At 43.9% G+C, this 144,179-nt stretch overlaps 1 protein-coding gene and 1 pseudogene across 4 annotated transcripts; both read right to left on the reverse strand.

Annotated features, from left to right (window-relative positions):
- Nucleotides 1-22,983: 22,983 nt before the first annotated feature.
- On the reverse strand, nt 22,984-23,267 carry Rpl27al1 (ribosomal protein L27A like 1; annotated as a pseudogene).
- A 26,577-nt stretch (nt 23,268-49,844) lies between these two features.
- Nucleotides 49,845-110,068, reverse strand: Lyzl1 (lysozyme-like 1). 4 transcript variants are annotated; one of them, XM_087591268.1, is made up of 5 exons: nt 67,215-67,355; nt 61,771-61,934; nt 61,115-61,273; nt 50,882-50,960; nt 49,845-50,185 (listed from the first exon to the last, which is right to left on the reverse strand). In XM_087591268.1, the coding sequence occupies exons 2-5, from the start codon at nt 61,907-61,909 to the stop codon at nt 50,116-50,118; spliced, it is 447 nt and encodes a 148-aa protein (XP_087447394.1). In that variant the 5' UTR covers nt 61,910-61,934; nt 67,215-67,355; the 3' UTR covers nt 49,845-50,115.
- Between the last annotated feature and the right edge of the window lie 34,111 nt (nt 110,069-144,179).

Here is a 144,179-nt window from a genome sequence, read left to right on the forward strand (position 1 = left end):
CCCCTTGCCCTTGCAGTCTAAAAGTCCCACTTCCATTTTCCTGTCCAGCCATTGGCCGTTCGGCAATTCTTTATTACCAATCAAAGCTAGCTGAGGGTAGGGACCCAAAGCATCTGAAAGTGAAGCTTTTGGGAGCCCAGTTAAAACAAAGCATTAGAACCAATCCCCAACATCCCTCTTTGTGTTTGGCATCAGCTCCAACAGTCATTTGGCTTCTAAACTTGGTCTGTATGTCCTATATGTCAGGTCTGTTGGGAGAGGGACTCAGGTGTCCTAACCCATATGACCATAGCCCGATGCTGTAGTGGGTTGGCCAATAGCTAGGCAGAAGAGACATGGGTGGGGTTTAGGGGGTTGGAGAGGAAAAGCACGAGGAAGAGAAGTAAATGAGGAGGGAGAAGCTGCCATGAGTCAGGCGAGCCATAAAGCACGGCCCTGAAGGCTGGCCAATTGGAGTTAAGAGCAGCCTAGATGAAACAGTAAATAGTACATAATAACTCAAGGTTATCAATAGGAAAGTAGATTCTAATAACATGAAGAAGAGGCATTCGCCCAGCTCTTGTGCTGTTTCAGGCTTATTGTAAATATAAAGGCTATGTGTGGTTTTTACCTGAGAACTTAATGGTCTAAGGCAGGGTAGAAACCCTGGGTTGTGATTGAATAATTTCTACAACACTGCGCCACATTTTAGCACATTTGCACCCTCAGGAAGGGACCCATAAAACCTGGATACCTCAACAGCAGTCGGTCCAGACCACCCAAGATAGGTAGGATACCTACCCTGCATCACCAATGAAGCCATGCCCATAAGGAGACATGCCCATGCGCAGGTGCTTCTCTGAATGCAAGTCACTGTTCTCATCTCACTGACCAAGGGAAGGAAGGGTTATTTTGGATCACAGGTAAATGAATGATGTTAGTCCACAATGGCACGGGAGGAAGCAGACTGGGCCCTTGGAACTGACCAAGGGCAGGGAAAGGGGAGGGCAGTTCCAGGCTGGATTTTCTCTTCTTCATTTTTCCTGCAGTCTGGGGTGCTGGGCACCCAATTCCCTCTGTTCAGAGTGGGCCTCCCTTTCTCAGTCAAACCCTTCTAGAAGAACTCTCACAGACAGACGGTGTGTGTGTGTGTGTGTGTGTGTGTGTGTGTGTGTGTCTTATTAACATCTGCAGTGGTTCCCAAAGAGTGAGCATTAAAATAATCCTCAAGGGATCTAGAAAATATTGCTGATATTTTTAACTTGAAATATTAATCCAAAGACTCATAACTGGTGGGCAGAGAACAGCAGTCAAAATGAATTGCTTACACCGATTTTAAAAACAAACGAACACACACACACACACACACACACACACACACACACACACACACACACACCACCTCAAACTGCAAATATTGAATTTGAGTACACGAACTTACAAAAGTGGATTAAGTAAATCTCTGGAGTCTGGAGGGACCTTAGAAGTCACCTAGAACAAAAGCACTTATTGGCATGAATATTTATTTATTGCCCATGTGTTACCTATAAGGACACTGATCTAATTTTCTCCAGATTTTACCTGCGACCTTTATGAAGCCACACTATTATTATCTAAAGATGGTTGATTTTGTGGTTTAGAATGCAGTGTCTAAACCTTATCTTCGTTGTCCTTGCCTGCCACCTACTGTTACAAATGGACAACTACAAGTGACCATACTTAGCCGGAGTGCAAGCTATTTTAGGCAAGGCACTTGTGAAATGAGGTAAATCTAGGTGTCCTATACTGAAATTGAAGGGAGAATTCCCTAGTTACTACATAGGCACTCTTGAACATGCATGTGCTTAGAATCAGATGCATTGTGGGAAGAAACATGGTCAGTAGCAAAAAAGATTGTAAATTTAATTCAGCCTATCAAAATAGAGAACCAAGCAAATGAGACCCCTTAGTAATCAGGCCCTCTTCCTCTCAACACCATAAAGAAGCCACAGGAACTAACTTGGAGTCCTTTAGTACTGTCACTACTGTGGCCTACACCACTTTTAACAGTGTTTTTCTGATCAGCACTATCACTTGCTTTTGAATAAAGCTTCTTTGCTACTTTGCAGCCCGTACATGCTTTTATTTCAATTCCTTCAACAAAATACAAAGAACCTGTAAATACACTGTCAACCCACTAGCCATTGGGAACAGTAAGTATCTTCTTAGTTTTAAGGTTTCTCTCATGTCAACTATGTTCTTCTACTATTGTCCCTACTTCCCTGTCAGACTAACCTGGCAGGTCATAAAGAAAAGGTGAGGGCATTTGTAACAATGGCAGGACAGTGATGGAGATGGTGGATTCCCGGAGCTGCCAGCTTGGAAATGTCCCAACACAGTGAACTCCAAGTTCAGTTAGAGACCCTGTCAAAAAAAGTGAGGTGGGGAGACAAAGAGAGGGATTCAGCCAAGGCTGACCTCTGCAACTAATGCCTCACAAATACAGACAGATGCACACACACAAACATGCAAACACATACATGCATGCACACACATGCTCGCATACACCCACATGAACACACAACCCATACACACACATAAATGCACATAAACACATGCACATACACATGCACAAACACAAGCACATACACACACAGGCATGCACACTCATGCACACATGCGCACACACACTAATGCATGTACACATGAACTTGCACACAATACACACAACACACAGGTACTCACGCGCACACACATGCATAAACAAGGCACACACAAACAAATTCACACATGCACACATATTACACAAGCACACATGCATGCACATATACATGTACACACTTACACACATGAGTGTGCACATACGTGCTCACACACAGCCATACATACATGAATGAGCATATACACATGCACATTCACTCGAAGACATGCACAGAACATGCACAAACACACACACATACTTCCTTTCTCTCTCTCTCACACACACACTTGCAAATGCATGCACACACATATATATATAGCCACATACATACCTCAACATGTATGTACACACACAGACACACAGACACAATTCACACAAGTACACATTCATACATATATGCAGACACACAGTTTCACACACACACAAAGACACACAAAGAACTTGCACATATTCACACACATGTAAGCGCTCATGAGCATGCATGCACATACATGCACACACACATACACATACTCACACACACTCCCATACACACAAATGAACACACATACACATGCACAGTCTCATACAAGCACTCACACACACACAGGCATATGCACACACAGATGCATACAAGTGCACCTGCATGCACAGACAGATGCACACATATGCACACACATGTATACACACCCCACAGACACATGTACACACATGCACACACATGTACACATACGTATACAAGCGCACACACATACACAAGCACATACACACAGTGGATAAATGATGACCAACTTTTGCCAAGTCTATGCAGGTTCAAAGTTTACCATCTTGCTCTTGCTTACTTACTGTGGTGGAAGTAGTTGTTATGTTGAAGTCATTGTGTGAATCTGGTTGCCATGTCAGGAAGTCATTCAAATGACCCATGAAAAGAACCATGAGATACACATCCAGGGGCTTGTGTCCACAGTCCTAAGAGTGCATTGTCTTAGAAGCAGTTCCATGAGCCCCAGTGGAGCCTCAGATGATTCCAGACCCATGTCAGCATGTGAGAGGTTGTCATTTGGAACCTTCTAGACTCCTAACCCTCAGGGGTTACATGTTGGTATGCCCATGTCCTGTTTTCTGCTGCTATGATCTGGGTAATTTATGGGCAGCAACAACACAGAATATAGTGGGTGGTTGTGGTTTGAATGAGAATGACTTCAATAGGTTCGTATGTTTGAGTGTGTGAGGTTCGGTTTGTGAAACTATTTGGGAAGTATCAGGAGGTGTGGCCTTGTCAGAGGATGTGTCTCATTGGGGGCCAGCTTTGATATGTCGAAAACCTCTGTCACACACCGCCTTGGTGTGTGTGTGTGTGTGTGTGTGTGTGTGTGTGTGTGTCCTGTATATCTGATGTGTGTTCTCAGCTGTACTATAATGCCTGCCTGCCTGGTGCCATGCTCCCTGCCATGGTGGTCATGGGTTCTAACTAACCCTCTGAAACCATGAGCTCCAATTAAACCCTTCCTCCTATCAGTTACCTTGGTCATGGCATCTTAGAAGTAAGGTAGGTTCTGCTGTTATTTCTTTTAAGGATGTTAATTCTAAAATACACAGCCTTCCACTTGCCTAACTTTGTGTGGGTGAAGGGAGAGCAGAGCTTCACTTCACACAAGCACCACGTCTGACACACTACTTCACATGAACGTACAAATTTATACTTTATCTGCCTGAGGATGGCCGGCAGGTGGGATGACAGACACTCTAATGAGGAAGCCCATTGTCTGCAGGCTGGAGACGGAGTTGTTGGGTAACAGAACTTCCTTAGAAACAAAAGCCCATACATGGTTTCATCCAAATCCATATCCCAGGGACTGGAACGTCCAACTGCCCAGCTCCTCAAGATGACATCAGGCAAAGAGATCTAGAAGCGGTCCACTGCAGTGAGCCTACACTTTCCCCATAGCAAGAAGGAAAGCTGAGCTCTCAGACAGAATCTCTCTCCCAGTTCACTGCTGTGTTTGCTTGCAGTAACCAAGGATTTGGATTCTGGATGCTGCAATCTTTCCTGTTGCCTCTTTCTTCACTATGTGTGTATGTGGCAGAGGGATTAAGCTATTTTGCCTCATCTTCTGACTTACTTCTCTGACCTGAATGTTTCTGCAACATTCACCCAAGGGGGTTAAAAAGCAACCTAACTGGAACCATCTTGCAGGCTAATCACCCCCTTCATTTTGCTGAACATTATGTGCCTCATGACAGTCAGTGGCTTGTAATCAGGAGAGAGCGGGACAGCAATTTCCCCATTCTCTCCAGTAGTCTGGGCTCAGCTGGAGATCACTGTACCGTGGCAACTTCCATTTCAATGACATTATTTCTAATAAATGACTACCCCGCAGTTTATGGGGTGTTTCTGGCTCTGCCTCAGCATAGCCAGCAGGAGTTGGGGGCAGGGCTATTTCCTGTCCTCTCTACCCAGCGGTTTCTGCTTCACTGTGAAAGATCACAGGAGTATTTGATGTTGGTTCTTGGAACGGCAATCAGTTAATTAAAATCACCGAGAGTCTGAACAAATTGAACGCAAGCCACACATCATTGGCAGCGGGGCTGGAGTCAGAGAGTCAGGCCCAAAAGAGCCCTCAGCAGGGCAGGGACCAGGAAATGCCTCTCCTTAGCCAAGCTCTCCATCTTCAGTAATAACAAATGGCACCAGGGTAAGAGGAGGTAGAGACGGGGACGGTGATGCAGCGGCATTCATCTTTGCTGTCTTAGCGCCGTATCCCTGATTCTCCTACCAGCAAAGCTCTTAAGGTAAAGGGTGGTCATGGGGATGGAATTCTCATTTTACATCCTGCTCTCTATGTGTGAAAAATGCAATGGTAGAGGGAAGGCAAGAGAGAATGGCAGAGTGTCTGACATCACAACACTTAAGAATGGTCATTCAGAATGGAGAAGCTCAAAGCCTGGGTCAAGAGTCGGGTCCCACATGGTGTTTAGATGAAGAGACATGCTTGCCAAGTTTCACTTCATGGAGACTCTGCTTTTGGTGGTTTTACCCTTGGCTTCGACCTACCCCTGGAACCATCATGTCTGAGGTTAGCAGAGTGTAACCAGCCTAGGGTTACTTGCAGTGACATTACAAGTAACAGCAAATCAGGATTTGATCTCTGTTCCCCAAGACCACTCATGTCAAAGGTATTTATTTACACAATGGTGTGGCTGCCAATAGGCAGTCTACCAGATGCAGGGCAGATATGGACAGATTGTTCAGTTGTCTTTGCATCGGGGAGATGAATGACGTTCCATTCCCTCTCTGTTGCTGGGCACCAAACAAGTCTGTCAAGGGCTTTGTGAACACCAGTTTGTGGCTTCCATTGGTAAAAATGTTGAGGGTGAAGTAGCTTGTAAAGACAGTGATCTGGCCCTTTGTGGAAGTAATCTGAGATCTTTCCTGTTTTTAATGTGTCTATTGACTAGTTTTCTGTGCTTGAATATCTTTACACACATTCAAATTGTTGATTATAATTGTTCTCAGAGACTAATTATGTATGATCTGTAAACTGAAACACTTCCATATGTGTGGAGTAAGGCTGTGCCAAGACCACATCTTCTGCAGTTCAAGGATAAAAGTATTGACAGATCCATCCGAAGGTTCAGTTACAGCATAGCAGGTAACTGAGAGCCACTGATTTTGGGGTAGAAGGAAGACAGGTCACTGTCAAAGTCAATTGCACTCTTGCAGGAGACTGGATAGCTTTATATTTTATAAACATTCTTTATATAGCATTCTATTTATATAGCATTCTTTAGAAATAGAAGATCCAAAGTTCATCTTTTTAATGTGGGTTCTGGGGATTGAAACTCAAGACATCACACTGGTGGGCAAGCATCATACATCATGAGCTGTCTGAGCAGTCCTGCAATAATGAATGTGAATACCATCACTATTGTAGAACTAGGAGAGATCTTCTTTGTGGGTCACCATTTTCCTCCACACACGTTTACAGGGAAGAGGTCCAAGGAAGGATGGGGACAGGAAATTGTCCACAGGCACATAGCTTGCCTGAGACAGGGAAAGTGACAGCACCAGTCCTCATTTGCACTTGCTCTCAATCTGTCCCTCTCTGCCGTTTCCTCCCCTTTCCTCGGTAAATGTCAACCTATTTCTTTCTCCCATTGTAGATATGTAAACAAGCATCCACAGCACATCGAAACCAGTTACCTCTGGGTGCCTCTGTGGCCAACCGAACTCCTCTCTCTTATCTCCATTTCTAAGAAATTGATCTCTACTGGACTTACCAGTATGTCTTCCACTCTATCCCCATCTATCAGTGAGCTGCTTCCTGTTCCAAGTTGTCTGTACATTTCTGTTTTCCTGGTGACACTACAGCTCTGTCACTTTATGTTCTTAGATTCTTTGATACCCCCCTGCTCTTTCTGCCCCTAGTCCCCAAGTCTACCCTCTGCCCTCTGAGAGCATTTCTTCTTGCTGACATGCCATCATCCCACAGCATACAGCTCTTTACATCTATGCTCTGCCCCCCAAGCCATGTCTTCTGACTTACAGTTAACTACAAAGTAGGTATGAAAAGTCTATAGTAACAAACGACTTTCTGGACCCCACTGCTGAGCCTAGCATCTGAATATCCAACCTTGGGGAAGGGGGAGTGATCTCCACATGAAAGTACTTAAAGACCTTTTGTTTCAATCTGCCCAGAATGTAATTCTCACTGAACACTGGCCTCATGGTCCATTCATCTTTGTATATCTTGTACACTGTACAATAGTATACTCAGTATACACACTGTTGGCTGATTAAGACTTGCTTGGATTACTGGTGGGGAATGAGCATTTAGAACTGCAGGTGTGAGAAAGTCTCTGAGTCATTTATGGTCTAGAAGTTGGAATGTTGAACATCAGTAATTCTAACAAACACAAGAAGACACACCACATCGAGGCATGGCTCTAATACTTCTGAATCATAGGCTCATTTGATCCCTGCAATTACCCCACAAAGAGGCATGTATGATCCTGGTTTGCATTCCCAGGGACACTACCTGCCATGCTGAAGCCTGAACAACACAATACCAGGTAGTCTGGCTCCGAAGGTGGGAATCTAGCCACCATTAAAATACTTCCCCCATAAAATACACTGAGGGAACAAATGTGTCTTGAAACATGTTTATTTGGTGGATTTCCATGATGGCATCTGACCTTTTCTGCCTTTTGTATAGCAGAATTTCAATCAATGCTTGTTGAATCTTACTGAGGTCATAATGGATACTGATAGATGAATATGTCTATCATAATAAACTATTTTTCCTTTGCTTAGAACTTTCTGGAAGCAAAATGCCTTTCCCAAATAAATACCTCAAGGTGGTGATGGGCCTGGGGAAAAGCTCCCCAGAATCCAGGGATGTTTTCCCACTGTTGCAATGGCCCATGGCTAATTAAATACAGATGCAAATCCCACACCCTGACTTCAGTCATAGCCGCCGAGCTTCTTGTTGGGTTAGCTATGGGTTCATCTTTCTGTTGAACTCTCCTGTGTGTGATTCACTGTCTCTCCTTTACATCCATACCACCTGGGGTTTGTGTAAGTAGCTATCCTACCTCCTGAGAGCTCCTGGTCCCAGATGATGGGGCTTCCCAACAGTCCCCCAGTGTGCTGCTTAGTTGGTTTCTTTCTTGTTTATTTTTGTCAGCTTGGCACAAGCTAGAGTCATCTGGGAAAGGTAACCTCAATGAAAAAGAAAATAAAAAATCCTTAACTAAAACCTAAACTAATTCCATCAAATCGACCTATAAGTAAGGCAATAGGGATTCTCTTGATTAATAATAATTGATGTGTCTGTGCCCCCTCTGGGCAGTTGGTCCTGGACTATATGAAAAGAAAAACATAACCAGAGCAAGTAAGCCATGAAGAGCAAGCCAGTAAGCATAGTTCCTCCAGGGTCTGCTTCAGTTCTTGACTCCAGTTTCCTACCTTGGTTTCCCTCAATGATGGACTGTGACTTGGAAGTGTAAGCCACAATGCTTCTCACTCCAAGTTGCTTCCTATCATCGGAAGGCCACAGAGAGGCAAAGCTGTGCAGTCTCTGCTACCACTCTCACTGCTCACACTGGCTCTGTATTTCTTTGTAAGCTCTGTAGCTTCAGAAAGGCTGTCTAACTTCTTCAAAGCTTCATATGGAACAAGCACATGCAAACCAGGTGCCTCTGGTAGGTTTCTTTTATAACAGGGTCATTTGTGAACTATCTTCAGTAAAAGAACATTTCTGCTTGTTTGACTTTTTTTTTTTTCATGAAACAAAATTTAGGGAACAAACCTTAAAAGATAGACTAAAATATTTTTTAAAATACCCATTTCAGTGTTTTCATTGACTAATCTGTAAGTTAGTTCAGCTTGCCCTGTCCAAATTTAAACTGGATTATATTGTTCTATGACTTTTCCTGGGCCATATGAACAAATGTCTATTCACCCCAGATAGGGCTCCATCAGCAGAACAAACAACAACTTCAGGAGCTGAGGAGATGACGCTGTGACTGAAAGTGCTTGCTGCTCCTACAGAGGACCCATGTTCAGTTCCCAGCATTCATGCCAGGAGGCTCACAATGATCTGTAACACCCACTCCAGGGGATCCAATATCTCTGGGCTACACAGACATTTGCACTCATGTGTTCATAGCATGTGTACACCTGGTTGATAACCCAGAAAGGCTGAATCCCAGAGCTTACTGCATGGCACATAGGGAGTTTAATGAGTCAGGAGAGTCTCCTTTTCCTCAGCAGTCCTTACTGGCACTGCTTGTATAGTCTTAGAGAAGAATGTGAATCTTGTAAATTTCAGGGACTTTCTGAAACTTGTGTGTTAATTCCTGAAACTTGGAAATGTTGGAGGCTGTTGCTGTATAACAGTGACATATATTTTGAGTCTTGTAGTTTTCCCTCTGTTTCCCCTTCCCATGTGAGTTCCATGGAAAACAGTTAAAATTAATTTAAAATTCCTATCTAAATAAAGTGAAGTTACCTTTACCTCCCTCTCCTGCTCTGGCAGTGATAGGATTCTTTAACTACCAAATGGTAGTAGTATCCTTGATGGAATGTGCTCTTCTGCTTTGGATGTAAACTTCTAAAAAATATGTCCCTTCTCAGTATTTAAATTGGAAGCAACACTTAGAATATATAATATATAAAATATTTTAATCTTTTGCTAAATTAAGCATTGGCTTTTGTCAGTCTTTTTAAAAGGGGCATAGATGACTGGCAAAGATAGAAATGTGTAATTTAGGGTCCTTCAGCAACAAGAATGTGTGAACAAATCAGAGAGTCTCCCCTGGTTCTTACTTCTAGATCCTTGCTCCTGAAATCCTTGAAAGGAAATTTCCAAGACTCTCCATTTCAGTACTTGAAATTTAAATGGGATGCTTATGTTTAAGTATGACCTGTCTCCTGAAGGCTCACGATGGATGGTTGTCTCCAACAGTGATGGTATTTTGCTAGGTTCTGGAAAGTTTAGGATATAGGCCTGAGCTGGATTAAGTCAACAGGGGCATGTTCTTGGGGGCTGCATTTTATCCATCAGGACCTTCTCCCTTAATCCTTTCCTCTCACCTTTCAACTTATTTACTTACTTGTGTGTGGGAGTGTATGGGATAGACATCTATACTTTTTCGTGTGTGTGATGGTGTGTGTACAAATGTGCAGTTGTCTGTGAAGACAAGCAATGATTCTCAATCACTATCTACTTTTTTTTTTGAGAAAAGAATATCTGTCACTATATCTGAAGCTTACCAATTCAGAAGACAAGCTGGCCAGCAAGCCCCATGGAGCCTCAGACCTCTAACTTCCCAGTGTTGAGTTAGAAGTGTATACCATGACACCCAACATTTTATGTGGCCAATGGAGGATTCGAACTCAGATTTTCATGCTTGTGTGTCAAGTGTTTATGACTGAACCATCTCCCCAGGCACTTCTCTTTCTTCTTTTGTCATCTCATTCTTCACCCCACCCTCTTCCTGTTCCCCATGAGGTGAGCTGCATTGTTCTACTCATGCTCTCTGCCATAATATTCTTCCTCACCCTGGCCCATGTCAAGGGAGCCAGCTGGCCACGAACTAAAACCATGAGGTTAAATAAATCACCACTTTCCAAAAATAGTTCCTTTCAGGTATGTGTCACAGAGAAGCGTCTAACATAAATCAGGCCCTGAGAGGAAGAATCAGGTGCTGTTTCTCAAGAGCCGTTTTATCAGTTCATCTTTTTTATATATCTGTATACATGAGGTCATTTAATGTCAGGCAAAGGAAAGTAAGAGCGAACTTCCTTTGGCTCGGAGCACCTCGTGTTCCCTGTTGTATCACAAGACTCTCCAAGTTCCCCAGCCATGAGCACTTCTTCCAGAAGCCCAGTATGTTTTTTTCCCATTTATCAGCAATCTCAACAACAGGTCATACCCTTGTAACACATGCCGGGTCTCTGGGTGAATTCACATGGCTATTAACCCCAGCTAGAAGCAACAGGGCATTAAGAAGAGCTAAAGGCCAGATGAGTTGGGTACTTTTATCATCATTGTGACAAAGCGCCTGACAGAAATAACTTAAAGGAAGAAAGGTTCATTTGGACTTGCTCTTTCTGAGGATTCAGTTCATTGTGGGTCACTCCTAGGGACTCAGGTAGAGCTTGATGTCAGAGCTGTGTGGTGTGATAGCTGCTGGGGAAAGGAGTGGGCACAGAGAGCACAAGCACTAGATATGCAATCTTCAAAAGCACCATCTTGTCTCCCTCTTCCAACTGGATTCTACAGCCTAAAGTACCCAGAACCTTGCCAAATAGCTTCATCAACTGGGGACCAAGCATTTAATACGGATTCTGGGGAGGATATTTATTATTGAAAAAAAATCACCAAATCCCCTGATGACTGGTAAAAACCAACAAACAAAAACAAAAACAAAAAACCCCACCACCAGCAGTAACAACAGGAACAAAAGCTCTTCTGTTCCCCTTGCTGCCTGCCACCCTCTGACAAATAGAACAATGTGACATTCTGCTACATCCAACACGTGTGTGTCTGTTCCACAGGCATTCCTGCGTGCTTTCAGTTTTCCGATGGCTTGAGAGCTTTCCCTGGTGGCAATCCGTCACCTTAGTAATAAGAACTTGCAATGTGTCATGGAACTGAGGTGGATGCCCTCTGAGCAGGGGTGTGAGAAGCAGACCTCTCAAAGATCTGGGAGTTCTGAGACAGGCACAGAGTGTGAACGAATAGCTATTTCTAGAATAAATACATCCCAGGGCCTCCAGAGTGCACAGAGGGTCAAAGACCTTATTTTATTGGAATGTCAATCTATTTCATTTTTTATCACACTTGGCATTTCTCTGAGCTAATTTCCTCCCTGAAGTGTGGCGCTGTTGTGATTTGTGTGGACAGAGGGCCCTAAACTTCAGGGTACATAGTCTGCACAGCCGTTTTTGGAAGCTGCCTGGCTTGCCAGGGCTTAGCATGTTAGGTTTGGCATAGAAGCTGCAAACATTCATATGACGTGGAAAGCAAATGTTTTCACTCTTCCATGAGAGGCATAAATCCTCAGTGTGACCTGCTTTCACTGGGAAATGTCTTTTTGGCTCAGTTTCTTTGGTCCTGTCTCTATATATCTGAGCCAGTTAGTTTCATGGCAGCAGCTGCAGGCAGACACTGTGCTTTAAAGGGCACTGTCTGAGTAAATCAATGAGTTTCAAGGCACTTGTGTGGACCCACAGGAAGACAGGCATTCACTTCCCCACCACGCTTCAGGCAAAGGGAAAGGGGACTACTCCTGTTTCCAAATGTACCATCCTGGGCCTGAAGACTACCCTTTAATTCTTCAAATTATCGTGCTTCTAAACTTATGGGGCAGAGGACTGTCATTGTATAAGTATGGGGCAAAAATACAGTACCAAACAAGATGGGGCTCATTCCCACATAAGCACATATTTTTACAACTCTTTGGATCCCCCCTTTCTCCTTTAATGATTTTTAAAATGTATATTCCATGTCCGTATACTGTGGCTGCCGTGCTGTGTTACAGAATGCCAGAGTATTTTCCCTTCTAGCTAGGTTTTGGGGACTGGCCTCTGGTCTCTCACCCCCTCCACTCTCTCTTCCTCCTGATCCTCAGAGCCTTCTAGTCTATTCTCCATTTCTAGACACCCAGCTTTGACATCGTCCATGCAACAGTCACAGATATGTATACTCCGCCCCCTGGCCAGTCCTGCTTTTCTTGAACTGTAGAACCAAGACGCAGCGTCAACCTAGGAGCAAATGGATGGACGAATTGATGGAAGAAATGTATTCAATGGATTATTATTCTGCGCCCCCCCCCACACACACAGAATAAAATCCTGTTGCTGACAGTAAGATCAGTGGAACTCAAGGATATAATATTGTGGTAGTTTGTATGAAAATGACCCCCATAGACTCCTAGGGTGTGGGATTATTAGAGGCGTGGCCTTGTTGGAGGAAGTGTGTTACAGTCTCTTCCTGCTGCCTGCCAATCCAGGCTACCTCTTTAGCATCATCTCTGCCTGCAAGCCACCATGCTTTCTACCATGATGACGATGGACGAATGCTCTGAACTGTAAACCAGCCCCAATGACATGTCTTCCTTTAGATGAGTTGCCTTGGTCATGGTGTTTCTTCACAACAATAAAACTTAAACTAACACATAAGCTAAGTGAAATACTCTGGGCAAGGGAAAGGCAGTGCTCTCTCACTGAGGATTGGGTGACTAGGGACAGTAGGGTGGGAAAAGAATGGTTAGGTTTGGTCAGTGCACACTATGCATGTGTCATAATACCTCACTGAAACCCGTTAGCATGTGCAATTAATATGTATTAATAGTTTTTTAAAATTGAGCATTGTTTCCTCGACCCATACAAGACTAATGCGGCGAACAGCTCCCTCTGATCCCCCATGCTCTGCATTCTCTTGCTGCAGACACTAAACAGGCATGGAGATTGTGAAAGTGTACAGGATTGCCACGTCTCCTCAGAGAAGGCAGCTGCCTTGCCAAGCGACTGGCACATGCACCATATTTTGTGTAGGAGAAATTGGTTCTGGGTATACGCCAAGCATCTTAGATTTAGGAATTAATTGTTACAGCAGCAGAGTCTATAACCTGAGGAGAGTGTTGCTGAATAGTGTTGGAAGACTGATTGAGATGCTCCGCGGAAAAAGCAGGTCAAGGTAGACAAACCATGAGCACATAGCCTACCCTCACTGCAGAGAGCAGGATTCGGCCATCTTCCTTGGACTGTTTCTGAGACAGCCGCATACAGACCTGGCTACTCTGTCTCCTCACTCTCCTTTCTTGGCCTGGTGCCTCAGCCATTTTATGGTTTGTTTTACTGGCATTACATATTTATGTGTCCTGATTTCTCATAGGTTTGTGATTTCCTGGAAGATATAAATTAAGTTTTGCTATTTAGGTCGCACCCTCAACATTTGGCAAGGAGCCTGGCTCAGGGTAAGCTACAAGAAACAGCCTTCTCAATAGCAGGGAAACACGAACCTTCCTTTGCTCTTGCTTTCTTTGGTCCCTAGCTTGCTTTCTTTGAGCTTGTCATTCTTTCCTTTTCTTTGTGCTATTTCTGATGCCCCCACCTCCCTACACACACTTCTATTGTGTGTCAGGCACCATGTCAGTCTCAGAAGAGAGGAAGTTGCAGATACCACATTTACCCTTCAGAGTCTCAGAGTCTAGCGGGGAAGACAGACAAGAGAAGAAACAATTAGAGTATGACACAGTCTGGCTGAGCATGGGGTGGCAATGCCTGCATTCCCGGCTCTTGAAAGCTGAGCAGGAAAATATAATTTTAAAGACACCCTGGGTCACATAGCAAGAAACACACACACACACACACACACACACACACACACACACACACACACAATCTTTTAAAGGTTGTTTTATGTGTATTGGTGATATGCCTTAAGGATGTTTGTGCCCCATGTCTGTCGCTGCTGTCTAAGAATGCTAGAAAGTCCCTGAAACTGGAGTTACAGACAGTCATAGGCTGCCATGTGCATCCTGTGGAAGACTAGTCAGTGCTCCTGACTACTGAGTCATCTCTCCAACCCACAGAAATTTTAAGTCCAGAAGAATAGGCCTACACGAGGGAGCTGGATTCCTGCAAAGCCCTGGTAACCAACAGAAGCCCAGAGGCTTGTTTTGTTCATTTGTGTTTCTATGCTGGGGAGGAAAGCCAAGGCTGGACAAGCCAGAGATGTTCACCAGCACTATACTGCATCCCCAGTCTCTGTTTTCATTTTGCTCTGTAGCCCAGGCTGGCCCAGAACTTAAGACCACTCCCCCTCAGCCACCCGAGGGCTGAGGTTACAGGTGGTCACCACACTACACAGTTTAGTGACTCAATGCGACCCAGAGTCAGCTCTGTTCTCACGGGTGCTTGTCGACGGACAGTTCTCATGGTTATTTTTCAAACAAGGGTTTTCCCAAGAACCATGTTCCTGCAGCTCCTTATAGAACTCTTGTGTGACTAATGAATCATTAAGTAAATTATCACGTTTTTTTAAAAAAAATCCAAAAGTAAGAGGAAAGAAAACAGAGCTGTGGTTGCTGCATCTCTTTCAGTCGATGGTTTCCAATATTCTTGCAAAACCCAACTACTGTGGAAAAATCTTTTCTCTTCCAGACAAAGAGAATTAAAAGCTTTAGTCCAGGCTCCAACTCTGCTCATCAATCCAACCTCCATTGTAGTTCTTAGAAAAAAAGATTATAAATGTTAGCATTAATACTAAGCTTCCATAGTAGAAAGAGCCCTAGTATGAATTTTTATGTGAACAAATACTTACTGGTTTCTAGGACTCAATTTTAGCATGGGCCTGGGGCTTGAAAATCTTTTCCTGTTTTGTATAAAAAGGAATATGGCGAGTTCAGCAGCCAGGAGAAATGTGATTCTTTGTGTTCATGAGGGACTCTCTGTGTTGTGTACACCTGTCCCCTGACTAGAAGAAAGCCTTGGAAACTTGTTGTCATTCTCCAGTGGTGTCCGGACAGATCCTGAGCCTCCCTGGAGCCTCAAGATAAGCGTTCAGCTCCCTCCCTCACTCACCATTTGTGCGTAGGTCAGAGGACAACCATTTTCACCTTAGACCTTGTCTTCTTAGGGTCTCTTGCTGTTTCTGCCCATGTGCTATATAGCCAGGCTAGCTGCCCCACGAGCTTCCAGCCAAACTGTTTCTGGAGCCATCTCATGCTAGGATTACAGATGCATACCACTGCATCTGGCCTTTTCCACGAGATCTAGGAGTCAGGCCTGTTAGACTTGGGTGGCCAGCACCTTTAATGCCAGCATCTCCTGTACAGTGTCCTTACTCTCTGTACAGTGTCTCCTTCCTTCATTCCTCTTCCCATCCACTACTCAATTTCATTTCTTAAAGTCAGAACCTCAAAAAGGGGATCCTTGGAGGACGGGGAGGAGGTAAGGTAAGAGGGAGGGCTGGGAGGAGAGGAGGGAGAAGAAGCTGTGCTTGGGATATAAAGTAAATTCATTAATTATTTAAAAGTCAGAGCACCCAAGCTTTGTGTTCCATACCCCCTACAGTCTTGAGTTGACATCTAAAATTTGCCATTATAAAACAAAGTAGCTACAAAGTATCAGTAGCTATATTATCAGTATAAATATTATCATTGACAAATACATCTTCCTTGGCTCTCTTTACATTCAGATTCTAAAATATAACAATATAGCTTTATGCTACCTAGAATTACTCATTAAACACAGAAACTCCTTAAAAATTAGAATTTTATTTTAAATAACTTTATTATTTTCTAACCTAAATGTTATCCTAGTGCATTTTTTTTCTAGAAAGTTTTAAGATTGGTAACCCACTCACTCATGTTTCTCCGTAACACATATAGACATAAGAGACATCTTTGTGTGAGATAGCTTGGGAAGAAGTGATGCACAGCCTCTGCTCATGGGTTGTCCTATACCTGAGGTCTTCAATACTCCAATGCTCACATTTGCAACTAGGACTATGTGTATGCAAGTGGCTGGAAACAGGAGACAGAGGGCAGACCCTGTGTACGCAGAGCAGACCCTCTGCTACACCTGGAACAGAGTGACTTTGAAGGGAGCAGGAGAGGGGACTCCTCACCAGGAAGTCACAGAGTCATGAAAAGGATGAGAATATACCATAGATTTCTTTCCTTTTTCTTTCTTTTATAATAATTTATTTTATTTTATGTGCATTGGTGTTTTACTTGTATGTATGTATGTATGTATGTATGTATGTATGTATGTATGTGGTTTGTATATATGTATGAGGTCTGTATGTATGTATGAGGTCTTTATGTATGTACAAGGTATCTTACCTGCATGTATGTCTGTGTGAGGGTGTCAAGTCCCCTGGAAATGGAGTTACAGACAGTTGTGAGCTGCAATGCGGGTGAGAATTTAAACCAGTCCTCTAAGAAAGTGCTCTTAACCACTGAGATACCTTTCTCTCCAGCCCCAGATTTATTTTTAAGTTTGCATTATTTATTTATTTATTTATTTATTTATTTGTTTATTTATTTATTTGTCTCTTTATCTAGGGGTGCATTTAGTGCCACCACATATGTGAGGAGGTCAAAAGACAGCTTATGGGAGTTGATTTTCTCCTTCTACTATGTGGGCTCCAGGAATCAAACTCAGGTCATCTGCTCACAAAGTCATTTTGCTGACCCCAGGACATGGATTTTTTTTAAAGTGTCCTGTCTCCCAAGGTTGCACCAACCAGCACTAAACTTTCTTTTTGAGGTTCTGCTGGACTCCATCAGCAGATGACTTCTCTCTCTTCTCTCTCTATTCTCTCTCCTCTCTCTTCTCTCTCTCTTCCTCATCTTCATTCTTCTTGAGAAACAGCTCTTTGAAAGCTTTAATTTCAAATAATTTGAAAGAAGCAACATTTAGGCTTAGAGGGTACAGGAAGCCATCTTTCTCAAGACTTATTTGATGGTGGTGATGTACACATGGCTCTTGATGGTCGCCAATGGAGCCAGTACATATTTCACACTTGTAACCCCAGCTGGGTTTTAACACAGTCTTAGGACAGATGTAGGTCTAGTCTGTGACTGTGTAAGGATTCTGTCTGTCTGTCAGTTCCAACTCAGTGAAGACAATTAGCAGATGGTCTAGTTGACCCTGACAGTTGTGTGAACATGGCCTCATTTGTTTCATATAAATATGAGATAATTTATGGCAATGTGCCACCTTTTCATCTCAAAGAATTAAAGGCGAAAGAGTATTTGGGAAGTTATTAGTTATTAATAAAATAGTGACCTAGACTGTTGTTCTAAGGCTACTTGAACACATATCTTGAATACATAATGATTTTGAATAGTTTATTTTGAATCACGAAAACTACTAGGCAAATACTATCATGTAAATGCATTGCAGGATTCAGTTAAGTAACAGCTTTAAGAATCTAAATCTATGAGCTGACCAAATGGGTGAAGGTACTCGCAGTCTAGCCTGATGACCTATGTTCAAACCCTAGGGCTACTAAGTAGAAGACAGAATCAATTCTTGTGATTCTTCCTCTGACCTCCACCTGTGCACCATAGTACCACCTCAAACACACACACACACACACACACACACACACACACACACACACACACACACACTGGTATGTATTATCCAAAATATGCCTTTCTAAACAAAGTGTCATATATATATATATATATAGGGAATGTATCTTAGTCCATTTAGGTTGCAAGAACAAAATACATATTTTATCGCCACAGTTTGGATGCTGGGAAATACAAGGAAAAGAGGCTGGCAGATTCAGTCTAGTGAGCCTCTCTCCTCCTAGGCAGAAGCACCTGTGTGCCCTTGGGTGGAAAAAAGGTCTGGGTGCTAATGAGCTCCTCTATCACTATATAGGAGTACCAACCTCACTCAGAAGGGTGGAATTTGAGGCTTCCTTCCCCACAAGTCCATCTGCTCCTATTGAAAGTACTTTTGAAAATTATGTTTCAAAGTATCAAATTTTGGAGGCCATCTTCAGACCATAACACATTGAAAAGACAAATTTGACTTTCTTGCCTTCCCCTTTCTGTTTGAAAAGCATCTCCCCCACTCCTCCAGCAACAGCTATCTCTAGTCACAATTACTCCCTTCAAGCTGTGAATTAGTTATGCTTGGCTTCAAGGTCCACTGATTATCATCCAAGTCATAGCTCCATTGCCTCTCCTCTTTCTTTTCCTCTGAAGACTAAGGAACCCAGAAGGTTTGAGGAGAGACAGTGCTTACAATGGTGGCATGAGACTAGGGCTGAGATGTGGGTGTTCACTGCTGGTGCACACACGCTGGCTGCTGTAGAATTAGCAGTGCTTCCGCTAGGAAAAATTTGCTGAGGCAGAGTGGTGCTGTTTAGCCCAGCTGGTAGGTTAAGTGTACCTGGTATATTTAGTTTCACTTCAGAATCACCCCCTAAAAATGTTAAAAAGGGAGTGCCAGGCAGCCCCATATCAGGAAAAGTACACATTTATTTTGTGTGTCCATGTAAACTTGCAGAGGATGGACTGGGGTGCTGTGGAAAATCTCTATGATATGATATGAAAGACCCGGCGTTCAGCTCTTTCCCCCCACAGACAAGCTAACCTTGGGCAAGTCACTCTTTATCTCTGATTCTTCATCTTTACTATGATATTACGTGGTCACTAATGTCCCCTTAACTTCAATGACTTTTGGGAAGAAGAACTGGTAAAATATTGGTTGTGAGGCCCAGCATGGAAGACCTGTGTTTGATTCCTAGAGTCCACATGGTGGAAGGAGAGAACTGGCTCCATGGATTTTTCCTCTGACCTTTAAATGCACACTATGGCATGTACACATGCATATATAAAGCATACATGCATGCACACACACACGCGCACACACACACACCACATGCACATTCAAAATCAGCCAATGAAATGTAATACGCATTTAAATAAATGTGATTGTTTTTAAAGGTACAATAAAACGTTCTAGGCTTTCAGCTCTTTAAGATTTTAACATGCTGGCTCTCAGTCTGAGATTCATAATGGGTAATTGACATTTCAGCACTTGGGCATTTGTTCACCAAGACCTCATAGCAAAGTTCTACCAGCTAAGAGGACTGGAGAGCAGAAATGTGTCTTGATTTTGAGATAAGCTGCCTGAGATCAGGGTGGGAGGTGGTTACTGCCCACAAGGGTGGAGAGAGAATCAGCTATGCCTATTGCCATCTTCTGGGTTTTGTTGGCAATGGCTAATACTTCCCGGCTCACAGAAGCATCGCTGGGTGGAACTTATTCTTATCATGTGTGTCTTTCCCACTTATTTTCTTTAAGTGTGTGTATGTGTCTCTGTGTGTCTTTCAGTGTATTGGTATGTGTGCATGAGTGCTGGCCTCTGGCATCCAATCCCCATGGAACTGGAGTTACAGATGGCTATGAATCACTGATATAGGTGCTGGGAACCAGACTCAGGTCCTCTGCAATAGCAGCTCTTAGCCACAGAGCTTCTCTCCAGTCCCAGGTTTCCCCTTTTACAGCAACACCAGTCACACTGGATTTGCAGCTCATCAACACGAGCATGACCCCATCTGAACTACTGCATCCACATAGCATTATCTGCCATGCTTTTAGAAGTACTGGGGCTAAGACTTCTGCATGGTTTTGAGAGGGACCCAGGCCAATGCTTAAAGCTTGTAAACAAGAAACACCGGGAAGAGCCAAGATTCCACATGGAATAGAACGATTATGTCACCCAAATTGCACTTTGAGAACAATGTTGTGCAGGCTTCGGGGTTGAACCCACATGCTGCTTTTGTCCACACCTCCTGACAGAGTGCTTTTCCCAACCAACCACCCTTCAAAAAGGACCAAATCGGTTCAAAGCCTCAGCTTATCCACTCACCACTCATGTACCACCTCGCCCACTCACATAAGTAGAGTTCTCTGAAGAGTCAGAACTGAAAGGCTATGTTAAGGAGGGACTTGTTAGATTGGCGTAAACAGTACAGTCTGAGTAGTCCAACGAAGGCTGTCTTCACACTGAAGAGCCTGAGAGCCCAGGGGGGCTGGGGCCTCATGGAAGTCTCACAAAGAACCTCTAGTCTTTAGTCCATATTGGAAGGCTGAAGGGGTTTTGATGTTAGTGAATGATGGGGCAGGGGTGACAGAAGCAGGGGTACAGAGGAAGGGGTGACAGGGCAGGGGCAGCAGCCATAACACAGGTGTATCAACCAGCAAGAAGAAGGTGGGGGGGAGGCCATAGAATTTCCTTTGGACTTCCTTATATTTGGCCTGTGCAGGAAGGTACCACCCACTCTGGGTTGGAGAGGGTCTCTCCTCTTTAGTTAAATGTTCCAGGAAGAAGTCTTACAGATCCGCCGATTGGCAAGCATCCTATTTGATTCTTGATCCAATTACATTAACAACCAAGTCTGACCATCATCCTGCCATCCACTCACAGGGCCCTGTCTTAGTTTCCAGTTTTAAAACTGAAGATGTCTGAGTATAGATGTTCAACTATCAAAAACAGAATTTGTATCCTGAGTGCCTGAGGTACAAGGAGGACAGTGAGCAGGCCATTATAATTATACATCCAGTTCATTTGGGGAGAGGGAACTACAGCTCCCCACAGGGTTTCAAAACATTAGGCAGCAGTTCTCAGCCTGTAGGTCATAATCCTGCTGGGGCTCACATATCAGATATCCTGAATATCAGATATTTACATCACAATTCAGAATAGCAACAAAATTACAGTTATGAAGTAGCAACAAAAATAGTCTTATGGTTGGGAGTTAGCATATGAAGAACTTTATTAAGGAGTCACAGAATTAGGAAGGTTGGGAAGCACTGCTCCAGACCCTGCAGGGCTCCAGCCAGATGCACATTGTGCCTGGATTCTTCAGGGAAGCAGTGTTTGGAGGGCATTTGGGACATGGGGTTAGAGTATTCATACACAAATTAATAATGCCCTCTGTGAAGGTGAGCTGCTAATCAATGTCATGGGGCTGGACTGGTTTCCACAGACTGGATTATTAGAGGGTTTTCCCTCTTTTCCTTCTGCTTTCTGTAATGAATTAAACCTGCATGAGGCCCTCATCAGAACTGGGCAGATGACATCACCATGCTCCCGGTTTTCAATCTGCAGAGCCATGAGTTAAGAAAATCTTTGAGTTTCAAGCATGTTGTCATAGTAACAGAAAGCAAACAGATATGAAACTAAAATTCCTACCAGACTCCCTAACTGAAGAATGACATCTCAGCTGGAGCCCTGTGCCATGAACTCCCTTTTTGGAGGCTGTGTTCCTTAATTCCACGTTCCATGGCAGCAGTTGTTGCTGGTTTTCTACGGGGTACCACTGCCCTATTTCAGGCGATTGGTGCATCTGCAGTAAAGACACACACATCCCTCCTGCATCAGCACATGGACCCAGTGCTGAGATCTGTCGCTTGTGTTGCATATGGCAGAGCACCAGCTGGCACCACCACAGCACAGACCTCATCTTAAAGCAGAATGAAGCTCTGGTTCCCAAGAGCGTCCATTACTTCCTGTAGGGTTCTCAGCCTTTGTTTTGTCTTGCGGAAACAGATTTCTCATTGCCCAAAAAGAAGGCACAGTGAGTCTTTGAGCAGAGCAGAAAGACCCATCAGCCCAGAGCTACTGTGCAGAGCAGGGGTGGCCCAATGACCAGAACATCTTGTACTCCTCACTACAGAAAGACTCATACAACTTACACTGAGTATCTTAGCCTGGACAAGGACATAGATTTTTGTCTTAATTTTGTACAGTGTTGCTGAGGGTACATACCTCCCCCACCCCACTCCAGTCACTTAAATTACCCTCTCTTCACATGGCAGAAAACACCTGATGTCTAAACTTGACTTTCTTGCTGGATTACCAGTTTCATGAGAGTGGAGATTACGTCTGCTATAGTAACCCAGTGTGCCACAAGCCTTTGTTCTTCCAACAGGGAAATGACAACAGACCAAAGTAAGAATTCTACCAAAGCCTAACGTGACAAATCAGTGAGTTTACTGAGGTTACTCATGGGGTTCTGGGCCACTGAAATATCCATCCCAACTTGGGTGACGACAACTCATGAAAGTTTCAACCCTAGGGTTCTCTGTACAACTTGAAGGCAGTTCAACAGGTGGAAGAATCCTCCAGACAATTCTTCTGGTAAGAGTCTCCCTCCCCACTGCAGTTAACTACTAGTCCATAATCTTGGTGAGAGGCCTATGCATCCTGCTAGTTTCAGGAAATTCTTGAGACTTACGAGTTGTCTACTTTTTTTTTTTTTTTTGGAAAATGTTTGCATTTAATTAACCTCTGAAGTGGCTTTAAGCTACCAGAACACAGGCACCTCCAACACCCTTTATCTTCTCTTCAGCTCTTCTGCTGAAGAATTTGGCCTTCATGATGACAGGTTGCTTAGGGAACTTCCCCTTCCCCAGTACTTTGTAGTAGCCTGATAGAACAACATCAATGGTGGGAGCAGCTCCAGTCTTGTTTTTTGCTGCATTGACCCGTGTCTGCTCACTGACCAACGTCCATAATTTATCCAGGTTGACAGTTGGGCAGAAGCTCTGGTTCCTCTTCAAGTGGTAATGCCTCATGCCAACTTTCCTGAAGTAACCTGGATGATATTTGTCAAAGTTGATCCTGTGGTGATGCAGGCCTCCAGCATTCCCGCAGCCTCCTGGGTGCTTGCGGCACTTACCGACGCGACTGTGGCCGTGTCTCATGTGGCCTCAGAGTTTCCGGGTCTTCCTCAGAGGATGGCATGGTGGTGGTAGAAAAGAAAGAGCGAGTTGTCTACTTCTTGAGTCCGAAACTTCCCATTCCTTTCTGGGAAGAATGTTTTAACATGACTTTCTGAGCATTAAGGAGTCTTCCAGAGGGATGGAATGGTTCAACTCAAAGGAAATTGCTACCTGCTATAAATAGATAGAAAGGAAGTGTTGTTATGAAGAAGACCCACATATCAACAGCAGAGTTAAAGGTGGTATTGAAGCTATTATTGAAAACATTGTGTAACCAGAGAAACCAAAGGCGGGGTCTCATCCAGGAAAAGCCCACAATGAAAGAAGAAATACCCATGCAACCAACACCTTACAGCATCACAGTAGCTCATACGCTGGTGTGGTTACAACAGCAGGGCAGTTAGGGCAGTTTGAGAAGCACAGAGTGTCTTTCTCCTTGGGGCTTAACTATCTACAATGCTGCTTAACAACTGTCTGAAAAGCCTCTCTGAAACTCCTATATCACAACATTTCTGTCAGAAAATGGGAAAGACATTAGTCAGTGGTAAAAAACAATAAGGAACCAAACTGGACATCAATAAAATTGCTAGACTTCAAGAAAAGCTCACAGTTTGAACTATTCTTCCAAAAGTAAAAATTTTCTCTTTAGCAAAAGTTAATTAAAAGAAAGAATATCTTTTACATACGATCTAACTTTGTGTTTTAGAAGCAAAACATCTATTGGGTTACATTTGTTTTGGGGTTTTCTTTTCTTTTTTAATTCTTTAGGTTTTTTTTTTTAAGCCAAAAGTTTTTCATAGACCTAACCTCAAAGGTGGATACATTCACATGTAACCAACTATACACCTAGTATTACATGATATGTAAGCTTGCTGTGGTTTGGGTCTGAAATGTCCCCCACAGGGTTCACCTATTATAGCTTAGCTCCCAGTTGGTGGATTCAATCACTAAGAAAGACTGACCCTATTGGGTCAGCTTGCTAATGGAGTTGTCATAAAGCATTATTGGAAGGGAGCACCGAGAAGGAAGGAAGAAGGCCACTGTAAGCCATGGAAGCATGGCCCGGAAAGATACCCATCACCCCAGCTCTTCCTTTTCTCTCTGTCTCTTTCTGTTTCTGATTAGCATAAGATGAAGAGCTTTCTCTCACCACAGTGGTCTGTCTCATTACAGACCCAGAAGCACAGAACCAAGTTGGAACCTTTGAAACAGTGAGCTGAAATAAGTCTTTCTTTTCTGATTTTCTTCTTGGGCATTTTGTCACAGCAGTGGAAATATAGCTAACATCGCATAACTGTTGTGTATATGTAACAACATATATAAACATATACACAGAGATGTTGGCATCAAGAACCGGCTTTACAATCAGGAACCAGCTTTATAGTTGCAGATCACCTCTGAATCCAATGATGACGATGACATCACCCATAGGCCCATGCATAGGAACCCATGCATTTGTTGCCATGGCAATTGCCATACAACCCCAGAGTCCACTTCCCACCTCTACCTGTGAGCAGTTATATCACAGGCTAAATAAAGGGCATCACCTTCCTTACCTTCACCCCTTCTTCTCTCTTTCCCCCCTTCATCTTCGTCACCCCTTTTGCCCCCTTCCCCCCACAATAAACCTCTCATATGTGGAACTGCATTGGCTTGGTGTAGTCCATCCGGACTCGAGCCATGATGCTATCACAAGAGACATATATAGTCAGCCCTTGGATCTGAAGAGAATTGTTTCCAGGACTCCGACACAATCTCGCGATACCATATTCATCAGTGCTAAATACCCCTGATATAAAACAGTAGGACTTTCATTTAGTTTATGCAAAACCTCCTAACAGCATTAGGGTAACCATTGTCTGCTTTAGGGAACCATCTGCTGTTAGTTTTATTGTAGTTCTTTTTGCATGCTGGGCAAGCACTAGACCATGGTGTTACTCCTGCAGCCTTGGTTTATAAACAATGGCCAGAGAAAAGCACATGTTCACTGGCAATGGAGTTTGGGTTTTGGTCTTTTCATTCTGATGCTGTTTGAGTCTGTGGTAGAGGAACTGCATATGTTTGGGAAATTTGTCCTGCTCCTCCACAGTTCCTACAGCAGCAGTTTCAAGCGAGGTCTGGGTGAAGCAGCCTCAATGTCCTGGGGTAACTGAATAAGAGAAAGTACTAGCAAGTTTAACTGGAGCTCCCACACCTGAGAGAGCAGACACGTACCCATCCTAGTCAGCCAAGGCAATAGCTTTCAGGTGAAAGACTACGGGAGTGTTGGCAGAGACAACCCACAATTCTCCCTTCTTCCCCATGCAAACCTGCCTCGGGATTTTTCCTCAGCTGAATCATAGTCCACTCGCAGTGTAAGCTAAATGCTCTCTTTTGGAACCTAGTCGTGGAGGAGTGCAAATCATGTTCTGGTTGTGCACTCCTAAGACTCTGGGAACACTGAGTACTGAAGGCATGGCTTTGCTGCCTGGAGCTTGCCTTTGTACAGGGGTGGGTGTGAGAATGTGACCTCAGTGTGGGAAGCATGGTAAATGCCAGGGCTGAGCAGGCACAGGAACCCCTTATCTTTGTTTATAGGCGAAGCTATTTCTCCTTTATATGATTCTCATCTCCCCACATCTGCCTTCATTTTACTACTGTAGTTGTGATACAATAGTCTAGCAACAAGCAATGTAAGAACTTTTTTGGCTTACAGTTCTATGAAGGATACAGTTTTCCACAATGGGGCAGCAGGAGCATAAAAGGGACCTAAGAGTTGGGTAACTGGCCAATCACGTTTGATGCACACACAGGAAGCAGAGAAAGAACAGGAAGTAAGGCAAGGCTCTAAAACCCCAAAGGCAACTTCTGGTGACATATTTCCTTCAGCAAGACTCTACCTCCTAAGGGTTCTGAATCCTATAGGGTGCATTTCATATGCAAACTACGATAGTCAGTTTCACACACGCGTGACACACACACACACACACACACACACACCATTTTACTTAGTCCTTAGGAAGCAGATGGGTACAACTTAGCAGTGGGCTGAAATGATGTAGCCATCCCCTCTGTAGAGATTACTCAACGTTTGCAGCCTCCCTGCATCCCCGGGTTGTGGGAGAAGGCTTCACATGCCACAGGGTGCTTTCAGAAGCACAGACAACACTGTTACATTCAAAAGCAAGGCCTGGGTTTACACTATACCACACCACTGGCCGGTTCACTGCTTCCTGCAAAGGCCTTTGCTGTCCGGAACAAGAGAGTGGAGTCTTGATAAAGTTAAAATGCCCCAGGGGATCCCTTCAAGATTCCTTCTAGCAATCCAGTTTTGTTATGGAAACAAGTTCCTTTCAGGTTGGAGAAACTCTCAGTGGACTTCAGCCCCTGGGTAGAGTTATTTTCCACCATCCAAATGGTTCACACTGACCCCTTCTCTTCCAGTTCTTTGAACCCTGTGTAGCTCTTCCTGCCACCTTTCCAATTGGTGGAGCTCTACTCTCAGGCCAAATATCATTTCTAAGATATGAGCTGGCACCATGTGCCCCCAGAGAGTAGCAGGGGCCGCTTGGCCAGCCCACCCAGGAGAAATACAGTTTCTGAATGGTGAGTTGGCAGTTGATTCTGTTCATTAAAATGTTAACTCCAGTGAGCTTTGCCTGAATCTGCCAAGAGTGGTTATAATGACCACCATACAGCCTGCTTAAGTCTTAGAATTAACTTCATGAAGTCTGTTTTTGATCAGACACTAAGCATTTTAAATATTAATATCTTTTCCATAAGTTGGTCCCAGTGTTGGTGACTTCCTGGGCTCTTAATTTTGCTGAGTAGGATCGGCCCTCCTGGGACTAGTTGCTATGCTACTGGGACAATGGGATTCCTCACACAGTGGTGCATGGGATTTAGCATGAATTTCCCAGATGGAGTGTTAACCTTGACTCTTACATCCCGGGAGCTTCTGAAAATTAAAGTTAATCCACAGCTTGACACAATAGGACATAATTAAATTCTTTCCTAGCCAGATGAGGACAGGGCCATGCTGTTGTCTGCATTGTGACTGCATAGAAGAATCATGCTTACCTGATAGGGCAAAGCTCATTTCCCAGGGCTGAATGTAAGTCTCTTTCCCAAGTTAGGCTTGTTGGGCGTTTAAGTAGCCTCAGAATGAAATTAAGCTTATCTTGAACTTCTTAATGTGGAGAATCAAACACTAAGTAAAATCCCACTGTGTGTGTGTGCCTGTGTGTGCACAGTGAGAATCAAATGGGCTCCATAGTGTAATGGCTGCCTTTATGGAATTTGCCATCTCTTTGTGACTTCTTTTTTATTGGTGTATATCTATTTACTGGGTTTTCATGGATGTTTTCTTACACACACACACACACACACACACACACACACACACACAAACGCACACACACACCATTTGACTGTGTTCTCCAAATGCTGGTATTGCCTTCTCTCTCTCCCTTGTTAGTACTTCATCCCCTTGCTACTTACCCTTCACTTGTTCTTTCATGATATCATGCAGACATAAGTTTGTGCTTCTAGGACACCTAGATCCACAAGTCGGAGAAAACGTATTTGTCTCTCATGGTCTGACTTCATTTGTTCATATGATAATTTTAATTTTTAGCTGTTTCATTGAAGACATAATTTTGTTCTTTATGATTAAGTAAAATCCCACTGTGTGTGTGCCTGTGTGTGCATGTGTATGCGTGTATGTGTACATGTGTGTATGTGTGTGTGTGTGCACGCGTGTGTAGATGCATCTATCTCATGTTCTTTAACCCTTCTCCTGGTCATAGGTACCTAGATTGGCTCCTTAACTTAACTATTGGGAACAGAGTAACAATAACATTGATGTACAAGAATCTCTGTGACATGTTGACCTAAGACTCTTGGGAAATACCCAGGAGTTGGGTATTGTGGGGTCAAATGGTCCATTAATTTTTAGTTGTTGTTATTTGTTTGTCTTAGAGCTTCCCTACTGATTTCTATAGAGGCTGAGCTAAGTTACTTTCCCAGCAGTGTGTAAATAGTCCCCTTACCCCTGAATCCTTGCTGGTATTTGTGATGTTAGTGATTGGCATTCTGACTGGAGTGAACCAGAAGTTCTTTAACTTATGATCTTCCTACCTCAGACTACAGGTGTGTGGATTACAGGTATATGTCATCACAACTGGTTTCTAACTAATTTTTTGAAAGATAAATTAAGCTCTGTTTCTGTGTGGGCATAGGGCTTGTGTGCCTTAGACTTGACAGGGTGGTGGACATCTCAATTCTGTCCAGCTATTCAACTTACTCAGGGAGGAATGGACTTCTGATTTCTGTTGTTTTCTGTTGATTATAGCTTCCAGTTTCTTAGAACATGCTTCTTTTTAAAAACAATAATAAAAACCAGCCATATCCCATATTATAAAGTTAATAGTTTTTGATGAAAAAATTCATATTTAACATGGATTCCAGAATATTTTATAAAACTTCTGCTCTTCTCTAGGTCTTTAAAGTTGTGTATTATTATCATTATGATTAGCATGTGTAAATGCATGATGTGTATGTGTGTGTGCACCACAGTACGCATGTGAAAATCACAGTTTTGTAGAGCTGACCCTCTCCATATACTTTATAGTTGGGGACTGATCCCAGGTCACTAGGACTGCTCAGCTACCTTAGCAGCCACTACTCTCTAGGTCTTTGATCAAAAAAATCTGAGGTAGGAGCTTCAGAAAAGGGTTAGTGGATAAGAGCTCAGACTGCTCTTGCGGAGGCCCTGGGTTCAGTTCCTAACGCCTATGTTGCAGGCATAGTTGCCAACAGCTCCAGTTCCAGGATGCCCTCTGCTGGCTTCTACAGTCATTGTTCTACTGTGCACAAACCTACATGAGGGAACACACATAAACACATAACTTTAAAATGTAAATAAAATCTTTTAAAAATTTGAGGCAGTAGATTAAAGACAAGTACTTAACTAATTCTGGCCTAGGTCAACAGGACGGGGATGACAGAGGAAATCAGCTGACTTCCTGACTTGGAAGGCGCGTGCCCTCCAAGGAGAAGATGAGTTCAAGTCCCAAGCTGAGGGAGTTTTCTTTTCTCTCTCTAAAAGCCCATGGGTCCTCTGAAGCCTGTGGGTGGCATTGTTAGTGGGAGGTGTGTTATCCCTGTGCAAATGATTCATCTCCGGCGTGGGTGGTCCCTGAAGACCCTCTAGAAGAGTCTCGATTATTTTGAAGCTTCCTTAATACTGCCAGGGTTCTCCTGGGGCCCATTAGGGGTTTACTCTCTCAGTCACTGAGAACCAAATCCTCATTTCCAAGGTGAACCAAGGGTTATGTTGCTCCGGCTTGCTTCTCAACATCAGGGGAAAAGATTTTCAAATGGATACCTCCGGCTGGCTTCTAGAAGGCTATCGCTCTTCTTTGGAGCCTTTGATGCCAAGTTACAAAGGAGAGCGGTAGCTCCTCTAACAAGGGCTCCGATCGCTGACAGGGAGGTGAAAAGAAAGAGCCAGTGACTTCTGCCGCTGTCATCTGAGTGCTCACCTGGCTATGTAAGGCACATGCTCCTCTTCCTTCCACGGTCATAAAAGCGTTCCTTTGGTGTGGTGGCCACCTAGGTGGTACCAGAGGCACATTTGCTCTGCAGGTCTGTTTATGTTTGGACTCCTGCCCCATGGTTACTGCCGTTCCCAGGGCACAGGAGGACCCATGCCAGATGTAAAAGCCGGGTCTTTTTTCCGGTAAGGTCAAGGGTGAGTAGTCCAAGCTAACAGAGACTCCACGGTTAGAAGGGGGCAGATCTTGATGGGTCTCCTTTCTGATGTCTATCTTCTAACACATAGGTGTCTGCAGCTCCAAGCACTGCTCATTTTATCAAACAAGCCACCGACATCACTAATCCCAGTTTCCTGTTTTGAAGACTTTAATAATGGATCCTCTGTAGTCTGTTTGTTTGACCAAGGAACAGAACTCTGCCATGTGGTTCCCTAAGTGGAAAGATAAAATTTAAATGCTCAGGACCTGTGCATGGGTGTGGGGGTGCATCTCTCACATTGGGGTAAATGTAATTCTTAAGTAGGTTATCAGAAAAGAATCTGCCGTCAAATGTGGATCCAAGAAGATGGAAAACTATTCTAGGATAGGGGAGAACTTCTGGATGTGTCTTGGCTGGCTGTGAGCTCGAGAACACTTTTATCTAAGGTGTTGGCTTCTACAGGTCAGCCGGGAGCCAGCTGTGGCTAAGTGGGAAATGGAGCATTTGGAGAGAAGGAATAAATTAGTCTTGGCATTACACCTTGAGTTTCTCTACTCAGGTATAGAAAGTCTCAGTGAATGGGCCAAAGACTACAAAGAGTACAACTGGGAAACATCAAGTCTTGAAAATGCGGAAGGATCTCTAACAACCCATGGCCTTTTATCTGTTGCTTTTCTATTTGCTGTGACCTGGCAAAAGTAACTTCCAGAAGGGAGAGTTTACTTTGAGTCAAAGTTTGGGGCCATAGAGTCCATCAAAAGAAGAAAGGCATGGCAAGAGGAACACAAGGCAGCTGGTTATGCTGTCTCCGCCGGCAGGAAGTAGAGAAATATGAGTGCTGGGCCTAACTCAGCTTCCTTTTCCAATCCCGTGGGACATTGATACTCACATTCAGGAGGGTCTCCCCTCCTCAGTTAAACATCTCTGGAAACTCCTTCAAGGCATGCCCAGAGGTAGATATCCCGGGTGATTCTGAATCCAGTCAGATTCACAGTGAAGATGAGCTGTGACTACTCACCATTCTCCAGTCCTTTTCTCATTCAGCATTCGCCTGGCCCATTTATGGGCCTGTTTGCTCTTAATCTTAATAGGATAAGGAATGGCTGGACAGAGACCCTGGGATAGGCACAGCATTTGCGGATGGTGTTAGAAGCTGTCTGAATGAGCAGTAAGGATTTAGATGATTATCCAGAATTTTTATCAAACTACCATGCCTGTGCATCCGGGGACATAGAGAAGACAGGATAAGTGTCATAGAGAGCCGGACTTTTTCCATCACTGGTCTTTGGGAAATAGGGTAAGCTGATCTAAGGGGGACTGAATGTGGCCTGGGTACTTTGTTTTGGGTTTCACCAGTTTGCTATTAATGCTGTCAGTGGAGAGAGAGTGCAAGGAGCTTAGAGACTCATATGAGATAAAACAGCACGAAGGATCATTTACCTACTCAGGGTTTAGAGTATAAAACCACCGAGAATACAATTATATTCACCTTCATTTTGTGTACTAGCTTGCCGACTGGTGCTGGCACTTGGGAAAGTCTGGAAACTGCAGTGAGTGGGCCTTGTTGGAAGAAGTAGGTCACTGGGGTTGTGCCTTTGATAGCTGTAAACTATCTGGGTCACTTGTCTCTGGGCTTCCTGTCTGCCATGAGATAATGAAGCTTCTCCACCGTACACTCGCACTATCATAACACAGGAGCCAAACTGAGGACTGAGCTCTCTGAACCCAGGAGCCAAGCCCCCTTAGGTTGTTCTATGTTATAGTTTGTCATAAAGGGGAGAAAGGTAACTAACAGAGTCGGAAGTCCTACTTTTAGAACATAAATTGCTTCCAGAGCTAAGGGCCCTAAGGTTACCATGGTCAATAACCCGGGAACCTCCTGTCCTGAGATTATGGTGATAGTCTTATAATAATCTCCCACAGCAAGCAGTAAGCCATCTGTTTGTTTTGCATTTTACTACCACAGGCATGGCAAACCCGGAGGGAGGCAGTGTTGATGGGAGCCTAAAGGGGTCAGCTCTGGAAGGCCTGTGTCACCTCGACAATGCAGCAGTCCCATCTCTGGCCCTAACTGCCACTATCTGTTGCAGTAGGCAGAGAAAGGTCTGAGCAGGGAACTGAATCCAACATCAGGAACTCAGGTTCTTGGCCAGTGGCTTTTGGTTTCAAGGCATAAAGCTCTCTTTGCGATGGTCTACTCTAGACCAGAGACTCCTAGAGATGGGGGTGACTTTGCTGTTGGACAGTCTGCGTATGCTTCCTCTCCTGATCTTGAAACATTGTGCCCAGGTTTAATTCCAATGGAATTTTGCTCCGTCTGTGACTAGGAAGGCTTTTAGTCTAAATCATTGTCTTTTGAGATTGAATTGTGAGGTAAGGTGCACTTCATATTCCAGGTAGATCCTGTACCTTGGCCTCCTGAGTACTGGGATCACAGGGGTGTGTCACCACACCTGACTCAGCTCCTTCAGCTTTGCCCAAGTTTATACTTTGTTTGGAATCCGATTAGAACTGAGGGCTCCAGAAGCATCCAGCTAGTTCTTTACCCTGGGTCTAATGGTTGTACTGAGACTTGGTCCTCTCACCAAGATGGCAATTCAACTATTGTGAACCCATAGTGCACACTGGGCCAGACCCCACTTGGTTTCCAGGCACCCTAGCCCTCTCCCTCACCAGAGTAATCCTGTATCTACACCTCATAGCAAACCAATCTCCCGGACTTTCCCAGCCTCTTCTGAAGGTCGTGTGTCTCTTTTACGAGGAGAATCCAGGTTGTTCGACTTCAGAGGCACTGGCATAAGACAGTTGAGCCCTTCCTGATTCAAGAGAAGAGGCTCCTTTTCACTCCCGAGTAGGCTGTGGCAAGAACTGAATGCCAAATAGATTTTCCATGGCCCACCCACGGATAACAACAATTATTTAAAAATAACACTTCGGTTAGCACTTATGATACTGGTGGAGGAAGTGATGCTGCTTTCTGGAGATGATCTGTGAGGACGCTTCTCAGAAGTAAAGGAACTTCTTCTGAAATTAGCTCTACCCACTGGGGCAGAGCTAGGAAACACAAAAAGTAAAAAAAAAAAAAAAAAAAAAAAGAACCAATTTCCTATACCTGTTTCCTTCTAACCTTTCCTCCCTCCCTTCCTCCCTCTCCCTCCTCTAGCTCCCTGAATTCTATATCTCACCCATGTGTGTATTGAAGCTTTGGTGTATTATCCTTTCTGCTATGTGTAATACCAGAAAAGAATAAAAGTGTCTGTTGATTGACTTGATTACTAATTGACAACATGTATACTGTATAATGACATGTAGAAAGTGAGAACAGAGTAGGGGGAGCAGGGGGGTACAGAAACAGGGACACACTTGCTCAGTGCGTGCTCCTTTGCCTTGGTGAGCCAAGGGAGGCCTGGGACAAAAGGGAGGCAAGGGAGAAGACACTGGCCGGCAGACCAGGAGGTCCGAAACATCTGCTTGCTATTTCACTTCTAGTGCAAGATTGTGACTGTGCATTGCGCCTGAGCATTATACTAACACACACACACACACACACACACACACACACACACACACACACACCAAAACTAACTGGACTGTATACTGCACCATCCTCTACAATCACTAAGTGTTTTTCTCACAACCATGAGCAGTAGACCACCTGACTAGCAAAGCCATCTAACTCTGAGTGACCCTTCCCCTACAGACTCCACAGCCACACACCAGAGGTCACCCAGCATGCCCAATCCTCAATTCTGTTCCCTGTAAAAGGCATCAGGCACAGAAACTCATATTTTTAAGGACCAAATATGTGCTTAGACCTAGGAGGAGTGGCCCTGTCTTTTAAGGCAGAATTGTGTTAACTCTGTCCTTTGAGTATTCTTAAGAAGCATTGTTTGATGTGGGAAGGATTTATAAAGTAGGGTGAGTGCCCTTGATGTCTATTTCAAATAAATGGGAAAGTGTTGCCTGTAAATTTAACTTCTTCTTAAGTGGTGGTTATAAAGTGAGGTAAGATTGGCTCAGAAAAATGGGAGCTGATTGTTAGCATTCTGTCTAAGCTCCACCTCCATAGTTACCTGGTGATAGTCAGATATCCTCTGTCCCACAGTTACCTTGCAACAGCCAGCCTGACGCTATAAAAGGGGCTTCTTGCTCCCTCCTCATTCTCTTGCCTCTTGCTCTTGCCCTCCTTCCCTTCCCTTCTCTCCCTATTCCCCTTCCCACTTCCCTCCACATGCTCACCGGCCTTTACTCCTCTCCTCTTCTACTCTTCTTCTCTCATTAAAATCTCTCAGTGTGGAACTGTGTTGGCCTGGTGTGGTTTGTCCGGACTCAAGCAGAGATTTCTACCCCAACACTGATGGTTTTGCAGAAACTCCTTGGAGCTGGGAGGCTAAACTCTGGGTGCTTTTTGCTGTAGTGGGTAAAGATGCCAGGGAGCTGACCCTGGGATAGGCATAGCTCATGCTGACTCAGGAATGTAGAGAGTCACTCACTCCTGGATTCGCTGTTCACAATTGGGAAACGTCTTGTGAATGCAAGTTCCCAAGGTCTCAATCTTCCCTGCTTGATACATATTTTGTTAGTCTTCATTCCAACCCTCCTGTTGATACTGATGTTACAAAACAACAACAACAAAACCTTCTCATCACGAGGTCAAGTCACACCATTCCTGCACTTGCTTAACAGCTATTAGAAAATGATCAATATTGACATCCTGCCAGATGTGTGAGGTGATGCTCAGAGGAGACTGAAGGCCCTAACGAAAGAGAGAGGAGACAAACACCCTCTTCCACACCTGAGGTCTAGGCGTATAGCCTTAGCTGCAGAACAGTGTGGCTCACAATGATGTTTAGAGGCTTCAAAGGCAATGGGACCCAAAGGTACCAGTTCTAGCCTTCCCCACTCTGACTTTAAGACTTCCCCATGCTCCTCGGTGCCTACAGCCTGTGAGTTATGCAATAGTCACAGATGGAGAAATGACTCAAAAAGTAAACTCTTAATAAAGTAATTACTATCATCATTCAAAAAATAGTTTGGCTTGATTCAGTCAGATAGCTCAGTGGGTAAAAGGACTTCCACTCAGTTTGACTGCCTAAGTTTGATCCTCAATGTGGCGGAAGGAAAAAGGAATGCTATATGTTGTCCTCTGACTTTCACAAGTATGCTATGGTATGTATGCTCCCCCATAAATAAAAATGTTAAACACACAAAGAAATTTACCACTGACACAGTCAGTCTCTCATTGTCTTGGGACTCTCGGACCTTCAGGTATCTTCAGTGTTCCAATTTCCAACTGCAGAAATACTGGCTCAGATACCTCAGTTTCCCTAGTTGCCTTTCCATAAGGAGAGGCCTGAATAGATTAATGACCAACAGAGTGCATAATCCATTAGGAGCACAAGTAAGAAAAATGTCTATATGGCTGTATTGAAATGGAGGTCACATAAATGAAATCCAAGAGAGGGAACGGAAGTAGGCTGTACCTCAGATGTAGCCTGCTCTGTGTGCTGTCTCAGTCCACTCTTCCACAGACAAGCCTGACAGTTTCCCAGGGGAAAATCTAAAAGCCTGTTCCTTCGAAGGACACATTCAGGATGACTGGGCTAAATCAACAGACTGAGAAATATTGATGTGTAAATCAGAGAGAAGCCATTGGGCTGTGAGGTCCATGTTTGGTTTAGGGTGCTTTTGACTTTGAAATGAGAAAGCTGACACTGTATGCTGCACTCCCCAAAAGCGTGGGAAACCTCAAGATTCAGACAGCCCAGGACCTGCAAATATTTGGGTTAGTTTTTTTTTCCAACATACTGATAAGTTCTAGCTTTAATTCCTTCCCAGACCTACCCCACTACATTTTTATTCTTCGCTTTGTTCTGAGTGCCCATTAAATATAACTCACACACACACACACACACACACACACACACACACACACACACACACACACGGGCACTCACCATCGACAACCGTCTAACTGTTGCTTATGTAATTAATAGAAACCGAATGTCTCAGTAGCTAGCGACTCCACGCTGCATGCTTTCCTTTCTCCTACTGATTTGAGAATCTCTCTCCATGAGCTCATTTTCTTTTCTGTTCCCTCTACCCCAGGCTGCAAATATCCACTGTCTAAAGGTCTTTTGTCAGCCACACTTAAAGACACCGGTCTCCCTGAGAGTGAACTTGCCTGCCTTGTTTCATTATTTGCATGGCATTCCTCACAGATGGGGACCTTGACCTTCTGAAATTCCTCTTGAAGATTAGATACCAAACCCAGCGGTCCATAGGAGAGTTAACGGACAGCTTCACCACACACAGCAAGACCTCCAGAGGGGTCAGATTATTAACTCAAGGAAAAATGTGGATCTGATGGTCAGACAGGATGTAACTCACATTCTAATCCGCTCTGGCACTGGGGATGTTGAGTTCTAAGGAGGGACTAGCACAGGATTTGGTTCATAGGAGGCCTTAGCGTGAATGCTTTTTTTTTTTTTTTAACTACATGAATGCCATTGAACCCCACCGTGGGATTTTAGGAATTCTGCTTTCTCTTGCTCTGATCGGCCTTTTCTTTATTTTTTCTTCCCTCCTTGATTGCCTTTTACCAGTACAGCATTAGGCTTTTCCATGAGTTTAAAGATGACCTCAGTAAGACAGAGGTTAGTGGTAGCCACATGACTTTTCCCAAGGAGACTTAAATAAATGTGTATTCACCTCCCTGATGAGCACTAGAAGGCTGTAGAAGTTGGTACATCCAAGTTTGGTTTGGAGAACCAGTGAGCTTATTGATGTTACTTACAGGAGCATGAAGGGTTACTTACAGAAGCTTGGATGACATAAAGCCAATTCATGGTGGGGAAAAAAAAACCTCATCCCAACATGGGTTATTATTCACAAAAGTGGTACTAAGGAGTCCCTACTGGCAGGCAACCTTCTATCTCCTGTATGCTCTAACATTCCACAAGGCCACATGGAGCTGGCTATAGAACTGGAGGGAACTACAGCCTCATGTGAGGGTCTCAGGCACCAAGACCCCACACCCTTCTATATTCTCTGCTCCATTTCCTGACTGGAGGGAAAAGGCTATTTCTAGGTAACCAGGTCAACAGCTTCATGAAGGCTGATGGTCCAGTCAGACCCAGAGGAGAGCAACCACACTCCAACAGAAGTCCATTTGGTTTCTTGTGGCTATAAGAGGTCTGTTGAATTTGCAAGTCTACATGTGGAGAAATCTAGCCTAGAAATGTATATTTGGTATGAAAATTGGCTAATGAATGTGGTGTTTTGTAACTGGAGAGAGTCTTTATGTTTCAAACTCTTCTGAGAAATCTGAATTTTATCGAAGAGGCCGTGAACCCCACACTCTTGATCAGTTAGGATTTCTCCACTGGCCCCTCATTTGTTGCTCAATATTTGGTGATTTTTGTGACTCACACCCCCACCCCCAGCCTCCCATCCAGGTTCAGAATACTGTTTAGTGTGGTAGAATGTTTCTGAGGATCCATCTAATGTCTCTGTCACTTCTGGTTCAAACAGCTAACAAGTCACTGGGTAGATGCCCGAGCATGTGATTACCAAGCTATAACGGCGACAGTTTCTCTGAGACAGCAACCATGGTTTCCTATCACATGGACAGATGTTATATAATTCTGACAGATTTATATCAATCAGAAATCTGAGACCCCCAAACTCCTTATTTGCTGAAATCCAGAAATTTGGTGAATTTTGGAGTGTCTATGCAGGTACCATGTAGTCTTTACTTTTTGGAATTTGTTTATTATGTAAATTAGCACATTGAATGTTTTATTATGGTATTTTAGGCACCATTAGCTTTTGCTGATCCCCCTCCCCTACTCTTCCCCCACACTTCCTTTGGCATTCATACATCTGTGGACGTATGAGCTGGTCACACGAGCTTGGTTATTTCCAATGGTGCAGCAAGCATGGTGGGAGCTATCTTGTATTTATTTTCTGACTTAGATATTTCAGAACCTGGAAGTGGACAGGAACTTCTGGAGCACACTGTTCGGATGTCAGAGTGACACTATGCTTAGCTGACTGCTCAGCCCGGTCACTGCTACCCTCCTATTCAGGTCTTTCCCCAAGCCTAGAACTTAGTCTTGCATGAGATGTTGCCTGTAAACCATCACACTATGCCCCCAGTGCTGGCCCCTGACCTGATGAGGGTGGGACTTTCCTAGAATTCTCTCAAATTTTTACCCTTAAAAGAAATTTATGAAAATATAGAAGCAAGGTAAGGAATTCAACTTCTCTTCCATAAACTCGAACAACAGCTAAACTTAGGTTCTGGTTCAAAGCTACTGTGTCAATAACAGTCGCAATAACAAGATGAGATCCTTTAGAGTAGTGAAAATGTGCCGTAGAGGTCCCCTGTGTTGTCACTGAGACTGAGAGGCTCTCTGGGTTAAGTCACAGTACCGTGAAAAGCTTACATGTAGAAGCTGAGCCCAGTTCTTCCTCCCAGCCCCATGCTCCCAGCAATAAGACTCAGACTCAAAATATGTTCCCAAATACCTCAGCCACATAGCTAGGCTCTTCTCTGACTAGATCTAACTTTAAATATCCCATTTATTTTAACCTACATTCTGCCAAGTGGCTGGTTACCTGGCTACCAGGCATCCATCACCTCACAGCTTCCTAGGCAGATCTCCCGCCTCGCTCTACTCCAGAATTCTTTCTCCTCCTGGATGTCCCACCTCCCATTTCCTGCCTAAGCCATAGGCCATAGGAATTTTTAATTGACAGGCGATGCCTCAATATGATACACAAGACATTCTCTCTACACTTATGAGATACGTGGAGATGTTAAATGAGACATCCTAACACTCAGTCCAAACTTATAGGACAGCATTACTACACTATTGGCAGATCACCAGAGACATGAAGAGTTCAATTAGTCGTCCATGCTAGATGAGGTGTGCACTGAGGACTGCCTGGCCCAGCAGGCTATAAAGGTCACTGATGGAGGAAAGAGGTTCCTGAAGGTGGGAAGGGCAGCTCAAGTCAGCTAGATTTGAGATTTCTCATTCCCTACCTGTTCCTGCTCTAGCTATGCTGTGGTAAGTGCCCTCAATATTTTGGATTACTAAACTTTAAAGAGCACATACAACCAGTTGTTTAGCTTAGCCCACATGAGGAGAGATTTAGAATGTGTCCTGGAGTTAGCTCTCCTATGTAGCAGGTCACTGAGTGAGGTCCTCACTACTTTCCCGCAGCCTGACTTGTCAAGATGGCACACAACTCTGGCTGCCAAAACAGGCACAGGGGACTTTAAAGCACTCACATCCATTTTGGATAAGGAACTAAGGGCCTCTGAGGGTGGGGCCCTGATTCAGTGTTTGCAGAGGCCTGGGAAGCTGCTTGTTAGCCACATCCTGGCCTTGTATCTGAGCCAGCTCCCTAAGAATGGTCCACAGGAAGAGCTCTTGGTGCCCTTAGCCCAGGGTTACATGAGAGGAATCTCAACATTTAGGGGTTGCTCTGCCAAATTAGGAATTTTAAATTTAGAACCAACTGATGGTTTCTCTGGAGTAAGGGAGAGGCCATAGGACCCCTTAGAATTTAAGGCTTGCCCTAAACGAGCATGTGTCCTAAACAAGCATGCTTTTCTACAGACCAAAAGGCATGGCTTTCTTTGGCCTCCCACAGGTTTCTAAGGTGTGAGTCAGAGTTTCCGTAAGCCAGTGTATTGATTACTCCAGGAGCAGCTGGAGAATAGACTTGAGAATGTGAGCATTGGACTAGATGAAGGCAAATGACAAGGGCCTGGGGCTGTTAGAAGCCTTGTTGCTAGGTCAGAGTTAGAGATCCAGGACTCTGCTGAGGGCTGAGTTATTTAGGTTTTGTTTCTGGCAGTGCTGAACAGATGACCTCAGATATGCTTAGGCAAGTGCTGTCCTACTGAACTACAACTGTAGCCCCGAAATGGCCTTTTTAAAAAAGCTTCCTACGTGACTGTTCTGAACAGCTGGGGTAAGAATCACTGGTCTGACAAGTTCTTAGTCTGCAGCTGAGGCTGAGGTCGCACAGCGTTGTGTCCCTAGATGGCTCTCCCTCTTCTCCTGTGTGCTGTGCGCTGTACACACTTGTGACCTGAACTTTGCTCAGACTCCTAAGTGGCCCACCATGACCATCTTCTGTTTCTCAGTAAGACCCTCTCTTCGCCCCTCTTTCATCCCCCCTTCTTTCTCCCTTCCCTGTTTCCTTCCCCTCCCTCACCTCCCTTTCCTCAACAAATTGCTCAGAAAGATCTCTAACATGCTTACTCTCCACTTTGGTTATGTTACTAGGGCTCACATGAGGTTCAGGTTTCAGTATCCACTTAAGTAGGTTCTGTAAACTGAAAAAGAAAGATAACGGCATTTGAAATCACTACCTTCACACACACACACACACACACACACACACACACACACACACACACACACTTTAATTCAAGAAAGCCTATAATGAACAAAATATCCGAATCTTGAAATAAAGCAAAGGTCACTCCCAGCACCATGCAGACCCACTCTAAAACCTCAGGCATAAGAAATAAATAGCATAGAGATGGTGACTTTGAGATTTTGTTCCTTGTGTAATTTTTTGCTTTAGTTTAGTGCATTAAATGCTGCATAGAAATAGCTTACTAAGATGGGCAAATCATGGAGACACAGGATTCACATGCAACTTGCACTTGTTCTATCTGCTGTAAGTCAGTTTGCACATCTTGCAGTGTCCACTACAGTGTAAGGACCGGGCCAAGTCTGCTGGGTTATAACAGAGTTTGGAAAACAATAAAAACTTAAAGTTCTGAATGTGCTCAGTAGAGGTACATTTTTCCCCAAATATCTTTCCATCTGACTGGTTGAATGGAAGAATATAGGGCCTCAGGGTGTAAAGGCTGGGTTATAAGTTTATTATAAAACTGGATGAGAAATTTGTTTTGTCATTAGCTGCAACTTTACTCATTTTTTTGTGTGTGTATGAGAGAGGGAGGGAGGGTGGGGAGAGAGAGAGACAGACAGAGAGACAGAGACAGAGACAGACAAAGAGAGACAGAGACAGAAATAGATAGATAGATAGATAGATAGATAGATAGATAGATAGATAGATAGATAGATAGAAATAAATATAGCCCAGGCCTCGAATTTCCTGTGTACCTGACAATGCTGTCTTTGAACTCTAAACCTCCTACTCTCACCCACAAGCACACCATGACATCCAGCTTTTTATCCAGCTTCTTAAAAAGAAGGTACAACTGTGAACCACCAAGATGATTAAGAAAAAACCAAAAGGGCGGGCTGTTCATCGAGAGAAACGCTACATGAGGAAAGCTGGCTTGAGGAGGGCCTTTAGGATGGAGTGATTGAGCATACCCAAGTTGTTTGTGAGGCAGAAGTCTAAACCTCCCACGGAGGTCCCAAAGTCCTCATGGGGTTGGGGGAAGGGGTTGAGTCTTCTTTTGTGTTGAGGGGGGAGGAAGGGATACATTTTCTGCTGATGACAACAGTAGCAAGAAATAGGTGATGTTTCATAATAAATCAAGTGGATCCCAGAGTACAGTGTGGGACTGAAGCTCTTCAGTCCTCAGAAGTCAGCCAGAACCTGGAGAGTTTGGACAGGGAGCAATACTAGGCTCTCTTGCATGTGCACAGAACACCAAGGTTCCAAAGTTAAGGGGACAGCCTGTCATGGACTGAACTCTGCAAAGCTCTGAGTCCCTGGCCTCAGGTGTACATGCAAGGAGGAAAGGCCCACAGAGGCCTCAGGTATCCTTTGGTATCATTGCTTTGGGAGCTGTGGTATGAAGTACGCCACAGATGACCACATATGGAGGAGTCCTGTTTGCCTCCTGTTGAGCAGGAAGAAAGGAAGGGGTCAGGAAGAGGCCAGTGTCCAAATATTCCTACAGAGGGCATACCCACAATGATATAACTTCCTCCCAGTGATTTAGTTTCCTCCTGGAGATGTGACTTCCTTCCAGGTTTGTAACTTCCTCCCGTTAGCCCTTTCTCCTGAAAGTCATATCACTTCCTCAAAGTGCCACAGGCTGATAACCAAGCCTCTGTGTGACCCTATAGATCAGCGGTTCTCAACCTTCCTAATGCTGCGACCACTCTTATACAGTTCCTCATGTTGTGGTGACCCCCCAAACCATAACATTATTTTTGTTCTTCATAACTGTACTTCATAATTAATTTGCTGCTCTATTGGATTTTAATGTAAATATATGACATGCAGGATATCTGATATGTGACCCTTATGACCTTTCCTCCATGGGTTGGCACACAGCCCACAGGTTCAGAACCGCAGCTCTATAGCTAACTACAGGAGCATCAAGTAAAACTTTCCTCTTTATAAAATGAATGTCTCAGATACTTTGATACTTTGTTACGATGTTAGAAAGATGAGTCGCCCAAAAGGCTGTGTTTGCTGCTTAAAGAACAGAATCTGTCTCTATCCACTCTAAAAGGCACGGTGGCCACTGCTAGTGTGTGGTGACCCTAGCATGGCTGTCTGCAGGAATAGTGACACTGCTAATTTTGTGACTTACAAGTCTAGGCGTTCTTGTGCACATTGCTGCCCGAGCATTTCTTCTTTGGAGGGTGGTTCCGTTACCTATTTCCTCACTACTAAGAGAGACGATTAAATACTTGGAAGGAAGACAGAGAAGCAGGCAGTAATCACGTTCTTTAAACGTGTTTCAGGGATAAAAGCACTTTCTTCAGCTCACTGTTCACTGCTGTCTCAAATGCCCGAATTTAGGAAAACTGTAAGCTGGAGATTTTCACACACACACACGTGTGTGTGTGTGTGTGTGTGTGTGTGAGTGCACCAGGAGGAAGTCAGAAGAGGGTACCTTATCTCTTAGAATTCAATGTTACAGATGCTCATGAAGCATCACATGAATGCTGGGAATTGACTCTGGATTCTCAGTAAAGGCAGAAAATGCTCTTAGCCAGCAGCTGTCTCTCCATTCACGGAACTGGTTTTTAATACCTGGTGATTCCACCATTTATAAATGAACCGGAGATCTCTCATATTCAAATTAAGAGTCATAATTACCATGTGTGTTAACTGTACTTGCACTTTCCCTGAGCCCATGGACCTCAGAAGTGTGGGTGTGCGTGATGCCTGCTGAGGGACTCCAGGGCAGAAGAATTGGCCACATTTCCCTCTCCTATGCCTCTGGGCAGGGAATTACCCACTGACTGACAGTAGGTGACACACCTATTTCTTTACATCCTTCTCTGCCTTGTTGACCAGGTTCATCCCTAGACTTGTGTGTGTGTGTGTGTGTGTGTCTGTGTGTGTGTGTGTGTGTGTGTGTGTGTTGGGGGGTGGGGGGTAACTGGAGGGAATGACTTGGGATAGAGGCTGGGATACAAGAGGAGTGCAGTTGACGTACTTCTTTGAGTGACAAGATGCAAAGAAAGTCTGTCCCCAGAAGGAAGTTTTATGAAGACCAGAACTGATCCCAAGCAGCAATATTAATTAAAAAAAAATCTGGTTTGAGGCTATCTGCCTGGATTGCCAGCTCCGGGATGGCAGGAAACCGACAGTAGAATGAGGTAGCATGATGCAGAAAAAGGGAGATGGGGTGCTGTTGGCCAGCTAGTCTGGATATCTGGGGAGTTCAAGGTTAATGAGGAATACACCGGGCCAAGGTGTTCCCTGAGGAATTACCACCATGCTATAGGCCTAGGACAAAAGGAAGTTTACTGGGGGAAGTGAAGGGGACCTGGAAAAGGGAAGAGGTAAAGACAGAAGGGACAGAAGAGGACAGAAAGACAGAGAAAAGAGAGATGATGATGTCCTCTGGGGACACATGAGGAAAAGAGAGAATACTCCTAGAGAATCTCTTCTATGGAGAGAGAGAAAATGTGGCAATGGGGGGGTCTTCTTATATGCCTGGTTCCTGGCTTGTATCTGATCTTAGGAGATGCAAGCGTTACTAGGTAGGTGTTGGGCAGAGCCTAGAGGAATATCATCTCAAAAAATAATATGAAGAGTGGTTGAAAATGACCAGCACCAACCTCTGGCCTGTACATACTTGTGTGCACTTACATGGACACATTCATATAGACACACACACACACACACACACACACACACACACACTTACATACACACATACTCACATACACATTCAAATACACACATACACTCTCTCACACACACACTCACACACACTACATACACAGTCACACACACACATACACACACACTTACATACACACATACTCACATACACACTCACACATACACATTCAAATACACACACATACACTCTCTCACACACACACACACACACTCACACACACTACAAACACACACACTCACACACACATACACATACACACATATACACACACTTACATACACACATACTCACATACACACACTCACACATACACATTCAAATACACACATACACTCTCTCTCACACACACACTACAAACACACACACACACACACATACACATACACACACATACACACACACTTACATACACACATACTCACACACACTCACACATACACATTCAAATACACACACATACACTCTCACACACACACACTCACACACACTCACACACTCACACACACACTCACACACACACTACATACATACACTCACACACACATACACACTCACACTCACATACACACACATTCACACACACTCACACACACTCACACACACTACATACACACACTCACACTCACATACACACACTCACACTCACATACACACACATTCACACTCACATAACACATATTCACACACACACACACACACACACACACACACAGTGAATTGACTGGAGAACTGAGGAAAATTTTACACCTCAGAGTCCTACTCCCTAGGAAGCCTAATTTCCCAATGAACTAGGCTGGTTAGTTGTCAGCATCTTTGCGGAGTGTCCCAGGAACTGTCAGGAGGAAAGCTGGCCAACTACAGCTCTAACACTGCCCCAAATAGCCCAAGGGACTTTGTGTCTTGGCTCTTCTCCTATTCCCTTCAAATGTGGGTAAACTGGGTGGTATCCCCAGGGGAGAGGGCTGTGAAGCACCCTGATAGTCTTTCAGCCACCTAGAGGAGCTCCAAGTCTGCAGGAAAATCCTATCACCCAACACTCTCACCACCTCCTCTCCAGCTCAGCACAGGGCTGTACTGTGAGAGCATTCTTCCTCACTTCATTTTACCCTCCCCCTCCTCACTTTTAAGTTTTAAGCTTCTGGCAGCCACTGAAATGTCTCTGGGGCAAAAACTAGTTTTGAGTTGAAAATGGCAATTGTTAGCAATCTCCCCGAATCTCCCTTTTTTCAAGGGTTTGTTTGGTGCCCACCGGCGGCAGGCCTTGCTTCAGGGAACTGATGTGCACAGCACCTTGTTCTCTGACCTTAATTCAGGCACCTCTCCTTGCCTGCCTCCATTCCCCTCCTCTCCACACCCCAGCTCCTGCAAATTAATGTGCTGGTGCTGAGGGGTGACAGTGGTATGAAGCTGTGCCTCTTTCTCAGCCATCCCAGCCTGGCAATTTCAAAGCAGCTACTTATCTTTATTCCATATGTGGCTTCCCCAAGAGGTCAAAAGTGCAGCCTGGGAGCTCAGGATTGGAGCCCAGCCCTGTACTGGCAGGAAAGAAGCCCCATACCCCTCTGATGTTTTCACTCCACATTCTCCGTCCCTAGCCCAGTCTTCCCCTGCAAAGATAAGGCTCTCTTCTAGCCCACCCCACCCCCAGGCCCTGCTTTCCTTCCCTTTTATTCCAGACTGAGGCAACCCTTGTGAAGGGGGGCATGGGGTTTTTTTTTTTTTTTTGCACAAATATTTAATCTTTTCCAATCTGCCCTTTTGCACAGCCTGTCAGCTCCAAACTGCTCTGTTTGCTTTAGCCCGTAACAGGATACTGTTTTGAAAGGCAAGGCAGAAGTCAGATTACTTCTGAATCTGACCTTTATTTTTGCATGAATGCTTTTCAAGGTAACTATAGATTTAGATTTTTCTTCCCTACTAACGATTGCTCTGCCGGTGTCGACGTGGTAGCAAGCGGCAGGAAAATCTAGACGCAGAGTTGGTTTTATTTATTTGTTTATTCTCCATAGCTTGGAAATTGCAGTTACAGAGAGGTCTTTAAATAAAGCCAGCCACAGTTTCATATGGCTCTCTTTCTGTCAGGATTTACTCCTTTTACTCCGAAGCGAGTCAGTCATTCCTTATCTCATGAAGAATATGGTTGTACCTGAGAAGTGTTTGCAAAGCCTATGAGAGATGCCCCCTGCTAGAACACACTGGAGAAGGGAAAGCCAGTTGGTTGGGACGCAGCAATAGCCATGATTCAGGTCTGTGTTGTACCATGTGCTTCAGCTAATGTGCGGTCCCCCCATTTTTCATACTCTGTATGTCACTCAGCACTCCCACAGGACAAGAAAGGTGCAGGCACGTGGTACCTTGTCTGCACACAGCTAGTAATGCAGCTGGCTTGGGCACGTTCTACAGAGTTCTTTGCCCTGTTTGGTACTGGCTTTAATCTATGACCAGAGACAGTGAAACTGTAATTTTTTTCCCCCATTATGGCACCAACTAATGACAAACAACAGATTCTAATTGAGACTGTGATCAACATTATCCTTCTAACCTTCTTCACACTCACCCCAAAGAAGCTCTTGATACTCTCTAAAGCCATGGGATGACAGAGACTGTAAAATACATTGAAGACTTTGGATGAAGTTTGAAGCAGAGTAAACAATGAGGAAAACGGATATTTTGCAGGATTTGGCCTAGAGTCCAAGGTCTGAAAATGCTGTTCGTTAATTCAAAGTTACAACGGCAGAGGAAAGAACAAATGAACGATGGGGAATTGTGGGGAGTCTGGGGCTCTTCCAAGTGACTATTTTGGAAGACATTTCTGTGGCAGGACTCTTGTGGTATAGTAAGCAGAAAGGAGAAGACTACAACATAAAATATGTGGGGTAGATAAAGTAGGAGGAAAACCAACAAAATATTAATTGTAGCTATTAAACGATGAGACTTCACCTTGTAGTTTGGGAAGGTATTTTTCTTCACGATCCACGACAAATATAGATTTCCATCATAATCAGAGACTAACTTGTAAGGTGGGGAAGAGATGAAACAATGCCACAGCCTGGTATACGGTGTGTCAGCAGTGGGGAGCCTGACGGTCAGAAGAAAGCCTTCCGTAACGGGCTAATGAAAGAATTCTTTCTCTAGCCCCCAGTGGACGTTAGCTTGTGAGTCAGCCAGAGTCCTGCCAGTGGGACAAAATACTTGGGACAAAGGAGGAAGACATTTGGTTCAAGATTTCTGAGTCATGAGCCATAATCTCTGCTGTGAGCTGGAGCTTTGTGGTAGAGAGATGGGTCAAGAAGGAGAAAGAGAGGAAGGGGTAGGGCATCAATGTCCATTTGAAGGCACACCCCCCAGTAGTGTGCTTTCTCTATAAAGGCTCTACTTTCCAAACTTTTCAAAAAAATTTCTTCAGTGTATATGTGTGCACACAGGCAATGAATGTTCAGGCAGATGTGGCTATGCACTTATACATGTACCAGAAGACATCAGGTGTCTTACCACTTGCTCCTTTATTTCCTTGGGACAAGGTCTCTCATTGAACCCAGAGCTAAGCTGATGGCCAGCAAGCTCTAATTAGCTGCAGCAAAGGAGCAAAGTTTTCCAACCTAGGCAAGAACCAGTGTCAATCATCTCTGGAGGGGAAATGGCATGCTAGATGCATGAAATATCAAGGAAGATGACAGAGGGGTCCAGAAAGTGTTAGGGGCACCAGAGAGCAAGCTGAGATGCAAAGGGCACAGATGTTGGGGGAGGGAGTTCTCAAGAACTAGTCTCCAAGGGAAAAAGAAGTGTGCTCATAATGTACAAAGTGGTTGGTCCTGAGGAAAATGAGAAGTCTACTTCTGAATGTCTTGAAAACCACATGCTTGGATAGAAAGAGGGTTGCTGCTTCAAGACTCTTTTGCCAAATAAAGATAAGCTAAGAAAAGAAGTAATCACTTCCTCTTGCATTTCCAAATCATGGAAAATTAGATTTTCATCCTAAATTAGGATTTGTAGAAATACTGAATAAATAAAACATTCAGGGAGGGAAATAGTAAGATTGCATGCTTAGAAATTCTGAGGTTTTGAGAGACAGACACAGAGACAGGTGGAGGGGAGGGAGGGAGGAAGGAAGGGGGAGAGAGAGAGAAAGAGAGAGAGAGAGAGAGAGAGAGAGAGAGAGAGAGAGAGAGAGAGCCAGATCACATTGTAGTGCCAACAATCTTCCCATTATCTTGAACTTTGGAGATGTTTTTTCCTTTTCCCTAGATATTGGGATGACAGCTCATGCCAGGTCTGTGCCAAGCTTATCCATTAACTTGGTGCCACTGGTTTTAATGAAGTAGGAGCCCCACTAAGAATAAGGCCTATAGAACAGCTGGATGACTTGGCCATGACAGTGAAAAAACACATATCTATGAATTTAGAGGACCTTAGGGGATTCTCCTTTCTTTCAGTTTTTCTTAAGTCATCTGATATAATTATTTTTCAATCGTTAAATGGTTTTCAAAAGCATTTTCTTCCGTGGCTTATGATGCTTGTTAAATTATGACAATACTGGTGTGTCTTCTTTGACAAATAGCTCTCATGATTGTTCAAAGATTGGGGGTCCCTCTTAAGCTAGAGGGTATGAAGTAAGCCATGGTCAAAGTTGGGCAATGGCCACAAAGGAACACTGAAGGGTTTGGAAGGGTTGGGACAGTGTTCATCAGCTGGGAACTTTGTCCTAGTGGAGGCTTATTGCTTTGTAACACATTTCTCCAACAACCCTTAGTCGGTGCAGTGTACATCAGCTTGCACTCAACAAGTTACTACTTTCACTTCAGTTTTAGAACAAAGCAGCTTCAGCCAACTATGGCCCAGAGAGACAGAAAAATACAGGAAACGGAATGTGACCCATGGGGCAGAGCCATCCTGCTGTGTGCATTGGCAGGAGGAGTCATCCCCATATCTAGCAGAGCCATCCTAGAAATATCTGGGGGATGATGTCCTCAGGCCACCGCATTGTGGGTAGACTCCTTTTATGTGGTCATCAGGTCAAGGCCAAGCTGATCTAATCTGCGAATGTTGAGATGAAGACAGTTTGATATTGTATAATGTGAGGAGAAAGGGTGCTGAAAAATCAGGGTTATATAGGAATAGGAAGCTGGGAGAAGGGAAGCTCATGAGCCTGAGACATTTAGGGTAGGGGGTTGGGTGAGAAGAGCTGAGAAGAGCCAGAGAGGTATTACTGGGAGAGCCTAGAAGCCAGCATGCACTTTGTATGCTAATGGATACCACAGATAGCCATTTGCATTGAGTTTCTTTTGAACCTGACAGTCAAGTGGAGTTTGGTAGGTTTAATTTGAGTGGATATTGTGTATGTTGGTGATAAGTACCATGATTTTCATCTTTTTGTCCCATAAGAATTGCCATCAGAATTCTACGCAGGATGCAGGAGTGTCCTCTCCAGCAGTGTTGATCTGAGAAATGTTCCCTGGCCAGAAAGATTGGCCACAGTCTCTTGAGGATGTAGGAATTGGCAAACTGGCTGGCAGCCTTTGTAAGGTTCCTTAGTGGCACAACTTTTAACCTTCAAAAGTCTCATGTTTGAACAAATAAGTCATGGCTACATCCTTGGGAATCTTTACAACAAAGAAGAAAAGTTTATTCTCTGCAGTCCTTAGACATTGTGGAGGTGATTTTCCAAGTACTAACATCATCAAGTTATTCTGACATCTCTGAACTTAGATCAAAGAGAAGTGAAGACATAGAAAGGGAAATATTTACTTTCTTAAAATACACCTTGGATCCCCTCTCCAATGTTGAGAAGGGATCCTGTGAGGAAAAGGGATACTCATTACGGATCTGAGGAGTCATGGCAAAGCGCCCTTGCACCTGCTGCAGATCAGGAAACATCGCATCCTCTTTTCCAATCAGACGAGTCTTTGCTCTCACAGTTCTTCTTCCAGCCCTGCCTGAGGAGGAGATAGAAATGGGGACAGTGGAAGAAAGTGCACCAACCAAATGACTGTAGTTGTAACCTCCAGAAGGTACTACCAGTTAACCTGCTTCCAACATCCAAAGTTGCCATTCTTCTGTTTCATTGATGCCTTCTGTCCTTCCACCCTCACCCCAATTTCTCCTAGTCACTATTGGCCTCACCAACAAGCAAACTAGTTTGGTAAGGATGGATCCCTAAGACCCACAGCTCTGACCTACCAAATGAGCAGCCTGATCAGCAGTATTCATTAGACATACAGCTGAAAGACATGGATCCTTTTCAGTCTTAGGTGAGGTTTTTGCCTAGTTGTCATTCACAGACTGGACCATTTCCTCCTCTCTACTCTTTTTTATCTCCACCAAATATTGCTGCAGTCTCATTGTCATGAATCCAGAGCAAAGCCAGGCTTCCTGCTACTTGGTGTATCAATAAATGCCTCTTCCCTTCACAAGACAGCAAGACTTTCCCCATACTTGTTTGTACTGTGCTCCTCTGGACCCACACTCTCACGGGATGAGTATCAACACACCCAGGTCTCTTGTTTGGACCACTCTACAGGTAGCAGTTTTTCATGTCTATGCTAGCCAAGGTGAACAGACACACTGTAGATCTCACATCACTAACATCACTGTCTATGCATGCCAGCCCTGTCTCCCAAGGACACACTCACCAATAGTTCATCCCTTGTGTCTCCTTAACAATTTTCTTGGCACAGAGAATGGCATCTGTGAGGTCATCAGTGGTCAGTGCTGTAAAGAAAGGGGATGTGAGGGTCAGTAGGGCTTCAGCTGTCTGGGGGTTGTTATGCCAGAGCGCCTTATGCCAGAGCCTCTCTCTGCAGTTTTCTGGAAGAGGCTTGGAAGATCTGTGACTTTCCCTACAGAACAAAAACCCATGAATTTCCTCACCAATAATACAGGTTTTGTTTTAAGGCTGTCCTCACTATGGCCTACCTGAGGAGAGAATGGTGGTTACTACCTGCCTAGAAATGGCCTCCAAGCCTCCTTGATGTAAACATGACTGAAAAAGTCAAACATCAGACAAATAAAGAAGAAAAGAAAAAGAAAAAGAAAAGTGTTGAGGTTTGGTCTTTTGCTATCTATTGTAGTACGAAGTATGGGCCCCTAGACCTGGTTGTCCCAGAGATGAGAGAATACACACTTACACCTTGACCCTGAGTTATTTCTGACCTTTACACAAGGTCCATTTAACAGCTTTGGAAAAGATTGTGGACTTGCCAGTGTCTTACTGAGGTCTAGCTCCCAGCGGTGGTCATCAATTTGACACCATTGCTGTGTAGCCTAACATTTTACAATAGAAATGCATTATTCTGACTGTCAGAAAAAAAAGCAACCAGAAATAAGAAACACTGACTTGAAATGTCACATTTTAATAAAACATCATAATAGGCAATTGTTTGTAAATTTTTCCTTCAGTGTGCTGGCTTAGTTTTAATACTACTTTTCTTAGAAGATTGTGGTCATGACATTTCCTTCAAGCAAATTTATTCAAAATGTGACTTATTTTGATTTAAAACAATCTACCACTTAACAAGGGAAAAAAATTGAGACTGGATTGATCTGGAGGCAGGAGCAGATGAAACGGTGTACAAACCATTGCTTTCTGTTTAGTGTCACCAAGAGAAGCAGAGCTTTGCCGGCGTGTAAGTCTTGTTTCTAGAAACACACATATCTACAACAGCTATTCATTGCCATCAGTTAATTCAGTTAACATAACATCTACTGTGTCAGACACACAGTAAGTATCTGTATGACAATGCCCATTAATACTCACAACATTCATTGTCTCTATAAACTGAGCCCACGTGCCCAGTAAACGAGCCTGTTTTTAGAAGTGACTAGGTTGACCCTAGAGCAAGTGGAATTGATGATGTCCCTAGAGGTGGGAAGGGAACATCATACATTGTGAGGGGGGAACCTGTCTTGTTCTATTCTTCTGTGTAGAGTACATCCTATGTATGTGTCTTAGGTCAAGAGTTGGTCCTGGAGCACAGTTTGAGCCCTGAATAGGGTTCACTCACAGCAGGATCAGGTGCTGTTGGATTAGGGAAGAGAGCATGATGGAGGAAGTTGTTTGACAGCTTGGAGCGCTACTTGGAGCTGAGTGTGGTGGAGCATGCCTGTGATTCTAGTTCTTAGGAAGTATAGGCAAGAAGGTTATGAGTTCAAGGTCAGCCCCAGCTATATATTAAGTATGAGCTCAGTCTGGATGACAGAAAATCAATACTGTGAAAGAAAGAAAGAAAGAAAGAAAGAAAGAAAGAAAGAAAGAAAGAAAGAAAGGAGGGAGGGAGAGAGGAAGAAAGAGAGAGAAAGAAAGAGAAAGAAAGAAAGAAAGGAAGGAAGGAAGGAAGGAAGAAAGAAAGAAAGAAAGAAAGAAAGAAAGAAAGAAAGAAAGGAAGGAAGAAAGTCTCCTGAAAATGATTGGATTAACTTAGGGTTTACGAAGCTTGGGGCTGAGAAATAAGGAACCAGATGCAGAGCAGAGATGTTGAAACAGAGAAATCACCACACAGGGGCAGCAGAGGGCAGAAGTTGGGAAAGGCAACAGGCTTTTAGAAGGATTCATGCCAATAACTGTTTCTGCTCAATTTACTCTTAATAGACAATTCTGTCTAGTCGAACAAGAATAGGAACAGTTCTTCAGGATCCGTATGTAGAGGGATGGTTTACGCTACATTCTACACCAGAAAACAGCAGCAGTTGTTTTCAAAGAAGTGCTTGCTTCCAGTTAGAGCATGTCCAAGTCCCCATGCCTCCTCCTGCCTCCCAAATAATTACAAGCTCCATGGTTCTGCCTTACATCTCTTTCTCTTCTCTGAAGTAACAAAGGCCAACTTAGATGCTAATCCAGTGAGAACCAAGATTAGCACTCATGGACTACACTCTGTGCAGACACCAGCAATCACTTTCTTTCCTGTAACCGTCTCTCATTGGCAAAGCCATCTGTCATTGGCAAAGCCTATGTTCTGAAAGAAAATAAAGATTGCCATTATATCAGGACATTCATAAATATGCATATGTACATGCGTATATTTGGGTATTTTAATTTATAATGTGAATATTTACTTAGTCCATCTTCTGGTGCCCTAAGAAAATGAATGCCAAGAACTAGACAATTTATAAATAAGTTTAGTTTAGAGCATATTGCTGGTGTCTGCTAACTGAGAGCACATTACAGACATGCTCATGCAGGCCTCCCTCCCCATCCTATAAAATCACTAATGCCAAGATAGGGTCCCACTTCTTTCACCCTCATCTAACCTGAACTGCTTTCCAAATACCCCACTTCAAATACCAGTCACATGAATTTCTACATATGAACTGGGGAGGGGGAAACACAGTTAAATGACAGCAAGCACTTAAAACTAAGGTCTGCCTGAGTAGTTTGAAGAAGGAAGGTGGGGGTTTTAGAAATACAGTTTTAAAATAAAAATGCATATGTATGTATGTATGTATGTATGTATGTATGTATGTATATGTATATATATATATATATGTCAATCTATACTATACATGCATGTAATGTCATGTACTTTGTGCAGATACCTAAAGTCAACTGGTTTCTAGGGTTTTACGACAATGTGGCTACTTCTATACAGTAATACAGAAGGACATTGTTCCTGATTACTGCGTTTCTGCCCGAAGATAAAGTAGAGCAGACACTGAAGGCTGATTCTGGGTGTAAAGCCAACATTCTGTTTTCTATTTTAAAGCAAATCAAAACAACCCTAAGATTCCATCTCACACCAGTCAGAATGGCTAAGATAAAAAAACTGAGGTGACAGCAGATGATGGCAAGAATGTGGAGAAAAAGGAACCCTCCTCCATTGTTGGTGGGATTGCAAGCTAGTACAACCACTCTGGAAAACAGTATGGCGGTTTCTCAGAAAACTGGACATAGTATTATCTGAAGACTCAGTTATACCACTCCTGGGCCTATATCCAAAAGATGCTCCAACATATAACAAGGACACGTGCTCCACTATGTTCATAGCAGCCTTATTTATAATAGCCAGAAGCTGGAAAGAACCCAGATGCCCTTCAACAGAGGAATGGATACAGAAAATGTGGTACATTTACACAATGGAGTATTACTCAGCTATTAAAAACAATGACTTCATGAAATTCATAGGTGAATGGATGGAACTAGAAAATATCATCCTGAGTGAGGTAACCTAGTCACAACAGAACACATATGGTATGCCCTCACTGATAAGTGGATATTAGTCCAAAAACTTGGAATGCCTAAGAAAAAATTCACAGATCATGTGAAGCTCAAAATGTGGATGCTTCATTCCTCTTAGAAGGGAGAACAAAATACTCACAGGAGAAAATACAGGGACAGAGAGTGAAGCAGGGACTGAAGAAAAGGCCATCCAGAGACTGCTCCACCTGGGGATCCATCCCAGATACAGCCACTAAACCCAGACACTATTCCTAATACCAAGATGTACTTGCTGACAGGAGCCAGATATGGGTGTCTCCTGAGAGGCTCTGCCAGAGCCCCACTGATACCGATGAGGATGGTTGTAGCTAACCATTTGACTGAACAAGGGGACCCCAATGTAGGAGTTAGAGAATAGACTGAAGGAGCTGAAGGGGTTTGCAACATCATAGGAAGAACAACAATATCAACCAACTAGACCCCACTAGAGCTCTCAGGGACTAAACAAGCAACCAATGAGTACACATTGAGGAACACATGACTCCAGTCACAAAGGTAGAAGAGGATGGCCTTATCCAGCATTAATAGGAGGAGAAGCCCTTGGTCCTGTGAAAGCCCATTCCCCCAATGTAGGGGAATGCCAGGGAATTGAGGTTGGAGTGGGTGGGTGAGAGTGGGAGCATCCTCATAGAAGCAGGGGGAGGGGGAGGGAGTATGGTAGAGGGGGGAACGGGGATAACATTTGAAATGTAAATACATGAAACATCCAAGAAAAATAAAAATTTTTAAAAAGTGAAAGGAGAGAGGGGAAAGTGGCCATGTGGACACTTCCCAGGAGGAGCTGGGGTTACCACCAGGCTGCTTTCTGTGTCTTTAAGAGATGGTACTCTGGTTAAGGGGAGGCACATACTCTAGTGAGAGCATGGCTTGCCCACTGAGAAGAACACCATCATCAATAAGCATGTACCTATTAACAGAGCTTCAGAAATGCATATATTAGAAAGAAGAAACAAAACTATGAGAGCCAATGATTGAAGAATATCTTTCTCACTCTCAACAGAGCTAAGACAAGACAGAGTGTTATCTGTTTGATAACTACAGAGCCCCCAAGCTTTCTTTAAATGCTTCTTTGCCATGGAGACAAACTGTGCTTGAGAGCAAAGATCAATTGTTAAGGCTGTAAAACCTATAATTATGTATATTCCCTAGGTCATACTGAACATTGCACTGGCCTTTCTCCTTTGCTGAGGTCCTGCTTACTGGATTTCTTTTTTCCTGATTTGTGTGTTGGGCCACATTGTGTGAAGGTATGTCCTTGTATTTTCAGTTGTTAATTCTGTACCCAAAGAGAGCTAAATGCTGGCAGGATCCGGGTATTGTTATTTCTATGGCCCATCTCAGCATCATATTTTAAAACATGCGTCTTTCCTCACTAACCTAGAGGCAATTTGGAATTGTATCTGATTGGCTGCAATAAAGACCTGAGGGCTAATAGCTGGACAGAAAGTGGAAGGCAGAACTTTTGAGAGAGAAGGGGGGATGCTGAGAGATGAAATGAGTCTTGGAAGATTCACCAGTGGACATAGAGTTTAACAGCCAGACCAGAGCACATCAGAGAGGCAGATCTAGCCACATAGCAGGACACAGTGCCAGGATTAGTTGGGTTAAGCTAGACAGCTGGCTGAGAAACTGTCCTAGCTAAAAGACCTAAGCTTTAAAATATTAAAAAGCCTCTGTGTTGTTATTTATACCACTAGTGGGTCTGAGAAAGTCCCGCTATATTTGTGTCTTTGTTTTTCTTGCTTTAATTTATCCTCTTGGTGAAAAACTTCCATGGGGGGGGGCATGCTGGAATCTTCCTCCATATTCTTATTCACCATGCTCTGCGTACTGACAAGCAGATCCAGAGAGAAGCCACCAATGGACTTCCATGTCCTCTGATGTCCCACGATTTAAGTCAGGGTGTGAACAGTGGTAGATAGGGAAAGAGGGAGGACAATGAGTCTGGGGTTATTTCCATCTATATTTTTCTCTAGGTCACTTAACATAGCTGTGTCCCCAAAGAAATGTCGTGTCTCCTCCACAGATTCTTCAGTGAGAAACTGGTCACAGCCCTGGGTCATGCATGCTGCTGGAAGAGAAGGGTAATTTAAATCTTGCCTCGTAATCTATAATAATGACCATCCTGACAAGATATGCCCACCAGTGAAATAGTGGCATGAATGTAACCAACCACTTTCTGATAGGATCTAAGGCCTGCTCCATAGACGAAACCCAGACCTGGCACTGTTGGCATAGCTGAGAATCTATGGCTGTACCTATTGAACCTAGGGACGACTCAATAGTATTATTATGCCAAATTGACACAATATGAAAATGATTCCTAAAGGCTTTTTACTATGCTCAGAGATCAGAACATCACTTGGCCCTTATTAGAGAAACTTTCTTTTGAGGCAGATAACAATTAATAGTGAGACCCTCAACTAGTGAAGATGACTAGTTGAGAAAACACAGTGCTTAGTCCCCAGTGGGATATCCACCACCCTCCCTGAAAGTCTTGGGATCTTTACAGAAGAGGGGTTAGAAAGTCTGAAAGAGGGCTGGAGAGATGGCTCAGTGGTTAAGAGCACTGACTGCTCTTCCAGAGGTCCTGAGTTCAATTCCCAGCAACCACATGGTGGCTTGCAACCATCTATAACAAGATCTGGTGCCCTCTTCTGGTGTGTCTGAAAACAGTTGCAGTGTACTCACATACATAAAATAAATAAAATTTTTTAAAAAAGTCTGAAAGAGTCAGAGGTGATGGATAACTTCAAGGGAACCCTTTTTCAGACACAAGGGGACATATACATACGAACTACTTACAGAGGTTGTGACAACATGCATAAGGCCATGAAAGTCTCAAGTCACAAAGAATCCCAGCAGGGAAAGTAGAGGTGGGCATGAAATGTTACTATGAGCTGAGGAATTACTAGAGTTTGATATCTGCTGGGAGAGTTCATTTTCTTTAGTGGTATGAAACCTGATAGGTCAACCATACTCTAGACCCCACTTTTAAGACTAGTTGGGCAACACAGACTGGACTCATTGAGGAGAGAGGGGGAAGGAAGAACATAAACGTGCATGGAGGGGAGGTAGAAGGATGAATCTAAGAGGAGGTGGCGTACAGGGGAAGCATGATCAAAATAAACTATGGTATTATCAAAGAATTAATACTTAATATTTTTTCCATAATTATAAACTGAGTTTTCTGTGAAGTCAGGACACCATGTGATATACAAGGTGAAGTTTTTAGTTTTTAAATTGTCCAAAAATGTATTCATGATACTCAAAATATACTGATGATTTGACTAAGGAAGGAATTTCTGTTGGAAGTTACTCTTCTTCGGAATTAGATACCTCTTCTCTTTCTACTACACCAGTGTTGCAGTTGAGAAATGTTATGTTGTTTAATCTTCTGTGTGGAACACAAACATTCTTTCTCTTAGTAGGAACACAGTGGATTTCGTTTCTCTTTACCGTTCAGTAATTTGGGGAGGATGAGCCTGAGAGTGAGTCTCCATAATATGAATCACATGGCAGATCTCAGGTACTGGAGTCCTAGCCCTTAGTTTGGGTATTTTGTGTATGTTGTTCTGTGGGGGGAAGTGAGATGGAACGGTTGTACGTTTTTCTGCTCTCCTAGCAAGTCATGTATCATTGTATTCTGCAATATTGTTTATTATCTTGTCCTTATTTCTCCTGATTTCCATCTTTCTCTCCACCCCCCCCCATGTTGCTATGAGAGATTTCCTCATGGTATTTTCCTTCTCTAATCATTCAAGCTTTGCCTTCTGTCACCAGTTGCTAAATCCCAAATGCTTTCTTTGTTCTGTTCTCAAGATGCCCTGTTTCCTCTTGTTCTAGCTTTATCAATGACCCCTGATGAACACAGTGGCTACCAAGTGGGGATGATGTCATGTGGTCTTCTATTGATTCTCCCAGCTGACCACAAGCACCCAACTGACCACAAGCATTGTGGCTTAGCAGCACAAGCTTTTCTTATAGTGCTGTGAAAGGGTTAAAATCATGCATTGGCTCACACAGAAATGGTTTCATGGATGCTGCTCAACTCCCTTCTCCTTCCACCCCTTTTCTTTTCTTCTCTTTCTCTGTCTCTGTCTCTCTCCCTCTCTCCTCTCCTATCTTCCTCCTCCTCTTTCTCCTCCTCCTTCCTCTCTCTCTCTCTCTCTCTCTCTCTCTCTCTCTCTCTCTCTCTCTCTCTCTCTCTCTCTCTCTCTCTTTTTCCAAGACAGGGTTTCACTATGTAGCTCAAGCTGCCCTGGAACTCACTCTATAGTCTAGGCTGTCTTTGAATCCACAGAGATCCATCTGCCTCTGCTTTCTGAGTGCTGGGATTAAAGGCACATATCGCTATCCCCAGCTCCTTTCATCCTCTTTATTCCAATCATGGGAGGGTGCTGCCTACATTTAGGGCACATCTTTCTTCCTCAGTTAAACTCAGTGAACACCTTCACAGACATGCTCAGAGGTGTGCCTCATTAGTGGTCTAGCTGTCCCTCAAACTAATCTAGTTGATAATTAAAAGTAACCAAAGTAGAGAACAAACCTTCAGGAGTGCCACTATTCAGCTCTGTGTACGGAAATGCACAGGTCTAATGATCTCACTTAACAGGAAGTCCCTATGAACAAGCAGTTAGAGAATGCTAATGAGATTGACCTGGACCTAGGAGGGTTGAAAAGTCTTACCTTCCGGAAGAGAAGGATACAGGCAGTTTGAGCACAGAAGATATAAAGCTGAAAAGGAATCTGCTACATGACATCAATAGCCCTCAACTGTAAGACAGCACAAATTTGCTTTGAATGGATTCAGAAAAGAAACCTAAAATCAAGGAGAAGTAGACCCAGGGAACAGTGTTTTATATTGAAGGCTGGTAAAGAACTAGGAGTTGCCTCGGAAGTCTATGACTATTCTGCATTAATATTGAGTATGGACAATCCTCTAGATCAATCAATGCATGATTTGGTTCTCTGTCCATGCAACAATAGTGCTGCTTGTCTTTGAATGTACCAAAGATCAATTAAAACAGTTTCTGCTCCCCAAGGATGTGGATGAGAATATTTTATGACTGACTTCAACTCTGTCCTTTATTGTTTCTGTCTTTAATAAGTGAGTATTTTGTGATCACCAACAATAGCCAGATAATGTTCTAGGTATTGGGAATATATCTATAATTGAGAGAGGAAACATAGCGTTCTTCCTGGATCTTTCCTACCTGTTTCATAGTTGGGTTTCCTTTTCACTAGCTCCTCCTCCTATGTCCAGCTCCCTCCCCTATGTCTAGCTCCTCCCCCTATTTCCAGCTTCTCCCCTGGTGACCACCACTGAGGACTTGCTCTCACTACAGTTGACACTGTGATGCTTAGGTGGCATCTTCTTTGACCTATGTCACCCCCTTCTTGCAAATCATGCCCAGCCGCCATTCACCCCTCAAAAGCAGTTTCTAGCCTTTTCTACCCTGTTTGCCATGTCTCTTTAGTTTCCTTTTCTTCCCCATGAGAAGACTGTCTCAGTATTCCCCTGCCCCTAAACATTTCCATGTGAGTTCTTTGTTTTACTATTTCCTTTGCCTGGAATGATTCTTGTCTCTGGATTCTCAAATCCTGTATATCTTCCATATCCCAGATTAGAGGTTTTCATAAAACCCTTTTTCTTTTTTTGATAGAGCTAGAGATTGACCTTAGAGTTTCCAACATGCCAGACAAATATTATACAATAGTTCCCCAGCCCTGGAATTTCTTAAAATATCAGTTTTCTCTGGAGCCCATCAACTGATCCCTGTCCTGCCCAGCCAAGGACTTAGCTTTTGTATGAGTCCATATTCTCTTGTTACTGGGTAAGGCTCAGTGAAGCAGAACATGACCACTATGTGTCCCGCGCTACGTCTCGCCAGCAGGAACGACGCGGCACACACAGGATCCTACTACAGAAAAGGATACGTACTACTCAAAGGGACACGTACGTTTTGGTACGTCATCTGGCATAATTGGCAGCGACCAGTCAGAGAGTGACACGTCCTAGGCGAGGATAGTTTCCTATATAAGGGACGGTTATTCCTCACTCTCCGTCTCCGCATTGTAAGCTTATGCTCTCCCTCTCAAGACGCATTAAAGCTTTTCTGTAGTAGGATCCTGTGTGTGCCGCGTCGTTCCTGCTGGCGAGACGTAGCGCGGGACAACTATGTTTTATTGCTTTCTGATTTCCATGCTGGCCACACAGTGTCCCGAAATAACAGAAGTGAAGGAGCAGGAAGTGAATTTCAGTTTAATTTCTACTCTTTCAGAAGTGGAAATTGAGCCCATTTTTCTTAATCCACTCAAGGAAATGGTCCTGGGCACAAAGAAGATCAACTCTACTATGCCCTTGGCAAGGGACGCTTCCCAGTTTTCAATAGGAATGTTTCAATCCATGAAAAGAACTAGGTCATTTGTTCAATCCTGTCTTCACGGAGAGCTTACTAAAAACCACCCTCACAGGAATAAGCCATTTGTGCACACACACTCCACAGGGGAAGCTACTGAGTCATCCACGTGGCCTGGAGCAGACTTACTTGTGAATATGACCTCTGAGCTTTAAAGCAGATAAGGTGTATGTCCTTTGATCTATATCTTTGGCCCTGAAGCTCCTCCGAATCTGGGTAATCAGAAACAGTACCTGAGCAGGCAACATGGCAGTGATTCTTCTGATGTTTTTTTCCATTTCTGCACCACGTGAAGCTGTTTATCTGGAAAATGCCATAGTCAGTGCTCCCGTCCTCCAGGACAGTCTCTGCTGAAGTGTTGTAGTGACTCTCATAGTATGCCATGCAGAGCCCTAAATGAGGAGGAGAAAAAATGTTGTCTCAGCCTGCTCTGTGAGGTGAAGTTCTTTATACATGCTATCCAGTGGCTTCCTCCCAGCAGCCCTTTGGGCAGGACACACAAATGAGAAATATCATCCAGATACAGAGACGTGTACAGGAGCAGGGTGCCACACCAGAACCTGCACAGTAGCCAGTAGCTAAGCCTCATCTGAGAGAGGAAGCCTAGCCTATTCCACACACTGCGATGGATGGCATCCTTCTTCTTTTCCCTCCCTGAGGTCACGAATACAGGACTGTAGCAAGGACAAACCAAGGGCTATGGGAAGACGGTAGAGGGGGAGGAGTGTGCAGTTTGGGAGAACATGTGAAGAGCTAGCAGCCATCTCTAGTAGGGGTAGAGTCGGCCAAGCTGGAGACCCCCAGGTGAAAACAGAGGGGACCTAGAGCACCTCAGCAGACACCAACTCTCAAAGGTAGATTGAGGCTGGAAGCTTGGGAGGAATCTCACAGTTTCCAAGGGTAAATCCCCCGTAATTGTCCAGGCCGGCCTTCACAAAGACTTTTGCCAGTTTACATCGAGTGTAGACTTTGGATTCTGCTACTATGCCGAGGCTCATAATTAGGGCGAAGACACCGACAGCCTTCATCCTGAAGGCCTGTTGGAAGCAGAGCCTGCCGAAGATCAGGAGAGCAGTCAGACATCGATTCACCCCCAGACCACCAGTCATCAGTGAGCAACTCAGAATAGAGAAAACCTGCTTGTGGGCATCCCCGCCTTAGGACTTTCTCATTGTGGACCCCCCACCCCATCTGAGTACTTCTCTGTCCATTTTGAACCATTTTGAACCTCCATCAGGGAAAAAAGAAAAAAACCCACTCAGACACAGTACACAGGGCAGGAATAAGACTGGAGCCCTTGCTGCTGTGTCTTTAGAATCAAACAGAAATGAGCCCTCCCTCACTGATATCCAGGGGGAAATCACGGCATTTCTAGATTTTCACCTTAACTGTCTACATAGAAGACAAAAGAAGAGCACATGGAGGGAGGCACTCCCTACATATGCACTCAGAATTTTCTTATTGCAGCCAGAGATGAGATATAGGAGGACCTACGAAGACATGGAACGTTGGTTTGGTAAAAGATCTATTCTCTGTCATTCTCCAAGTTTGATGCTTTTCCAGATGGAGAGGTGTTGCTTCAAACCTATCAGCCTCTCATCTGACACTGTGATTGGATGGGTTTTTTGTTTGTTTGTTTGGTTGGTTGGTTGGTTGGTTGGTTTTTAGGGGTCTCTGCACTATTACTCCAGTTGAGGTACCTTTATGTTTAGCCTGGTGAATTACAGTGGAGAAAGGACAATGGGTCACGTAAGTGGGAATTGTTGAGAGATAAGGAACAGGGACAACCAAGGAAGCTGGTGACAGGTTGTTTAAAGGGGTGGAGAAGCAAGAGTTGCCCTTCTTGCTAGTGACTGGCTTCCAACAAGATCTCCCATACAAATAATACCTTCTTCAAGCAACCCTGCTTTGGTGGATGAGGCTGGTGTGAAGTTTCTGATACCTACTTGGGACACTGACTCAAGATTTGTACAGTTTTTGTCTATTGTTGTTTTCTGCACCTGTGTAGAATCTTCTAAAGGTTTTAATTATTCCTATAGAGAAGGATTCCCCAGTTGAGAAGTAAGGTTGAAAACCAGGTTCTGTGTGCAAACATGGACTGGTAGAGAACCACAGAGGGGCTTTCAGTTTCTAAGCAAGGGAGTAACTTGGTGCTGGTGAAGGACAAGACTTGCAAACTAGATGTAGTTTACCAAGTAAGGTTTAATTGGAACCTTAGTCTGCCCATATGGAGGTTCATTGTGCTTGACTGTTTCCATAGCGCAGTGTCAGGCCCAAGGAACCATGTCAGAGGGTGGAGAGCACCAAATTTACAATACTATCTGTCTCTTCATAGGAAATGTGTTGGTCTGCGGCTTTATACCAGGTACACAAAGTCAGATAAATGATGTCAGATGCAGAGCCTACAAATCAAGTCAGATTTCATCCACTGCATCAGAATCTGCTCAGAGACATATTAAGACAAGAGCCATAGCAATGGCAGCCCCAAGCAACTGTTTGGAAATGCTGAATGCTTGCCCTTGCTGAGCTGGTCAAACAGATGAGGCTCTGCTCTTATGGAGAAGGCAGATTCCCAGTGCTGTCTGTAGATCATTTTCCTAGGTGATCAGTGGGAGGAACCTGGTTCTACTTACTCAGTCAGTGAGTGGTAGTTCCCAGTACTTTCCTGAATCTCCTGAAGCCATTTCTGATTCTCATAAGGCACAAGTGACCCTTCACGAACTTCAGAGTTTCTCCCTAGTGCCTTAGCAAAGGAAGAATTCTTATGTCTTTTGTTTCCAGTTGCCTGGAGGTTCTAGAATCCTGAAGTTCAGAACAGTCTTGCTATATGCCTGAGCCATTAGACCACTTAACCAGTGTCTCCCAAGTAAGTAAGATCACCTCTCTAAAATGGCAATCTCTAAACTTCATCCCAACCATCATCACTAAGTGGGCATGAAGCCCAAATCCAATTACAGGTTCCTACACTTCCATGTCTTACCAACTATCAACATATATATCATATTTTAAAGTATAGAGGTTAAATTAACATTGACGGTTTTATCAACATAAACTGTATTTGCTGTAAGCAAACTGCTATTAATAAAATATTTCTAGAAGACCAGGAGAATTCAAGTACAACTTAATAGCATCCAAGAAGACAGGAAAACAATTTACAAAAGTGCAAAGAACTGCCAGGACTAATAAAATACTTGTAATGTGGTTAGCATCTGTGGTAGTTTGAATATACTTGGCCAGGCAGTGGCCTTACTGGAGCATGTGTGGCCTTAGAGGAAGTGTGTCACTGTGAGACCCTCCTCCTAGCTGCCTAGAAGACAGTCTTCTAGCTGCCTTCAGATAAGATGTAGGGCTCTCTGCTCCTCTTCTGCACCATGTCTACATGCATGCTACCTTCTATGATGATATTAGACTAAACCTCTGAATCTGTAAAGCAGTCCCAATTAAATGTTTGCCTTTATAAGTGTTGCCTTGGTTATAGTGTCTCTTCATAGCAATGGAAATGCTAACTAAAACAGAAGGTGGTCCTAGGAGTTGGATATTGCTGTGATAAGCCTGACCATGCTTTAGTTTGGAAGAATGTAGATTTGGAGACTTTGAATTTGGATTTGGGAAACAATGGAATGCTTTAAGTAGGGATTAACAGACCACCCTAGTAGGAATATGAAAGACATTGGTACCAAGGGTCTCTTTCTGCAGTTCTGCCTGTCCCAGAGCCTGTCCATGGAAAGTTTAGACTCAGACATAGTGGTACACACCTCTAATCCCAGGAAACAGAGGCATGCACATCTTTGAGTTCAAGGCCAGCCTGATACAGAGCAAGTTCAAAGTAGATAAAAGCTTAGGTCCATGTGTGGTGGTACACAACTTTAGTTCCAGAACTCAGGAGACAGAGGCATGTAGATCTCTGAGTTCAAGGTCAGTTAACAGGGCAAGTTCGAGGATAGCCAAGCTCAGGAAGTGAAGAATGTAATAGAACAAGGGGTCCATGTTCCAGCCCCAGCAAGCAGCAGAACTCAGCCATGTGATTCTGGCCTTAGAGTCAAGAATAGAAGGGGTTTCTGAGACAATTGATGCTGATTAGCTGGAACTAACAGATTAGCACAAATTAAGAAGAGAACAACATCGTTGAGGTGAAATCTTGTGAGAGTTTTCTGAGAGTACAAAGAAGCTGAGTTCCAGAGATAACCAAAGTTGTACCTCAGGTACAACTGGACTTGGCATAGTAAAAATTACCCAAGTGGTACTGGTTTTGAAGGCATGAAGGGGTTATAAAGAGCAGCTGAGGCTTGGCAATGTGAGAGGCCAGGAAAGGAATTGGTGAAGGTGAAGCTGCCGATGCAGTTGACAGCCTGAGACTGAAGGGGTCATGCAAAGTTGAGCTTAGCACCGTGAAGGGAGCCCGTGAGAGGCTATTGGTGAAGCCTAATTTCAGCAGGTGACCCCAGCATATTGGAAATGCCAGTACCATAGGATGACCACCAAGAGCAGCAGCAGTAGTCGAGTCAACTAGAGCCTAGAGTGCTGCAGAGGGCAGAGATGGAGAAGTGATGCCAGCCATTTGGAGTAGCCTAGAAGATAATGTGTGGATCCCAGACGTTGAAACAAGAATCTGTGAAGTTGAAGTTGCCTCGAGACCCCAAGATGTTAGAGGTGCCAAACCTGGATACTTGCTGAGGAAAGCTGCTAACAGGGCGTAGAACCAGCCCAAGAGAAAGAAGTTTGTTGTAGTCAACAAAGCTGAAAGGAATTGGGATCTGAAGAGCACTTTGACGTCAGACGTGGAGATGCTGAGTTTAGAGTTAGCCCAGCTGACTCTTGGTCTTGGTTTGGTCCTCATTTTGGAATGTTCTTTGATGTTGGAAGTATGTGATCTAGTTTTTATTTCTATTTTATAAGGAATTACAATTAAGAGGTTGTATGAATCTCAGAAAACATTTTGAACTTTGGACTTTAAAAAACACCTTTGAGACCATGATAGACTATGGGGACTTTTGAAGTTAGTCTAAATGTATTTTCCATTAATACTATGTTTTGGTATGGCCCCCATAGACTCATGTCTTTGAACAAGCCTATGAGGGCCAGGGAGTGGAATGTAGTAGTTTGAATATGCTTGGCCCAGGCAGTGGCCTTGTGGAAAGAAGTGTGTCACTGTGGGGATGGATTGCTAGACCCTTGTCCTAGCTGCCTAGAAGATAGTCTTCTCCTAGCTGCCTTCAGATCAAGATGTAGAACTCTCAGCTCCTCTCCAGCACTATGTCTGTATGCATGCTGCCATGCTTCTAGCTTTGACGATACTGGACTAAACCTCTGAATCTGTAAACAAGTCCAACTAAATGTTTGCCTTTATTAGAGTTGCCTTGGTCATGGTTTCTTTTCATAGCAATGGAAACCCTAAGTAAGACAACATCCTTTCATTAGTACTGAAAGCATCGGTATAACCCGAACGATTTAATTTCAAGCTCATTTATTTCCAAACTTCAATGGGACAGTACATCAAGCTAATTTTGATTTGAGAACACAGGTCTAGTTAGAAAGGTATTACTGGTTGTGCTTAATCACTACATTTTCTGAAATCTCATCTGTAAAAAAATGCAGATATTTTCCCCAAATTTACTTTTAAGTCTGCATCATATAACATTGTTCAGAGCTAGCCTAACAGTTGCAGCTCATCTCTGTGTGTACTGTATATACTGTATATACTGTGTATACTGGAACTGGTTCTTTCTTCTAATATAAACATGTTATAATTAATAATCTTACACATAGGTTTTGTTTTTTACTTTTCTAAGAATATCTACAGGTTAAATTCCTTGGTTTAAATTATCTTGGAATGGCTGAGTTTTTATGATCCTGTAATCTATCATTGCATTGCCTTCCATATGCATTCACACCAAGAGGCAGGGCTCCTTCCCCACTGCCTTCCTTACACACTTAAACATCAAATAGAGGAGTTTCCATTATGAGGTAAAATACAGTTCCAATGGAGCTTCAGCTTCTGCTTCCCTCACTCCAAATTGCTTGAGCACCTTTGTATGTGGACTCTGCTCATGGATGTTCTGGGAAGTGTGTGATGAGAGAAAAAGTGGAGGTGCATTCCCCATCCCCTTCAGAATGCTACAAGCCGGATTTTACCAGTCAGTGAGACCATAGGAACAGCTTGAGAATCTTTTTTATTCTTTCTAAAATACAAGCTTAATGTCTTTGTAGGAAATGGGGGAAATATACAAAAGCCATTCACATTTCTGTCTATCATAGTAGTCACTCTTCTATTGCTATGTGATAACACTCCATCACTACCCACATTTATAGAAGAAAGAATTCGTTTAGACTTACAGGTCCAGAGGGTTAGGATCCAAAGGGCAGCAAGCAAATGCCGCACATGATGACTGTCACAAATGGTGACTGGGGCTGGAGGCTGAGAGCTACAAGCTGAGAGCTCATCTCTCACATTGCAAGCAGGAAGCAGAAAAAGCCAACAGGCAGATGACTTTTGAAACCTCACTGATACACTTCCTCCACTAAGGCCACACTCCCTAACCTACCCAATAGCACGAAGTAGAAACTACCTATTCAAATGGCTGAGATTGTGGGAGACCCTCTTATTCAAACCACTGCAGCGCACCAATCGTAGGAAACAGAATGATAAAAACACCGTTTACAATAGCCATAAAAAGTGGAGTATGTAAATAAATCTAATAAAATGAATGCAAAGTTTATGTGCTGTTGAAGAATCAAAGAAAATCTAAATGAACAGAAATGACTCATCAGTCTTCAGAACTTACGTTAAGATTTGATTTTCATATTTAGTAAAGTCTCAGATAAAATTCCACAACGTTGCTTTGGAAATATCAGTCAGGTTATCCTAAAACATATTTGAAAACAAAGATGACTGTGATGTTTAAAAGCATCCTGAAAAGATGACGAAAGGGAAGGGCAGACAGCAGCTGACTTTAAAATAGCATCACTCAAGGTGGGGACCCCTAGCAAGAAGAAAATCAGTGGTCAGTGGAAGAGAATCCAGAGCCCATTCGAGGAGCAAGACAGCCTTGGTGAGTATTGATGGAGACACAGATGTAATTAGATGAGATGATGGTCATTTTAACAGCAATGGGACAATGACAGACAACAGAGTCAGTAACAGAAGGCATGGAGAAGATGTATTTGACACTCTACGCAAGGCTTAACTCATAGTTGGTTAATGACCTACTTGGAAAGAGTAAAATTGTAAACCTTCTGTCAGTTAACACCAAAAATCATCTGAATTTTGTGCTTTTGGGGTAGTATACCTAAAATTCCATTTCTAAGACCAGTTCATAAAGTAATTAAAAGTAATTATTAGGGGCTGAGGATTTAGCTCAGTAGTAGAGCGCTTACCTAGGAAGCGCAAGGCCCTGGGTTCGGTCCCCAGCTCCGAAAAAAAGAACCAAAAAAAAAAAAAAAAGTAATTATTAGCTGGACGTGGCCAAATCAAAACTTTACCTCTTTGAAAAATGCTGTTAAGAAAAATAAAAAGACTAGCCACAGTTTGTGAAAAAATATTTACATATCATGCATCTGATAGAAGCCTTGGATATATGTATATGTAAATGTATATGTATATATGTATATATGTGTGAATATATATGTATATGTGAGTGAATATATATGTGAATATATGCATATATATGTATGTATGTATTTCAACAATAAGAGCGAATAACCCAATTAAAAAGTGAGCAACACTGACAATTGTGGCATTTTTACTACACCCCTCCTCCAAAGGTTCAGAAACCATCATGAAAGGTGAAGTGGGAGTTGAGTAAGGGAGAACTGAAGTGAAGTCGTCCTCTGGACTCAAGGATTCCTCTGCCCTCATGAAATCCCAGAGGCTAAGGCTGTCTGCTCAGGACCTGCACAAGATCAAGCCATCAACATTTCAGCATGGAGTGGGGAGGGGCCCTCAAGACTCCTCCCCTAACTAAGAAGCCATGGACAGTTGATGGCTTCTGGGGAAAAGTCAGTAGGGGTATGGCTCCTCATAGATTGACCATGCTTCAGTGGATGACTCTACATTCTTGAATACACAGGAAGCCCAATTACACTTGGTGAATTGTTACTTTTCTTTTTTCAAAAGGAAGAGACAAGGTTGGGAGGGGATGTCCAGGTGGAGATTGGTCTAGGAGGAGTCAAGGAAGATGTGGGAGCTCTAGTATAATCAACATACATTATGTGTATGCATGCATATAAAATTCACAAGGAATGAAGAAAATGTATTTACATTTTTCTTTGTAAAATGAGCAAAGCCATCTGAAACTAGCATCAAAGAAATGTAGATGGCAAAGCAGTTCAGAGGCTGGTTCCCATCATCTGTTACTGAGATAGTTTTAAAACTATAATTACTCATTGCTTTAGTGCAAGCTGGAATTCTGATAGCAAACTGGTTGTACCCGATAAAGTCAATGAGGCAAATGAGCATTTGTTCCTTGCTGGCAGGCAGCATGACTTGGCCTTTTTGGAAAGTGCCTGGCTAGTTCCTTGACACAGGCTTATGGTACAAACCTAATGACCCTAACCTACTTATTCAAGGAATCAAAACATTGTATTCATATAAAAACAAGTTAAGCAAGGTTTATAGCATAGCTTTGTGGGTAAACGAAAGGAACAAGAGATAGCAAAGATGTCCTTCATTGGGGAAAGTTAGTCATGAGCCTTTGTACATCCTACTGTGGACAGCAGGACTGCTCAAGGGACCAACCCTCAAGACCACACATGATTCAGATGCATTTTGCTTAGTGAAAGCAACTTAGTCTAAAGACATGAAAAGACAAAACCATGGGTCTAGAACACAGGAAGTTGTGGTCAGTGATTGTCATGGTTTGAATATGCTTGGCTCAGGGAGTGGCACTCTTTGAAGGTGTGGCCTTGTTGGAATAGGTGTGTCACTGTGAGTGCGGGCTTTTACACTCTAGTCCTAGCTACCTGGAAGGCCCTATTCTGCTAGCAGCCTTCAGATGAAGATGTGGAACTTCTCAGCTCTGCCTGCACCATGTCTACCTGAACGATGCCATACTCCCGGCTTGATGATAATGGACTGGACCTCTGAACCTGTAAGCCAGCCCCAGTTAAATGTTGTCCTTATAAGATTTGCATTGGTCATGGTGTATGTTCACAGCAGTAAAACCCTAGTTAAGCCAGTGATCAAGGAAGGGTTTGATGACAGAGAGTCAGACAGAGGAATCTCAAGTCATTGGAGATATTCTCTAGTAGCAGGGTAGTGCACACTTGACTTTCTGAATGAGCTGAAGCTCATAAAACCACACAGCACTAAGAGTCAGCATCTGTGTATGAGTGAAGAAAAAGCAACCAGAATGTGGGGGCTTCCTGAGATGACTTCAAGCGCAACAAGAACTTGTTACAAAGGCATGTTGACCCTCCCAGGGAGATGTAGGAAGAGCTAATAATAGAACTGAGAAACCATGTTTGTTTCTTCCTAGCTATTTAAGTCTAAAGAAAAGAACTGTACAGAGATTCTGACCTTGGTTAATGACTTTGTTTCTTCGAAGGGTTCACGTGTCTGGTGTGAGGACCAGGGAAGGCTCAGTTAGTGATTTGCTTGTTGCAAAGTTGTGAGGAGCCAAGTTTGGATGATCAGTGCCCATCTAGAAAGCTGGGCACTGTGATTTATGCCTATAATCCTGGTACAGGGAAGATGGTTTCAGGATGATCCAGAGCTTGCTAGAGAGCTCAGTGAAAGTCTCAAAAAAGTCTGATAGCAACTGAGAAGAAACCCGCTGACCTCTGACCTCCACATACATGCCTACAAACATACACATGCAGTGACACATACATGCATGAGCAGACACACACACAAACACACACACACACACAATCAAAACTGTGTGTATAAACTAGGGTTGAACAAATGCACCAATAGATTATAGCTAATGGAAGAGGGGGCAGATTTCACACTGACAGGGTAGCTATATAGAAACAAAAGAATAAATCTAAAGATGGTGAATGTGAGGGAGCAGTATCAACATCTACCACCAGTCATCAATCCTCTATCTATCACCTATCATCTCCTCTTGGGATATGTGTAGACAAATACGTTTATTCTTAACTTGTCTTCTCAGAGAACCTACACATAGTGACATTTCAGTGGTAATGAACGTACCCAATGCCCAGAATCTGCATCCAGTTTTATTCTCCAACCAAAGAAACCAGAACTTACTGGAAAGTTGGCTGGTTTTAGAATGAGGGCAGGAAAAAAAAAAGCAAGATGAGGCTGAGCCTGGATCATCTTGTTAGTGTAAGAGGAAGTATTTAAAAAGAGAAAAAACAGAGGGTGTGGAGTGGTTGAACATATCAAAGGGACAGTGAAGCCAAACTAAATAAACTCCTCAGGGCCAGAACTGACACAGTTTGAACAACGAAATAAACAGCCATGCTATGATATTATAATGAGCAAGAAGGAAATGAATGTTGCTGAATGCATGTGAGTGAAGGACAGAGCAAATGTCAGAGGGAGAATGTTACATTTTAAATGATCTTCATGGATTATCGTTGAGCTCCAGGAAATGGAAATTAATTCCCTTCCCTTCCAGTAGGGGCTGGGCTTAATCCCTGTTTCTAACAGACAAGGAAAAGCAACAAGGCTAACTTTGTAGTGAAGAAGTCTGGCAGACTCCACTTGAGGTATGGGACTAGGGTTGACCTCATCAGTAATGGGCCACTGTGGTTTTATTCCCTCAAATCAATAGGCCCAGTATGATGCAAAAATGTTGAGAACACCAGTATAACTGTGAAATACTGGGCCAGTACTTCTGGAACTTGTCAAGTCATGACAAATGACTCAAGGAAACTCTCAGAGACAAGGCAAGGCAGAACTATGATGAGTATATCCAGCTAGCAGGTCCCGGAAAGCTGGGATCTTAGAGCTGGTGCACAGAAGGCTGTAGTCAGGTTCAATGACAGGCATGCTGTGGTAATGTGTGATATTTTGTGAGCGAAACCTGGGGAAAACACAGTGGGCCTTTGTGCCCCTGGGCACATTTTCTGTAGGTCTACAACTGATTTGAAAGCAAGTTAAAGGGTCTGATGATTACTATGCCATGGTGACCCACCAATCCCAGAAAAGCTTAGCAAACGTGACATGTTTCACTATTAGGAAAATGAGTAACCCATTCCCACATGTGACACTCTTTTTAGTTATTTACCAATAAGAAATTCAGTAAACAGATATCATAGATGTTTTTAAAGCGTATTCCTCATGGAAAGTTAGTGTATAAACTCTATTAAGAATTTTCTTTCTATAAAATGAATCACAAGAGATGTAGCCTTCTGGGATGCTTAGGATCCCTGGGGTGTGCCTTGAAGATTGTGGGCCTCTGACTCCTGTTCACCACTTTTGCTTCTTGACTGAGATAAATAGTTTCATTCTGCCTGTGTTCCCAGAATAATCATGAATTGGCACCTCCAAACCTGTGAGCTGAAACCAACATGTTCTCTTTATAAGTTGATTAACTCAGAGATCTCATTATGGTGCTGGAAAGCTTACAAGCACTACTCTTCATACAGGTACGCTTGGATGTGAAGTCTGAGCATTGGAATTTTATGTAATAGCCTTCCTTCTATACTGAGGCATACTGCCGTATGTTGCCATACACTAAAATCAATGAATAGGTGCATTATTCTTAATCCATTGATCCGGGAGCTGTAGAAGTAAGACAAGGACACACTAGCCAAATAGCATGCGTATAAGCACTCAAGCAGCTAAACTGACTTCTGCCCCAGGAAACATCCAAGTCAGAAACACCAACGCAACCCAATGTAGACTTAGCCATTGTAATGGTATGATGGCAGTGGTGGCTTCCATGTGTGCAACATGTGCACATTTACTATGCAAAGTCCATGTAACACGGACTGCACTTTTTCTGGCATTTTCTAGCATACAATCCTGAGGCATTTGCATACTCAGTGCCATGTATCCTCTACTACTGAATCCCAGTTCTCCCTTCCCCCCCTCCACTCTGAAAACCAGCTCTTCCCATCCCCTCCCAAGCCCTGGGAATCCTTTATGCTTTGCCTCCTTAAATTTGCCTACTCTAGACTCTTAAATGGGTCTACAATGCTTTTTTAGTGACAGTTTCTGCAAGCACGGTCTGGAAAACACCTACAAAGCATGCTTAAATGACGTTTTCTTGGTCTTCTGAATCGCGTGTAGGCAAGCATATGAGAGCTGACATACTTCCTATGTGCCAGTAGTGCCACTGGGAAACAGAACAGGGTACCTATTCTGTCTTCTAGCAACATGGATGGTGTGTCTGGCCACCCTCAGTTAGGCAGTTTGATAATGAAGCCCACAGCAGTGTTTCATCACCGAGGCTGTTTCAGTAACCTCTTCTGAGACATGGACAATAAGGCTGCCCCGCACATTTGCAGAGACATGGCCACGAGTACCTCCTGGGCACTCACATCTTTGGTATAAAACAGTACCATATTTGCATATAACCTGTGCATCTGCTTCTAGATGCTTTGGGCTATCTGCAGTAGCCCGTGGGATAAATGCTCTGGAAACAGTTACCGCACGTCATTGAAAAAAACGATGACAAGTGAAGAGCCCACAGTCTCAGATTCGAGTCCTTCACATTTTAATATTTTCAACCCGAGGCTGAATTCATGGATACAGAATCTGCAGAGATATAGAGCTGGTTGGTATTAACTGGAGATATTAAAAATACATTGCCCAAGGACACTGTGGTTAGGACAACAGATTGGGAAAAGATCTTTACCAATCCTACAACAGATAGAGGCCTTATATCCAAAATATACAAAGAACTCAAGAAGTTAGACCGCAGGGAGACAAATAACCCTATTAAAAAATGGGGTTCAGAGCTAAACAAAGAATTCACAGCTGAGGAATGCCGAATGGCTGAGAAACACCTAAAGAAATGTTCAACATCTTTAGTCATAAGGCAAATGCAAATCAAAACAACCCTGAGATTTCACCTCACACCAGTGAGAATGGCTAAAATCAAAAACTCAGGTGACAGCAGATGCTGGTGAGGATGCGGAGAAAGAGGAACATTCCTCCATTGTTGGTGGGATTGCAAACTGGTACAACCATTCTGGAAATCAGTCTGGAGGTTCCTCAGAAAATTGGACATTGAACTGCCTGAGGATCCAGCTATACCTCTCTTGGGCATATACCCAAAAGATGCCCCAACATATAAAAAAGACACGTGCTCCACTATGTTCATCGCAGCCTTATTTATAATAGCCAGAAGCTGGAAAGAACCCAGATGCCCTTCAACAGAGGAATGGATACAGAAAATGTGGTACATCTACACAATGGAATATTACTCAGCTATCAAAAACAACGGCTTTATGAAATTCGTAGGCAAATGGATGGAACTGGAAAATATCATCCTGAGTGAGCTAACCCAATCACAGACAGACATACATGGTATGCACTCACTGATAAGTGGCTATTAGCCCAAATGCTTGAATTACCCTAGATGCCTAGAACAAATGAAACTCAAGACGGATGATCAAAATGTGAATGCTTCACTCCTTCTTTAAAAGGGGAACAAGAATACCCTTGGCAGGGAAGAGAGAGGCAAAGATTAAAACAGAGACTGAAGGAACACCCATTCAGAGCCTGCCCCACATGTGGCCCATACATATACAGCCACCCAATTAGACAAGATGGATGAAGCAAAGAAGTGCAGACCGACAGGAGACGGATGTAGATCGCTCCTGAGAGACACAGCCAGAATACAGCAAATACAGAGGCGAATGCCAGCAGCAAACCACTGAACTGAGAATAGGTCCCCTGTTGAAGGAATCAGAGAAAGAACTGGAAGAGCTTGAAGGGGCTCGAGACCCCATATGTACAACAATGCCAAGCAACCAGAGCTTCCAGGGACTAAGCCACTACCTAAAGACTATACATGGACTGACCCTGGACTCTGACCTCATAGGTAGCAATGAATATCCTAGTAAGAGCACCAGTGGAAGGGGAAGCCCTGGGTCCTGCTAAGACTGAATCCCCAGTGAACTAGACTGTTGGGGGGAGGGCGGCAATGGGGGGAGGGTTGGGAGGGGAACACCCATAAGGAAGGGGAGGGGGGAGGGGGATGTTTGCCCGGAAACCAAAGAATTATTATTAAGTATTAAATAAATTTAAAAAAAAATAAAATAAAACCAGAATCTGAAAAAAAAAAAAGAAATGAGCATTGCCCTATATGCTGTCCTAACTCAGATACAGCACCGCCAGTATGAACAGCAACACGAAAATATAGATCAGATGGCTCTGAAGTCCTCAGGTACCTCAGGTTGCTTAGGCGTCTACCTCAGGGGTACCATTGTGATGATCATCTCAGCAGGAAGTCATACGGCATGTAGCACCCATCTCCTTACTAGACTTTTTGTTTTTGGTTTTTTTGGATTGGCTAGACTCTTGCCACATTTGTCTCTTGAACATAAAAGGATGGTGAAATTGGATTTAAGTCATCTGCAAGGTAGAAGTAGAACCTGGTAGGAGAGAAGAGGCAGGGAGCCTTGGATAGTAATGAGAACTGTACCATACAGCGGAAACAGAACGCCAGAGCTTGGGTGATGCCAAGTTACAAGTCGTCATTTGCTGTGCATAGAGAGTGAAGTAATCCAAGTAGCTAGAATTCTAAGGAAAAGCTTAAGGTATCCAAAGGACACCAAGGTCATTTGTCACTAAAGCAGTCATATCACATAGTTTAAAAAAATGCTGGTCAACGGAACTCTCTCTTATGGAAAGAAACGAGTGACTTCATTCTCTCATATGTAATCCTGGAGGTTGCTCTGTGGGGTAAGAGGGGCTGGCTGAAACAGTATCTCAGAAGCCTGGCACTGAAAAAAAAATGAAAATTTAAAATATAGTCTCCCAAATGACTTTAAACATTACTCACTGGTAAAGTGGTTCTGATTTTATTTTGCTTGTTTAAGCTTTGTGTTATCGGATTAGTGATTGTTTCCTGCTTGTGTGGTTTATAGTGTTAGAAGCACTAAGGATGCATCAGCGGCAGAACACCAAATAGCTTCTTATGAGTCTGCCTAGAGTGTACAATCAAATCTCATGCCTGAAACAAGGTACACTATGCCCTTGACCATTACTGTATGTCTCTATGATTCAGTGTCATTTCTGTGTGTTAATAAAATGATATCCCTTATACAGAAAAAAAAAAAAAGAAAAATACATTGCCCATACATTCACTTTTCAAGTTTTGTTCTTTAGAGACGAAAGGCCTCATAGAGGTGCCACAAGACTATACTCCTACTCAACAACAGAGACCTGAGCCATCTTGTGGAGTGAGCAAAAACCATTCTTATCCCCAGGGCAATATGGGAAATAGTAGAATCTTGAAAACTGGGGCTCTGAATAGGGCTTGGTTTGAATTGTGCTTAAAAGCTAAAAGAAAACAGTTTTGAAAAAGCAGCTTCTCTTACCCTAAACTGCTGGTTGTAATATTTACTTATTGTTATTTTTGAGACACGATATAGCTCAGGTTAGCCTTGAACTAATGATCCTCCAGTCCCTTAAGGATTATAGACACGTACTACCACACAGTGTTGGTAGTGAGCTTTCTGGCATTGCTAGAACCCTGTGGGAACCACTGTGTCACTTTGATGACCAAAATGGCTAAGTCTCAGAGTACTATATGGAAATGTAGAGAGCTTGACACGGCACTCAAGGTCAGTGAGGCTCACTGGTGATGAAGCCCTGAGTCAGGTGGGATTGGCGAAGGGTCCTGACTGACTGATTTATCCAGTACCAGACAGGTGAACAGAGCATACGGAAGCCTCATAAAACAACAAGAGATTGATTAGTAGTAAATCATAACTCATTTCTGTGTCACAGCACTTGCCACATTCTCCTATGGCTACCCTACTTCTGCCTCTGCTATTTTGGAGAAAGGAGGCTACAATTGCCATCTAAGCTCATTGTAAAAACTCTAAATGCAGATGAGAAAGCAATTATACCACAACAAAAAAACTGTTCTTTGTCTTCTAGATGTTTCTAACAGTGACCACTTTTAGGTCAGGATTCTCTCCTAGTCAGTTAAGATACCCATATGTCTTAACATCATGCATTGGGTTTGTGTAGGGTTCTGGTCTGTAAATTCCCTGAGGTGTAGGAGGACAGTGGACTTTTTACCACCAGACAGAAAACTTGAGAAGATTTGAGAGGATTTAGAAACCCTGGTAATTCTTATATCTGAGAATGGTAGCTGTTTAATCTACTCCTGACCAGGTTTCTGTCCTGGAACACGTGACCATGACACCCCATTGAGAGGACTGTGACAATCAGTCATGTAGGGGAACACCTGAAGCCCCTCTACATGCACACATGCAGATGAGGCATCCCTAACATCTAGACCAAGCCAATAGAAAGTATGTATCTGCCTTTAGATCCCAATCTGCCTAAAAATGTATATTAGACCCTACCCACATGTAGTAAAGTGCATGAGTTATTTCATCAAAGATCATCTGAGAGTGTCTGTCAAATCCAGCTATAACACCTTGGGGAAGAGAATTCTCTCCAGAAGCTTTTGTTGTTGGAAGCTGCTTAAACCTACCACAGTCACTTCCCTCTCAGTTGCCCCGACCTTGGCTCCTAGCCAGCCGCCCACTGCCTACAGCCAGCCTGCGTGCCCTGTCTACCCATTGCATCCTGTTGCCTGCCACCACAAGTCCCCTTGGATAGTGTCTGGTAGGCAGACCAGCATTTGTGGTTGGGCACTGGGGCTGCAGAGCAACCCTTCCATATGGGAGGATGGACACTGTGAGCAAGTACTAGGTTACCAATTGCAGTGCTGCCTCTGAATAAAGAAGCAAGAAAAAGTTTGATTTCAATATATTTTGGTTCATAGTTGTTTATTGTATACATTTGTATACTGTGTAACAAAAATATTTTCATGCGTAAAAGAAATTGGAATGTTAAGAATGCATGCTCTTGGGAGTGGAGAGATGGTTTAGTTGGTAAGAGTACTTGCTGGTCTTACAGAGTACTGGGGTTCAGTTCTTATAACCACCCACGACTCCGTTTCTAGGTGATTCAATTCTATTCTGACCCTCATGAGTACAGGCATTCGCATGGTACATGTACACACACACACACACACACACACACACACACACACACACACACAGAGGCAAAATAGATACATAAAATAAATCTAAAAATAATGCAAGCTCTGGAATCAGATTGCAAAATATGGTTGCTTGGTTCTGTTACTCTGGTCATAGGACAGTATGGTGGAAGCATGTGACAGAGGCCTGCTCACTCCAGGGTGTCCAGCAAGTGAAGTTGGGAGGGGCCTGATGTCCACTGAAGAGTACAGACAATTACCTAGCTTGCTTCCTCTAGGCCTCAGGAACTTTTAAAGGTGCTAACACTTGACAGCAGCGCCACAAGCGGGAGACAAAGCCTCCAGCATATTGGTTAGCTGACATTTAAAGTCCAAGTTGAAGGAAGTTTCCTGAATCTCTTCTGTTTGATCTGGAAAATGTGATAATGACTGAGCCTTCTTTAATGGGGAAACCCATGTATGCAGTTAGAAAAACACTAGGCACGAAAGAAAGGAAGAACACATGTTGGTTATCATCATTAATAGAGATCAGTCCTCTGACTGTTACCATTACCACAGTGACAAACCAGTCTTAGGGAGGAGCGACTTGCAGGCTTGTCAGTTATTATGCTGAAGAGCTCCGAAGCCATTCAAATGGAGACCCACTCCTCAGTGATCTCTGGGATATTTCTTAGTAAATGTATCTCAGACTGACAGAGTGAACCAAGGATGTTTGTGTTCACTTGGCAGTGACAGACTAAACCTGACCTAACTTCTACTCCTAAGCCTGCTAAGTCAGCAGGTCTGCTGGCTGAGTTCCACTCTGCCTGTAGGTGGATAGTTGCACCTGACTCAAATCCTTCATGTGTGTCCTTCGTGGGATAGTCATCTGGCTCTGGGCCTTTCGGATTATTCTGATACTTGTGGTATTTGGTACATGCAAATTGAGTCTTCTCTAGGATCCCAAACCTTTGGAATACTTTGTACACAGAACTCAGGACAGTAGGATAGCATCCACCACTCCACAAATGAAATACTAACTTGCTAACATTTGTACATTATCACAGACTTCTTCGGTTGTTCTGTCATACGTACTCCTGAAGCATGTGTGTGTGTGTGTGTGTGTGTGTGTGTGTGTGTGTGTGGTATGTGTGTGGTGTGTGTGTGTGGTGTGTGTGTGTGTATGTGTGTGGTGTGTGTATGTATGTGTGTGTATGTGTGTATGGTGTGTGCGTGTATGTGTGTGTATGTGTGTATGTATGTGTATGTGTGTGTATGTGTGTGTGTGTGTCTGTATGTGTGGTGTGTGTGTGTGTGTATGTGTGTGTGTGTGTGTGTGTATTCAGTCCTGCCCATTGCATTTACGATCCTCCCTGCCCTAAGTACCCGACCATTGGTAAACTTCTTTACTTCGCCAATATCTTTGTAACCCTTCCCCATTTTTATTCTCCTATGTCAGCATGTCACATTACAGCCATTTTCATTTTTTTCTTTCTCCAAGATAAATGCAGACAGAACTTGCTTGCCCTGTGGCTGAACTCTGCACAGCTTCTCAAAAGGAAAATGTCTGTGTGGCATGACTTTTTCCACCATTCAATCCAACTGTGCACTCCCAGAATAGGAAACGTCAGAAAATTAGCAGACACACCAGGGCTGGCTTCTAATAGCGATGAAAGGGAACTGCCAATCAACCACTTCTGGTCCTGGGCACGATATCTCTAGAGGGAATCCCTGCTAACACTTCTCTAGCAAGTGTCACTGAAGTTCTATGGGAATAAGCCAAGGCTCTCAATTCCCTTTCTGTCATTTATTTGTTACATCTGAGGTTTGGAATAATTTGTAAGCTTGTGTTTAAAATTCCAGCTAGCATTTCTCTCTTTCCTCTATGTCGACAGATTCCAAGGGTGAGAACTGGTGGGTGAGACGGTATAGTGACCTTTCGAATTGTACAGTTTAGATTAAGAGGGGGGAAAATCACAATAACTAGTCTAGAGTCTTGAAGCTTATGAATTAAAGAAAACTAGTTATAAAAAAGAAATAAAACCATGAAAATTAAATTTTATTTTTTAAGCAGGAGGAAGTCCCCAAACTGTTGTTGGCTTTCAGATTATGAGGTACTTTGATTTTCAGATTATAAATCTGGATCCCAGAAGGCTATCTTGTTATATTTTAATATGTAGTTCAAAGCTTGGCTCTAATAGATACTCAACAAGTGGTTTTGAATAAGTGTGTGTGATCAAGTGGCTAATTCTAAGGAAGGGGCCACTAATGGAGTTTGTAATACTCCTCTCTCATCTCAGCGTCTTAGCTGGAGGAGTGTAAGTTTCAGGCCAACTTAAACTACACCGAGAGCTTAGAGTTACTACATAGCTGCATAGCTACATGTACTCCATAGCTAGAGTCTGTTGGTTGGGGTGAGGTGGGGTTAGATTTCCTAGCAAACATGAAGGCCCAGGTTTGATCTCTAGCATTGTATAAAACAGCCTGGTGGCACATGTCTATAATCCTAGTTTTGTGGGTGTGGAGTGGGTAGGGGATGGGTGTGTGGGGAGGACTCAGGAGCTCAAGGTCATTTTAGCTACATAGCAAGTTTGTGGTCACTGTGGACTATGAAAGACTGTATCAGAAAGGAAGAAGGAGGGGGAGGGGAGGGGAGGGGAGGGAGGGAGGGAGGGAGAGGAAAGGAAAGAAAGGGGTTCTCAGTGGGTGGCACCTCCTGCTGATTGGACTTGTCGGCATTACACTGAGTTAACAGGACACATCTATGAAAGCTGAGTTAGCGAAGGAACAGTAAGCTCCCAATTAACTTGGAGTTGCAGCCTTCCACAGAGCAGCCCCTATCTAGGTCTAGTGACAAGGCCAGTCTTCACATCTCTTCCTGGACACAGCAGTCATCTAGTACAGTCCACAATTGCAAAGTCCTGATCTTGCCCAACACCCTTCTAGCAAATTAACTGGGATGTGTACTTGTATTCTCGCCGGAGGATCTTGAATGAAGGGCTGTTTGTCTCATTTAGACACTGCTACTTCTTTCATAGTCTCTAGGGGATAAAGTTTTTCTACGACTACAGTCAAAGCCCCCTTGCTTCTTGCAAAGCCTTGTGCTCAAGAGCCTGGTCCTCACTGCTACTCTGTTTAAACAGCATTGATATGGTTTCCTATAGAACCCATCCCATCAGCCCCTCACCGTGACTCCGTCTGACTCCACTGTGCACGCTGTGGGATTTTACACATTCTAACATTTTTTTGACAAATGGGAATACTGGCTGAAAATCTGAGTTTTCACGGCAGAGTTCATGCCACTAATGGGGCTGCATGGGAAAAATCCAGGCTCTAAGACTGCATGGAAATTACACTGGCCAATCCAGATGTGGCAATAATACGTGATATTAACTCAAGCAAGCATTCCATGGATGTTAAAAGTTGTGGGCACTTCCAGGGGGTGATTATTTCTAATTTCACTTGGGATTTCGGGAAAATTCTTGCCTCTTCAGATTATTCCTTTGGCTGGCAACAAGGTTTGGGGAGCATTTGAATCTCCTGTCTCCATTTTTTTTACCTCCAATATCCGTTGGTTTTCCTGGCCACTTCTAACTTCACTAACCAGAAGGAAAGACAAGCAAGAAAGGAGCCTGGACTCTGTCTTTTTGTTTTTCAAGGCTGCTGTTGTGGACGAATTCCAGGGAGATCTTAAAAGAGTTGCGAAAGGAAGATTTGAGATTTCTCTGGATTTGAACTGGTTAGTCTTCCTGTGCCCATGAGAAAGCAAGGCAAGGCTGAACATCAGCTAGCTTGCCTTTGAGATTCTTAGAGGGCCACTTGGCTATCCTTGGACTGAGGAAATCTTGCCCTGTATAGTATTGTTTGTTCTGTGGTACTGGGGAGTCAATGCAGAATCCTATGCATGCTAGCAAAGTCATGTACCACTGGACTATCTCCCAGGTTTTAAAAATATTTCTTTGTGTTGTGTGTGTGTGTGTTGTGTGTTATGTGTGTGTATATGTATGCATGTGTGTGTCTCTCTGTGCATGTGTCTGTGTGTGTGTATGTGTGTATGTGTATGCATGTGTGGAGGGACATGTTATGTGTTGTGTGTGTGAGTGGTACACAAATCCAAGTGTATAGGGTATGATCTTTGTGTGCTTACACTCATGGGTAAGCCAGAGGAGGAGGCTATGTGCCTTCTGCCATCCCTCTCCAACTTATTATGTCTGTCTCTGTCTCTGTCTCTGTCTGTTTCTCTCCCCCATCCTCACCCATCTTAACTAGACGCTTCCTATTTTGACTAGCCTGGCTGGACAACAAGCTTCCAAGATTCACTTCTTTGTACCCTCCAGCCCTGGGATTGTTGGCACACTCAACCATGCCTGCCTTCAGGCTCTCTTAACCTTTTATTTTTGAGACAGTGTTTCTAAGTTATATAGCTGGCCTTGAGCTCAGCCTGTAGTCCAGACAGGCCTTGAGTCTATCATCAGGCCTACTCCACCAGACCTCACTTGTCCTTTACATTTAAAAAATATGGTCTTTTATAATGGGAAAATGTGCCATTATCTATTGAAAACAATACACATTGTTTGCTTTTGTTCTCTCTGAAAGACATCCCCGTGCTATTTCTGGAAGGCAGTAATCCCCACTTGTTATGGGTTTAGATGCCTCTGTGGTATCTTTTCCTGTGTTTGGAAATATACCATAGCCTATGACTCTGCACATAGATGTGCAAAGTGAAGCAAAACCGAAAGAGCTGAAGTCAAGAATGGCTCAACTCACTATCCAGGAAGTTTGAGCCTTTAGGAGCCTGAGGACGTTTCAAAACACTGAAAATAATTTGGTTTAGAAAATCCAAGGACTGAGCTTGGGTTTAGACAACACCCTTCCTCTTGCCACAGCTCTGCCCAAAGGGGACCCTCCTGGTGCTTGAGAATCAGCTGCAGAGCCCGGCTGGCACCCGCTTGCTTTCCATAACCTCAGGGCAAGGTAAAGATAAAGGCCTTCGGAATCTGCCCCAGAGATCTAAACGGAAATTCTAATGCCTCTTTGCCCCTGCCCCTTAGGAAAATATGCATAGTGCTCAGTCATTGGCCCCAGGGAATATTCCTAGCTTTGGAGACACAGCACAAGCGATGACTTTATTTTTAAGTGTCTGAAATAAAAAAATTTAAGTTCCTACATAGGAAAAGGAATCCCAGTCTGAACGCTTTCTCCTCTGCAGGGCTAAGATACTTCAAATCCGTGCACACTGAGTCTTGTCCTGTGTTATTGAGAGCTTACACTATAACAAGACACGTCATTCTATAAATGAAATTATTTACACTCAAACGGCATGACTTCAACATGATTCTGCAACATTGGGGTTCTAGTTTGAGGAGACGTGGGCTAATTTGGTTTGTTTCTGTGTCGTGGATGGTATAGATGGCATTTCTGCTTTTACCACTTGGTCCCCTGTACTGTGTCAGGAACTGAATGAGGGATCCAGTGAAGTGTGTGTGTGTGTGTGTGTGTGTGTGTGTGTGTGTGTGTGTGTGTTTTAGCATGTGCCAGCTCTTGTATTTGTAGGGGACAAAGTTCCAATAACTTTATTTTATGCCTGCCAGGCTATCTTAGAGACTACAAGTCTTTAAGAGTTCGAAGGACTGGGAGCCAGAGATGTTAAATTCCAGCTGGGAGCTTCATAGGGGCCCCGCTGCCTCCTTTCTCTCGTAAAACTGCTATCTCTGTCAATCTGTGTTTATTTTTCTCCTGCGTTTTAATTTGCTTAATGGACTTTGGCTGAAGATTTCCCTCAAGGTCTCAGGAAAGTCAAGTCTAGTAAACCCCTAAGGACCAAGCTGTCACAGCAGAGCACTTTGGGTGATTATTTTGTCTGACTTTCATCATGTTTGCTACAGAAACAATGACTGCAGAGTAGGCTGGACCATGCCCTGCCTTTTAGGAACCTGGGAAAGCAGTAAACAGCATTAGGCTGCCTCTCCTCCCTCTGCTTGTCCCTGTCTTCCCAGCTCCCACACTACGCCTTCCTCTCTCAGGATTCTGGTCTCTTTTCATTCACCTACCCTGTCAGTTTTCCCACACTTACTCAGAGATTTTAATTTAAGTAACATTTGCAAGGAGCTGCTGCTGTTGTTGTTGTTGTTGTTGAGCACTGAATTCAGAACTGAATGGTTTGATGGGACTGTGATCTGGATACAAAAGCAATGAAGGATTGTTGATATATTCAGGGAGAAAAGGTGACTGCAGTGTGCAGAGGTAAACTGAGGAAGGTTATATATGTTGTTTGTAGACAGTGATCCTGTCTGAGGCCTGAGGATTCATAGCAAGGGTGGCATCAGACCAAGGTTGAATGGAGGTGGTTAAGTAGGTGTGCTAGCAGAGATGGGCTCGTGGAGAGGCTGTACATTTTTGTTTCTGACTGTGGGTTTGTCAGTCTTTCCTGATAGCTTATGTTTTCAGGTAAACCTCACCTGAGGGTCATCCCCCCATGGACTCCTGGACTCTGTGTTGACACATCTGACACAAGCTGTTCTATCTTGCCCCCAGAACTTTCTTTTGGCATCCCGAGTACTGTAAGAGTTAGCAGGATGCAGTTGGATTTGCAGGCTTGGCCCTTCACCTGTAAGGACTGTCACCTCAGAATTTGATGCAAAACATGGCTGACACACATGAACTCCCCAGGGCTACAGGGTTTCGCCCCAAAGCATGAGTACCCACATGAAGAAGTCACACAGATGGCTGTGACAACTTCTAGCTTGGGGAATCCTGTTTCATTTCCTATACCAAGCAGACTCTCTGAAACCAAATCCTGTTTGTTCCATCTCATCACTCATGGAACGATTCACCAGCTGAGAGGTAAACTTGCTGGCCTGACCCACATTCATCACCATTTTATCCTTTTAAGAGACACTTGGACCATGCCAGACCCTGGAACATCTCACCAACAGACATGCAAAAGGCTAACTCCCTTGATTCTCTCCAGCAGGCATAATTTGTTTTTCCTTTTGGTAAATATTTGATGTTTTTATTTCAATATTTTCTTTGAAATGGGTACATTTTGACCCAGTGCCAGGAATACTTTATTGTGAGAAGAATAACGTCATTAAAAAAAAATAACCTCAGATGTTTTCTTTCACATGTTTTAGAGCAATAAACATTTCTGAAGTAACTCACTCTTTTGAAACATAATTTGAACAAGAAGTGGACAGAGGCACAGCTCTTTCACACTGTCGCTAGACTCTGGTCTCTGGAGGAGGCCCCACAAATTGTTCACTGTATATACAGTGCATGCTTGACTAGAAAGGATGAGGTCCAGGTTGGGAGGACATTCGCTCTCCAAGACCAAATATCCCTGAGCCTGGAGATCATTTAGAATAATCTCAAAGCTGGTGTTCTTTTCTAAACAAGAGACCTGTCCCCAGGTTGAGTCTTCTGGTGGGTAGCTTTCTGGATGTCTCACCAACCTCCTGTATTCTTCTCCCTTACTACCCTCCTTAGCACTGACCTCCAGGTTTGCTCTGCATGATCAAGTTCAGTAACAGCTAATAGACGTAGTCCCTTCCAAGGAAAGTATTACATTTGAATGGATTGTCTGTGGTTTAAGACTATGAGGAGAAAGTCAACTGAGAAATCCAGCCCTAAGTAGTGACCAGCTAGTAGAATCTAGGACTTTCCGTTGGCAGACAGCCATCCTTGGACTAGCTGGACTACCCAGTAAGTCACTGTAATAAATGATAAATAAATACTTATTTATAAATAACTAATTAATATTATTAATATATTATTATATTATTATATGGAGAGAGAGAGAGAGAGAGAGAGAGAGAGAGAGAGAGAGAGAGAGAGAGTGCGATTCAATCTATCAGCTCTGATCCTCTGAAGAACCTTGACTAACCTACCATTCTTTCTAGATCCTCTGAGGGTCCAGATAAGCAGGGTAACATTTGATTTTTGTGGGTCCATTGGGTATAGCTGATGTAGTAAGCTTGGCATGTATGGCTAAAGATGCTCTGGGACACAAAGGATTAGTCCTAGGTTGACAGATTGTGCCAACCTCAGTGCTGCTATGCAAGATCTGACTATAGGGAATAAAAGTAGACTCATATCCAACCCGGTCCAGATGGATGTGGGAAAGAAATGACACCAATATATTCTCAATCCATATTTTCTTCTGATATAATTTTTATATCAGAAGTTTTGAAATGAAGTTTGATTAGCCAAAAAAAAAAAAAGAAGAAAAAGAAAAAAAAAGAAAGAAAAGAAAAGAAATTAAGAATTTATCTTTAACACTTTGAGGACACAGTTCTTCTGGAATCATCTGTATCAATGTAATCAAAGATATCATGAGGGTGTAGGTCATAGAGAAAGTTCTAAACATATTTGGAATTTTCCATTAATTATCAAGTTTTGCAAGGCTTTGAAGACAAAGTCAACAGGAAGCCTCCTCTACTCAGCTCCTCCATTTTCAGGTGCATCTGAGCCTCTTGCTTCTTCTGAAAAGGAGCCTTCCATTTTCTGGAAGCTGTTAGGAAAAGCACTGTATACAGTAAGGACAGAACTCCTTCTGTGGGAAGCTGTGATTTTCCTGTATCCCCAATGTTTATGAGGAAGGACTTGGTAGTGTTCTCAGGTAGAAAAATCACAATTTGCATTTCGGAAATATAAACAAAACAACCATAATGAGTCCCAGGACTAGGGACAAAGCAACACACACACACACACACACACACACACACACACACACACACACACACTTAACGTCAAGGGAGGAGTTAGGATAAATAGTGCACTTGGCTGACTAGTAACTTGCTCCTCCCTGTGGTGAACATGGGCACTCACTGACCATCTCTTCACCACTCAACTAGGGTACGCTCTCTGCTGCTGGCTGCTTTAAACAGAGTGGGCAGACAGCCTTGTCCTTGCTGCTCTGGAAAGATTTAAATATGTATTCATTCAACAGAGCTGTGGCATATAAAACAGTTCAGTTGGTTATGTGGGTGGCCACATATTCACATAGTAGTGTCTTTTGTATCTTGAGGTATAGGCTCATCCATTAGGCTGCCTGGGGCCTAACCCTCCCTTTCTCTTGTTCAACCCCTTGTCTTCTAGTGATGTATCTTTCACAACTTTTCAAATGAAGGCAAATTCCATGTGTGCAGTTTCGACTATATGGAAAGAAAATCCAATGGCTGAACTTTGCCCATCTCAGGGAGGTAGAGCTGTGGATTCTTTCTGTAATAGGGTGAAAACAGAACCTTCTAGTTCAGCCTATGGTTGGGCACAGAAGCTCCTTTTGCTCTCAAGACATCAAAGAAATGATTCAGATCTGAGTCAGCTTGCTTTGGCTTCAGCAGGGTGCTGTGCAACCCAAAGGCACTCATCGGTGTAGATGACCCAGCTTTGTTGCTGTTTTTATCTGTAATTATAATAGATACAAGAACTCCTATATAGAACTCATATATGGTAAACCATTTGCCTATATTTTAAGGTAGGTGTAAGGGTTTGTCTCTCTGCACTTTTGAGCAGGTTGAGTAATCAGTTGGTCACCTGGTGCCCTGTGGCTCATACATGCACAACAGTGTGCTTTCAGAACAGTCTGACATTCAGCTGCCACTATTTTCAAACTTTGGCCTTTTCTAGGTCAAGGATGGTTGTTGAAGTGAAGTTGGATCTTGCAAGGCTGAGGGACCTATAAGGGATGAGCTTCTTGGGGTCACAGCTATGAAATCCTAGAGAGGCTCTTGACATCACTGGGAAGAGTGCCCAGTCAACTCCAGGTGCACTTCATACTGTTGCTTGCGATATTCTTCTTTCTATCATGATCTTTGCCTTCATTTTTGAAAATTTCTTTTATTTCCGTCTTGCAAGACTTTCACAATAGCACTGCTGTCTCTTGAAATGAAACGGGAGAAGAGAGATACATAAAATATACTAATAGTGAAAGTGGAGTTTCCATGAGGCAGTCACTCTCAACAGTTAACTCCCATGATGACCCAGAAGTGCCAGGTCAGGCAGAAGGGTTTCCCAGCAATACCTGAACTGTGTGGCCAACGAGGCAACAAGTCATTATTATATCATGGGCTTGGGACTCAGTCAGTGACAATGGCTGCTTTTGTGTCTAAAAGGGCTCCCTGAGAATGAGCAGAGAGCAAGGGTTTGTCCTGGTCCCCATTCTGTGGCAGCCATCTTGCTCTAGCTGTCCTCTACCTCAGAATCTGAGTCAGCAGAGCCTCCTGAATCATACTCTGATTTCCACAAATTTCGTAAGGTCTATTTCCTACTTCCTATCACAACAATCACTGCCTGCAAGGGAAATACTAAGCTTAGCTTCTTAACCATTATGTAGCAATTTTTTTCTGAATTGGAACATTCCACTATGAAAGAAGTTCTTTGAGACTCAGGAAGTAAACAACTCAGCAGTCTCAGGAAGTACCTGAAACCAGATCTAACCAGGTCCTGTCGACAAGGTTCTGTGTTCAATAGCGAGTGCTGAGGAGAGGAGTCTGTCTAAGTAGTCCAGCTGCCTGCAGGTCACTGGGAAAGCTCCAGAGGCTCAGGTCTCATGAGGCATCCCACAGACTGGGTGGGTTGCCATTGATAGAGCTGCCTTTGAGTCATTCTCTAAGTGACCCTCATCCATGCTCCTGTACTTACCCAATACATTTATTGGTTCACCAACTTGTACTTTGATGGTTGAAGGGTCTATAATCAGCTCACAAACATGACTCTGGTAAGCCCTGCCTTTCTCCCTGATTCCCCTCTGCCTTCCTTAAAACTGTTAGATTACATTCTAAAGCTAGCACCCAAGTTCTATTCCCTTATTTGGCCACTTCTTCTTCCCAAGGCTAACTACCAAAGTCCAGCTATCAAAGTATTAAAGTCCAGCAATCAAAAGGTCCCTTTACTTCACTTGAATTAACATGTCCAATTAAAATTAAATACCGCATCCTAATAAACTGCCAGTTGCTTATGGGCCATGTCTGTCACATACCCCCATACTTACTCCCTTGTTCCCTCCCCATTTCCCCTCATCCTCTATCTCCTGCCTTTGTCCCTTATTCCTGCCCTCAATCCCTCTGGGGCAAATAAGTCTCCTTTGTGCTGAGAACCTGGACTCAGGTGTTCTAAGCAAATACTGATCCTTTTGGTGATATCATTAATTCGGTCTGTCTTTGGTTCTGTATCTGGGGTGTGCTTAGGAACCCCTGCTTGCCCCACAGTCTAGGAAACCATGTCTGCTCTCCCTCCTTCAACACAACTCACAGGGAGAAAATTCTAGGCTAATACATTATCACTTTTCACCTCCACATTACCGGCAACCCACCAAAGAGAACCTACCCAAGAGTATCTGCTCATGGGTTCAGCTTTTGATCCCAGATCCTAGCTGCACCTAAGACTTATAAAATCCCTTTGTGTTAGCCTGGGTACATGATTTCCCTGGTCCCATTCTTTGGAACCGGTGAACCCGCCTGGGAGCAGCATCTAATAAACCTGCCATTATCTACTTTTAATCAGGTCTAATTTGGACTATACAGTGCCAGCTGAAAACCTACTAAGATGAATAGATGTTTGTTTACTTCTCCCATTATCAAGTTCAGTCTGCTCATGATGGCTCATTTGTTCTCAGGCATAAAGAAGGTTCAGAGAGAATAGAGACTTTCGGTGTAATATAAATTTTTCTGGATTGCTGATAGAGGGGTGAAGAGATACAGGTGTGAACAAGAAGGCTGAATCAGGGTCTCATTGGGAGCAAGCACTAGAGGATGGACTTGGGGGAGGGGAGGTAGATGCTTAAATAATAGGAATGGCACAACCTGGCACATCTTAGGCTTACGGTGCATACCTCAAATTGGTAGGTAGGAAGGTAGCATGCTATTCATAGTTTAATATTTAAAAATTATTTGGGGTATGGAACCAAGGGCTCATATATGCCAGGTAAATGTTCTACCCAGAAAGCACCATGCTCTTTAAACATGATGGTGAAGAAAATGACACCAAAGAAAGGAAGGGTTTATTTTCCTGTGCCAACAGGTTTTTCCTAATTTAGGGTCATGTTTAAGTATAAAACCACTGGAACATATTTTTAAATGATATATAAATGTTCAAAGCAAAAACTGAGAAAGAAAAACAATCTCACTTGAACTAGTTGAGTGGACTTCTTTTATATATTAATTTATTTAACATAACCTTTAAAGACTATTGGCAGGCTCTGCTTCCTATAAGTCCTGCAGACAAGATGGATATGTTTCCAGTCTTCAGGAACAACAACAAACATCACAGGCTATGGATTCCAGTGTGGAGCACCCTCCCCAACACTCATGCACGCGCGCGCGCGCGCGCGCGCGCGCACACACACACACACACACACACACACACACACACACACACACACACGGCATGCAGCGCAAATTTGGCTCGGTTTTATCAGTTACTATCTATTCTTTTACAAATGATTTTCCCCCTTCTACTCTTCTTGCTTCTCATTCTTTCTCTTTGAACAGGGATCAGGGTTGCCTTTCCAAGCTTCCCCTTTCCCGGCCTCCAGAGCAGCATTATTACAGGTATACAGCATATGCTGGGGTGAATGGCTCAATGGATGCTTCCCTTTGCTGGGGATAGACTTGGTACTTTACATATGCTAGGCCGTGTCCTGCCACTGGGCACTGGCTCCTCACTGCAGGTTTAACAAAAGCTACAGGTCAACCCATAAATTTATCATTGTTTAACAAATGACTCATCAGTAATACTCCACTTTTATCTTCCCTTTGTATTTTGACAGTAAAATGTCATGATCATATGTTTTTATTTTTTTAATAGTTTAATACCAGGATAGGTCATTTTAGAGAGCTGTGGGACTTAGTAAATGATTTTTTACTCAGAACCTTTACTCATGACTATTCAGGAGGTACTGATATTGTTAGAATCCAAGTATCCTATTCTAAATCGAGTTTTTATAAAAATAATTAACATAAAATGTTATTCTGCCAACACATACATAGTTTGTTCTTCTATCGTCTTGTATAACAAGGGACTTGATATAAAGGTTGATGTATTATTTTCTAAAAATTGTTAACTTCTCAATATAATACAAATGCATTTACAATCAGTAATCTGGAAACTGACTTAGCTTACATTTACACTTAGTAATACAAAAGCTGACTCAGGTTACATTAGACAAACAGAGGCACTTTCTCTTTTTTTTTTTTTTTTTTTTGAGGCACTTTCTCTTATATGGTATGGACATAGTAAGCTGTTGACTGTTCTGTGAGTTGGGGCTAAAGACTCTGGATCCTCTAGACCAGATGCTCTTAACATGTGGGCTGTGATCCTTTTGGGGAGTCACATATCAGATATCCTGCAGATCAGATTTATAACATTATCAGATGTATAACAGTAGCAACATTCCAGTTTTGAAATAGCAATGGAATAATTTTATGGGTAGGGGTCACTACAATATGAGGAACTGTATTCAAAGGTTACAGCATTAGGAAGGTTGAAAACCATTGTTCTAGACCTTGTCTCTTAATCACAGTATTGCTACCTCTGCTCTAGGCTTCACATTCTCATTCAAGACACTAAGAAGCAAAATACGACCCCTCATTCCTCAAGTGACTTGAGCATGGACTGTTCTGTGAATGTCTTTTCACAGCTCTTTATATGCCTTCAGATCACACTGTGTCTGCAGAGAGCAAAACTGAGTGTGTAGCGTCTTTAGCTTCTAGGGTCAGAATGAGCTAGGGGGATTTGGTTCATAAATGGTGGCTGAGATAGCCAGCCAACAGTCTCTTCACCCAGCACTGCACTGCACTGGTCAAGCCTCCTACAGTGCTCTGGGTGGCAGAGGCATGGCTTTGATGTCACCACACTATATTCTTTCTTTACTTCCAGGTCACTAATGCCAGCACCATGAGATTTGTACAGAAGGGTGATTGTGAAAGACCATCTTAGAAAAGAAAACAATAGGACAACTAGACTATTTTTGGTATATTATCTCTGTAATTATTGTCTGATTTGTGTGAGTTGTATTTTCTTAATTAACTTATATTTTAAGGCAACACATAAAATAATAAGGTTTACCATGGATGATATTTTCATGATGCTTTGGTTTTTTATTCATCCTCCTCTCCTACTGTCTCCCACCCACTTGCTATTTCCCTTTCTAGTCTCATGACAATGCATACACATTCACAAACACATGTATCTGCGCATTTACATCTAAGATTTGCATAAGAAAGCAACATATCATGTCTGCATTTTTTCCTTTAACATAGAAATTTCCAGTTCCATATATTTTCCTGCAAATGACATACTTTGATTGTCCTCTAGCCATTCATCTGTGGTGGACACCCAAGATGGCTCCTTCCTTGGCTACTATGGATGATGCTGTGACAAATAGGAATGAGCAAGTACCTGTGTGGTCTGATGACCTAGGTCTGTACTTTGGTTATGCACTCAGGAGTGTGCATCTGGGCCAAATGGTAGTTCTATTTTCATCTTTTGAGGGACATCTACATTGATATTTTTATAGTGTCTCTATCAGTTTACATTCTTAATTAGAGGTGAAGCATTTGTCTTTCCATATATCCCTGCCAGCACTGTTTTGATTACATTGGTTTTTGTTTGTTTGTTTGTTTTGCTTTGCTTTTTTCTCATCACGATAGTCAGTTTGACTGGGATGGGATGGGATTTTAAAACAGTTTGAATCTACACGTCTCTGAAGGGCAAGGACGTTCAATACTTTTACGTCTTCACAAGTATTTTTTGGCCACTTGCATTTATTCTTTTAAAAACTTTTCCCCTTCAGTTTGTTTAATTTATTTACTTGGAAGATTTTGTGGCTTACAATTTTAAAAATCATTCCAGATAATACCTGATGCACAGTTAGCCAAGAAGTTTTTGGTTTCATGGGCAGGTTGTCTCTTCATTCTGGTGATTGGTTCTTTTGCTTTGCAACTTTTTTATTAATTTAAAAAAATTAATGAACGCCATCGAATACCAATGTTGAGATGTAGTAGTGGTAGACTATTTGCTGGGAAAAGAACACAATAAGGTAATTAATGTTTAATGTGATTTTCCCTTTACTTCCCACTGGTACACAGAAATGAGGAATTAAAGCTATTATGGGGGAAAGTAGAAAGAAATGTGCCATAGTTTTAAATTTCCTATTTAATAAAGGGGACAACTCATCAAAAGTTTGAACAATTGTAAATACACACACAAGGTGCCATCCCTGGACAAGGGGACCTAGGCAGGATGATGAAGCAGGCCAAGCAAATTAGGAGAAACAAGCAATAAGCAGCATTTCTCCATGGTTTCTGCTACAGTTCCTGCATCTAGGTTCCTGTCTTGAGCTCCTTTTCCTTCTCCCAAGATGTTTAGTTTGTGCCTGACCACACAACTTAGAAGCAAACTGGGAGAGTCACTGAAGACATCAAGAGAAAATTAAGGAATTTCTAGAATCAAATGAAAATGAAAGAATGGTTTACCAGAACTTCTGGGTCACAGTCAAGGCAGTTCTAAGAGGAAAGTTTATAACCAAGAAAGAGCATATATTAAAAAACCCAAAAGGGTCTCAAGTAAATAGCCTAATGATGCACCTTAAGGTCTTAGGCAAGTAGGCACCAAAACCAAAAGAAATAGATGGCAGGAAATAATGAAGATTGAACCAGCAATGAAAGAAATTCAGACTGAAAAACAATGCACAGAATCAATTCTTAGGCATAGGTGAGATGGTCCAAGGGTGGGAGCACAGGAGAGCTGGCCCAGTCACTTGCCTGCCATGAGGTGTCTTTCCTGTGGGGGTGATAGCCTATCACTCCAACCACCTGCAGTAGTCAGGAGAACTGGTCCTGGACAGCAGGAGAGAAGGAGAGAGCAGGAGAGAGCAGGAGAGAGCAGGAGAGAGCAGGAGAGAGCAGGAGAACAGGAGAACAGGAGAACAGGAGAGAGCAGGAGAGAGCAGGAGAACAGGAGAGAGAGAGAGAGAGAGAGAGAGAGAGAGAGAGAGAGAGAGAGAGCGAGCTAGCTCTGACTTTCACTGTTTGTAGCTCTAGGTGAGAGAACCTAAACTACTCCATTTTAGAACAGGAAGCCATGTTAGGCCTTAAGTTTCAGTTTTCCAAAGAAGCAGGCAAGGCTCCTCAGGACAGCCACAGAAAATGGGTTGTTAGTCAATAGTGGCCCTGACATTTGGCCAAAAAGGAGGATGAGCCCTGAGCTGAGTCAGTTCCTGGGACATCTGGTCTAGTGACCAAAAATGGTAAAACTAATATAGCAACCAACCAGAAATTGTACTAATGTAACTGCTGCATGCCTAGTCAATCACGTTAAAGACTACCTAACCCTTCCAGAAAATTCCCCTATCCCTGCATAAAAAGGAGCCTGCAAGCTCCTCTCATGGTTGTGATTTTGTTGAATGGTTGACCCCTGCATGCTGGTTGTTTCTTCAGAATAAACACTCTTTGCCTTTCATACTATTTGAGTCTGGGGTTTTCCTTCACTGATTCTTGGACCCTAACATTGGGATAGCAAGCTCTGCACCTTGTCTAGGCAACACAGTGGCGCTGGCCCTGGCTCCAAGAGTGGGACAGTGGGAGACTCGGAGAGCTGGCTTAGACCCCTCAGACTGCAGCATTTGGCATAGTGAACTTACACATTTACTGGGATGGCAGGAGGTGTGGGTGTGGCTGAACTGGCCCCAAGGGCATGAGAGCAGGATAATTGGCCCTGCCTGTTGCTGATAGAAGCTTTAGTGGCCTAGTGTAAGCAATGCTGGAGAGTGTTTCCTAGTGGTATGGATAAGGAAGAGCCTTCGGACTGACCAGCTTGGCTATCACCTAGGCCCAGATCCAGGGCTCTGTGGTGGTCCACCCCGAAAATCTATACCATCTGCGAATGTTTGGGATGTGTGAAAGGGCCAGCCCTGCTGATCTAAAGCTGCAATAGCTCATGACACAGGACGACAAGAGGATAACCAGGAATTGGCCCAGTGAGGATCCAATATTGATGGTGCCATAGAAGCCAGAGATCTGGAGCTAGACCAATGACTCGTTGCAGTGACTGTTTGCATGTGACAACGTGTGGACAGAGGGATATACCACAGAACACACTGCGACACACTGCAGCTTCCACACTGCAGCTTCCACGATGAGATGTTTTCCTAGGCTTTGTTTGTTATTTGTGTGTGTGTTTGTTATTTGGGGAAGGAGGTTGCAAGAGTGAAGGGCAGATATGAGGGGAGTGAGAGATGAGTGGGATTGGGGTGCATGATTTGAAACTCACAAAGAATGAAAGGTTTTTCAAAGAAGTTGTTTCTTTTAAGAGACAAGCTTGACAAGCCATACCAAGCAAAAGATGAAGACCAAAATCAATGAAATTGGACATGGCAAAGAGGGTGACACAACAGATTCTAATCACTTCCAGAGGATCATTGGGAAGAACCTTGAAAATGAATACATTCTTTGACAAGTGTGACCTGCCAAAACTAAACTAAAAAATATATATATATGTAAGATCTTGACCAAAGCTTAGAGCTGCAGGAGCAGTGTGGGAGGCTCCCCTGCCACACTATCTGATCATTAATTATAAAGCATTAGATAAAAGCCAAAGAACAACTCATATTCAGCTCCTAATTTCTCTGATGACTGTTGAGGTTTTCCACAGACCCACTTCTTCATGTTTCTTGGCTCATGAGATGAAACACTCATCTCTCTTAATCCTTGTTCTGGGTACCGTGTTCAGGTGTGTTATGTTGCAACAACTGGTCTTTTACTCTTCTGGTTTCTACAATGTGTGTCATGCTTAGGAAGGTCTGTTTTTGTTTGCAGTGCTGGGGATGGACTCCAGGGTCAAGTGTATTGGAAGACAAGGGCTCTATCATGGAGCTAAGTCCCCAGCCCCTGACTGTCTTCTGATCAGTAGCCATGTATAAGATCATGAGGACAGGCTATCCTTGGCCTCTTTAAGTGAGTATCTATTTTTAACCACACATAAGGTATTTCTAGCCTTTGCTTATCACAACTCAGACACTGTGCCAGGTATGTGGTTTGGACAGTAGGGCCTACCTGATGGAGTGAGTGCATTCCTAGGGGCTGAAGTGACTTCCCTCTAAGGACATAGTCCCAGAAGCATCCTTGCACCATTTTGACCCATGTGCCAATTCCCGGGCTTGACACATGTCAAGAGATAATTCACATGATAGCCAGCTTGTTTTGACGCTGTTTAAAATGTGCAGTAAAACTTTACAGTTTGACCAGCAGGACTGAGTGTTGTTTTTGCATTTCAAACTGCTGAGGTTAACTGTGCTAATAATTGTCTTTGGTGCTATTTTACAAGCCCAGCCAGGATTCCTCTCGCCAGTATCTCTGAGCAAGGGTGGTCATGCCCCAGGGCCAGTCCCTGTACTCCAGCTTCTAGGTCCTCAGTTCCAGCACCAAGAAGATACAATGGAACGGTTTAATAGACTCCTTCGATGCACAATCAAACCCCAATATAAATAAAGCCTGGTTTCAAGTAATCTCATACTCTGCTGGAAGCAACCAAGGAAGCATGGCTTTTTCAAGATGCATTAGATGCATTATGGAGTTTTTCAGGAATACACAAATGTCTTTCTCCTTCTCCTCACAGGTCAGCTGTCATTCAACTGCCTTCTCCTCCTATTATCTCACTAACCCTATGGCAGGGAGGGTCAGAGACTGACTGTAACTGCTAGAAAGTAATCTGCTTGTTTTGACAAGCCTTACTTCTAAGTTTTATTTTCCATAAATATTCACAATGTTTATCTCAGAGGGAGAGGGAGAGAGAGAGAGAATGAGAGAGGGAGAGATGGGAGATGGGAGATGGGAGGGAAGGAAGGACGGAGGAAGCAAAAGAGGGAGAGAAAGAATAGGAGGAGGAAGGGAGGGGGGAGGGAAGAGAGAATGAATGATAGGGATAGATCCTGGCTCATCTAACCTCTTTCATAAAATCTTCTGTTTGTGGGAGAGCTCTGTTGCGTGTGTGAAACATTCTGTTAAGTGTTTTTGTCTTTAAAAAAATTTTTTTGGAGATTTTATTTATTTTTATTTTATGCACATCAGTGTTTCCCTTAATGAATGTCTGGCCACGGCATGGCTGCAGTACCTCTGATGGCCAGACGAGGGCCTTTGATACTCAGAAACTAGAGATACAGAAGGTTGTGAGCTGCCATGTGTGGATGCTGGAAAGTGAACCAAGGGCCTATGGGTAAAGCAGCCTGTGTTCTAAGCACAAATTCATTCTCCCAGCCCTTTCCTTTCCTCTCCTTTCCTTTCCTTTCCTTTCCTTTCCTTTCCTTTCCTTTCCTTTCCTTTCCTTTCCTTTCCTTTCCTCTCCTCTCCTCTCCTCTCCTCTCCTCTCCTCTCCTCTCCTCACCTTTTCCTTTTCCTTTTCCTTTTCCTTTTCCTTTTCCTTTTCCTTTTCCTTTTCCTTTTCCTTTTCCTCTTCCTTTTCCTTTCCTTTCCTTTCCTTTCCTTTCCTTTCCTTTCCTTTCCTTTCCTTTTCTTTTGTAATGCTAAGACAAAGGACTTGTAAGCGTGTTTCTTACTTTCCTACTAGACGGCTTACCCGGCAGGGCAGCACACATGAACAGTCATGGAAATAATGTGTCTGAAATCCTCAGCTAAGAAAGCTCTTTGCAAAGCATCAGGATGTCTGCGTGCCTTTGTTCAAAATCTACAGGCCAGTAGTGTCTGGATTCCAGTCACAGCAGGAAGAAGCCAAAGATGTCAGTGTATGCTTGTAGTTCTTGTATTCCAGAGGTGGAGGCAGAGGGACCAGAACTTCAAGGTTCTTACCTATGTGTCAGTTTGAGTTTGAGGCTAACCTAACCTTGAGACTCCACTGTAAAAAAACAAAACAAAAAACAAAAAACAAAAAAAAAAACCAAAACAAACCTTTAAGTGCACCCCCGCCCTGTCTAAACCTCTCTGGAGTCCAGGTATGGCTGTGTGGGAGGTGGGGCAAGTGTTGTTCCTGGTTAGCAGGGAGGGGGAGTTCTGTCTCTCATGAGCGTCTGTCTGTCACTGTGTTTCATGCTCATCTGTGGAGGCAGTTTTGGTTATTTCCGTGTTTTGCTGTCATTCCTCAATAAGAACTCTCTCTCTACCCAGACAAGCTTCCGTGTGCTTAAAGGACACAAATGTCAGGGAGTCTCATTACCAACACACGTACAGGCTTCCTCTAAACCTGCGTAGATAAATGACAGGTAATGTAAAACATGCCTTAGGCTTGAGTCCATCCATACACATATGCTCTTTTTTTGCTTTTAAAAAGTGTGTGTGTTCTTGTGTGCATGTGTGTGAGTGTGTGTGTTCTTGTGTGCATGTGTGTGTTCTTGTGTGCGTGTGTGTGTGTTCTTGTGTGCGTGTGTGTGTGTGCGTGTGTTCTTGTGTGCGTGTGTGTGTGTGTTCTTGTGTGCGTGTATGTGAGTGTGTGTTCTTGTGTGCATGTGTGTGTATGTGTGTGTGTTCTTGTGTGCATGTGTGTGTATGTGTGTGTGTTCTTGTGTGCGTGTGTGTGTTCTTGTGTGCATGTGTGTGTTCTTGTGTGTGTGTGTGCGTGTGTGTGCGTGTGTGTGTGTGTGTGTGTTCTTGTGTTATGTGTGTGTTTGCACAGGAGGAAGTCAGTTCTCTTCTTCCACCATGTAGATCTGGGGGCTTGAGCTCAGGTAGTCTGGTTTGGTAGCCCGTGTGCACGTGTGTGCGTGTGTCTTTATCTGCTGAGCTATTGTTCTCTGATTCTGTGTCGTCTCTGAACTGCATGATGTCTTTGGCTTATAATTAAAAATGGAACAGGACATATAAATAAATAAGTGTTTCTTTTATTTTATCTCTTCTCATATAATTGAGAACATCTTCAAGATCCCGCATCAGGGCAGCTGCCAGCCCTGAACCCCTTTCAAAACCTACAGGAAAACGGAACCTGTCAAACGCAGCCCTCTGTCCCAACCCCCACTTTGCAGCCTGAGCTCCGGAGCTTGCAGGTTCCTGGCCCTTTTCTCCTCTGGAGAACTGGCAGAGGATGTAAGCTCTTCCCAGGGCCACAGCAACTCTAGGCCCATCCCAGTTGCCATGAGAAGAAAGAAAGGAAGGTCTTTGATAAAGATGAAATCTGGACGGAATGGAGTGTCCGAGAACGAGACTTTCCCATGTGACACGAGGTGGCACTTTATCTTTATAGCCTCCAAGTTTCCTCCTCTAAAATGCAATAAATTTTGCGTCACTGCTGATTAAAGGGTGAGTGCGGGAGAGTTTCGTTAAGCAGTGATGCTGAGTCCTATAAGGGCTAGTCTCTTCAGGAAAGAAACTCATGTTTGTTTACTGCAATTTCTGATCTGGGGCTCCTCAGATTCCCTTTTATCTGTTGTCTTTGAAGTCTATGTAAACACATACACTCTTTCAAGATTAAACAATATTACTCTTACCTGCTACCCTTTTGGATATTGGGTTAAAAAAAAATTATGGACAAGGCTTACACCCCGTGCACGAGTGTGGACACCATTTAAAACATAAACACCTCTGCCTGGCACTCAGAAACAGAACGGAGCTACTGTTGGCAGAGGAGATGATGGACAAGGGGTTATCAGCACAGCCCCTGTGTAAGTGGGGCAGTGAGGGCCTTTAATTAAGGACCTTCGCTGCCTTGGGGCGTCTTTCCTTATGACAGTGTTTTAGATGGCATCTTCAGGTATTAAAGATTGCTTTGTCTATGTGCTGGGCCAGCAGCAGATCCGAGCCCCAGGCTGTGAAAGGGAGTTGAGAAAATGCAGGCTCTCTGGCTGGTGGTCTTGTAGACCCAGGTTGGAGAGAATGTGTCCCCACCCCCCATCCTGCTGTGGTAGTCTGCTCAGGGCAGCCTGATGCTATCGGCATTCTTGTCAGAGTCTGTCTGGGTGATGGATGATTAATGAGCTGTAACTACAGCTATCTTTGACAGAAACCAGCAGTGGCTCCAAGGGTTGGACAAGCTAGGGGCATGGGAGGCTAAAGAGAGTTCATTTTCTAGACTTTAGTCCTCATAAAATTGCCCAAGCAGCCTTCTCCCATGCAGCCCTTTCAACCACATATACCAGAGTTTTCCTAACACAAAGTGTATTTTAGTATGGACAACTTTGTACATTTTAAAAGAGGGATTTTTTCTTCTTCCTTCTTCCTCCTCTTCCTCTTCCTCCTCCTCCACTCCCTCCTCTTTGTCCTATTCCCTTTCTTCATTTCCCTTTCCTCCTCTTCCTCTATCTTTTCTTCCTCCTCTCTTTTTCCTTCCCCTTTCTACCTTCAGCTCCTTTCCTGTTCAGGGCTTCCTAAGCCCAGTTATCTTTCTTTGGCAGCTCCAGACTCATGTGCTGTGGTAAAACAGCGTGCACAGTTTCCAGCTCTGCTGTCAGCAACTGGGAAAAAGGAGAACTGAGAAGTTCGCTTTGAAGATGTTAATTGTCAGGATTTATTCCCTTTTCGGGCTCCCCTGTTGCTGGCCTGGGCAGTTCCTAATTTGTTCCAGTGGCCAGCCATTCCCTCTAATCAGATTGCAGCCGCGGAATGGCTCTAGGTGCCACGCTGAAATCCACGCTGGTCATATTTCACTGCCAATGTGAGCAATTATATTAGCCTTTTAATATGTGCTTTTGTCTAGTCAACGGTTGCCGTAAAAGCTCTTGTGTTAGGAACGAGCTATAAATAATCAGCTGCCTGAGTATTTAACCTGCTGTAATTTCTCCCCCAGCCACCAAATAGGCACGTAGTGACAAGTCCAAGAAATGTGCTGGCTGCGCCCTCAGGTCAATCTAAGGTTTGGCCATAGGGATGTCTATTTCCAATAGCAACTCCAGGTAACTTCCCAGGCCCCATTCTCTCCATTGCTGAACTGGTCAGCAGTCCTGGCACTGTGTTCAGACACATGCTTCCACTTTCTGTTTCAGGAGGTTAAAGACTTCACAGAACTCACGGGGGCTGATCCATCGTGCGCCGAAAAGCTGGCAGAGCCTATATGATGGTATAGTTGACTGCATGGGGCCTCCTTTTGGAATACCTCCGAGGCAACAGAACCGGGTCCCTGTGTACACCGAAGAGCCAGGGACAGTGCTGAGACAGAGTAGTGACCTTTGCACTCACCACGGAGCCAAATGCTTCTTACGCAGTGGCAGGTGGGTTAATGATCCCCCGAGAACTCGGGTTTTGCTCTTAGGATGGAAAAAGCGAAGCTGAACTCGAGCGCATCTTTGCTGCCTTTTAATCATCTGCTACATCAATAAATGGCTCCTTGAGCCTGAATTCTTCAGGGCGGTGTCTGCTAGAGAGTCTCTATGTGGTAGGAAGCTGGGCTGAGGCATGCCCAGGCTTGCAGCGGGTCATTCAGCTCCAGTGGCAGAACCTGGGCTAGCTTGCCATGGAATGCTCAAAACCCCTAAGGGACACAAGGCCCTCAGAACTGGAGGCATCTTAGACGTTCATTACAAAGCAAGAGAACAGGCTAGAGACACCCAGGGCCTTCCAGAGTCTGTCTGTCCGTCTTAGTTTCCTTTCTATGGTTGTGATAAAGACTTGGCAACTTGAGGAAGTAAGAGCTTATTCTGTTTACATATCTAAGCAAAGGAAGGTTTACAGAAGTAAACAGAAGGTAAAAGGAAGGCAGGCACTCACGGCAGGAACCCAAAGGCAGGAACTAAAGCAGAGACCATGGAGGACACTGCTTTTTGACTTACTTCCTTGCTTTTTTATACCAACCAGGACCATCTGCCCAGGTGTGGGAGTACTGCCCCCAAAGAGCTGGGCCTCCCCACATTAATTGTTAATCAAGAAAATGTCCTACAGACTTGCCTGCAGGCAATCTGATGGAGGCAGGCAATCTGATGGAGGCAGGCAATCTGATAGAGGCATTTTCTCCATTGAAGTTCCTGTTACCAGAGGACTCTAGCTTGTACCACTGTTGAAAGAAAATTAGCCCATACATGGTCCCTTCAGGGACAATAGGGTAAAATGAAATGCCAGGCCTTCATGACACCATGACTCATGCCTGAGCTTCGCTGTGTCTTTGGGCATTCCACTTAAGGTGGCTCTTCAGGCTCAGTTTGTTAATCCACAGAGCAGGTTGTTAATGTCTCCCTGCTAACGTGTAGTAGAGGCCTGAGCGAGGTCATTACCATCCGCCATGTTGGTGGTAGGTGATAGGTGGCTGCTGACCTTCCCAACCAGCTCAACTGTTTTCATAAAGGGTTTTCCTATGCAGTCTTAGGCTGGCTTTGAACTCACCTGTAATTCTCCTGCCTTGGCCGCCTAATTGTTGACATTACAGGCATGACACCAGATCTGGCTTCAAAAACCTTGTTGAAAGCCACTTGAAGGATTGAGGCTCAGCCGAGCTGTGCAGAGGGCAGATTTATCCAATCTGCTCACTCTAGACCACCATTCTGCCAGTTCCTGAATTCTGAAATGTTTTGTTTCCCTCAGCACACTGGGGGAGGGGGGGGAGGAGAGAGAGAGAGAGAGAGAGAGAGAGAGAGAGAGAGAGAGAGAGAGACAGAGACAGAGACAGAGAGAGAGAGAGACAGAGAGAGAGACAGAGAGAGACAGAGAGAGAGAGAGACAGAGAGAGAGAGAGAGAGAGAGAGAGAGAGAGAGAGGAGCTACCTAAGCAGCAACACACCTCACTCAAAGTTCCATACCCCAGTGGGAACTATAAATCCTGTGTAAGTTGTAGCAACCCTCACATTCAAAATAAAAGCAGGGCTAAGACATAAAGCAGATGCGGTAAAGAACAATTAAGCTTGTGTTTGTTTGAGATACTACCTTGCCTGGTAGGTTTGTAATTTTCCATGTCCTTTATCTTTTAAATAATTCCAGTGTTCCTGCTTTGCTGACAGCTGAAGGATGGGCTCAGTATAAGGGTACTGGGTAATCCATCTCTGATCTGTCAATCATCCTAGCTTTGCTTCCCCAGTTCCTCTACTGAGCTGTAGGACTCGGGGTTAAGAGTTAGAGAGGACAGCTTTGCACACCGAGGGCCAACTGTTTCCAAGAGCCCTGACAGTGAAGGTTGCTTTGAGTACAGAATTAGAATTTAGAAATTTCAGAGTGTGAAGGGCTTATCATTCATCTGGTCCTTGACTGTAGGGTTAATGGAGTCCCGCCACAGGTACAGGTCGTGGCCTCTGTAGGCAGGATGCAGGAAGTTTGACCCTGCTTACCCTATGTTGTCTGTCTTGGGGCAGGTGTTAAGTGGGGGTTGGAGGGTGAGGAGTGGAGGGAGGGGGAGTAGGGAGTGGGGAGGGCAGGACAACACCACTCCAGGGGTGGGGAAGCGCAGTCTGAGGCATGGAACACAGCTGGAGCTGGCTCGAGGGTCCCTGGGCCTGCAAGGAGAGCAGGGCCTCTGGTTCTCAGCTCTTCCATGGCATCCCAACTGGGCCTGCAGACTGGATCGAGCCCGGGTGAGGGGGGAAGAGGGGAGCTCCGGCTGGTCCCATGAGGAGAGTCTTTGGCCTTGGCTTGATGGTGGTGGGCTGCAGGCTTGGTTTGGTGGTGGCTGGGAGCAGAGGAAGTCCTTCTGTGGGAGATTAAACTATGGCTCTGTAGGTGAAGGCCTTTGTGGTTCCCCACAGTGGATCTCAATGAAAAGAGGCAGTTCGTGGTTTTTAAGACATTTATTGTCATGGCGGACAGCAGATGAGTAAAAACTGTACTTCTCAGGGTGAGCCTGAGATTAAGTACCTTTTGCAGGGAGGAGTGTCTGGGAAGGGAAGAGTATTGGTTAAGCCTCCAGGCCTTTAGGTACTTCATTATAATGGAGATCTGTCTTGACTCTATGGGACCTGTGGTTATGTCCTCTACCTGTGGAGGGGCTTGGGGCGTTGCCCTTATGTGACTGAAGGCCACAAATCTATGGAGGGCTGTGGTCAGTGATGCAGCCTGGTTTACCAGGAGTCAGGTGAAATGCCTATTGTTCCTTAGGGTCACCAGGGTTTCTAGCCTTAGCTCAACTGGGAACCAGGCTGCCTTTCACCGTCCTACACGTAAGTTCCTCCCTGCATAGCAAGTGCAAGCAAAGAAAGTAGGTCCCTGGAGGTGAGACCTGTAGAGGGCAGAGCACTGGCTTGGAGTTAGAAGAAAAGGTGCTCTAATCTAGGAGAGAGGTATGCCAAGATTTGGGGTAAAAGGATATGATGTCTGTGAAATTATCTCATCGAAATGAAATGGATGGGACAGTTCTGAGATGAGCCATTAGCGACAGGATGAGGAAATGCAGCCTAATCTACACTTGTTGGTAACCCCAGAGTCCTCAGATTCCCATTTGACCTCAGTGTTCCTTGAGTAGATGCTTCAAGGCCAGTCAACCCATCGCTTGGATTTGTTACTCATAAAATCAGGACATTAATTCTCACATTTATTTTAAGGATAAAATGCAAGGAAAAGAAAGAAAGAAAGAAAGAAAGAAAGAAAGAAAGAAAGGAAGGAAGGAAGGAAGGAAGGAAGGAAGGAAGGAAGGAAGTCATTTGTAGGGGCTTCTGAGACCAGGTTCGCAGGTTTCACGAGGCTCACAACTGCCTGTAGCTCACCTCCAAAAGATCTTATGTGGGAATCCACATGCATGTGCAGGTACAAACACCACACACACACACACACACACACACACACACACACACACACACACACTTCTTTAATATTTTTTAAAGACTGTTTTTTTTAAAGATTTGTTTATTTTTTATGTACATGAGTACACTGTTGCTCTCTTCAACGACACCAGAAGAGGGCACTGGATCACATTGCAGATGGTTGTGAGCCACCATGTGGTTGCTGGGAATTGAACTCAGGACCTCTGGAAGAGAAGTCAGTGCTCTTAACTGCTGAACTATCTCTCCAGCCCTTCTTTAATATCTTAAAATATCCTTTATGAACTCCAAAGTACAATGAGAATGTAAATTGTTTGGTGTTTGAAGTGAGGATGTATTAACTAAATTGTGGTCTAACTAACTGGGTCTGTCTGCTTCCTCAAATGAGATTTGTCCAGTGTGGGGCTTGATGAGAATTCTCATCTCTGTAGCAGGTTTACATCTTTCTTGACGACATGGGGACAGAGTTTATGCTTGGATTCCATTCAGTATTATGGGAGGAAGGGCTAGGGGAAGCTTGGCTGTTTGGAAGTTGGTTGGCAGTCTGGCTAAGGGATTCTCGTCTTACTGTTGATTTCAAGCATCTGAAGCTTGCAACCTGCTCTTTTATATTTGGCATGGGCTGTAAAAGCTTGCTGAAGGGGGCAAACCCTCTCAGAGGATGGCTGAGCTGAGCCTGGAGGATGTCTACGTGGCACCCATTTCTGACATCCAAGTGTATCCAGAGGCCGTGCTGAGTAACTTCTCATACAGGACTCCTGACCAGAATCTCCCTGGGCTTGATGTCCCAGTGTAGGGAACAGACTCCTGAGTCCCTATCCGGCAGGATGGCTGGGTGAGCTGCATGAAATTACAGTCACACACCGGGGCCCCTTGAAAGAACTGTTTCACCGGTGACCTTTTGAAAGCCACTTGTAGGCCTGGTGCTTAGTCTGAAAGGGAAGGGGGCAGACTTACCTATCCAATGCCTGCAGACCACACAAGCTTAAGTTCAAACACACGGGACCTTCAACTTCATTTCATTCTTTCCAGACTACCACAGACCCTTCTTCTCTCTCCCACCTTCCCCTCAAAGGTTACTTTAACTTGCTGTAACCGGAACACACCCTCAGCTTCATTCTCCATTTTACCATCAGGACCACAACACAATCTTCTAAAGTGGAGTGACGGTGAAGGGCACACAAGTGGTAAGGGAATGATGGCTGAACACATATGACGTGAAGGGCACACAAGTGGTAAGGGAATGATGGCTGAACACACATGTCGCTAGGCACATCCCAGAGCGTCTGTGAGATAATCCACGTGCAGCTGACATTTGCTCTGAATCCTTGCGCAGACAACTCTGATGTGGTACTTAGTCTCCCCCTCCCCCACCCCTTCTGAGATCTGCAAGCAGCACTATGCCTGGTTCTGCTTGCCTTGGTGTTTTTGTTTGCTTGTTTGTAGTGTGTGTGTGAATTGTGTGTGTGTATGTTTATATGTGTATGTTTGCATGTATGATGACTATAGTCCTGTGTGTGTGTGTGTGATATGAGTCTATGTGTGTATGTTAGTATAGCTTGTTTGTAGTGTATATGTGAATGGTGTGTGTGTATGTGTTTATATGTGTATGTTTGCATGTATGAGGAATATAGTCCTGTGTGTGTGTGTGAGTCTATGTGTGTGTGCGTTAGTACAGCCATGCACATGTCGTGACATGCATGTGGAAATCAGAATACAACTTGTGCTGCTGGTCCTTGCCTTCCGCCTTGTTTGAGACAGGATCTCTTATTGCTAGTCCATGCATCTGCCAGGCTAGCTAGCATGAAAACTTGATGGAATCCTGCTGTTCCCATCTCACAAATCTCTGCAGGAGTTCTGGGATGGCAGAGGTGTGCTACTCAGGTTGACTGGATTCTAAGGGGGAGGGTGGTCTAAACTCAGGTTCTCATGCCTGTATGACCTCATGCCTTCTTCCCCACTGAGCCCTCCCCTTAACCTGTTTAACCTTCTCTTTTTTCAAATATCCAGGTAAAATGGGATTTCTGCTGAAGCCTCACTGTGGCTCCAGATGGAAAGTCACAGATGAATGGCTTCTCTAATTAAAATCTACCTATTAAGCTCATTAGCACAGAAGATTAAGTTCCGTGATGGCCTCAGGAAAGCTGCAGCACCTGAGGTTTCAGACAGATTCCCTTTATGCCTTAGCTTTGGTGAGGAGCCTACTTGGGGTCATGCCGCCTGGGTTCCCACCTACGTCAGTGGAAACCCCGTGGGCAGAAGGAAGGCGGTGCCCTACACACTCCCACGCCGTTGATTCAAAACACTGGGTGGAGCACGATCTATGCCAGGGCAAGAGTGTTTGATTGTCTGAGTCTTTGCAATTACAGCCTTAACTAGTGAGGCTGGATGGCTCAATTTGAGTACTTGTCTTCACCCTTACAGTGAATTCAAGCATAAATATTCAAATTTCAAAATATATTTTACTGCACAATTTCTAGACCTCAGGAATATAAAACAGATAAACAGCAAAGATTGACTTCCCACGCTGGTGCAGTAAAATATCTTTTGAAATTTCAGATCCAAATAATGATATTTAAAATATGTCTAGGAGGGAGGGCTTCATGATCTTGTGTAGTGGACAAGACAGTCACCTAGCTTTACAGTAGAAGGCCTCAGACACCCACATACATAGAAACAGAGGGAAATATACTTTCTACAGAATGGCCTCCAGCCCATAACCAGCATGTGCTGTCATTCGCTTTACTTCTTTCACATTCGGGAACTTCTACTGTGGGCTGGGTATCTTTGCTGGTCTTCAAAGCAGCCCTGAGCCTTAGCAGGTCTGAGGTGAGAGGAACCAGCTCCAGTTCTACACATCTAGGATTGCACAAGCTCCTCCTCATCTGTTTTGAAGCAAGTATCCTTGACTTACAGCTTTCAGATGAATTCCTTGGTGTCTTACTATCCCCCTGTGGCTTGGTAAAAGCTAAATGTTCTTCCGATGAAGTTTCAGAATGAAGCCATGATAGCTACGTCAGCATTCAACTTGATGTTAAAGCGCCCAGGATTAGAAAACATCGCTTCCTCCACCATTGGAAGGGACTCTCTGTCCAGTAGCCCTAGCCATCACAAGTTTGTCCAAATGTGCAGCATGTTATTTCGTGCGATGTCTTCACTTCAGAAATGCTGGCAGACTTAAGGTCCAGACATCTGCATTTGCTAGTGGAATGTCTCCCGACAATGTCTCTGGACTTGGGGGTGGATCTCTGTGCTTCAAGAGGATGATGAAGTCTTGGGTTCTGTGTGGTGAACTCTTGAAGACTTATTTAGACTGCTCTTGCAGTGAACATATCCCATGCTGGTGCTGTGGCTGTCTCGATTACCTCTAAGCATCTTCCTCAGGCCAGACTGTAAGCGCTTCCAGTCAGATTTCACATTAGCCTGCTACTCCAGAACATAATATTGACCTTATAGGTAAAAAACTGTAAGTTTAGAGTGAACCTATAATTTACTCTAAAGACATAGCTGGAGGTGGGGGGGGGGGGGGCTGGAGAGATGGCTTGGTGATTAAGAGCACTGGCTGTTCTTAACCAAAGGACCTGGGTTCAATTCCCAGCAACCACATGGAGGCTCATGGCTGTCTGTAATTCCAGTTCTAGGGGATCTGACACCCTCACACAGACATACATGCAGGCAGAATACCAATGTACATAAAGTAAATAATTAAAAAAAGAAATAACTCTTAAACAAGCTGAAGCTGTCGATCTTCATGAATCACTTGTTTTATATCTCCAGTCAAAAAAGTGGATCAGAGATATCACGATGGGGTTTTCCACCAATCCCTGGCATACTGTTTTAGAAGCTAGGTGTCAGAATCTGGGAAAAAGACAACCGCAATAATGGAACAAATTAAAAGTCTCCACAGCCAGTATTGGAGTAGAGTCACCGAGGTGCAGTGAGAGATGAGAAACACAGACAGGAAAATGGGTCAGGAGCAGCCCATCTCCCAGTAATGACGGAAACAGACTCAGACCATGTCTATAAAAAATAACAAGAGAAACATAAGACGGTTCCTAGCGGCTTTGTTCCCTGTAGCCCTGAACTAGAAGGAGCCCAAAGCCTATCTGCAGTAGAATGGATCCATGCATACTGGCTTTCCCACACAGTCCAGTGCAGCTCAACAAGACAGCCTGCTGGCCCCTAATCGGCACGAGCAGAGATGTAAAGCCAAGAGTGGGGCACCAGTCTCACAAGAGTATGAAAGAAATTTCCAGAAGAGTTGAATGCAAGTATGGTGACAGATATTGGGAGGCTTTTTTCCTTTTTTCTCCGGTGTGACGTTGGCTGTCAGGAAGAAAGGGGACAAAGGCATGACTGAGCAAGTCCCCATTCTGATCTCAGTGTGTTTATACTAGAGTAGAAACTCTTCCTGCACATTTAAGATTCCTGCCACACACATGTAACTCAAACTAGAAAAAGAGAAATCAAAGAGAAAGAAATTGCGGCTGTTTATTGAGTGCTTACTATGTGCCAGGCAAGTGCTAAGCACATGAGGCTTTAAAATATTAAGCAATTTACCACAGCTTCCAGACTCTAGGAGCCAACTCAACTCACTCAGACTCTGAATCCCAGGCTCCAAAGCCCCCACTCTCTGCAGTCCCGCTTGCCCTGCAGTCTGACAGCTTTCCTCTGCCTTGTTGGACTGGGCCCAGCCAGCCTGCCCAGCCAGCCTCAGAGCTGAGCAGGTGGGCCTGGGAGGCAGCGGCGGCTTCACTTGAAATGTCCGTTTGATGACAATATACCTCTGTTGCTGCATTAACAGAGCTGTTAAAATATTTCCCTTACTGTTGCTTATGTCAGAGCCTTGCCAAGTCTCGGGGATAGTGCTCTGATTGTTGAAGGGAGGAACTCGACAGAGGAACAATGAATGGTATTTTCAATAAAGCATGGAGGTAGGAATAGAAGACATATTATTTGTGGGACTCGGTCTATTCTGGCTGGACACTCTTCTGAGAGAAGGAAAAGCCAGGCACAAGTTTCACACCACAGGCAGCCCTTCCATCTACTCAAATCCCCAGTCCTAACTTAATTACTTTAGTTAAACTTGTTAGAGGCAAGAGGCTTAATTAATAAAGCCATCATGAACAGGGACCAAACAGGTATTCACTGTCAGTATTTATCAAATACAGGGTCAGACATCTGAACTGCATTCCCAGACAGTCTGCGAGATGAGAGAAGAGAGATCCTGGAACTGCCTGTGGGTGCTTACCTCTGCCTTCTGCTTTCTGTCCCTCCGATGGTGTCCCCTTGTCTTCAGGCCCACCATCTCCGTACAGAATTTCTGTTGTTCTCACTTATGAGATTCTGAAGATTCCAACCCGGTCCACCATCAGAGACTCATTTGTGATCCTGGAACCAGACTCTGCGTGCAGAAACACCGCCACCTCAGGCTTTCCACCCAGCTCTGGGAGGTCCCTTAGGTTCTTCTAGTTCCAAATGTACACAGCATCAACCTCAGGGGACGCCGATGGGAGGGCACTAGAAAAGTAACTAATTTACCCAAGGGGGACCTCACACCTAGGAAGCAGCTAAATGAGGATGATAGTGGCTAATTTACTAGGAATAAATCAACACCTCTTTTCTCAGAAGGCAAAATGTGAACACAGGGTTCAGGGCCAGCTTCTTAATGACATTGCTTTCTTACCTGGGTATAAATTGGATCTGTCACACTGGGCTTTAAGCTCGGCCATGTTTCAAAGTCTACTAGATGTAGGAGTTTTAAATTGGAGTCCTAATTGGAAACAAGGGATCTTTAATAAGTATGAACAAAATCCTAATTTTCTGACTTCTGAATTGGTTCATGTTGGTAATCTGTTCAGTTCTCTTTGGACTAGCACTATCTGGGTTTCTATCACTCGGGACAGGAAGTGGAGCTCCTACCGTCTTCCCAGCCCAGGAGGCAGCGGTGGCTGTCAGCAGCTTCTGTAGCTACTGAGAAACCTTAGGCCCTCCCTCTAGCATCTTTGAAGCTCTGCCATTCCACTTGTCCTGGAACAAACACTAATTTCCACCCCTGTTCCAGGTCAGTGCAGTCCTGTACCAACATGATTTTACATCTGAGTTAGAAAACTTTGAAAACCAAGAGGCACAGCTTTGTTACATCTGGTGTGAGCAAAGCATCTCAGAACAAGGTTGTCTGGCCAGAATTTGGAATTAGGAACAAATGATTCCTTTCTTGGACCGTTGTCTGCTCTTTCCTCTTCAGCCAGTAGGTGGCGCTCATCAGTGAGGCACTAGCTAAGGTGCAGGAGTCAAGGAAAGTCAGGGGCTGTGGTGCGCATCAGACCAGTGAAAGCCAGAAGACAGAAGGGGACAGGCAAGGCAGGCCAGACTTTTCGTTTTGAGAGCCCTGAGGTGTGGTGAGGACTCTCTGTGAGGCTCAGTTTTGCTTAGGTCTAACCATACAGCAAGTTTGCAGGAGGTGTATTTTTAGACCTGAAAGTCACTTAGGGCTTATCCACAACTTTCTGTCCTGAGGTTTTGGTTATTGAAGAAAACCCTTCCAGGGTCATCAGTTCACTCTAGTCTCTTTGTGAGGGGTATGATCCTGGCCTTCCCCAACACTCCCTTTAGGCATGGTGCCTTTCACACTGTTTTTTCCGGGCTCAACGTGTGGTCTGTCTTGCTGACCGTGCCCTCATTCCCAGCTCTGTCTTCAGGGTAAGGCCTCAAGAGAAGCATTGTCTTGTCTGAATCCTCCTAATTGTATGGTGTGCTTGTAAATCCCCAGGGAGAGTTTACATGACAGAGATTATACTGCCCCATGTTAGAGAGTTAATGATTGGGGAGGCAGAATAATCACACAAGACTTAGACTTGCAAATAGATTTACTAGGAAGCCATTGTGTTTAACTGCTCTAAAAGCAAATGCTTCTTTTGGCAGTGAAGAAAAAAGGGAAACACCAGGAATATAGCATTATCTTTCATCTGTTCTGCCCTGGTCTAAACCAAATTAAGTGCCAATTTGCATTCAGGTGTAAATGGCAGCTGGTACCTACCTGATTATAGTGACTTGACTGGGATCCCCAACTTTACCCACTGGATGTCAGTGGCCTTCTCACTCCAGCTATGATACCCCCCAAATGCCCCAGATGCCCCCTAATGCCACTCCAGGCCCCAGCTGCACTCCAGGCTCTAGCTGAAGATATCGTTTTTTTAGTGATCTTGAAAGCCGGGGTTAAGGACCATGTCCTACTTTTAGGCAGTGGGCTGAGGTCAAGTGCCTTTGTCTCCAGTATTTCAGGTTGACTCTGACTTTGCGATGACAGTACGCACTGAAGAAGCACCTGTGACACGTCTGAACCAAAGCAAGAGGACCCGGCTGGCATATTCTGTTAATGGTCAGGGTTCGTTTGGCTGCCTTTCTTCCGGTTGGATTACCAAGTGTTTCCCATTATCTTGATAGCTTTTCCCCCTCTTCTCTCCTTCTTTTCTCTTCTCCCACATTCACTATTCCTCCTTTTAATCTCTCTTTGAATAATTAAGTTCATTTCGAACTACGTTAAGATGGTTTGCCATAGAAGCCAACCCAATACCTGTGCATATCTTTCGTTTCAGAAAACGTGGAAGTTCTTTTCTCCGGGTCCTGGGCCCTCCTTGACTGAAGCTGGGGACTGACTGAGCATGTTCACAAGAGCTAACTAACCCAGAGTCAGGATTCAGACATCAGTGGGTTGTCTGAACAACTTTTTTTCCATCAGTATTTTCAGATTCCAAAGCTACACAAGTCCAGCAAATTCACTTGCGAGGAGAGAAAGCTCGATTCTAACTGTCGGCAGAACCTCATCGTGTACTGGCGTTGGAAGGTGAGTGAGTAGTACCTGTGTATCAGCTGTGCAGCGCTGAGCATTGGCTTCTCTGGAGGCCTCGCTGGTGTGGGGATTACATCTGCTGCTTCCAGCAGCAAGGCTCTGGGGCCTTTCTGCCTACACGTGGGGTTCAAAAACTAACCCAAATGAGGACTACCCCAGCCAGGTATTTGCGCATGCGCTGACTCCCAGGCCTCCCAGAGCTGCTACTTGGCTCTGGAGTTTGTGGAACATTCGTTTGCCAGGCTTCTAGATGGTCAGGAGCTAAAGTTGGCAGAAAAACTACTGTTTTCAGTGGTTTCTCCCTCCCCTGGGTTGCTTTTCTCTTAAAAATAAAGTTTTAAGCATAAGTCCTACATTTGGTGCCAAGCCACAGAGTTCAATTTAGCATTTTGGGGTAGCTATTTTAATTTATTTTTACCTTGTATTCTTTAACATGCAATCAGGAACACAGCACCAGGAACTGGGGTTTAGTCTATGGTTGTAAAAGTAAAGGAGTAAAATATTTTCAGAATCTTCCACGGAGCCCATGCCTCCTTCATTTTGCAGTAGGTGTATGTTTCAAAACGTTTCCATTTCTCAAAATACTTTCAAATTATCTCTTGAGATTTCCACATGTTTGTTCATAAACTAATGCTGGGAAAATGAAGAGATTTTATTCCCTTGCTCTGTCTGACTGATAAGGCTCTCAAACCTCCCTTGATCATGTTATCCACAAATAGACCATCTAAAAGAAAAAAAGGGGGGTTGTTTCAAAAGAGGTTTTAAAAATATCACTTGAGGGTTACTTTACCCAAGGAGAAGTCATTCTCTGAAAGTAATTTTACCAAGGGATCCATATGCGTGTTCCCAGGAAACCACAAAACGGTCGCAACACCAGCTTTTCAGACTCCCTTATACTCACAGGGCCAGAGTGAGTCATTTGTAATGAGTTTCCATTTCAGACACTTTGCATGAAGAACTGGAAAAGCAAGCTCGAGGAGACAGCAAGTCAAAGAAGGGCTCGGCACGTGTCCTCGAGTGAGAAGAGGCTCACAGGATGGTTTATTAAAGTGAACACTCAACATGTGGTCTATGAATGGTCCGATCAGCTGCCTACAGATGGGCATTGACATGGTATTGGAGTGGGGGGGGGGGGACAAAAAACAGCGAGGACTGGGCACCGCCTCCATTGCTCAGTTTAACTTTGCAGGTACTCCTCAGTACAACAGCGGCGAGACTCCACAGCCGTGTGACCAGGGGCCTCTGCTTGCAAGTCCTAGGCTCAAAAACTTTGCAACGAAGCCTGCCGTTTGGTACTCCTGCGATCTCCGTGAACTACACAAGTGCTTACCTCTTTGGTGAAAACTGGTATAAAATTGCCCTGAGACTACAAAGGAAGATTATGTATATCTCAGACAGAAATTTCATGTGACTTGGCTCTGTCCTCTAATATCTCATAGATATCCTAAGCACTTAAAAATTACATTTGTGAAGTTAGAGAGATGGTTCAGCTGTTAAGAGCATTGGCTGCTCTTCCAGAGGACTAGAGTTTGATTCCCAACACCCACATAGCAGCTTACAATTGTCTGTAACTCCAGTACCAGGAGATCTGATACCCTCTCTGGCCTCTATGGTTACCAGGCATGCATGTGGTACACAGACATACATGCAGGCAAAACACTCATACACATTAAATGAATCTTAAAAACTTTGCATGTGTGCGTATGTGTGTGTGTGTGTGTTTGTACATGTCAGGAAACATGTGAAGGTCCGAGGACAACCTGCGAGTGTCAGCTTTTCCCTCCCACCACGCAGGTTCCAGGAATTGAACTCGGGTCATTGAGTGTGATGTGGAGAAACCCTCACCCACTTGTGTTAAAATGACTTGTGAGGATATTAACTTTGCATCGTGGCATTATACATTTCACACTTCTTGACAGTGAATATTTGACGTTTGCCGAGTTTGCTAACTTTTGGCTCCTTCCAGTGGCTGGTGTCTACCACTGACCAGCAGCTGCAGAGGGGTGAAGGAAGGCCAAGGCTGAGAGCACATTACACTAAGGCACTCTTTAGACAAGACTGGAGCATGTCACATTGGCGCCTAGCATCACGCAGATCATGAATGCACCTTATCTTTAGCTTCCTTCTGGAGCATTCCTTATTTCGAGAAGGTGTTTTTGTTTCTGAGTTTCCTGAATGTGTCTGTCTCTGGATACTTTGGATGTGAGAGAGTGGTACAGATAGCACCAGAGGTTAAGATTCCTAGTCTGCACCCCAGGCGCTGGATGCTGCTGTGTCCAGGGTCAGTTATCTCCAAACCAGATGCCCCAGGGACTGAGAGGAGTCTCAGGAATTCTCCTTGGAGGCCCAGCACGAGGGATCTGTTGGAAAGGGTCCAGAGCTGCAGAAACTCGGCCTCTTGGTGACTAAGGTGATTAGACAGGCCCAGAGAGTCCCTGCAGATTTTGCAATACCTCAGAGCCAGGCTATGTGGGTTAGACTGCCAAACCTTCAGAGGGTTAGCTATTTTTTTTTTTTTTTTTTTTTTGCCACTGTAGGGACAGTCATAAGGGCAGCACCTTCTCTATGAGACAGCTTCAGCCAGCTACCATGTGACCTCATGTAGACCTAGCAGCAACCAGAGGTTAGCCTCCCAATCTGGTCAGAAGTTCTAGGATCTGTGTCTTAGGGCCTCTGAGGATGAAGAAGAAGGGCAAAGCTAACTCACTTGGCATTGTCCCTGGCAGGAGAGCAGGCTCGAAATCAATGCCAGTTGTTTTCACTGCTGCCCCTAGCACTTCTATTACATCAGGCAGCAGATAGTGTGTTATGTCTGCTCTGGACCTCGTATTGCAGATGGTCCTGGCATGCAATATGTTCTCTTAACATATCTTTTCAGCATAGCTATGATAAGACTTGGCGTGGAAACTATATGGGTCAAGAGAGTTCTGTCTTCAGCTCCAGTTCTAAGCTTCTCTGTGGATCTAAATCCGATGCCTGCCAAGCACTTTCCTGGAAGGTGAACATGTGGATGAGTCAACAGACAGGCTCATGGCAGGCTCTGGACCAACCAGCAGACCCCATCTGGTTCCTCATTTAACGCCTCCACCCCAGATCACAGGCTACAGGTTCATCTCTTGGACCTCTCAGAGCCTCGGGTCAACTTTGTAACCCTCTCCTGGCAACTCAATCAGAACAAAGCTGGGGCCTTTCAAATGGAGACGAATGAGCCACTTCTGCCCTTGAGAGCTTTTGTAGATAAGGAAGAGTAGTGCTATGGGAGCCTGGGGACAAAATGTAGCAGAACTTAAGAAAGCAGCTGTCTGGTCTGCTTTTCTCCAGGTCCCCAGAGGGGAAACAGCAGTGCAGGCTCAGCACTCCTGCTCTGTTGCAGGAGTCTTTGAAGAACTGGTGGGGAGGCTTCCCTTGGGATTTGAGGAGCTGTGGGCCCTGAATGCCGTGAATGGAGTGGAGAAGGAACCAAGCTGATCATCAGAATGTGTGGTGACTGTGAAACTCTCACAGCCCACTGGGTTTGAGCGCTTGGTCTCTGCTGGCCTCTTTGTTCGGGGAGGTTGTAGAGTATTTGGGACAGGGGTCTAGCTGGCAGATGGAGGCCACCAGGGGATGGCCTTGAGGCTTAGGATCCCTACCCACTTTGAACTGAGTTATTTTGTCCCCATCCCCTTGACTATTAGGAAGCTGCTCAAACACCCACCAACAGTACAGAGCACCCATCTGCCATGGTGGGCTATCTCCCTTTAAACCACAAACCTATGAAGCTCCCTTCCCTTAAGCTACTTCAGTCTTATATTTTATCATGAGAACACACACACACACACACACACACACACACACACACACACCAAGAAAACTAATACATTGATGTATGGACACATGTGAGACATTGCTAGTGAATACTGGGAAGTCGGAGACTTTGACAGACTCACAGATGTCGTCATGTTGTACTGGGACAGCAATATAATACTCTGAGTTAATATAATACTAATACGAGAGTATAGGTGATACTCTCGAGTTACAACTGATGCCCAAGAGTTTACTTCCATGGAGCATAGGAGAAACAAGGACAGTCCCTAAGGAGAAAGCAGACGACCTAAAAAGAAATTTAAAAAAATAAAAATAAAAACCTTCTACGTAGGGTTATTTGCAGCACCGGACCTTTTCCTGACTCCTGGCCTGGTAATTTGTTCCCCTGCGGCTGCCATGGAAGCTGGTGAAGTCAGCGGCATAGAGGTGCATTTTGAAAAGCAAAACAAAATGAAGGAAATGCCACAGAAGTGACAACATGCAGCCTAAGATTGCCAAAGCAGGTTCTAAAATTGACTTGGTTACTGTGGCTTATTGGCCACATAGACCATTTTAGCATTTTATTTTCTTGACCATAGTTTGGGTTTAAGGCTAGACCTCAGAATGAAGACTCCAGGTTGGAGGCAAAGTGGCAGCACTGGAGTCTTAGCTGGGTCTCTCGTTCACTGCCAGACTGCTGGGCAGACACATTGCAGGGCAGGCGAAGCAAAGCTTGCCCAGCTGTCATTGGCCTGCAATGCACGCTCCACTGCTGATTAGCAATTTGACTCAGAGATTCAGCAAACTGTTTATGTCCCAGACTCAGCTCCCTCCTAGCAGAGTGAGCAGGAATCCTCACTTCAGTCGTCGGTCAAAAACTCAGGGACAGAGATGAGATTTGTGTTATGTGCTGACTCTGTCATTTGTAGTGGGGTGAGTCCTGGGGCCTCTGATCTCTCTTCTCACTGATGGGCATAAATGATAAATGTTCCAGTGGCACAGGACAGTAGACACACTTAAGGGGACTACACATGCAACACACACACACACACACACACACACACACATACACACACACACGGCTCAGACATATGTAGAAGTTCAGCACAGTGTTACCCTCGTCATATATCCTTACATATAAAAAGCATTTCTAGGCTTCCTCTTTTCTGCTTCCTGCCTACGCTCTGCCCTGGTGTGACTGACCCTTCAGATACCTGCTAAGCTAGTATTCCCTGTCCCGTCCCACCCCCTCCCCCCCACCCGCCCACCTGTTGCATAACTAGGAGTCCTTCATCCTTTTTTTTTTTTTTTTTTTTTTTTTTGCCATCAGCTAAGGATTCAGAGGACATCAGTGCCAAGTTGCAAAGCTGTAGGAATAGATGTGACCAGCAAGTGGCTGCTGTGTTGTGGTGTGGGCTGAGTCCAGGTTTAGCCAGTGATTTCTTCCTGCTGGCTGGGAAGTTTGAAGAAATTGTGTCATGCTACTGCTGTTGAAAAAAAGTCTCTACCAACCTCTCCCACCTCCCCTGAAAAAATAAATAAAGAAAAGCTTGTTAAGGAGTTGAGGAGAAATACTTGGAAACATTTATTCATTATAAAACAACTGGCCCCTTGTGCTGAGTTATTTTAAAGACCCCAAACTAGGGAACACTTAGTGATATACCTTCTTTGTTATCAGCATCAGTCAAAGACTTAGTTTTTGTCAAGTGTTATAGTTCTTTGAAAGCACTGCTGACCAAGCCTGGGTAGCTACACCAGGAAGCCCTGCATCTTCTCTGTGAAGACCAAGTCTGTGTTGGATGCTTTAAGACCCAGCATCCTCCGAGGTAGATGAGACCAGAATGAGCGGGAAGCGCTCAGCCTCTCTCGATGGTGAATTTCAAGGGCTTCTCTAAGTCTTAACTCAGTTTTCAGGTTATTTTCCCGTGGGGCCTCCTATGACCTCCCAAGTGGACATTGTCCTAGAACCTAGGCCCGTCACATTTTTTTCTGACACGTGACATCCTTAAGTCTCTTTCAAAACTGATAGGTAGCATTGACCCTCGTGGTGCTGGAATGTGCGTCTCAGCTGCTGCCAGAGCAAAGATGACTTAACAGAATTCCAAGCTGGCAGTTTGCAGGCACAGGGAACTGATCTTGTTTCTTTAGGGAATCTCAAGGGTACATACCCTGCCGTAGGAACTGGAGAGATGGCTCAGGGGTTAGGAGCATGGGCTGCTTCTCCAGAGGTCCTGAGTTTAGTTCCCAGCAGTCAGATGGTGGCTAACAACTGTATATAGTAGGGTATAATTCCCTCCTCTGGCACACGGGAATGCATGGAGACAGAGCACTCATATATATAAATAAGACATAAATAATTTAAAAAATGTTCTGCCATCAAAGTTGAGTGCTTCCATTCCCCAAGTCAGGATGTGCATGTACTCAAGACAGCCTCCAAACAGCATGGAAAGATGTGTGTTTCTAAAGCTTTCTGCCCTGACCCTATTGATAACTAGAGCCAACAGGTTGACTTTCCTTGTTCACTTTTAAAATGTACACACATTAGACCCGCAGAGTTGGCTCAGCAGGTAAGAGAAAGTGCATCTCACAGAGGACCTGGGGATGTTTGCCAGCACCCACATGGCCAGTTCACAACTGTCAGGAACTCTATCTCCGGGGCCTTTGATGCCTCTGGCCTCTGGCCCTGCTCTCGTGTGCATACACCACACACAGACACAGACACATACTTACAATAAGAATGAGAATCGTGCCTTTAAAATGCATCTGTACAGCTAACAAGGCGATTTTTTGCATATTCTCCTTTGTACCTTTTTTGTTACCATGGGAATGTTAATTTAACAACACATTACTTTTCATGAATTCCCAGAATTCCTTTGTTCGTTCTCTGATGCTTTCTCCAGGTTGTTGCTGGAATTTTCTTTAAATATGGCTATGATTGATGAATACCACTCTAAATACATTCCTGAGATTTTTCTCAGGTCATAGGGCAACATGCTGACACTCATTGTCAAATTACCCCCTAGAATTTTCTACTCTTGCCAGCTGGGGGTCCAAGGAGCAGGTAAAAGCTGCTTTTCCTCAGGCCCCTTGTTTTTCATCTTGATCATCCTTCTCGTATATAACTCAGAAGCCCAGCACAAATAGCTGGACTAAAGATAAAAAGAATAATTGTACTGTGGTAACGATAAATAGGTTCTCAGCATAGGTGGTAAGACACTGGAAAACACCGTCTGGGTATAAATACTGAGGGGAGGGGAAGGGAGGACTTGCTTGAACTTTCACTTGCTTAGAAATTAGGTCCTCTGAAGATCACAAGTTCGCCACTGGCTAACACATGAGCAATGTCACTTGAAAGGCTACTTCTGGGACGTGCTGGATTACCTTTAACAACCTAGTTACTTTTCTTTTTTTTTTAGTTGTATTTTTTTATTTATGTTTTAAAAGCTACCCCCTTTCCCGGTTTCCTATCCATAAGCCCCCTATCCCATCCCCTCCCCCCTGCTTCTATGAGGGTGCTCCCACACATATCCACCAACACCTTCTCTCCTGACATTCCCTTACACTGGAGTGGGGGGAGGTCCGGCCTTGGCAGGACCAAGGGCTTCTTCTCCCACTGGTGCCCAACAAGGCCATCCTCTGCTACCTATGCAACTGGAGTCATGGGTCTATCCATGTGTACTCTTTGGATGGTGGTTTAGTTCCTGGGAGCTCTGGTTAGTTGGTATTGTTGTTCTTATGGGGTTGCAAACCCCTTTAGCGCCTTCAATTCTTTCTTTAACTCTTCCAATGGGGACCACATTCTCAGTTCAATGGTTGGCTGTGAGCATCTGCCTCTGTATCTGTCATGCTCGATCAGAGTCTCTCAAGAGACAGCTATATCAGACTCCTGTCATCATGCACTTCTTGGCATCACCAATACTGTCTGGGTTTGGTGGCTGTATATGTATGGGCAGGATCCCCAGGTCAGGCAATCTCTGGATGGCTTTTCCTTCAGTCTCTGCTCCAAATGTCTCTGTATTTCCTCCTATTAATATTTTTATTCCCCCTTCTAAGCATCCACACTTTGGTTATCCTTCTTTTGAGCTTCATGCGGTCTGTGGACTGTATCATTGGGTGATCTGAGCTTTGGGGCTAATATTGACTTATCAGTGAGTGCATACCATGTGTGTTTTTTTATGATTGGGTTACCTCACTCAGGATGACATTTTCTAGTTCCATCCACTTGCCTGTGAATTTCATGAAGTCATTGTTTTTAATAGCTGAGTAGTACTCCATTGTGTAGATGTACCACATTTTCTGTATCCATTCCTCTGTTGAGGGACATCTGGGTTCTTTCCAGCTTCTGGCTATTATAAATAAGGCTGCTGTGAGCATAGTGGAATATGTATTCTTGTAATATGTTGGACCATCTTTTGAGTATATGCCCAGGAGTGGTATAGCTGTGTCCTCAGATAGTACTATGCCCCAGTTTTCTGAGGAACCTCCAGACTGATTTCCAGAATGGTTGTACCAGCTTGCAATCTCACCAACAATAGAGGACTGTTCCTCTTTCTCCACATCCTTGACAGCATCTGTTGTCACCTCAATTTTTGATCTTAGCTATTCTGACTGGTGTGAGGTGATATCTCAAGGCATTTCCTGATGACTAAGGATATTGAACATTTTTTATTGCTTCTCAGCTATTCAAGGTTTCCCAGTTGAGAATTCTTTGTTTAGCTCTGTACCCAGTTTTTTTTTTTTTTTTTTTTTTTGGAGTGGGGACTGAACCCAGGACCTTGTGTTTGCTAGGCAAGCGCTCTACCACTGAGCTAAATCCCCAACCCCTGTACCCAGTTTTTAATAGGAGTATTTGATTCTCTGGAGTCTAAATTCTTGAGTTCTTTGTATATATTGGATATTAGCACTCTATCAGATGTAGGATTGGTAAAGACCTTTTCCCAATCTGTTGGTTGCCATTTTATCCTAATGACAGTGTCCTTTGTCTTACAGAAGCTTTGTAATTTTATGAAGTCTCATTTGTTGATTCTTGATCTTAGAGCATAAGCCATTGGTGTTTTGTTCATGAAAATTTCCCCAGTGCCCATGTGTTCGAGGATCTTCCCCACTTTTTCTTCTATTAGTTTGAGTGTATCTGGCCTTATGTGGAGGTCCTTGAGCCACACGGACTTGAGCTTTGTACAGGGCGATAAGAATGGTTGGATTTGCATTCTTCTACATACTGACCTCCAGTTGAACTAGCACCATTTGTTGAAAATTCTCTTTTTTTCCATTGGATGGTTTTAGCTCCTTTGTCAAAGATGAAGTAATCATCAGTGTGTGGGTTCATTTCTGGGTCTTCCATTCTAGTCCATTGATCTCCTACCTGTCTCCGTACCAATATCATACAGTTTTTATCACTATTGCTCTGTAATACAGCTTGAGGTCAGGGATGGTGATTCCCCCTGAAGTTCTTCTATTGTTGAGCATAGTTTTCACTATCCTTGGTTTCTGTTATTCCAAAGGAATTTTCAAATTGCTTTTTCTAACTCTATGAAGAATTGAGTTAGAATTTTGATGGGGATTGTATTGAATCTGTAGATTTCTTCTGGCAAGATGGCCATTTTTACTATATTAATCCTGCCAATCCATGAGCATGGAAGCTCTTTCCGTCTTCTGAGATCTTCTTCAATTACTTTCTTCAGAGACTTGAAGTTCTTATCATACATATTTTTCACTTGCTTGGTTATAGTCACACTGAGGTACCTTATGTTATTTGTGACTATTTTAAAGGGTGTCATTTCCCTAATTTTTTTCTCAGCCTGATTATCCTTTGAGTAGAGGAAGGCTACTGTTTTGTTTGAGTTAATTTTATATCCAGGCATTTTGCTGAAGTTGTTTATTGGGTTCAGGAGTTCTCTGGTGGAACTTTTGTGGCCACTTAAGTATACTATCATATCATCTGCAAATAATGATATTTTGACTTCTTCCTTTCCAATTCGTATCCCTTTGACCTCCTTTTGTTGTCTGATTGCTCTAGCTAGGACTTTGAGTACTATAGGAATAGGTAGAAAGAGAGTGGTCATCCTTGTCTAGTCCCTGATTTTAGTGGGATTGCTTCAAGTGTCTCTCAGTTAGTTTAATGTTAACTACTGTTTTGCTGTATATTGCTTTTACTATGTTTAGGTATGGGCCTTGAATTCCTGATCTTTCCAGGACTTTGAACATAAAGGGATGTTGAGTTTTGTGAAATGCTTTCTCAGCATCTCATGAGATGATCATGTGGTTTTTTTTCTTTGAGTTTGTATATAGTAGATTATGTTCATGGATCATGTATTAAACCATCCCTGCATCCCTGAGAAGAAGCTTACTTGATCATGATGGGTGATCATTTTGATGTGTTCTTGGATTCAGTTTGTAAGAGTTTTATTGATTATTTCTGCATTGATATTCATAAGGGAAATTTGTCTGAAGTTTTCTTTCTTTTTGGTTCTTTGTGTGGTTTAGGTATAAGTATAATTGTGGCTTCATAGAAGGCATAGTTTTCTATAACATGATTTCCAGCATACCATAAACAGTTGGCATGTTAGATATTACTGGGAAAAAGTTTAAAGGTACTTATTCATTGTGAAAATCCATATTTTAGAAAGAAGATGGGGTTGGGGATTTAGCTCAGTGGTAGAGTGCTTGCCTAGCAAGCGCAAGGCCCTGGGTTCGGTCCCCAGCTCCGGAAAAAAAAAAAAAAAAGAAAGAAGATAATTTGAATGAGGAGTCTAAAGACAGAAGGAGGAGTCTTAAAATTAGTTGAACTCAAAGATACTATTTTTTAGCCTACAAACAGAGATTTTAAAAAATAAATTCTCCATGTGTTCATGCCTGCATGTGTGCATGCACGTGTGTGCGTGTGTGTGTGTGTGTGTGTGTGCCATGACACTCGTTTAGAGAGTAGACAAGGATTTAGAAGTTGGCTCTCTTTTTTTTGAGGCAGGGTATGTGTTGCTGCTTCTACTCTACTGAGTGCAATAGGTTAGCTGGCCGGCAAGCCTCAGACTCATTCTGTCTCTCCTTCTCATCACCCTGGAGGAAAGCCAGGATTGCAGATGTACTCCACAAACCTAGATGGGTTATGGGCATTGAGCTAGGGTAATCAGACTTGCTCAGCAAAGCCTCTCACTGCTCAGCTATCTCTCCAGGCCCTAGAAGAGGGAACTTTTGATGGGAGTAGTCAAAGGGCACCTTGGACTTGAGTTTTCATTTCTCTGCCCTGGCGAAGTCTTTAGCTTTGGATAAGACTAAAAACTATTTGTAGAAGCAGGGCTAGTGATCTTCTTTTAGAGACAAAGCAGCTAGACTGAGTGTGCTCTTTTAGAGTCTGAGTATATTCAGGAAGAGAGGATGCTTTTGTGTTCCCTGGAAGTGGCATGAGGGGGGTGGAGGGACATGCCCCTTCTGATAAAATGTTCTCCAGATTGCTGGATGTGGCAGCAGTGTCCTTGAATGCAGACACCCCCTGTGTATGTCACAATCCCCACATGCTAGCACCTCTCTGCTACTAACCTGCCTCAGGACTGCAGGCAGGAAGGCAGTCTGCCCTTGAGAGAGAGACACAGAGGGAGGTGCCTCTGCAGATGCTGACTTTATCAGGAGATGGTACATGAGCAGGAGGCCACATCATCGATGTTTCCAAAGCCCCATGTCCTTCACATTTCCTTGGCGTAAACAAGGTTGTGCAGGAGAAGCCTGGTGGAACTTTGGTTTTTACAGTGGAGTCAGTTGGTGCCAGACTCCCCTGCCCTTTGTGACTTCCCCAAGCCCTTCTCCTCACTACAGCTGCTCCTTCTTTAGCTTTCTAGGAGCACATTCTAGGGGCTAGGAGCGAGTTCAGCGCAGGGTCCTCGCATCCACCTTAACGGGTGTTACTTCTGTACATTCGGCACCGTGTGGTCCTCTGGAGATCCTATCTCTTCAGTTTGAGAAGCAGACACATATGCACATCATTGTGTTATAATTACAAGTGGACTTGTGTCGCGCCCACCTCGTCCGGCAAGGAAGACGCAACACGGTTGGATTCTTCTCAACAGCCTTTACTGCAGGACACCTTCATTGTTGATACAGGGAGGCGGCGGCAGCCAGCCCTAATTGTTACAGCTCCAAGTGTTACAGCTTTAAGTGTTACAGCTTTAAGTGTGCCGCTCGGCTTATATACACAACAGTATGCTAATCTTCTTTCAGGGATTGGTGGGGCACGAGTCACCCCACTGCATCCCAGCTACTTGTCCTCCAGAGATTGGCGAGGCATGAACTCCCATTTAGCATAGTACCGCCCCAGCCAGACTGACGTCAGGTGCAAAACTCCACGCATGCTCAGTACTGTTGTTAGGAGGGCGCCAGATTCACCTCATTATCATACAGCTGTCGCACCGCTCCCTACAGACTTGAGCCAACAAGTCAGACATTCACCATGCAGATGCTAACACTCTTAGCAAGTTTTCAGCACTCAAGCTAAATCTTTCTATGGCATATGCAGACCAAGTCTGAACTTTATCCAGCAGGGACAGACAGTGGATGGCAAGCTCAGTCTTAGCCTTCTCCGTGGGTTGTGTTCATAAATGAGAATACAAAGGACCAATCTAGGGGCAAGAAGATGTACTTGAAGGACTTTGCAAAACTGCTCCTGGAAGCACTTTAGCTGGGCAGTTGGTCCTCAAGAGAGCTGCTTGGTGACTGGCTGGCATTGTAGCCGCTCCATCTAGCTGCAATGAATTGAAAAGTTGCAGGGGCAGACCATATAAAGCAGTGGTTCTCAACCTTCCTAATGTTGCAAACCTTTAATACAGTCCTCACATTGTAGTGACCATCAACCATAAAATTATTTTCATTGCTACATCATAACCAGAATTTTGCTACTGTCATGAATTGTAATGTAAATAAACATCTGATATCCAGGATACCTTATATATGACTCCCATAAAAGGGTCTTTCTGAACCCCCACAAAAGTGTTGCGACCCACAGGTTGAGAACCAATGATAGATAGCATTCAAATCTAGCCTGCTAATAATCAACACCACAAGAAAGAGACTACAGGGAAGCTGCATATGAGTCTGAAGCTCAAGGGGTGAGGTGGTCAGAGTGGCTAAGCCCATCAAGGAGAAGAACGAAAAGCAAAGAGCGAACCCCAGATAATTAATTCAGACAAAGAGATGGGGAAAAAAGTAATTCAAAGAGAAGAGAGGAAGCCACACTCTTTTGGTAGGTAGGAACTGGCTTCACAAGTTCCAGTGGGATGTTGCCCTTTATCTAATACCAGAAATCCTCCTATAGTCCAGGTTGAGCTCATTCTGGATATGTAGACAGCCTTTTGGAGTTTGGGGAACTGGAGTTTCCTTTGGCCCTTAAGTTTGGGGAGGACTGGGATACAGGGTCTGGGGGAGCTGCTCAGTTTTGAACAAGAAAGGCAAACCAGTTAAATATTTCTTAACTAATGTGAGTGAATTTGTCAATAGAAAGCCAGAAGCCAAGGGTGCTCACACCCACAGACCTCAGTTTACACTTTAGAATGAGAGGTCTCCCTGGGGTGAAGGGAGAGAGGGTGACCTCGGACATACCAGAACCTCAGCCCACAGCTGTGCTCTCCCAGGCTCACGGAAGAGAACTGCAGCTCAAGAGACCAAGAAGACTTGAAATCCTGTGGAGCTGGCAGAGATGAGCTAGTGGGCGCCAGTGCTGTGTGTTCTACAGTATAGCCCAGGGTCTGTGATTCTCTGGATTGTGCCAAGTGTCACAGTGGGGAGTGGCTGCTTCATGTTGAGGCTGGGGCACAGAAAGCACTGAGGAGCAAAACCATTCAGAATCCTAGTGAATGCTCTTGTGTTAGGAAAAAGACAGGAAGAGGGCAGTGCAGGGCCCCTTCCCCCAAAGAGCTCATCACAGTGGGATCATCGTGTAAGGGGTGAGTCACATGGTCTCTTGGTTTGTATTCTTCATGTTGGTCACACAGAGTTAAACCATGCTGATAGGATGCTGGAATTTAAAGGTAAAAGAAAGACGAAAACTCCCATCGTTCACCCTCTTAGAGAGTGGCATTAGAGGACATCTCTTGTCTCCTTCAAGACCCTCCAGTGTCTCCCAGTCCTGAAGAGTCTCCACCCTAATGGCAAACTTCAAAAGAACAATGTAGTGAAATTATATTAAGGAGTTCAAAAAGGAAAAGGAGAAAGAGGTGGATTCCTTCCTTCCTTCCTTCCTTCCTTCCTTCCTTCCTTCCTTCCTTTCTTTCTTTCTTCCTTCCTTCCTTCCTTCCTTCCTTCCTTTCTTTCTTTCTTTCTTTCTTTCTTTCTTTCTTTCTTTCTTTCTTTCTTTCTTTCTTTCTTTCTTTCTTTTTTCACTGCTTCAAATCTCTCCCTGAGCTGCCAATTGGACATGCCACTCTGGAGCACCCCGAGGCACTTCAGAAAACCATTAAGCATTTTTTTTTTTTTGATGCCTGGGTTTAGGGCTGATTGTGTTTCGCCCAGATCCAGCTTAGCCTCTTCTGAGGCTGGCCTAGCCTGTCTCTTTTCCTGGTATACATGTCTGTGCACACAAATCCATGCAAATATGTGGCAGGCATCTATTCATCTCACATGGCATTAACTTTCATCTCTCGAAAATCATTTGCAAGCTCTAAGAGGGCGTCTAGCCTTCGAGTCTAGTTTCCATGCGCATGTGTGCTGGTAACGAGGGATGGAAAAGAGGAGCAGGTTCTGCCGTGACTCTTGGGTTTGTGACTCCGTGGCTGCGGTGGTCTGAGTCTGTTCACATGTAGAAGATATGGAAATGCATTCACTGTCACAGTGCTTCCAGCCTCACACGAGAATGTCATTCAGTGCATAGCGAGGTGTTGTGTCTCACAGGAGGGGTGGGAGGGTGGGGGGTGAGGAATTGGGCATGGAGGACTGGGGGATGCAGACTAGGGATAGAGAGGAGCATTTGCTGAGAGCCCTATCTGTGCCTTGCTTCTTGTTGCTCTGATCACTGGGTGGTGGAAAGCCCACATGTTTTGAGGAGTGTATAATTAGCGCTTGGAGTTCACTTTGAGCTCCATCCGCCCCCCCCCCCCACCTCTATGGTATTAAGAGTATGAAGACTATGCTTCCTGCTGAATAAACAAAGAATGAGAACAAAGTTGTCTGTCTGCAGTGGGACTTCAAGAACTCCTCAGAGAAAGCCAACATCCCTTGCATTTGGTCCAGGGTCAGGTTATAAACCAATTATTACACAGCCCTAAAGCTGTGGATTCTTTTGTCCTCTGTATGCTACCCCTGTTCCCTATTACGAAAGGGACAGAGTAGGAATTTAGCCTCCTAATTGTGTTTTTAACAATCAAACAAGAATAAATTCCTAAACCTCTTTTCCTTTGGGTCTTATTCCGTGGTCCTGGCGGGCTTAGGTCATGTGACAACCCTACCTCAACATTTAAAGCATTAGGATCACAGGCATGCCTCACCTCACCCATCTTCTTGAGCCTCTTAATGGGCACGATTATCTAACATGAGATTGCTATTTTCTTGCTTTTCCATGGTCCACTTGGAGTAAGCAGGTCTGGTTCCTACTCAGCCACTCGGCTTGGCATTCAGGAAGCAGGGAGCTTATTGCTTTGTGTGACCCGAAGATTCCATAAGAAGTAGTTCTAGCCTGGAAGAGCTTGAAGGGGCTCGAGACCCCATATGTACAACAATGCCAAGCAACCAGAGCTTCCAGGGACTAAGCCCCTACCCAAAGACTATACATGGACTGACCCTGGACTCTGACCCCATAGGTAGCAATGAATATCCTAGTAAGAGCACCAGTGGAAGGGGAAGCCCTGGGTCCTGCTAAGACTGAACCCCCAGTGAACTAGACTGGTGGGGGGAGGGCGGCAATGGGGGGAGGGTTGGGAGGGGAACACCCATAAGGAAGGGGAGGGGGGAGGGGGATGTTTGCCCGGATACCGGGAAAGGGAATAACACTTGAAATGTATATAAGAAATACTCAAGTTAATAAAAAATATATATATAAAAAATAAAAAAAAGAAGTAGTTCTAGCAAGCCAGTTAGGGCCCAAGGTCAACTTTAGCATCAACCTTCCCCTCACAGATGTGTTCGTTAGTAGGTATGTTCTGAGGATCTGCTATGTGTGATGGAGGCAAAAGACAGGCGTCTCCTTCCCAGCTCCACCTCACCTCCCAGATTCTCCTTTTCAATGGTGTACATGAGGAACCCCTATGCAAAGGTTGGACTAGCCCTTGACTTTCCAGGATCTCACATTTGTAATGTGACTCAGTTTCCCAACAATTTTTCACTCCCTTCTTCTGTACAGGGAAAAGAAATTCTGTGTCATCTGTTCGGCCACTAATGCAATCTTGCTTCCTCTTTCCAAACCTTTCGGCCTTTCAGCACATCTCTATGAAAGTGGAGAAGGTCCTTAAGGAAGTGACTTAACTTTTGCTCTCAATTCGCTAGGATACGTGTCTGGATCTGATGACTAAGTTAGGATTTGGAAGCAAAATGTTCATTCTGAAGACAGCCCTAAAACGACTCATTATTAGATTAAGCTGACTCTAATTAGATCGGCCATCTCTTGACATAAAGAAGGAAAATCTATTTCTTTTTTAAAATGTGGCAATTTCTAAGAAACTGGCTCCATAATCCTAAATTAAAAGCAGGTTTCCACACACTGGACTCATGCCCCTTTGAGTCTTTGGTATTACATTTGGTCTGTTTGGTTAGTTAAATAATGGTAACAAAAGAAGACAGAATAGATTATGTTAAATAAAGAGAAATTTAAGAGAGTAATTATGGTATTAAGCTGGGCCAGGAGGTGAGGGTTGTAAGTAATAAGATCACTGCTATTCAAACAAAGTGCTACGCCTCCATCTGGCCTGGTCCTTCCTGGATAACGGGAGGCTTTCTTCCATTCCTCTAGCTTGAGAAAGGGGAACTCTCAAGAGAGTGTGGGTGAGACTTTTACAGGTTCTAAAATATCTCGTGTGAAGTTCCTTAGCTTCTTGTTTTAATGAAGGTGTTAGCAGTCTATGGAATCGAATATCATAGCCGCAATCCAGGTGTGGGAGGTGTGTGCAGGTAGGAAGTTCATTTTCTGTGAATCCTGTAAACTACCTATGTCTGCCTGACTAATCACAGGATGTTGTAGAGAGAGAAAAATATAAAAGAGAAGTTTGGGCCAATGAGTCCTAGGAACTTTTTCATTTTATGTGAAAGCCACAAAATAATGGAAATTTTTAAAAATTGTATTTATTTACTTTACATCCCAGTATCACTTCCCCTTTTCCTCCCAGTACCCCCTCACACAGGTCCTCTCCACATTCCCCCTCCCTTTCTCCTCTGAAAAGGGGGAATTCTACTTGAGCATCAATCCTGCCTCCATCCATCCCCCAGTGACCCACTCCCCCAGCACATAAGTCACTACAGGACTAGGTGCTTCCTCTACCACTGAGGCCAGACAAGGGGGTCCCAGTTTGGGAAAGAGGATCTACAGGTAGGCAAGCAACAGAGTCAGGGACAGCCCTGGATCCAGTTGTTGGGGGACCCACATGAAGACCAAGCTGCACATCTGCTACATATGTGAGGAGGGGGTCTAGGTACAGTTCATGTTCGCTCTTCGCTTGGTGGTTTGGTTTCTGATGGGCCTCAAGGGTCAAGGTTAGGGACTCTTCCTATGGAGTCCCTATCCTCTTTGAGTTCCTCAATCCTTCCTCCAACTCTTCCACAAACTCCCTGAGTTCCATCTAATGTTTGACTGTGGGTCTCTGTGTCTGCCTCTTTAGGATGCTGGGTAGAGCCTCTCAGAGGATACCTATCCTAGGCTCCTGTCTGCAAGTATAACATTTAATAGTATCAGGGATTGGTTCTTGCCCATGGAATGGCTCTCAATTTGGGGCAGTCATTGGTTATCCATTCCCTCTGTAGACATTTGGTTTGAAGGTTTTGTGGGTGGGTTGCTTTTCCCTCGACTGGTTACAGGAAGTGGCCTCTTAGGATCCATTGCTAGGCGTTTCAGCTAAAGTCACCCACATAGATGCCCTGGGGTCTCTCCCACCCCTGTGTCTCTAGCTATCCTGTAGATGCCCCCACCCACCTCTCTCCCCTTCTCTCCCTACATCTGACACCCCCCACATCCTCTTCCTCTCCCCTTTCCTTCACTGTTCTCTTTCTCCAACCACCTTCAAAACCATACAATGGAAAGGAGAGAGCATCTTAAACAAATGATGCTGGTCTAACTGGATGTCTGCATATTGAAGAATGAAAATAGATCCATATTTATCACTCTGCACAAAATTCAAGTCCAAGTGGATCAATGACCTCAACATAAAACCAGATACACTAAACTTAATAGAATAGAAAGTGAGGAAGAACCTTGAACAGAACTTCCTAAACAGAACACCAATGGCTCATTCAAAAATTAATAAATGAAACATCATGAAACTGAAAAGCTTCTGTAAGTAAAAGGACACTGTCATCAGGACAAAACGAGAGCCTACAGATTGGGAAAGGATCTTCTCCAACCCTGCATCTGACAGAGGGTTAATATCCAAAATTTATAAAGAACTCAGTAAGTTAGACACTAACAACATGAGTAACCCAATCAAAAAATGGAGTGTAGAGCTAAACGAGAATTCTCAACAGAGGAATCTCTAGTGAACTAGAAACATTCAAGGTCCTTAATCATCAGTGACATAAAAATCAAAATGACTCTGAGATTTCATCTTACAGCAGTCAGAATGTCAAAAACTCAAGAGACAGCACATGCTGGTGAGGATGGGAACATGCACACGCAAGGGGGAAACACTCCTCCATTGCAGGCTGGAGTGCAAACATGTATAACCACTTTGGAAATCAACTTGGCAGTTTCTCAGAAAAATAGGAATAGTTCTATCTCAAGACCCAGCTATACCACTTCTGGACATATACCCAAAGATGTTCTACCATCCCACATATACCCAAAAGATGCTCTACCATTCCACATATACCCAAAAGATGCTCTACCATCCCACATATACCCAAAGATGTTCTACCATCCCACATATACCCAAAAGATGTTCTACCATCCCACATATACCCAAAGATGTTCTACCATTCCACATATACCCAAAGATGCTCTATCATCCCACATATACCCAAAAGATGCTCTACCATCCCACATATACCCAAAAGATGCTCTACCATCCCACATATACCCAAAGATGTTCTACCATCCCACGTATACCCAAAAGATGTTCTACCATCCCACATATACCCAAAGATGTTCTACCATCCCACATATACCCAAAAGATGTTCTACCATCCCACATATACCCAAAGATGTTCTACCATCCCACATATACCCAAAGATGCTCTACCATCCCACATATACCCAAAGATGTTCTACCATCCCACAAGGACACTTGCTCAACGGTGCTGACAGCAGCTTCATTCGTAAGAGTTAGAAACCGTAAACAACCTAGTTGTCTCTCAACTAAAAAATGGATTAAGAAAGCATGGTTCATTTACGTAATGGAATATTACTCAGAGTATTAAAAAAAAAAGGACATTGCAAATTTTGCAGGCAAATTGATGGAACTAGAAAATCCCATCCTGAGTGAGTTAACCCAGACCCCAAAGGACAAGTTAACCCAGACCCCAAAGGACATTTATGGTATGTACTCACTTATAAGAGGATTTTAGCCATAAAGTACAGGATACCCATGCTACACTCCACAGACACAAAGAACTCGATAGCAAGGAAGGCCCAAGGGAAAATAGTTGAATCTTTCTCAGAAAGAGAAATAAAAACAAAACAACAGCAAATAAACAAAACCATAACTCTTTTTAAAGAAACTTCCAGTAAGAACGAAATGGCTGCCCACTGGAGAGCTCCTATGAACCAAACTGCAGGTTAGAAGAGACCAGAATGAGCCAAAGAGGGTAGAGTGGCAGATGGGTAGGTTCTGCTTACTTTACTCACATTTTGTAGTTCAATGTTATTTTTCTAGTCCCCTTAACTCAAGGAGGCTCCCTCTTCCAGTCTTCATGTTTGCACAGCCAGTGCTCTCAGGTTCAGAGCCATCTCTCCAGTCCCTCTACTTGCCAAGCTTATTTGGTAGATTCCCAGAAGGTACTGGAAGGATGGAGAAAAAGCAGCCTCTGAATGAACAAAGTCAAGCTCAAATGTCTGTTACTGGACGATCCTCTTTGTATAGCAGTCTCCAAGGGACACAATCAGAGAGAGGATGGGTTAGTAGGAGCCAGACAGGAGACTAGGGTGTAAGGAGACATCAGGAAATTTTTCTTGTCAGGATGGAAGGGTTCTTGTTGCCTTAATATGGAGTTACATAACCCCCAATGCACATGTGATGAAATTAAACACAAACACACATACAGAGAGAGAGAGAGAGAGAGAGAGAGAGAGAGAGAGAGAGAGAGAGAGAGAGAGAGAAAATACTGGTGAGATCAAAATAAACCTTTGTATGTGAACTATGGGTTTGTAAATTAATCTCTGAAGAAGCTTGGGGAATAGCACATAGGGACTTTTTATGTGCTTCCCATGTGACTAAAATTATCTCAAAGAACTTAAAACTCAGGAATATAAAATCAACGATATCATACATGTTGACTAATGCAGTTTTGTGTTATCTTTATTAATTGCCTAATCTTAGTCACTGGCGCCTCTTTTATTGTCTCTCTTCCCAATGTGGCCACATTGAACAAATCTCCTTGCATGTGTGGGCATGTGTGTGCTTTTCACTGTTCCTTGTCTATTTAATGGGCCTGCCAAGCACAAGTGGTCAGCTGAGCTTAGCCTTTGAGAGCTGCCAAGGTCCAGGTTCTGATCCTAACAACTCAAGTACCAGCAAGGCAGATAAAGAGAAATACTGAGTTGAGGAAAGTGGTGAATTAAGGTGGCACAGTTTTAAGGTCAAGGGGAAAAGCCCAGAAGAGAAACAGATATGATAAGCCACACACTTCCATTAACGTCAAAGCCAGTACATGTCTCCCTATCACAAGCCTCTTCTCTCAGGTGCTTCAGATCCTCTTCCAAACCTTCAACCCCTGTTCCTTCCCACTCCCTGGGAACACAGGTTCAACCTCTTTTCCCCTTCATAGTTTGTATCTACACTCTGCTTTTTCCACAGGTTAAAAAAAAAAGACTTCTGTACATACTCTTGCTAAGTGACCTCTAACCTCTGCACACAGCAACACTCCAGCCCTCTTCAGCCAAAGCTCTGCCAGCTTTCCCAGGAAATGGAGAAATGTTCTTTTTCATCTCTAGTAAAGACACCGTGGGGACACCAAAGTGAGCAGAATAAATACTTTATCCTTTTATTCTGTCCCTCTACACCTGAAAACATGTCTGCGTAGAGTTTTACAGCTAACTTTCCGAATTGTCCACGTATTACCCACTCGCTATGCGTGTTTCTCATGGTGCTAAGTACTCTCACCAGTTACTAATCAGCACATAGAGTTTGTGCTGTAGATATGCCCCTGGAGGCAAGGCTTCATGCTACTTCTAAAACAGTAGCTATCTGGCTGGGCCTTGCCCTGAATGATCCGTGTTATAAAATTGTCCCCTTTTGAGTGAAACGCTAAGAAGCACTGTCTCCGCTCGTTCGTTGGTCCTAGGAAGTACCTGCCGTCTGTCTGTCTGTCTCAGGTCATGGCACAGACTGGACCCTAACCTCATGCAAATAAACATGAACACATTAAGTTAGGTATACATGGGAGCATCAGCAAACACCAGGAGCTTATGCAACACACCAGCCAGAAGGCTGAGCAACCCCCTCACTTGCAGCATATGAAGGAGGGCACCCTGCTGAGGACAGTGGCTTCTCTGACTCACCAGCAGGGCATCCGGTGCATCCTGGGAAAACTTGCAGTTCTGCCCCTGGAACTTCTGCTCAGCCTTGTCTCCTGCCAGAGGGGCCCACACTGCAGTTGCTATTTGTCTGGACCCAGGCCTGCATCTTGAACATCATCTGTGACTTGCTGCACTGTGTGCAGCCTACTGGCTTCTAATACCCTGTCTAACCACCCGGTGACGGCGTCTCTAGCTCTACTCCTGCCTTCAGTGAGGCCTCTTGGAAGCTGTGGTCACAGATGCTGTTCTTAGCTGTTTTTGTGACCTATGTATCTTGATGTGTCCTGAGGCCTATGATCTGAACATTAAGTAGTATCTAAGATGGAAATGAAGGATCTTAAGTTTCTAGAAATAAGATATGAGAGATTAACAACCAAAAGATGATAAGTACTCAAGAAAACATTATCAATAGATTGTAAATTGTATGATGGTGAATTTATTTCTGTTTTGTTATTCCTGCTCTTGAATGCGTACATGGTAAGAACAGTATTAGTCTATGACACATTTATTGAGTGCTTACTCTGCACAAGGTCCCATGCCAAGGACTTTCTGTTTCTTATCTTCATTCCTCAGAAGAAACACTGTCCTTATTATAGTCATGCTCCTTCTATGAATGTAAATGCTGATATCAAGAGATTAAGCAACTAACTTGTTCAAATCCACACAGCTACAGACTTAAGAAACTGCATTAGAACCTGAGTCGTCTGGCCCAGAGCCACACTTGTGAAGTTGGGCAATACTGTTTTCTACAGTGAAAAGAGTGAAAATCCAGACGCTACAGCAACTCCATGTCACAGAGGATCATGAAGAAACAGCACATGAATACTGGTTGTCTCTGTAAAGGTGATGGGGTGGCATTATGATCTTAACCCTTTCTAGGAACAAGGCCATTATTAAAGGTCACGTATCTGCATAGCCACCCTTTCAACTGGGCTAAACTCCTAACCTTCCGTTTTTAACAAAACATTTTATCAGATTAGCGTTCCCTCTCTCTGGCTCTGTCTCCATACACACAGATGTATATGTGTGATGAGTCTATGCACACCTATGTATACATACATATGCATACAGACATACATTACTTACTTGTACATATACATGCTTAAGCATTGCAAACTAAATTGCAGCTATGACAGGAAAGCATTCCTGACCTCATCAGCATGTATTTCCTAAGAATAAGGACACTGGGTGACTACACCACTACTACTCATGAAACCAAGCACTAGCTGTAATACTATTCAGTCTATACTGTGTGCTTCAAAGCTTTTGTAAAATCTGAGATCCATTCAAAGGGAGCACATTGCCTTTATTTGCTGTGTTAGCCCCTTTCCAATCCCCATTGACTGCAGAAACAACTAACAGAAGAGAACATTGATATGGCTTCTGTTCTCAGAGGGTTGCAGTCTATCATGGCAGTGGGTGTGTGTGCCAGAGAAGGTGCTCAAGTCTTAGTGAATCGACAGAGCACAGCAGGAAACAGGAGTTGGTACAACCTTCCGAATCACACACCTAGCAACCGGACATCCCTAGCAACTGACCTCCCAATTGAGCCCCACTACCTAATGATTCCATAGCCTTCCCAATTAATGCCATAAGCTAGGGGGAAAAGCATGCAGAGTATGAGACTCATTATGTGTTGTGGATTGTGCCTGTAGCCTAAGTGCTTGGGAGGTTGAAATAGGAGGATTGCCAAGAGTTCCAGGCCAGTCTGAGCCACACAGGATAAGTCCTGCCCAAAACAAGCTAGCTAGCAAGCAAGCAAGCCTGCACTATAAAACACATTAATTTTTTTCCTTTTAGATACATTTTACACCCTAACCTCAGTTTTCCCTCTCCCCCGCCCCAAGGCCTCTCCCATACTTTCTTTCTGCTTCTTTCACCCCTTCACCCCAGTCCCATCACCCACTCCTCTCCCTTTTTCTTCAGAGAAGGGCAGGTCTCCCATGGATATCAACAGCCCTGGCATATCAAGTTGCAGAAGGACTAGGCACCTCCTCTAAAATTAAGTCTGGACAAGGCAACACAGTAGGAGGAAAAGTGTCCCAAAAGCAGGCAAAAGAGACAGACACAGCCTGATCCCACTATTAGGAGTTCCACGAGAAGACCAAGCTAGCGACTGTAACATATGTGCTAAGGGTCTAGATCAGTCCAATGCAGGCTTCTTGGTTGTTGGTTCAGTCTCTGAGCCCCTATGAGCCATGGTTAGTTGATTCTGTAGGTTTTCTTGTGATGGCTGTTACTCCTCTGGCTCCTTCAATCCCTCCTCTCCTCTTCAGCAGGATTCCCCAAGTTCTACCTAATGTTTGGCTGTGGATCTCTGTGTCTGTTTCCATCAGTTCCTGTATGAAGCCTTCTTGGTGACATTAGGCTAGGCACCAACTATCATTAAAACAGCATATCCTTAGGAATTTTTTCATTGCCTGCCACCTCCAAGTTATGCTTAGTCCTACTCCAGGTCTCTGGGCTATCTAGTCTCTGGGTCATCCTGTTGGGATGAGCTCCTTCTCAGAGCACGGGTCTCAAGATGGACCAGTCATTGGTTGGCTGTTCCCACAATTTCTGCACCACCTTCACCTCAGCACATTTTGTAGGCAGGACAAATTGTAGGTTAACAGTTTTAGAATTGGTTGGTGTCTCATTCCCTTCACTGGGAGCCTTGCTTGGCTATCGATGGCCAGTTCAGGCTCCTTGTCTCACATTGCTAAGAGTCTTAGCTAGGTTGACCCTGGTGGATTCCTGGCAGTTTCCATTGAACTAGGTATCTAGCTCATCCCCCAAGATGTCCCCCAACTCCAGGTCTCTTCCCAGTACTTTGTCCCCCCATCACCACCACTTGATCCCTCATCCCACACTCCACCAGTGAAGTCTATTCTAGTTTCCCTTCCCAGGAAGATTCATGTGTCCCCACTTGAGCCTTCCTTGTAACTCAGCTTCTCTGGGTTTGTGGATATCCTGCACTTTGCAGGTATATATCCACTTATAAATGAGTACATACCATGTTTGACTTTCTGGGTCTGAGCTACCTCATTCAGCATGACTTTGTCTAGTTCTATCCATTTGCCTGCCAATCTCATGATGTCATTGTTTTTAACAACTGAGTAATACTCCATTGTGTAATGTGCCACATTTTCTTTATCCATTCTTCTATTGGATTGTTTCCAGTTTCTGGCTATTATGAATAAAACTGCTATGAATGCAGTTGAGCAAGTGTCCTTGTGATATGATTGAGCATCTTTTGAGTATATTCCCACAAGTGGTATAACTGGGTCTTGAGGTAGATCAATTCCTAATTTTCTGAGAAACCACTGTATTGATTTCCAAAGTGACTATACAAGTTCACACTCCCACCAGCAATGGAGGAGTGTTTCCCTTGCTCTACATTCTCACTAGCATAAGCTGTCACTTGTATTTTGATCTTAGCCATTCTGACAGGTATAGGATGGAATTACAGAGTTGGTTTGATTTGCATTTCTTATTTTCTCCATCTATGGTGATTGAAAGCTTTTCTGAGTGTAGTAGTCTAGTCTGGCATCTATGGTCTCTAAGAGTCTGTAAGACACCTGTCTGTGCTATTGGTGGCCTTTTTCCTTTTCAGTTTTAAATACTTTTCTTTGTTCTGTACATTTGGTATTTTGATTATTATGTGGTGGGAAGAATTTTTTCTGATTAAATCTATTTGGTGTTCTAAGAGCTTCTTTTACCTTTATAGGCGTCTCCTTCCTCAAGTTAGGAAATTTTTCTTCTACGATTTTGTTGAAGATATTTTCTGGGCTTCTGAGCTGGTAATCTTCTTATATTCCTGTTCTTTTTAGGTTTGGTCTTTCCATAGTATCCCAGATTTCCTGGATGCTTTTTATCAGAACATTTTTAGATTAAACATTTTTTGAGCAATGTCTCAATTTCTCCTGTCGTATCTTCTACACCTGAGACCCTCTCTTCTTTCTCCTGTATTCTATTGGTGATGCTGTAGTCTGTAGTTTCTGTTCTCTTACCTGGTTTTCCATTTCCAGGATTCCCTCGATTTGTGTTTTTCTTTATTATTTCTATTTCTATTTTCAGGTCTTGAACGATTGTATTCATTTCTTTCCCCTCTTTGGTTGTATTTTCCTGTATTTCTTTCAGGGATTTGTCCATTTCTTTTTAAGAACCTTTTCCACCTTCATAGATTGAGTTTAAGGTGATGTTGTTGTGCTTCAGCTGTGTTGGAATATCCAGAGCTTGTAGTATAGCTGGGCTCTGGTGGTACCATATTGCTCTGATTGTTACTGATTGTGTTCTAGCCTCTATTCATCTGGATTTGAGGTTATTATAGGTTAAGATACTGATTTCTGAGAATATCTTTGTTGGACGGAAGATTTTTATGTTTCCCTTTTGGTCTTCTGGCCCGAGTGGCTTGGGGTTCTGGTGACCAGTAAATCTTCAGGTCCCAGTAGGTGTCTCTGCTGGGGTTTTGGGTGCCCATGTTGCTTTTGGGGTACTGGAGTTCTGGGAACTTGCATAACCTCTGGGGTTCTAGGTTCCAATGTGGCCTCTGGGGTTCTAGGTACCAGCTTGGTTTCTGGGGTTCATTGTATCGACAGGGCCTCCACTAGAGAAGGAATCTTTTTTTTTCTTTTCTTTTTTTTTCGGAGCTGGGGATCGAACCCAGGGCCTTGCGCATGCTAGGCAAGCGCTCTACCACTGAGCTAAATCCCCAACCCCCTAGAGAAGGAATCTTATGGCAGAGTTTTGAGCTATAAGCAAATATTTTAAATTTGAGCTGTTGGAAAGACATTTTAGTTTCAAACTTTAATATTTACCCACCACTCCCCATACACTTACTAAATTGTCCTGAATTTATTTTTCTTTCATAACAGGGGCCATTTCAAAGAACCCAGGTCAGTTAGTTTGGGGATGTCATACAACTTGGTATGTGAATTGGCAGGTGTTTGGATTCCTCTGATTGCTCACCTTTGAGGAGAGCACAGTACAAAGTATGGCTGACTTCTCAGTGTAGCAAAAAGCAGGATATTCCCACGACTGATAGGACCCTGTTCTTGCATCCCTCTCTTTCAACCTCAGTAGATTGTGCTTTCTGTATTTTTAGACAAGAAGGTTACAACATCCTACAGGCCTCTGACTCAGAAGAGAGATTCAAGAGCCCTAGCTGACTTAATGGTGAGCTGTGAGGAGGAAGCAAGTATCAAAACGCAGCTGTGACTTGGAATGACTTCGCCATAGCAATCTCCATGGACCTTCAAGCGAAACTACAGATTGGATTGATTTGGGGACTTTTTAAAGCACCATGACTGAAAGCTTTGGTTTCCAAAATCAATAAGAAATTGATAAGTACATAAACATACACATAGATATGCAGATAAAATACAAGTCACAGATAGACACAGAAAGATGATAGATAGATGATAGGCAGATAGATGATAGACAATAGATATAGACATCGATGTATAAATATAGACACATTGGTATATAAATATAGGTACAAAGATCTTTATTCTTTTTAAATTGTGTGGTTTTTAGACCTAGGGCAAGGGACTGATGTTCATATTTTACATATGAAAACCTGACCTCCAGGTTCTCCCAGCATCCCTTAGTCTCTTCCCAACCTGCCCTCTTTCTACCCTGTCCCCAACCCTCAACCTTCCAGCTCAGGGCCTGGCTGCTCTTCCCCATGAGTCTCTTTCCTATATAATCCAGACATTTTGGTCTTTCCTTTTTCTTCTCCTTCTCTTTCTCTTTTTCTTTTTCCCTCCTCCCCTCCTCTTTCCCCATGGTGACTTCCTTGGCCTCAATCCTTGGGGCCAATCAACTCACCCCAAAGCAGCTTTCCAATAAACTTGCATTTAATCTAATTTAATCTGGCTTGAATTGGCTCATTTCACTGGCAGAGAAATAACCTATCATAAGCTTTGTATGTAGAGAGTGTGTGTGTGTGTGTGTGTGTGTGTGTGTGTGTGTGTGTGTGTGTGTCGTGTGTAGGTTCATGCATACCACAGTACACAGGTCGAAGTCAGAAGACAACTTCAGGTGTCAGTGTCTGTCTTTATCTTGTTCGAAACCAGAAATGTTTAGTCATTCATGTCTGGGCATGCTAGACTATCTGGTCCACAAGATTCTAGGGATTCTCCCACCTTCCCACCTTTCTGTAGAAGCTTTGGCATTACAGACATGAGTGATCATACCCATTACACAGGTTCTGTAGAGTCTAAACTCAGTTTGTCATCTATGGAGCCCTCCATTCAGTCCACAATAGATTTATTATAAAGAATTTAAGGGTTGGAGAAATGGCTCATTGGGTAAATGCAGTTGTTGCAAATTCTGACAAACTGAGTCCAATCTCCAGAAACCAAAGAGTGGAAGGAGAGATCCAACTTCCAGGGATTGTCCTCTGAATCCCATACCAACAGCACATGTGCACAAATACTCAACAAGCAAATAAATAGATATCATTTAAAGTTTTTAAAAAGAATTTGATTATGCAATGATAAACAGCAACTTTTAAGATGTACGATTGACAAGCTCATGATACAGGAAAGCCAGTAGTTCAGTCCCAGCCCAAGTCAGAGGCCAGATTACAAGGAGAGGTGATGATATAATTCAGTCCAAGGGCAGTCAAAACCAGGAAGCAAATGCTTCAGTTCAGGTCCAAAAGCAGAAGAAAGTCAGTGTCCCGGATCAAGGCAGCCAGGCAAGAGGAGCTCTCTCCTGTGAGGTGAGGGAGAGTCAGTCGTTCTGTTGTGTCTAGACCTTCATGGCTTGGACAATGAACATCACAGTCAGTCAGGAACCTGCCCAACTGCTCATCATGTGACTCATGTATTCCCATCCAGAATCACTTCACAGACATGCCCCTAGGGGACTCCTGCCTGGTCACCTCCCTCCTAGGGAAGTCAGCATGTATCATTAACCACTACAAGATGATGAACGAGTCCTTCTGTATTGTGAGATATGACCAGCAAGGTGGTGGAGACAAAGATAAAAGAGTACACATGTGACACAGTGCGTACAGGAACTTTTGGAAAGTTCTAGTAGAAAATTTGCTGTGCAATTGAGAGATTTTAAAGATGAGAATAAGCTGGGATCATCAAATTCTTCCAAAGTGTGGAAGGATGGCGTGCAGGGCAGCAGGCAGGAGATCTAGTACACAAGGGAGGTCTTCTGTTGGTCAGTATAGGACGTGTAGAACAGTGTTAATGGAGACTGCTTACTTCCTAGCTGCTGTGCAGGTTACATTCTGGCCAGGTTCTTTTGGAAGAAGTCAAAGAATGGGGATCATTCACTCCAAATTCTTTTCTACCACAAACAGTCTTCCATAGCAGTGTAGCCTCCCATCCGGGGAAACAGGACTGGGAGAATAAGTGGTCCTTTTTGTGGTTACTATATGCGCTGTGTGCCCGTCGACACAGTGAACACCATCATGTGAAAGCTTTTCATCCACTCGTCTTTCATGTGCTACTGAGCTGTATGGAGTCAAGAGGACGGTAGCCTGGCATCCTCATGGGAGCTATAATAACTGCTTCAGATGCTGGAGAACAGCTACCTCAGCCTCCTACTGGGCAAGACCAAAATAATAGTCACTGAACCTTCTGAAATCCGAATGCTAAGTACTTTACATAGGGTTGTTTTCTTGACCTGAACTGAAATCCTTTTTCTTTCTTTGTCTTCTTAAAATTCCTTTCTTCATTGTTTGTTTGCTATGTTGTTTTTGTTTTTATGAGACAGTTTCTCTGTGTTCTGGCTGAGCCAAAACTCACTCTGTAGACCAGGATGGTCTCCAACTCGGACTCAGGGATCTGCTTACTTCTGCTTCCCATGAGCCAGGATTAAAAGCGTGAACCACTCTACCCAGAAATTCTTTGAGCTAAGTAAAATGATTAAAATTTTTTCATACACATGAAAAGATGAAATTCATAGAAGTTTCATTGTTTTAAAAAATGGTTTCAAATTCATGCTAAAGCTGGCACCTGCGGTTGGAGCTGGCTTAATGTTCACTGTGAAAATAGCCAAGCTTTAGAATCAGAAAATTTGGATGAAAGCCTTCTAGTGTCTTTTACCAAGTAGAGAGCTTTAGTAATGACTCTCCCATTTGCTGCATAAAAGAGAAGAATCATCATCCCTGCCTCATCCCCTCTACAGAGGACAATGGTTTGCTCTGTGGGCAAACAGTGTTCATAAACCAAAGCCCAGAGCAGGGAGTTTGGTTCAAGTGTGTTGGCGCTAAGAGGCAAACTGAGGAGAACTGCAGGAAAGGTATTGTCAGCGTGCTCAGCAATCTGTGCACTTCCTCAAGAGCACAGGAAGGATGCCTCCAGTCCCCAGAACCTCTGAGGAAGCTGTCTCAGATGTCACACGTGAATACATTGCTCTTCTATGAGGGTTTGTGCTATTTCACAGGCAATGATACAAAATCACTTCTTACAAGTTGTAAGAAAGTTAGGTTCATAAAAACAGTAATTGTTATAATCTAGTGTTATGCATAATTATCCTAAAATATAAATATATATTACATACTTGTTCTTACAAGAAAGAGCATGAGCTATTTTCCAGTTCTGACGCCATCTCAACCTCTCTCTAAGTGACTCTGCTGGCCTCCAGGATCCAGAGAGAAGCCAGTATTTTCACTTACACCATGTCTGATCTCTGTATGGTAAAATCTAGGGTAGGGGGCAAAGTAGCAGATTCAAAATATACTTGTTTTAAAGTATATTCTTATGTTTCCTGGCAAAAGAATATGTCCTTGTAAAGCTAAAGCCCTGTCTGTCAACAGAAGCACTTGCTCAAATTCCAGAAGAACCCAGTCAGGCAGCACTGGCACAGCTGAGTCTCCTCCTTGGCTTCTCATTGCTGAACCTGACATGAAGCACTAGTCAAACCTCTCCCATGATCCTGGGTGAACCTATTTAAAAATGTTAATAATTATGGTTTTATACACAGACAGACAGACAGACACACACACACGCATCATTGATGCAAAGCTTATACAAAGGTAGGAACAATTGTGACTGCTCTTTAATTTCCTGGCAGAACATACCAACCCTCTATGCTGTTTTGTCTAGTTCCCCATCAGTAATCCTGAGATAATGCTTGTCATGGTCCACCAGGGGCGTTCCTACTCCAAATGGCCAACTCTCATGGCCATGCACTCATGATCTACCTACCTCATGGTGACTTCTTCCTTCTCTTCCTCTCTCTTCTTTGCCTTGTAGTCTCTACCTCATAGCCCAAGCCCGGCCTACCTTTCTTCTACCCAGCTAAAGCCTGTAGGCATCGTTATTTAACCAATAGTTTTAAAGTAAGGAGCAAGGTTTGCACAACAAAAGCTGGCATGCATATATGAGAATTCACTTGTCTTGAGGCAAATAGGCCTTGGGATGCAGAATTTAGCATTACACCACATAGCAACAGAGGAGGCCTCAATAGAAACTCTTTAATAAACCAACACAAGATAGTGTGTTGGGTAGCACTCACTGTGTAGCAAACTACCTGGAAATGCAACTCAATTAAACTACAACTGTTATCCTTTTTGGTTCACAATTCAGTTGCTCAGTAGTGAGGATAGGCTGATTCTGAGTGGCCCCTGGGTCTTACTAGGGCTCAGTCATACTAGCTTGGCATCTGGTGATCATCTGATATATGTCAGCTTCGTTGGGGTGGCTTACCTTGGTCTTTATGATCTTTCATTCCTCAGCCAGCTAGCCTAAACTTGTCTTACGGCCTAGATCTTGGAACAAGTACACCTCACTTCTGACTTATGGCATTCATTGTGGCAGTAGGTTTGAATGAGGGCTTGATCAGACCGTAGATGCCTACCCACAGTGCCTTCTTTCATATAGGTGTTCCTGAAGAAATGGCAAGCCCCACTGCCAAGAACCAATCTGTGAATCTCTAACCCTCTAGCAGACTCTTCGTGTGCCTAGACTCCAGGAGAATAGCAGGTGGCATTGTCATGTCCCTGAGGAAGTTGACGGACCTTGGGTTGCTTAACTGTGAGACATCAGAGGGCTGAGGACATACTAGACGCATCTCGACAGTATGTGGTGTCCTCTCACCTCTCCCACATCTTCAGAGTTCCATCTTCCTTTCCAAAAATTTGATATCTGCTGTGGATGCTCATTGACAATGTGGT

Source organism: Rattus norvegicus, chromosome 17, assembly GCF_021556685.1.
Source record: "Rattus norvegicus strain SHRSP/BbbUtx chromosome 17, alternate assembly SHRSP_T2T, whole genome shotgun sequence".
NCBI classification, from domain to species: Eukaryota; Metazoa; Chordata; class Mammalia; order Rodentia; family Muridae; genus Rattus; species Rattus norvegicus.

Excerpts from the sequence above, each read along its gene's own strand:
- Lyzl1 (XM_087591268.1), bottom strand. The coding sequence starts at position 61,909 with ATGAAGGCTGTCGGTGTCTTCGCCCTAATTATGAGCCTCGGCATAGTA. Across the intron at positions 61,274-61,770 it reads GGGATTTACCCTTGGAAACT|GGCTCTGCATGGCATACTAT; the intron begins GTGAGATTCCTC and ends CTCCTCATTTAG. Across the intron at positions 50,186-50,881 it reads ACACAAGGGATGAACTATTG|GCAGGGCTGGAAGAAGAACT; the intron begins GTGAGTGTGTCC and ends TCTCCTCCTCAG.